General features: G+C 42.2%; 8 protein-coding genes, 1 long non-coding RNA gene and 1 pseudogene across 25 annotated transcripts; 7 read left to right on the plus strand and 3 right to left on the minus strand.

Annotated features, from left to right (window-relative positions):
* Positions 1-1,553: 1,553 nt before the first annotated feature.
* LOC137472587 (glycerol-3-phosphate acyltransferase 3-like) lies at positions 1,554-22,545 on the minus strand. Of its 9 annotated transcripts, XM_068187864.1 has the most exons (13): positions 17,282-17,379; positions 8,600-8,672; positions 7,381-7,502; positions 6,808-7,078; positions 6,346-6,420; positions 5,953-6,042; positions 5,531-5,624; positions 5,115-5,230; positions 4,547-4,602; positions 4,115-4,200; positions 3,338-3,466; positions 2,862-2,941; positions 1,554-2,419 (listed from the first exon to the last, which is right to left on the minus strand). In XM_068187864.1, exons 4-13 carry the CDS (start codon positions 7,050-7,052, stop codon positions 2,305-2,307), a joined length of 1,086 nt encoding a protein of 361 aa, XP_068043965.1. In that variant the 5' UTR covers positions 7,053-7,078; positions 7,381-7,502; positions 8,600-8,672; positions 17,282-17,379; the 3' UTR covers positions 1,554-2,304. The 9 variants fall into 9 exon arrangements, with proteins under 9 accessions (XP_068043965.1, XP_068043962.1, XP_068043964.1 ...); XM_068187861.1 differs by lacking the exons at positions 7,381-7,502; positions 17,282-17,379 and adding an exon at positions 22,262-22,545; XM_068187863.1 differs by lacking the exons at positions 7,381-7,502; positions 17,282-17,379 and adding an exon at positions 20,845-21,729.
* Positions 22,546-22,906: 361 nt separating this feature from the next.
* On the plus strand, positions 22,907-29,291 carry ABRAXAS1 (abraxas 1, BRCA1 A complex subunit). Of its 4 annotated transcripts, none has more exons than XM_068187853.1 (9): positions 22,907-23,064; positions 24,158-24,248; positions 25,147-25,183; positions 25,592-25,658; positions 25,955-26,148; positions 26,728-26,847; positions 27,161-27,245; positions 27,736-27,844; positions 27,989-29,291. In XM_068187853.1, the coding sequence occupies exons 1-9, from the start codon at positions 22,978-22,980 to the stop codon at positions 28,414-28,416; spliced, it is 1,218 nt and encodes a 405-aa protein (XP_068043954.1). In that variant the 5' UTR covers positions 22,907-22,977; the 3' UTR covers positions 28,417-29,291. The 4 variants fall into 4 exon arrangements, with proteins under 4 accessions (XP_068043954.1, XP_068043956.1, XP_068043957.1 ...); XM_068187856.1 differs by having other exon boundaries at positions 22,926-23,064; positions 25,609-25,658; XM_068187855.1 differs by lacking the exon at positions 24,158-24,248 and having other exon boundaries at positions 22,920-23,064; positions 25,609-25,658.
* MRPS18C (mitochondrial ribosomal protein S18C) lies at positions 29,067-31,521 on the minus strand. The gene is made up of 6 exons (XM_068187868.1): positions 31,441-31,521; positions 31,266-31,339; positions 30,146-30,229; positions 29,640-29,697; positions 29,267-29,326; positions 29,067-29,186 (listed from the first exon to the last, which is right to left on the minus strand). The coding sequence occupies exons 1-6, from the start codon at positions 31,490-31,492 to the stop codon at positions 29,110-29,112; spliced, it is 405 nt and encodes a 134-aa protein (XP_068043969.1). The 5' UTR covers positions 31,493-31,521; the 3' UTR covers positions 29,067-29,109.
* Positions 31,522-31,757: 236 nt separating this feature from the next.
* On the plus strand, positions 31,758-47,010 carry HELQ (helicase, POLQ like). 4 transcript variants are annotated; one of them, XM_068187849.1, is made up of 18 exons: positions 31,779-31,946; positions 32,312-33,041; positions 33,392-33,570; positions 33,786-33,986; positions 35,600-35,672; positions 36,171-36,268; positions 36,839-36,937; positions 37,625-37,770; positions 38,443-38,682; positions 39,356-39,497; positions 39,799-39,903; positions 40,414-40,633; positions 41,356-41,513; positions 41,886-41,984; positions 42,263-42,436; positions 42,951-43,064; positions 44,732-44,866; positions 46,269-47,010. In XM_068187849.1, the coding sequence occupies exons 1-18, from the start codon at positions 31,794-31,796 to the stop codon at positions 46,353-46,355; spliced, it is 3,153 nt and encodes a 1,050-aa protein (XP_068043950.1). In that variant the 5' UTR covers positions 31,779-31,793; the 3' UTR covers positions 46,356-47,010. The 4 variants fall into 4 exon arrangements, with proteins under 4 accessions (XP_068043949.1, XP_068043950.1, XP_068043948.1 ...); XM_068187847.1 differs by having other exon boundaries at positions 31,785-31,946; positions 32,317-33,041; XM_068187848.1 differs by lacking the exon at positions 33,786-33,986 and having other exon boundaries at positions 31,758-31,946.
* On the minus strand, positions 39,281-69,039 carry LOC137472590 (uncharacterized). The gene is made up of 2 exons (XR_010998289.1): positions 68,948-69,039; positions 39,281-39,973 (listed from the first exon to the last, which is right to left on the minus strand). It is a non-coding gene; the product is annotated as an uncharacterized lncRNA (long non-coding RNA).
* HPSE (heparanase) lies at positions 53,156-63,752 on the plus strand. The gene is given in 13 exon segments (XM_068187851.1): positions 53,156-53,236; positions 53,238-53,494; positions 54,941-55,086; positions 56,090-56,215; positions 56,575-56,748; positions 57,201-57,372; positions 57,899-57,946; positions 59,334-59,427; positions 60,047-60,153; positions 60,665-60,779; positions 62,435-62,553; positions 62,687-62,833; positions 63,566-63,752. Coding segments are annotated over 13 exon segments (1,731 nt in total). The 5' UTR covers positions 53,156-53,170; the 3' UTR covers positions 63,726-63,752.
* On the plus strand, positions 68,574-77,055 carry COQ2 (coenzyme Q2, polyprenyltransferase). The gene is made up of 7 exons (XM_068187867.1): positions 68,574-68,841; positions 68,931-69,097; positions 71,471-71,592; positions 71,824-71,909; positions 72,778-72,911; positions 73,344-73,532; positions 76,529-77,055. The coding sequence occupies exons 1-7, from the start codon at positions 68,589-68,591 to the stop codon at positions 76,640-76,642; spliced, it is 1,065 nt and encodes a 354-aa protein (XP_068043968.1). The 5' UTR covers positions 68,574-68,588; the 3' UTR covers positions 76,643-77,055.
* Positions 77,056-86,444: 9,389 nt separating this feature from the next.
* LOC137472591 (placenta-specific gene 8 protein-like) lies at positions 86,445-90,326 on the plus strand. 2 transcript variants are annotated; one of them, XM_068187870.1, is made up of 5 exons: positions 86,445-86,575; positions 88,787-88,915; positions 89,065-89,189; positions 89,811-89,914; positions 90,175-90,326. In XM_068187870.1, coding segments are annotated over exons 2-5 (345 nt in total). In that variant the 5' UTR covers positions 86,445-86,575; positions 88,787-88,800; the 3' UTR covers positions 90,176-90,326. The 2 variants fall into 2 exon arrangements, with proteins under 2 accessions (XP_068043971.1, XP_068043970.1); XM_068187869.1 differs by lacking the exon at positions 90,175-90,326 and having other exon boundaries at positions 89,811-89,918.
* Positions 90,327-91,444: 1,118 nt separating this feature from the next.
* On the plus strand, positions 91,445-94,262 carry LOC137473320 (placenta-specific gene 8 protein-like; annotated as a pseudogene).
* A 6,816-nt stretch (positions 94,263-101,078) lies between these two features.
* LOC137472592 (broad substrate specificity ATP-binding cassette transporter ABCG2-like) lies at positions 101,079-119,578 on the plus strand. Of its 2 annotated transcripts, none has more exons than XM_068187871.1 (16): positions 101,079-101,165; positions 106,535-106,747; positions 108,064-108,123; positions 108,607-108,721; positions 109,435-109,587; positions 110,025-110,182; positions 110,546-110,697; positions 111,149-111,253; positions 112,261-112,511; positions 114,185-114,267; positions 115,115-115,204; positions 115,819-115,943; positions 116,856-117,010; positions 117,893-117,982; positions 118,692-118,789; positions 119,281-119,578. In XM_068187871.1, the coding sequence occupies exons 2-16, from the start codon at positions 106,542-106,544 to the stop codon at positions 119,429-119,431; spliced, it is 1,992 nt and encodes a 663-aa protein (XP_068043972.1). In that variant the 5' UTR covers positions 101,079-101,165; positions 106,535-106,541; the 3' UTR covers positions 119,432-119,578. The 2 variants fall into 2 exon arrangements, with proteins under 2 accessions (XP_068043972.1, XP_068043973.1); XM_068187872.1 differs by having other exon boundaries at positions 112,264-112,511.
* Positions 119,579-140,409: the final 20,831 nt, after the last annotated feature.

Here is a 140,409-nt window from a genome sequence, read left to right on the forward strand (position 1 = left end):
TTCTGTATTTCATTTGCATTTCAAGAGAAAAGAAAGGAGGAGGTGGAAGGTAAGTAGAGAAAATAACACCAAAAATCAGAAACACATCTTTAAAGCAGGGGAAGATGAAGTAGTCTCTATTTCAAGTCAGATTGGCATTTTTACCAACTGCTAACAAAGCAAACTCCACTTGTAATTGACAAGTTCATGGATTCATCACTTGCTTTATATTACCCCATTCTATATGTAAGTACCCACTTCACAGAGTTTTCAGCTTGCTTTGCTAAGACAGCTAAAAATGGCTGAGAAAATACTGACAATCCCACCATCCTCTCACAAATGACACGTAATACTCATACATTCAGAGGTCTGAGCTTTACTTTTACACAACTTGGAGTCATAACCAAAATGAGGATCACACATTCCAAGGCTTCTCTTGATGAGCTGGAGAAGTGTTGCAGGACAGGAAAAAAAGGCACATAAACCTCCTAATTTCTTACAGAAGCAGAAAACTTCTCTTCCAGCAGTTGTTCTTTATCTCCCCATATTTTCCTGTGTCTGGCCCCTCTTTTTCCCTATTCAGTCTCCCACTTTACCCCTGAGAATGAAGAAAGTACACAGTAGTGCAGAAGAATGCTCTCAAAACTTCTCTTACTGCAGTCTCTGTTAGGAACTCTCAGAAATCAGTCACACAGAAAGACAATCTCCCAGTTTTAAACTCTGGCACACCAAAAACATTTGAGTTATCAGGATTTTCAATCACATTTCTTCACATTTTTATACCTAGAAAACAAATCAACAGCTTAAACAGCCATGGATGCACATCTTACTATAGCTGGGAGTAAGTAGACCGGTTCCAAATCAGGAGAGCCTGAGGCAGTTTTCCTTACTGCTTGGTGGCTTTCCTTTTAGCCTGGGTGGCTAAAAGCTGCGCAAAAGGGCAGATTCTCCTACTGCTTACCCATGACACCAACACTTAGGCTGACTGATCCACCAAAGAAATTCACATACCTGTTGCAATGCCAGGCCTGGCCACAGGAGAGGAGAGCTCAGTTCTGTGCTACCTCTGTGCCATGTAGCCCCAGGGCAATTATCAGTCTGTTAGCCCCTCCACTGGACATTGTTTTTCTAGACTCTCCAGGGCTGGGTAGAGTTGTATCTGTGCATCTGTCCCTCTGTAGGATGTATTTGTGCTCACCAAGACTGATCCTCTGTCTTTTCTGAGACTTCAGCCAAGGGGCTGCTGTCATGTAAACATTATTAACTGTTCTTACTAAGGTCTGTCTTAAGAGCACCTTGGCCAAAACAGCAGCTATTTGTGTGTTTCATTAGGGACATTCAGATAGTTAAAGAAGCCGGACCCTTTGATATGAGAGCTACTTACCAGGAGAGCAAATATTTTATACCAATAAATGCTATAGGAGACAGAAATATTCCCACCGCATACTCCTTAAGTGCACTTGCTCTGTTCCCGGAGGATGGCCTTGTCAGAGGCCAAATCTGCAGCCTTCACATCCAGCAGTAACAGAAGCAAGCAGCTATCCAGAAATAACAGCAGCAGAGGACAGTGGATATCACATCATAGGTTTTCCTTAATTTGTGTAATGCATAAAAACAGACTCAAAAAAGGATCAAACAAAACCACAAGATATGATTTAAAAACACAGGATATTTTCTGTGACACTGTCCTTGGCTGTGATTAATTTACCTCAGCTTCACACACCCAGACCTGAGGGACATGATACCCTGGGCACTGTTCTGCTCTTTGTCACAGCAGAAAACTTTCTACAATGCCATCCCTGGTCTTGTGACATGGAGGAGAAAGTCAGCATCTGCTTTTTCCCTCTGACATACAACATTTCCTCTCTACATGCAATTCAGAAAACATATTTTGGTGAAATGCTTCATGTCTTCTGACACCAGGAGATCTATCTCTAAGAGCAACATGGTTACTGTGGTTCACAGGAGTATTGTTAGTCTAAGTCGCTGAGAGAGTCTAGCAGTACAGAGATGATTTATTATAAGTAACCATTCAAGTCCTCAAGGTATTGCAAATATTTTAAAGTCGTATTTTAATGAACATAATTAATTTTACTGTAGATTCTTCTCAGCATCAGGAGAATTTTATTATCATATTTTATGTTTTCCTATTTATAAAATTATAGTACTTTGCTTTAAATAAGGATATCTCTTCATTGTTTCCCTGTTGTGTCACATGCAAAATATCTTACAGGAACAGAAGAAAAACATGTTGGGTTTAATATAAGGCCAGTCTATTTTCTGGTAGAGATAAGTAATGGAAAAATTAGATAAAATAAATAGCATTTAACAAACATTTCCATTTCCCACAGATCCATTTTCTATTACTATCTGGCAATATTTTTTCTGTTGCTCTTCCTTGAAAGACTCTTTGACCTTTTTCCTTTTCAGTCCCCCATCCCTGAAAGATACGGAAAAGAAACAGCCTTAAACTCACTTCAGGGTCAAGGTACGAAAACATTACTATATTTAGACTATGTAGTCAGAGCAGTTTCTACTCTTAATGTTGACATCTGTAAGACAATGCTAAGTGATTTATACTGCCATGACTTACAACACCACAATGCCCTTCTTTTAACCCAGCATCTAACAGGCAAGTAATTAATTTTCACCTAATACTGCCTGCTGTCTAGATCCACCTGTCAGCTCTGTTTCTCTCTATCTACTGTATTATTCTAATTATTCTAATATAATTGTTCAAGTAATAAAATAACATTTTCTGAATCAGAGTCAGTAAGGATGGTGGACTACAGTGCAAACAAAGCAGGTTTTAAAGGATTCCATGCTAATATTTCAGAATACAAAGCACCTTTAAAAACAACTCCAGAGGTGTTGCTTCTTACCATGGAAGCACAGACATTCCTGCCCGAGCAGCGATGACAGCCTTGACTCTGTCAGCAAAGTGAACAGCATCTTCTTCTTCCTGAAAAAAATATATGAATTAATTGCTTTACAACATAGACATTTCCTCTGTGCTTCACTTAAAAATATAGGTTTTTTCAGACAGCAGGCAGTAGGGTTTATGCCAGACCCACAAGCCAAATGTGAGCAGTTCCAGCTTATCCTGGTTTGCCACCAAAAAGAACTACATGGGAGGCTCTCTGGTTTCTGGAACAACCTCAAACAACACACAGCCTGAAGTTCCAGGTCTGGCCAGAGCAGGGGATGCATCCTACATAAATCCAAGACTGTAGTGTTGCTTCCTGGGCTTTGTCCATTAAGTTATCAATAAGGATTCAGAACACCTCCTGTAGTAATGTAGACGTCCTTCCAGACAACATTTTACAAGCACTTTTAAAACATACAAAAGTGTAAGAACCTCTTTGACCATCGGTGGCAGGTACCACACATTGCAGACAATAGCCCAGCTGGTTAACACATTAAAAGCATAGGTCATCATGGAATGCTTTGTGCTGTTCCAGAAGGCATCTCCAAATCGGGGATCATACTGGAAGACAAGAAGAATAAGTTGCCTTGGTTTAAATCATATAAAATGCTTTTTTTTTTTTTGGCCACAAAGTCACAATTCAACTTATTAAATAAGGGGCAAATCTAATCACACCTCCTGAAAGCATCAGTAAATTCAGAATAAAGCTCCAACATTTATTACAAGTTTCTAACAGTTAATCTTTACAAGCAATGCATGACCTCAAACTGTGACAGACCTGTTGCAACACAACTATAGCAAAAGATTTATTCAAAACATAAAAACTTGTCATCTACATATATGCTGACTACAAAGGTTTCTTTGACAATGCTCACACCAGTTTTAACAACTTCCATAAGATCAGGCAACATTACAGCGCCAGAAAAAGTAACTAATATTTCCAGATCTAGTGACCTAGCTAAAGCTATTCAGAAAGACTTGAAAGTGCCAAGAAAACTGTCCTTATCCTCAGAGCACGTAAGAGCCAGGACAGAAATTACATGTTTCCCATACTGCTTAAAACCACAAGTTTCTGTCTCTCAGGGCTTATTCAGTACTTTATGCACACCAAACATATCCCTTTTCAAGGCTTACACATGAACAGCTTCTCTGATGTGAGAAGCATTTGCAACCAATCCTTCCATGTTTGGAAAACTGCAGTTACAGTACCTTGATTGCTACTGGATGGATGGTTCCTCCTACCTCAAAGCTTCCCTTCTTAAACATCATTACCGATGTGTTGTTAATGCAGGTGCCTGGTCAGAAGTAAAATAGATGAAGGGCTTAATCCACTCTGAGAAAAGTATCAGGAAATTAATCCTAAACTGTTTTAAGGATACTTAGTTGTTAAAGGAGAAAGTAAGCTTTAGTTCTGGAACATAATCCCAGAGCCTTGTATCTCTTCATTCTGTTATATGCTAAAGCAAATAAACTGTCATAAAACTGTTGTAAAATACTAGAACCTGGCTTTTAATATCTCACAAGAGCTAATTAATTCTACAAACTAAAAACAAACACCTCACTTCTAAAGACTGGATATAATAAACTGCACTCAATGGCAAGCAGTGAGAAGAGCAAAAAATCAATACAGTTGCTTCTTACCTTCTGGGAAAATTAAAATGGGTAACTTGGCCTTATCTGCAATGTGTTCTCTAATTCTGTGGAGAGAAAATAAAGTTTCAGTGTATACTTCATATTTATTTTGTCCAAGAATCTAAACATTCATTACCTCTCACATAGAACAAGAAAAGCCCTTGCACAATTGCCTTTTGCACAGTCAGTTGCCTCAGCTGGAATATGTTCTGGTTTCAGGCCTTTCTCTCAGTATCTCTTGCTAATTAAAAAAGTGGATTTTCTACAAAGCTGTATGAAGTTCCATTTTAACTATAGGATGGCGGTACTTGAAGCACGTGAAAATAACTTCCCAGATTCCAGCTATGAATGCAGTCAAACTTTTCTTTAAACTAAAATATATTCCAAATTTCTAGTTTTCATACTTTCTAGGTTCACAACATCAGTTTTACATGTATCTACTGATTCTCCATATTTAGTTAAGTGACAGGTCACCATCTTACGACATTTGCTGCATCACTTAAAACCACAAGTATCACCACTGATGACAAATTACCACACCTGACCAGACAATAAAGCAATCACCTCACTACCTTACTTTTTCCTCACCAGGTGACGGTCTTTCATTTCCGAGCGTTCAAACAAGACATGCTGAGAGGTTTGCATGCAGGATTTTTGAATAAGTCCCATAAGCCCTCCATGTACCTGGCCAACCTGCAAGACCAAAAGAAACTTGTTACAAAGCAAACACACACACACGCACACACACACACACTTAAATAATTAAATTCTAAACACAGATGCAACCATTTCTAAGCTTATTGACAAATTATACCAATCCCCTTGGTCATAAACATGCACGTGCCTGCCTCCATCTGGTTTTTTACAGTTCAGAATGTGAGTTTGAATGCTGTCAAATCCCAACTGTTCTATGAGGAAGTTTATCCTCTTACCCAATGCTACATCTATGGGCATCTCAACATTACTGGTATTTACCAACTGTCTTGTTCATACCAAGGAATAGCATCCATCACTGGCCAGGATTAGGACATCCAATGGAGATGTGTGGTTGGCTACACAGATGCCTCCTTCCTGTGGTTTGTTTTCCCTGCAATGACAACCATAAAGGTAATTAGTTAATGTTTATTCTCCAGACTACAAGCCCAATCACGTGGCAAGCACTGAAAAATATCTAAGTGTCTGAAGACAGTACTACATCATCTACACACACCCTGCCAATACACAGCAGGAAACACAGGAGGGCATGTGAACATCCTGACAGAGTCTGGATGATCCAAACAGCTTTTTGGATCAAGTTGTCCTATCACCAAGTATCCAGGCAGTAATGGAATAAGAATTCTGCCGCAAAACTTGAGATGTTAAATACTGCAAGAAACAAATTCTAGACTAATAAAGGGCAAGGTAGCAGCACTCACCTGTTGTGGAAATGAACAAGGCCACTCAGACATCGGACACCTAAGGTGGCACATATCATCTGGACCTGGTTGCTCAGCCAGCCTTTAACTCTAAAAGAAATGAAGTCATCTATACATTTCTAGTTCTATGGAGTCACACATGCAATGTAAACTGTCTGAGTTATCCCCAGTTGCTGTTACTACAAAGATCATACTAAGGCTCACACTGCATGTCTGCTTTCAGATGCCATTGCCATAACTCTCTCTCACAACACTCTATAATTTTACAGGAGAGAAAAAGTCACCCCATGAGAGTCCACATCAATCCTCTGGACTTCAGCAGTGCTCCAACTACTAGTTCAAATCCTTAAAGAAATACGGAAGAAATTGAAAGAGCCCTCAGCAAACACATACCTGCCATTTGGAAACTGTCCTACTACAGTAGTGGCCAACATCAGCAACAGGATGCTGAAAACAGACAAGCAGATGCTAGAAAGTAAAATAATCTTAATTAAATGGCAAGAAGCAAAACTGGAGGCGTAAGCAAGAAGGTATTCTTATTAGGTTCTTTGATCCACTTTACAATGCTTCCTTCCAGCATTAATAGCATCTAACTAGCAACAAACTACTAGCTAATCAGCACACAAACCCCTTAATCCAGCTTTGCTGGATTTTAAAGGCAAATTAATCACTAATAAAACATATGGAATGTGAGAAATTTACTTTATTTTTTTTTTAAGGGATATTTGAGTTTAGATGGCTTCTTGGAAAGGTCATGCCAGGTTCTCTTTCCTCCACTAGCCAATAGCACATTATTTCACAACTTCTGTAAAAAGTACCATGAAATACGATCCCAGCAAACCCTGTCTGGCTCACCGTAAAGGCAGCAGGAGGCAATAACGAATTAGGATGCCAGTGACCCACACAGCAGCCAGTTTCCAGCTGACATGGTGCAGGTTGGCATTGGTTCTGCTGAGAAGATTCCAGGACAGCAGCTCCTCAGAGGAGAACCGTCGAGTGACTTCATCTTCCACAACTGCCTCACAGCCCTTCTTGGAGAAGTACATGACATCAGCAAGGCTGAAACATCCTCGGCACCGGCCAACAACCTCCTTTTCCATGGGAGTCTCATCTCTCTGGATGATCCCTGCATGAGGAAATGAGCCGTCCTTCCACATGGTGAAATGAACAACATGGATTCCAAAGAAAATATCCAGAAATACATATGCTTTTTAGAAACAGTTCTTCTCCTACTCAAGCACGATAATGGTATTGCTATGCCTCATTTATGTACTGACAGTTCATTCCATAAATTACTTCCCTAATGCTACGCCATATAATGCCCCTAAATTGCTGAAGAAGGAGAAAAGGATTCCAGTCAAGCTGCAAATAAAACCTTGAGCACAACACCAACTTCATTATTGTTTACCAAGTAACATAACCACTCACACCTAGAAATGTCACCTATACACTGCCAAGATAGCAGATCCCTCCTGGTGCCTTGACTTTTGAGTCAGGCAGAGTTTGTATGATTGTTCTTGCTGCTGTTGATTAGCTTTATTGTTTCCCAGCTGTAGAAAACACCTTCCTCTGCATTTTTTTTTTCTTGGAACCTTCTATCTTCCCCCATACCCTCTCACTTAAGAGTCATATCCCTACCAAGAAACTTGAAAGTTCCTGGATTTCTCCCCCCAGACATACAAAGCATTACACAGACAAATTGTGAAGGAAGAATGACAACCCGTTCTTGCTTTGATATTTGTAAAACCACACCCCATAGGACAGCAAAGCAGCAAGTCTCAGATACCTGCTGAGATCACTCTGAGACCACATTTTTATTTGGCTGATTACAGTGACTTAAATTCTCTTGGTTCATACCAGCTAACACTTGGCTTTTTTGTTTGGCCCCCACAACTTTTTTTTTTTTTTAATTGGGACGTATTGGATGGCATTAAGTATGCATTATAAAAGTGCACTTAATTTATCTTGATCAACCTTCCTCCCCCTGGTCAGAATCAAAAAACTTTCCTCTATCTGCATTTCAGTAAAACCTTCAATTCCCAGGAAATCATCAGACCAGAAAATTATTAGCTGACAAACCAAGCAGCGTACAAGACTGATCACTAAAAATGGTATGACAAGTAAAAAGATAACTATGAGAACTTAACCCACTCCTCTTTGGTCAAAGAAGGAAGGAAAAATAGTTGGGGAAAAAATATTTGGATTTTATCCTCATATCTAGAAAAGAGAGCAAATTGTATCTGTGATCCATGGGATGCTGTAACTCTTTTATTTGAGAGCCTGGTTTTTTTGCATATTAGGAGTTACAAGAAGCAGAAGATAACTATGCAGAGCCATATCAAGCACAAAGAACACTAATTCCTCCCAATCCTGAAAAGAGAGAGCTGATGGAGCAAGAAAGCAAAAAACACTTATGAAAACAGGGATGCTTCCCAAATGCTTATCAGCAATGGCTTTCTATAACCACACTAGTCTCTAATTCCTTTTATTCACAAAGCTCAGGGATTATATTTTTTATAACATGCTTATGTAGGTTTATAACTTCAATGGATATTTACTCATCAAACTCCTTTCTAAGTAAGATTGTTAAATAGCTGCCTTTTTATATGATAAATAGTGCTGTGTCCCCTTCATCCAGAGATCTTACCAGTGGAGATTAAATTTTCAAGTGCCATCGCCTTCTGCTTTTTTACTCCCTCCTCAATCTGCAGGGTGGCCCACTGTTCCCAAAACAAGAAAAGTAGATGTTGATGGTTTTCATTTAATCATTTCCAGACATTCTGCAATTACCTCAGGTGAATTGTCTGAGCCTCTTTTACCCCTGCCAGGTCTAGGATTTTCACTTTTCAAATTCAGCCTGAAGGGTGCCCTGCACACCTCCTGTTTCATTTGTTACATAGACTACCTTTTGCCATTTCCAGGAAAAATTGCTTGGCTCAAACTTCTTTTCAGGACACAGTTTTTTTTCCCTGGGGGTCCAGCAAATTACTGAGCTACCTATGAGACTCTATAAGATCCAATGTGTCCAAAAGTCTCTCTTCTACAGTTAGCTTCAGGCAATAGGATTATACAAAATAATATCACTGACATTAGAGACATGCCAGAAAAATAAAACTAAAAAATTGATTTGAAAGAATAAAAGAAATTAACTCATTTTGAGGTCATTCAAGTGGCTCTCTGTTGACAGAAAACTGAGCTGGCAACATTTTGTATCTATAGTATTTCAGAAGGCAGCAACTTTGGTAACGAGCTTGCACCCTTCCCTGTATTCATTTTTTTGAGCTAAACTGTTTCTTCTCCTTGTATAGAACATCATAAAACTCTCCATTAGCAAAATCAAATATAAAAATATGCCTGATTTTTGAAGTTTTCCTAGTTTTGAATGTTTTCATCATACACACATAGACATATAAATGGTAGCTCTCATGAGTACTAAAATCTGGCTGTATTTATGTCAAGGTACCTGCCCTAACAAAGGGCATAGGATGCTTGAGAGTAGGCTCTGCTCATTATTAAAGGCTCAGTGACCCACTCAGTTTATGCCTTCATCTGCTATTAAGGGTCCCCATCTACAATAGATAAGGATAATCCATCTGCTTCATATAAACTCATGCTAAACACTGTATTTCCCTCTAGCTGACATGTGCAGCCACACAAGTCACCACAAAGCTGACCTCAAATAGTCTTTGCTACATTACAACATGTGTCATGTGCAAGCATCAACCAGCTTTTTGCCACCCTAAAGTTTTGCATGCTCTTTCTGTAGCTATCAAAGTTAAGTCAGTAACAAAATGGACACTTTGCCTGACATTGCTAGGATATTTTAGTTACCCTTAGCTGACCTTTTTTTTTACCAGCCATCATAAAAGAAAAGAAAAAAGTGAAGGCAGAATAGGATTTGATGTGGTATTTTAAACTCCATACAAATCATCTTTAATAACACCACAAAGCAAACAACCCCCCCAAAAAAGAAATTTAAAAACCTGCACCACAGAGCATCATTTTGTCTATACGACCCAATTATTCTCCTGAAAAGGTCAACAGGTACATCATCTCTCAATCTTTTGCAACACATGGAGAGTCATTCAGAATGGTGGAGCCAGGGGATGTCATGAAAACAGCAGCCCACACACTGAGAAATGAAAGAACATACAGAACAGGTACAGGAACATTGCAAAAGAGAGTAAAGGCAGACGTGGCAAATTTAACCTCTTTAGAAAATACTGCTGGTCCTCATCCCTTCCCCAACATCCTTTAGGATAGTTGCATGGCACAAGGAGGAAAAAGTATAAAACATAAAATATTTGAGGCTGATAAATAAAGCCTTCTGCCTTAGTCTTTGCTTTCCTGTCTCCCACCCTTATCTTGCCTATCATTGTCCTCCTACATAAAAAAAAACACCTGTCAGCTGGCCAGGACTGCCAGAAATGAGCTTGCTCATACTGTCCTGAAGGATCTGGAATACCTCAAGGAGGCTGGCTTTTGATTCCCAGATAGAAAAAGGGTGACAGTCACTGACCAAGTTGACTCCAAAAATACACGTTAAGTAATTTAAATGAGCAAGACAAGTCAAAACCCCCCCAAAAATTATAAAGCTTACTAGTAAATTATAAAATCTTGCCTCCTAGCACAGAAAAAGAGTGAGGCAAAAGTGACTGACAAACTAAATAGTCAAGGCTACAAAGGCAGTGTCCAAGGAAGATGAGGAAGAACTTTCAAAGGCTGAACAGTTACACAGGATTTGTGTAACTGGAAAAGAGCTGGCTTAGATGGGTTAAGACAAAGTCTAGTCTTTGTTATCTACAAAGTCTGGACAGGCACAGAGGAGGTGCTTAAGGAACAGCTATCCATTTTCTCTTCTACTACAAGAACTGAGGTTTACCATGGGAAAGCTTTGGGCAGAGTGTGTGAGCAAGAGAAAGGGCAATACATTTCCACAAACCATCATGGGACATGAAATTCTCCTAACTCATGGCTTGGCATGGGAGGCCGAGGAACAAACAATGAGGAGGGAATACAGTTGTAGAGTTACCCAGGTCTTAGGCTTTTAGTCCAGCCATTGAATTGACACCTGTCAAAGCCATCTGTCTGGGTCCAACTCTGGATTAACTAACTCTGCAGTGGCTACTGTGTTGTTCTGCCTTTGGTAGCATCTGTATGTATAATTTGTTTTCCAAAATGAAATAAGGCTTTGTGATCGCCTTTGTATTGCACAGTATTGAGACAGAGCTGTCACGCTGGTTTTTGTTGCAAAACAGTAATGAAAGGATGTTTTAAATACCTTACAAAAAAACCCCACAGATGTTGCAACTAACACAGAATTTAAGTATTAAATGTAGCAACTTCATTCCTACATGTGCTGACTGCATGAGAACTCAGATGTTGCGTTTCCTCTCACTCCCATTTCTGAAGTGATGAGGACACAAGAAGTCCAAACACACAATGGTTGATCTCACCTGGAATACTGAATACTTGACAGCTAATTCCAACAGTCCAACAGTCATTTGTTCGAGCTTCCTGTAATTACATTCTAAATAAAATGAGGGTGCCCAATACTTCTTTATTTAATTCTTTAGTTAATTACTGTCTTCACAGGACATGACATGAAATACAATGTGGAATGTTCATTTCCTGAAGTCTCATTTCTTGCAGGATTTTTCCTCCCTTTTCTCTTTCAAGTACACCTCAATACTCCATCTTTCCATGCTAAGTAATAATTCAGTTTTGCTTCTCTTCCCATATTTTACTACCTCTTCTCCCGTATTCTCACAAAACGTTTTTCTAATCAGTGATTACATGAACTTTTCTCAGTCTTTTCCTCATGTGTGACAAAGGCTTTGGGGCAATTCCTCCAAGTAAAGTCTTCCACTACATTGGCAAAGAGAAAGTTGCTATGTTTTCAGCATGAACTAAAATTACCATCTAAGGTCAAGCACTTGTGACCTTCTCACCCAACAGTGGTTTCTGCCTGGCATTATTTCCCCTTGCCCATCACAAACATGAACCTAGATCAAATGGTGTAAGTGCTACACTCAGTGTCTGAGAAGATGTGACTGTCCACCCTCAGACTGTGAAAAGGACTCACAAATCTCCTGGCTGCTCCATGAGGACTGATGAAATGGGTTGAGAAGGATTTGTTTGGGATAAAAGCACAGGTATCATTTGTTTGGGTTTTGATGGAGAGGCCAGCTAAGGATAACCATGCATTTAAAAGCACAGCAGTGCAATTTTTCACCAGCTGAAGTGCCTGCAACATCTGCCATACTCCAGTAAGAATTCACAGCATATGTATACTTCCATATACTTGTCATGTGAAACGCAAAAACTACTCGCAATTTTTAGCTGACTGATTTCTTTTGCTCTAGAAGCAAGAATACTCCAATTTCATACAGAAGTTCAGATCTTGTAGAACTCCAGAACATTTCTTAGCAAATAGAGATGCAGGCGTTTAATGTGTTTCTTTGACTCTTCACAGGGCTCTGAAAACATGGCATAGATTTCATCCTAGCAAATGCATCTTCTTTTGCAATCACTGGAGTAACATTCCTAGAACAGCTTTGCTACTATCCTCAGATCCAACAAACCCCAGGATGGACAAAGCTCAGAGAAAATACATTATTTACAGATAAAAGTTTACAAGTATATGTGAAAGAATAACCATAACAAAACCCAAATCACGTTCACCTTTATAATTTCCAGAAATATTTGAAGGATAAATTAAGTGTATCTTTAGACCTCACTTAATTTGTTGGGAGCAAAAAAGGTTTCAGAATGAAACTTAAGTTTTCAGACCCATCACTAAGTAATGAGTAATGGTGGCATATGATGAGATAAGTCACTTTGATTTCTTGATTTCACTGAGGTGTTATAGCACTGTGAATGGTGATTGAAATAAATGGAAAAGATGTAATCATGCATGGAAATAATTTTTACCTTCTGCTGCTTTTCTGTCAAGGAATCTAGATACTTGTTATTTTAGAAAGAAAATAAATCATGCACTTTCTTTGAAAATAAAACTTGAAAAAATATTTCTTTTTACTTTGAAGTCCTTGATTTCAGGCTCCACTCTAATATTTTTCGCAAGCTGCCAAACATGGAAGAAAATAAAACATGTTTTTCCTCTGCTCAGCTGTAAGAAACAGATAGAAACAAACTCCTCAGGTGAGAAGTTTTCTATTAATTTTGCTGGTCTACATAACAGACTAAGTCAAATGCAACACAATGGAGAGACCAGCCATAGTGCTAAAGGTTGGATTTTTGCTGAAGCATCACGTAGTTGTTTGGCACTTCCTCGAGCAGTGATATTCCTTCAATATTGTCAGTAGTGTGCTAATACGTGACTAAGCATCTTCTGCATTTCCAGCTCAGCTCCCCGGGAAGGCATCCTGTTTCACCATTCCAGAGGACAAGACGAAACACAGACGGTCTCTGTGCATTATCCCATTAGCAATATCACAGGAACACAACACCATACCTAGAAACCAGCCAACACCTCTCCGGGGTTTCAATGTCAGGTTGTTCATATCTCAAACAAGCCTTCTTTAAAGCTGACTTACCCCAAGATGCAATTTTGGCTGTATTCTGGTGAAAAAGCCCCAGGACTCCAAGAATAGGCCCAGCAATTCCATGCACAAGCTTTAACCCAGAGTTTTCCAGTCCTACCATTTCTTCCAAGGAGCCTAGTGGGCCACATTTACAAGCAAAACCTAACACCCCCTCCATCCTTTCTCCCCCCCCATTTTCCACCAAAATAGCTCTTAACTACTTTTGTGGCACAATGAGAAGCATTTGACAATACTTCAAAGAAAACCATTGGAATTAATTGTAAGATGAAAACAGAGGAAACTCCTTTTTTGCCCACAGGACAATTAGGGAACAACTTTGAACAAAAGAACAAAATGAGCCAGCCCAACTAGCAGTGCATGGAGTTGTGCTGTTCCTGTTATTAGCTGCTGTGGCAACAGGGAATTAGACACAAAAGGCTATAGCTGATCACATAACAATTAACTTATTTACTTTTCAGTATGTCGATCCTCCACATTGTGAGCATGGCATCATCACACTCATAACCTGTATAACCTGTTACAAAAATTGTGGAGAGAAAAATACTTCTTGTGCTTTACCAAAGAGAAGTGCCTTCCTACATAAAACGCACACTGAGTGGGTAAAACGTCTCTTGAAATTGGGAAATGCACAGGGAAAAAAAACCCCAGAAATTATTTTGATGCCCACCAACTGAAGCAGTGAAGCTGTCCAAAGACAGGTTTGGAGAGTAGTCCTTAATTAGGGTATGAATAAGAATTTTAATTAGCATACCACTGTCTGATTAAAAAAAATTTCACATATAAAGGCTAATATTACATACAGCCACAGCAGGCAATCACTGCCCGCTGACATCAGTATCTGAAAAAAAAAACCCCAACATTTTGCAGTCATCTTCACTGTGCTAAATGATGTTCATACAGCTGAAGACAGATACTGCCCGAGAGCTCCTAATCAGTATTAAAACAAATCTACAAAAAACTCCCCCCTGCCAAACAACAAACAAAAGAGAATATAAGAAGGATAAAAGACAGAATTGGCAAGGTAAGATGGTTATAATATTAACAGTATCACACTGTTACAGACATGTTCTATTGCAAAACAGATTACTCCAAGGGCTTAATACTAAGAGCAACAATAATAGTAACATATTTTCTGCCACAAGTAGAAAGTATATTCACAGAAAGCAGGTTTATGCCAGAAGCACAAAGTCAATCTACCAGAAAATGGAAATGCTTTACTGCTCAATATGATGAATTCGCAGCACCTACTTCTGGCTAATAATGGATAACAAAAGTCAGTCTTGAAAAACTAAATGGGATTCTGGCTTATAAAAAGCCCTAGAAACCTTTTATTGATAGAAGCAGGATCAGAATCTCAGCCATGATCTTTTTATCTCTAGAAAAATTGCACTTTTAGAAGGTTGCACACAGATTCATTTAAGTCTGCACAGCAGAACTTGTAACTGCTGGATCCCCAGATTTAACTGGGTGAAGCAAACACACAGAATCAGTGTTCTTACCTGGAATATTAATTCCATGCAATTAAAACAATCCAAATAAAACCACTGAAACTTATATACATCTAAAATACACATTTTTATTACTTACCAACTCCCACAATCTAAAAGGTCTTTCTCTTTATACTTGTCAAGAGTATTCTACTTGCACAAAGCATTCTAATAAGCATGAACTAGAAGAAAATACCATGGAATCTCTAATTCAACGACAAAAAAACCTCAAACCAGTAGCAGATGTAGCCAGCAGCCAGTAGCCAGCATGTAACTAGATATCATTAAAGACACTCCTCAAAAGATTATCATATAAAATAAAGCTGCAAATAACACATGCAAGTTAATGGATTTTTTTTCTGCTGACTTTTATGGCATTTCTATCAAATGTACAGATTTTTATTTTTTTATTAAACATGACCTCTAACAAACACATACCTTTGAACTCACTTCTCAACTTACCTCTAACATTTTAATTACAATTTTCACATAGAAATGAGTAATCCCCAGTGACACTCGAAATATCGAAGGCAACAAAAGTAATGTCACAAACAAAATCATCCAGATAGACAAAATCTTGCCTTCTGCAAGGCCATGACCTTCTCTACTTTCTTCCATGTTTGCCCCTCCAAAATGCCAACCAGCTGCCTTTCTGAGAATATGTGCTCATCTGTAGTGGAAAATCTAGCAAGCTTCAAGAGACAGAGGCAAAGAAAAATTACACCTCCTAAGAGCCAAAGGTGTCTCTAGGAGAAGGCTGTTGCTAACTGAAGACTGACACTACTGATACTCTCAATGATAAAGTAATTTCTACCCTTAGTCCCACCCTAACTCCACCCACTTCCTTGTAATTGATAAGCATTTGCTCACTAGAGAAGAAGAAAGAAAAAACATAAGTAATAACATATGTTAGATAATTAGATGCTGCCAATAAGGAACCTTGTCAATGTGACAACTGGTTTTCACAAGATATCCTGCCAATAAATTACAATAGAGAAGTAGGTGGGTGTGTTTTTCAGACTGCCTAAAATCTTCTCTTATTAATACACATGAAGTATTTCTCCAACTGATGTTTGCACAAATCTGTGACTTATTCACTCAGATTTTCTATTTCATAGTGAGATAATTGCCTTGTTTTGGTATTTGAACAAATGAATGAAACAGAAGCTTGAGGTGCAAGTCAGGCTTTTTCTATTTTATTTTATTTTTTAATAACACATATGAAATGAAGATGCAAGTTTCAGTAGGCAAGGACTGACAAGATAATAAACCTGCTCCCTCCACTCTATCTGTACCACAAATTCGCCAAAAAAGCCTGTATTACAGGGATACAAAATACACTGTGGTGAAGTAACAAGCCATCTATCTTCACATATATTCAACTACAGAATTGAAATGCAATAGATAATCCTGTTTCTCCTTCTAGCCTATCAAATTTCAATAATTTAATTCAGTATTTTGTAGAAAATACCCAGCTCATCCCCTTATAGCCACCCTTCTGCCTTTTTGCACGCTTCACAGATGATATAAAGGTGAATAACTCTAGAACCTCAGGGAAGCCCACCAGCTACTCATTTACAACCTTCCCACAGAACAAATTAACCAGCCTTGGTGGAAGGAGGATTTGGGGCACAACTTCCAAGACAGTGACATGCTGGTCCACAAAAGATCTTCCCTTTGCCAATACACTGGTATGTTTGTCTGCAGCCAGGGCTGTCCTTTTAAAATATTCCCATCCTCAAGTACCATTGCTTGGTTTGCGTTGTGAAGCAACTAGATTCCGTATAAATGGAAGAAGCTGCAAAGATCCTGTGTAAAATGTGCATCCAACACCGTCCAAGCAGTAAGAGAAGCACAGATGTCAGAGGGGGCTGCACCACCTCTAATTAACACCACATACCCAGGCACCAGCATGCAGACTCCTGACGCTCACAAGCCCATGTGAATCCATGGCACGCTTCTTGTGCCATATAGTGAGTTGAGTAGCTTCTGTACCTTCAGATTTGCTGCTTCATGACATCCCTCAGGTCTTTCAAATTACATTGCAATCTTATCCAGCAATATAACTTCTCTTTTGCATCTTTTCATTACTTAGCTTCCTCACCTTTCTCTCTCCTTGCTGGCTGCCTTCCGAGCCTTCTGTATCCTCTACAAAACCTCACTGGTTTGGTTTTTAAGTGTTTCTGCCTTCCCAACGCTCCTTCTCTCAGTGACAGCCTTAAGCCTCTCAATCTCACCTTGCTGCTGCCAGGTACACCATTAACCACAATTTCTCACCTGCCCTGCCAAAAGACTTCTCTAGGAAAAATGCTCCATTGTAAAACAGCTTTGCTCACCCATTTCTCTTTAGCTACTATTCCTTATTCTTCTTTCTGGTCTCTTCCTCAGGCTAACACACATTCCCTAGTGGGGCTTGCACAGCTAACACACATTCCCTAGCAGGGCCTGTGGTGGAGAGCTGGAGGAGAAGGTGTTGATCCAGCTGGCAGCACCTATGAATAGCTGCCATCAGCCTCGGCACAGGGGATCGGTATGCACGGAGTCTAAGTGCTAAAAACCCCGTGGGCGGGAGGATGGAGGTAATTTCTGGGACCTGATTTGAGGCAGGAAAGGTGGGCAAAATGAAGTATTGCAAGGAACAGGAAGATGTGGCGACTGACTTGGTGGGATGCCTCAGCAGCAAGTGTAGGCACAAACAAGACAGATAATTTCTTAAAAGCACAGAGGGAAAGACAGACCTGCCTAGCCTGGGTGGGAGGAAGAAGTTTCCTCTCCTGAATAAAGGAGAGTTCTTTTTCATCCTGTGAAACCACATAAAGAAAGACCTGAAGAGTTTCTAGTAGCCTCTCTATTGAGGTGGTCAAACCATCCAGCCCAAAGATACTACTCGATCCATATGGCCAAGGATCTTCTGAAAATTATTCTTTGCTTTATCCACTTTGTACCTCCCGAAATAATGAAAACCATTTTGATGCTCTTACTACTGTGTTACCATTGATGTCACATGGTTTGGAGAGAAAAAGAAGCAAATGCACAAACAAAAAGCCCACACCTCAACCATCCAAACTGGGAATGACACCAAAATCAAGGAGATTCTGCACGTCTACCTATTAACAATATGGAATAAAAATTGTAATTCGATGGCAAATTGTCCCAAAACCCACTAAGGAATAAACCTTAGTTTAGAGTACTGGAACTTGTCCAATTATGACCAAGGAGTTTGATCTTGTTAAATTTCTGCCAATAACGTCAGCTGATGCTTCTAAAGCATCCTTCTGCTCTTGAGACCATCAGCATAAAAACAACTGAGACATGGTGGTCTAAGCACTGTTTGTCTTAACACCAAAGCACTTGAGACTGCTATAGAAGTGAATATGGATTTGAATTTTATCTCTGCCGTGATTGAAGGTAATGAACTTGCTCATGATGTAAAGAAGAAAGGAAATTCTTTATTTCTTCAGGCAATTCCTAACATAGCTTCGTATTTTTGGTCAGAAATCTGGCATAGCTTTTTGCACTCCATCACAATAATTGATGATATTATTCTTATTATTTCAGAAGAGCCATGAAATGTCATTTTTGTAAAATTCCAATGTGAATAGATATGCATCCAACACTAAGCTGAATAACTACAGTTTGTAATGTGACTACATAAATTTCCTCAGCAAAATAATTTCTTTCAGAATCATTCTGCCATCCACTGACTAAACAGAGATTCTGCATGTCATTCTTCTGCCCTTTTGTCCCTCTTACCAAGAGCCAACCTGCCGCAATCACATCTGTTTAGAAGCTGTGAGAGAGGCTTTATCCAGAAGGAAAGTATTGCAAATAATGCAAATAAACATGCAGCAACAAAATGTAGCACTCTTTTTTTTGTAAGGTCCAGTAAATAACAGATGACGAATTTATACCAAATAACCACAATAACTTTTTCATGATGAATTACCCCACATGTTAGGAAAAGCCACCAGAAAATGTGCAAAATTCTCTCTCCATTTGGAAGAATGGAACCCAGCTTAGAAGAAAGCCATGTGGGTGACACAGGAGGAATCCAAGAGCAAAGCTCCCTTTAATTTAATGAATCTCAAATTGACACCCACAAGCATAATAAATTCACTTGAAACAATTCCTGGTCTCCTAGGGAAATGACAAGGAGATGGAATGGGCATCAGCTGCCTACTCTAGGTTCTAGATCCCTTGAGGTCATTCTACTAATTTCATATTGCAAAACATTGCCTATTGCCTAACTGCCAATTGTCGGAGGGAACTGGAATTACGACCCATTTATTTTTCCAGTGCAAGAAGAAACAAGCACAGCACTGACCTGTGTCTATTTGCAGTGCCTCACATGGAAAGGGTTAAATCAGGCATAAACAGCCCTTTCCTGCACAGCAGTCAGCTTTTAAGCTGGTTCAAATACACTGTGAACAGATAGACAACTGCAGTAGGAGGTGATAGCTTTCAAGGAGTGTTGCTATGGTTTTGCCTTTCCTCTGATACATAAGGGGAACACAGCCTGGAAATAACACTTGCCAAGGTCTTCAAAAAGAAGGAATCACACAGTCACAGAAATTTTGGCAACCACTCTTTCCAGGTATGCTTCCTTCCTGTCCAACACTAACCATTTCCAGTGACTCTGAAGGGATGTCAGGGGAGAGTTTGCAGCCTGCCTTTCTTGTAATGTCTTTCTTATCAGACCACACAAACATCACTTGTCCCCAGCAGATACTGCTCCAAAGCAGCACTGGCACATTAGCCTCAGCCAGGTGGTGCTTCAGATGCTGAAGTAACACACTCCCTAAGGATTAACAAAGGGGTATTTCTAGCTGAGGCAAATGACAGTGATCATGACTGTCAATGAAGGTCAACCTTCTATCACTTGATCCTTTTTTAGGAAATATACAGGGTAAAAGTTTTACCTGTTTGGAGTAGCAACATTGTGCAAGCTGCTTGCAGCCAGTATACAGAAGTACATCCTGACATTGTCATTAAGCATGGGAAGATATAAATATTGCTAAAATTATTCTTCTGACACCAGTCATAGGGCTCCCTGGTATATCTCTGTGAGTTTTGCCATGCTACAAAGCAGACTGATCTATTTAGAAAAGCCTTGTAAAATGATGACACAGAGTCAGACAGTGTAGGAGTTCCCTTTTTTGTCCCCTCTGATCACAGGGGTGGGAATCCTACATGGACACAGATAAAAGACAAAAGGCGCTCTTCTACTTTGGACTAAATCCTGTTTATTATCAGGAGCCACTTCAGATCCAGGAAACACCTCAGGGGGTAACAGAGGCCGAGGCACTTGATGGCGAGAGAGAGAGAGAGAGAGAGAGAGAGAGAGAGAGAGAGAGAGAGAGAGAGAGAGAGAGAGAGAACCCAGGGGCCACATCCAATGGGACACAGAAGAGGGGGGGAGCAGGTCAGGGAGAGCCCATCACACCGGAGGCTTAGGGGAGGGAGGGGAAAGGTGTGTGGAATAGACAATTGTGACATAGTGCATTATGAAAACTACTCAGTGCAAATTCCCAATCACCCAGTGCAAAACAACCACTAAATAACTATTTAGTGCATCACAGCAAGACAGGGCTGATTTACCAGCATCACTTAATGTCCAAGGATACCAGGATCATGTTTTTCAGGACAAGAAAGTGTTCAAACAGGACTGATCAGAACATTCTACACCCCAGTAATTCTGCTGAGTGTACTCAGAATGAAAACTACTAAGAAATCTCTTTTTACAACTAAACATTAATCAACTACAGCAACAACAGAAAGCCTTTTTTAGGTTTGCTTATGTCTTCTCAAAGTTTCAACCCCATATTTATCAAACTCCTTACCTGATTGCTACTCAAGGATGAAATAATCTCTGGTAGTTTTGTTTTGATATTTATCAAGACTGAGGTTCATGCTTTACATGTGGAAAATTATCCAACAGGCCAGAATAACCTCAGAGGTCAGCTATTGCATAGCAAGCAGTGTCAGGTGCAATATTTATTTATGGAAAACACACTGTCTTCATACACTGAAGTGCAAATACGTGCTCCTCTGCATTCTCACTCTGAGTTATGTCTGCTACTCTTTAGGTCTCTATAGATTCCATCTTTCCCAGCAAACAGGATCATGTTTATATCTGACCACAGTAAGATTGTGCTAGTTATGCTTTATCTTTGGCCATCAACAGATGAATTATGAAAACACTGAAGAAGTATCTTTAGCTACTGTATCACTCATTAGGATGACTGTAACACATTTAGCTCTGACTACAGAAGCATTGTTCTTTCCACACAAGATAAATTCAACAATTACAGAAAGTTATTTATTGTATCCTGTGGCTTACAACAGGCTTGAGACTTTGTATCTCAAAGCAGAGAAATCCACTACTGTTCTGATTATATTTGTTTGCCTCAGCAATGTATAAATACCCACAGATGTGTAGGCATTGCATGGCTGTCAATACCTATCTCATATATTGTCCATATAAATCTTGTTTGTGTATCATTGACACCGAATGCAATAAATTAATTTGTCAATGCCTAACACTTATTGCATTGATTAAATGCATACAATTTTCTCCCAGCTCTGGCTTAGGAATGACTGCAAGCACAACACAGGGTCCTCTGGGAGAATTCCTGAACTGAGGGAGCATTTTGTGTCCACTTTCAACGTGTTATCCCCAAACAGCTATAGAAGCTTGTCATATCATCTGTTCTTGTTGTCTCTACCATAGCAACATGGTCCATAATGGAATAATTTGCTGTAATATATCCTTTTAGATGTGTTGTACTTGTCACCCGTTTGTTTAATATCACTTCATTGCCAGAAATGCATGGTAACTCTGTCCCATCAACCTTGTCCATCATTCTGTACTATCCAGAGACTTATCATCCCCTTATTCAGAGATCTAGATAATTTATGAGTGTTGAGAATTTAAAGTCTTACCTGATCCCTCTCTCTACTGTAACAATAGTTAAGAATCACAACAGTTTTCCCTTCTAAATACTAGCAAAATTCACATATATTTCAAATAATACTTAAAATAATTTTATTTAAATATAAATATGCCAGAACTCCTTCTAAATCTTGCAAAGAAATTAAGGGAAAAGAAACTGCACTGAAAATATTAATTTTATATGCAACCTAAAAAAATAGGTGTGAGACCTAAAAAGCATGGAAATACCTCTTGAAAGACCACAGGTCCATACATCCTATTTCAAGAGTCAGGAAATTTACGTCTAAGGCTAAGATTGTGCTTATCTATAGTCCTGATGAGTGGTGAAATCAAACACTTGCTCTCCTGAAGTAAAGGAGTAAAACCCCTGTGTCCTTTAGCCCAGATCTCTGATCACATTTCAAAGAATGTTGTCACTTCTACCTCTCTCTCCCTGAAATTGTTTTCTAGGACTTTCTTCTGGCTGATACGTCAGGAACACCTGCTATAATGGGGAAAAATGTTAATACAAGTATTAAAAGTAAGTAAAATGTGACAACTAAAAAATACAAAACATGCATTCTGCAAACAGTCTACATGTGAGGAAGATGTAGATCATTATTTAGCATCATCAGATCATTATTTAGCTGTCAGATCATTATTTAGCATCATCATTTTATTACCTCCTAATCACATTTTATTAGGCCATTAACTCAGAAGATTCTCCCCACATTCTCATGGAGCTAAGTGCTTAGACATACTCACAGCTGTATGTCCTGTTTCGAAAGGCACAGCCTTGGTATTAAATCTCCCTTCTTGTTGACTAGGCTTGAAAGCGGACAAAGATCAAACATCAGAGAACATCTTCTCTTGAGAGCATTTTTCCAAACTCGGCATTTTGCAGCGGGGGATAGATCCCGGCCCCGCCGCGGGCCCGCGCTCCCTGCGGCCGGGACGCGGCGGGCCGGGCCCGGGCGCGGCGCTGCCGCCGGCGGCCGCTGGGGGCTCCCGCCCGCCCCTGGCCCGTCCCGCCATTGCTGGCATGGAGGGCGAGAGCACCTCGGCCCTGCTCTCGGGCTTCGTGTTCGGCGCCCTCACCTTCCAGCACCTCAGCACCGACTCGGACACGGTGGGTGCCGGGGGAGGGCCGGTCCGGATCGGTGGGAGAGGAGGGAGGGGTAGGCCGCCCCCGCCGCGCTGCCGCTGGGTCTCCCCCGCCCGGCCTTGCCGGGAGAGCGTCCGCGCACGGGGCTGTCCCGCCCCACCGCGCCCGGGAGTCTCTTTGTGTGCGAGCGGCAGAAAAACGTGGGTATTCCGTGTTGGAACGAGGTGAGTGGCGGCTGCAGCGTCGTGTCTGCCCCAGGCAGAGCGCAGCGCTGGCGAGGCCGCCCGGCTCCAGCCTCGGCGGGCGGCACTGCACGGCTGCGGACTGCTCGGGCTCAGTGAACACGGGAGCTACCGCAAACCGACCAAGACACAGCACTGCCTCGCTGAGGATTTTTTCCTAACTGCGGGCTAGTATTAAAAAAGGAGTGAGAACACTCTCTGTTAAAAAAAAAGAAATGGAAAAAGTTCGTTTTGACAGCATTTTTCCTCTCCTGAAGAGAGCACTCACACTTGGTATTAGAGAAAATCATGATGGAATATGCTGTGTTGGAAGGGACCCATAAGGATCATGTAGTCCCAGTTTTGGCCCCGCACAGGACACTCCATGAATCCCACCACGTGCCTGTGAGAGTGCTGTCCAAATCATTCTTGAACTCTGCCAGGCTTTGATGCTGTGACCACTTCCCTGGGGAGCCTGTTTCACTGCTCAAACACCTTCTGGGGGAAAGCCTTTTTCTGATATCCAGCCTAAACCTCCCCCCCAACTCTGGTTTACACCGTTCCCTCCAGTCCTGTCACTGTCGGCGGAGGGAAGAGATCAGTGTCTGTCGCTCCACTTCTCCTCTTAAGGCAGCTGTAGAATGCAATGAGGTCTCCCCCTAACTCTCCTCTAGGCAGAACAGACCACGTGGCCTCAGCTACTCCTGCTGTGGCTTCCCCTCTGGACCCTCCACTATATTTGCAGCCCTCCTTTGGACACTTTCTAATAGCTTTGTATTTTGTGGCACCCAAAACTGCACACAGGACGGGGTGAGGCCGCAGCAGCACCGAGGAGAGCAAGAGTGTCTGTTCAATGCTACTGTTAATGTGATTTTTTTTCCTCTTCCCCTCTAAAGGAAGGTTTTCTCCTTGGAGATGTGAAAGGTGAAGCCAAGAACAGCATTACAGACTCACAAATGGATGATGTTGAAGTTGTTTATACAATCGGTTAGTGTGTCCACATTTTTCATAGCCTGCTTGGTTACAGGCAGTAAATGGCAGCTTTCAGTTTTGAGGGACAGCAGTCTACTGCAAGATCAAAGCTCCAAGATCCTACACGCTTTGCCGATGTAAAAAAAAAAAAAAAAAAAAAAAAAAAAAAAAAAAAAAAAAACCACCCCAACCAACCAAGAACACATGGAAGGGTTATTCTGTAATATTTTAACTGCTAAAAAGATTACCATTTTACTGCAGAAAATACAGTAATTTAGAAGAAATAATAGTTCCTAGTTCCTTGGATGGCTACTCTTTGCCTAATATCTTGTTACACTAAATGTAACTTAGGCTTTAGACGCTTGTCTTGGCTACATGACAAACTCTCATGGACTACAGTTGCCCTAGAAAATCTTTGCCTATCAGTGATGTGAACTGTAATGTATTAGCATCTATTACCTCATTTGGAGCTTATAAAATTGTGTGTGTGAAGGCAAGCTCTTTAATAATTTCACTAAGCGGATGCCAGATGTATTTTTTATCATCTTGATGTGATTGGAGTGGATGTGCACTGAATAACTCAAGTGAAATCCTTCATACTACATATTTCTCCTTCACCTAGCAGAAAGGAGAAAAATATTAAGTACCCAGCTTGATTTTTCAGTTGACATATTAGAAAAGTACACAAAAATAGTTTATCTAAGTGGTTCCCTTTACATTTGACAAAACTAATTAGAATATATTTTAAAAATATTTCTTCACCTTATTTAATTTTATGTTAATGCCTTCAATTTTAAGAAATTATAAAAAATTATTTATTGGTCCTTCTATCAGTTTCATGCTGATCATAGCATTAGGAAGAATATACATCTTGAGCTGATGAACCCAGAGTAATGTTACCTTCTCTTTCCAGACATACAGAAGCATATTCCATGCTACCAGTTGTTCAGGTAAGAATCTTAAGGAAACAGATATTGAAAAGTTAAAATTAACCCTAACCTGAACTCTTCAAGTGTTAAACTTACATTGCGTAAGCTCTAACTATAGTAGCTCTATCAACCTCTTGGAATTACAGAAGCAAAATGCCTTACAGGATTCCTATTTTGGTTCTTTATGTCTTTTTTTTTAATGTTTGTCTGTGCATATAAAAATAGAGATAAGGCATACTGCACCTTCTGGTGACCTATGATACCATATAAACTATGGAACAATGTCAACACACTGAAAAAAAAGTATTCTATACATTCTAACCCCTCACCTTTAATAGTATTATTTTTTTAAAGTGAGATATGCTCAGCATACTCGAGTTATTTTTCCAGTCTAATTTCTTCCCCTCTAATTGTCCTAATTTTCTCTAGCTTTTATAATTCTGCAGGAGAACTGAATGAACTTGCCCTGAAGAAAATACTATCAGGCTGTAAGAAGGTATTTTATTCTTAAATCTAAACCATACTGAAGAGCTCACTCAAATTTTGGAGGCTGTTCTGGATATCTCTTGCATCAAGGTTTTTTCTTTTCTCATTTTAAACCTTTTATAGTCTGTCATGCTGCTGGTCAAGGCAGCTATATCCTTTTCCTCCATAAAAAACAGTTTAGCTTATCTTTGACTAGGATTTGCCTACATATGTGTCACAACTTTAATCTGAATTATTAATTTCTTAAATGAACACTTCAAGGATCCCATGATTCAACACTAACCGTGAATTTCCTTCTGCTTGCAGAGTGTAATAGGATGGTACAAATTCAGACGCAACACAGACCAGACCATGACATTCCGTGAAAGAGTTCTTCATAAAAACCTGCAGTCACACCTATCAAATCAGGGGCTTGTATTCCTCCTTTTAACCTCTAGTGTGATGACAGAAAGTTGTTCTACTTACAGATTGGAGCATGGTCTACATCGGCCTCAGGAAGGGTAATATCTACAGCATGTGCTAGAACTTGAAAGTTTCTCTACTTTGTGGCAATTGAATCAGTAACTCTGTTTATTTTACCTTTGAAACTTAAACTTTTAACAAGATTATTTCTTACTTTGCCACAGCCCAGTTGAAGGTTTACCCTGGAATTCTATTCTGGGATTGACCTTTTTATCTGTAGCACCAGCATCACCAAGCAGACACTGTCAGTTTATTTACACATAAGCTACTCCTGATCAAATTGTTTTGTGTATAGGACTTCAACCATACATGGTGTTCATCAAAATACTTAAATTGGTGTTAACTTTATCTTCAGAGATATTCTGCTTGCAGGCTAGGCTTAGCAAGCAAATGTTGTATTAGTGTGTGTTGTAGTCAGAAAGAGGGGAAATTATGGGCATTGCTTAGCTTCTGGATGGTCCTGGAGTTTGCCTTTAGCCTCATCTGTATGTGATGTAATACATTCAGCAAGGATTAACTATACTCCCCTCAGATCCTGAATGGCCAAAAGCATTTAACTTTCAATGAAACATCTTTGGATATTAATACATCATGTTTTCATACTTATGCATTTTAAGTCTTTTCCAGAAAGTCCCTTTGGTTGTTACCAACTTGGGCATGGCAGAACAGCAAGGTTACAGAACAGTGTCCGGTTCCTGCGTATCCTCTGGTTTTGTGAGAGCCGTGAGACAACACAGGTACAATATGTGTTATATTTACTGACAGCTGTAGCTCCCCACTACCATAACTACACTTACCTTTCTATAAAAGCATACAAGTGCTTTTGCAAATGTTATACCCATACTTTGTTTCACTTGTTGACCTGTTTTCTACCATTACTTACCATTCCAGCATACCAGGCAATTCAGTCCTATATTTTGCCAGGAGCTGTCTGTCTCAACACAGGCATCTGGCATTGAAGCTCAAAATGCTTCTTTACTCACTAAACTCCTACTAAGTAAGCACTGGGATCACCAGCTTGCAATTATGCTGTTCTACTCCTGGTTGCAGGTCAGAATTCTTCCATGAAGATGGGTCCCTACAAGAGGTTCATAAGATAAATGAGATGTATGCCACCTTGCAGGAGGAACTTAAGGTAAGCCAGGCAGGCCTGCCTACCTTCATCAGTTCTACAAAACCAAGGCAGCCAAGGCCTACAACATCTTGCACTGCATGAGAAAACAAAGCCATGTCCAAAACATAGACAAACTGAAAGGTCAGCAAGTTCTATTTACTGTGCTCCACAGTACATTCTCAAAGCTCAGGATTTAACTTCCAATTTGATTAAAGTACTATGTTTAATCTTCAAGTCCATGAATAAATTCTCACAAGAGGATTATTTTAAAGGGAGTACTATCTGTAGTTTGTTAGATCTCCTTTGCCTAGATGGGATCAAATAAAACATCTTGTACCTTGTTCAACACAAAGTTTAAGTTATCTGACAAATCTACCTCCAAAGCATTACTTAAGCTTTTTACTACTGTGTGTCCAACTTAACCTTGAGTACCTTCAAGGATTTTGCAACAATTTTAAAGTCAGCTACTGTGAATACTGTTAGTCTGATAAACATGCTCTTTGTCTTGCAGAAAATATGCCTTACAGTAGAAGTCAGTGAACGATCTGTAGAGAAACTCTTAGCAGAGGTGAACCAATTAAAAGAAGAAATAAAGAGGAAAAAGCAACAAAATTGTTCGGGTAAGTTAACCAAATGTGATGCAAGCCTTGCCCTTCCAAAGTTGACTCAAGTGTCAGAAGCAGGAAACACTTCTGAACCTGAGGCAGCCAAACAGCAGTGGTGCAAGAGGTTCTGCAACTCTGACTTTGATTTCTTTTCCTTAGGAGAAGACAAAAACCATCCAGCAGAGCCAAAGGAGAATGTTCTCCTTTGCCAGGCACTACAAACATTTTTCCCCAATTCCAGACTTCAGACATGCATTGTTTCCTTCAAAGGCCAACAAATATCCAAAAACTGCTGTAACACAGACCATCATATTAACGTCATGGACAAATTGACTCTCATGGCAGAGGAAAGAGACTTCACTGAAGCTGAAGCAAGGCATCTAAATAAGCGTAAGGTCAGGGGGACCACATCAGTTTCAAAGTCATCCAAGAAGTCCAGATCATTGCAGCTTCACCAAGAACCACTTCAAGACCAAGAGGACAGTGACCAGGAAAGGAAGCTTACACTGAGCAGCACTGAAACAGATGAGGATGTGTTTGAAAAAAACAGAGATGCAAAGGAATACCCACACTCTCCTACTTTCTAATCTGTCAGATGACTTCACACCAAAAACTACTGCTGGTATATTCCAGTGATATATCAATCTCTAGCACTGAACGGATGTATTTACAGGGCATTTTTGCAGGGTTTTTTTTTTTCTCTAGTGCACAAATCCTGTTCAGCATAAAGATAAATCCAAGATGACATTCCCTCACTTTGCCTTCCAGAGTTATACCTGTCTTCTCTCTCTCAAGGTTCAAAGTCTATGCCATAGGATGCTATCAGTCAGATAAGCATGTCACATACTGCCTCAAAGTGATACAACTTCAAGGTGCTGGTGAAGAAACAGTGCTACCCTCCTGATGCAGGGAGCATTAAATGAACACATTACAGAATTAGCTGTCTACATGAACTGCCACAGTTTAAATACATTAATTTATCCTCAGGAAACCAGTGCTTGTTTACTTCTCCACATCTTACAACCCAGCAAGGGGAAAACCAGCCACCTGAGCTTTAGCAAGACCAGTGAGCAGAGGAAGGGGTCCATATAGCTGCCAGTTTCTATTATTGCTTTAATCTTCCTTCAGACAATAACTTTCAGAGACTTCATGAAGAAAAATAAAATAATGACAGACATCCACTCCTCAGTCAACTACATATTATGCTAGCAAACCACATTTCCAGCAAACAAGTATATAAACATGAAAAACAGCTTTATTGTTTATTTCTGTACAGTATATCACTCTGGATACTTGATGTTACATAGCTTGGGGTCTGTGAGAAATTGTGGGTTCTTAAACATAACTGGCATAAATCCTGTTAAAAAAATAGATGGAGGTGTTCTTAGAAAAAAAATAGCCTTGAGTTAGAAAATTCAAAAGCAAAATCATACTTACCAAATACATGAGCTCTTTTAATGGCTTTTGTAATTTCCTTCTGCTTCTTGTTGCACAAGCCTAAAGAGATGAATTATTTTCAACACTAAGCAAGTCATTAGAGCGTGAAAGGTATGTTACTGACAATTCCCTCTAGCTTGGATTAAGTCTTTCTAGAAAAATACAAGTGTACTTTTACTGTTAAATACAAAATGCATACAATTAAGGAATATTTTAATTCCTTGATGCAGGCAATTAAGTCAGGGGAATACTATTACAAAATGCATAGAGTTGGGACTAGTTACTTTCAGAAAGACTGCTGATGCACAGTTACTTAGACTCACAAAAATATTATTAGTAACCCGTATATGATTTAATTTAATACTTCACATACCTGTGATATGCCTGCCATAAATGGAGCCAGTATATGGAGAAACAAACTGGGAAAGAAGCTACTTAAAATTAAAAAAAATCAAAGTCAGTTTAAGAACTTTTATTTTTTTGGAGCTTTATGTTACTACTTGTACTCTATTTTTCATTTTTTCATCTGTTTTATCAAAACTCAGTTCTACCTGAAGAAAAAAGTACAGCTTGGAGCTAGACAGTATTTTCTATGCTTTTCTATGCTTCCATGCTTTGTGGCAGCCAAGGACTGCCAAACCAAGGACTTTATTTGTTAAACAGCAAAGTTGTCACACATAGTTAGTAGATTAAGCAATTTAGCATGACTACATTATTTGGCCCTTGACTTATACACATTCTTACTCATAAGTTTTAAACCCCTACACATATGAATGGGTTTTTTATTTTTTTTTTTTAATCATTTCAGATTTACTACACACACATTTAAAAACAGTAAAGCAGTTCCCTTCATCCAAGGACAGCAATTTTAAAACTCACCTGCACATTCTTATAGTCCACATTTACTCCACATAAGACACATCTCTTTGGAGGGTCTTTGTAGGGGTTCTTCATTTGTATGGGCTGAAATCAGAGAATGATTAACTCCTGTAGGCTTCACAAGAAAACAGAGAACATTTGTTACTTTTAATCCTTTGATCAATATTTGTCTCAAAACCAGAAAAGATATTTGGTGCTCCACTTAAGTTTTTCAATAACTTTATTAACTCACTTCTTGGTACCTTGCAACTTCAAAGACTTCTCACAAGTAAAGAGCCTTTTATATTTCATTAACAATGATACTAGCAACTCTATTAAATCATTCACTAAGATAGTGCCTACACCTTCTACTTGAAGTCAAAATCTGCAGAAGCTGGTAAAAATGTAGTTCTGTCTGACAAGTCACAATAATATTTTCTAAAAAATAATTTCAAAACAAATGGCCTGAGGACATTTCTGTGTGCTCATGCACATTCTAAAGAGAGAGATTCAGAAATACCTCCCAAGGAGCTTCCTTGGGAGGTATTTCTGAATAGCCTGCTCAAGCTTCAGAATACACCCAGCACCAAATTGTTACAAGATATGAAAGGTGATTTTTCACTTTTCAGAGTCACAGAACAGGGTTGGAAGGGACCTGTGGAGATCATCCAGTCCAACTCCCTGCCAAAGCAGGGTCACCTGGAGCAGGTGACACAGGTACACATCCAGGTGGGGTTGGAATGTCTCCAAAGAGGGTGAGTCCATGACCTCCGTGGGCAGCCTGTTCTAGAGCTATGCCAACCCTCAGTGTAAAGAAGTTTTTCCTTTTCATAAGAAGGTGAAACTTCTTGTGCTTTTAGTTTATGGCCACTGGTCCTTGTCCTGTCGCTGGCTCCATGTCTGAGCTACTGAGACAGCAGGTTTAACAGGCTCTAGTTAAGATATTGGAACACAGATCCGTGGGGCCTTAACTTCCAGCACCTGATGACCCCCCTCCGCTCTGCGCTCCTCACAATGGATTCGGGGTCTGATGAGCCCCGAGTTACACAGCGACCAGAGCAAAGCGTTTCCAGCCACCGCTGGTGTCTTGCGGAGTGGGAGCAGCGGGACAGCAGGGCGGAACAGGTCGGGGAAGCCTCACCAGGTCCGAGCGCTCGGGCTGCCCCTCTGGCTGTCCTTCATGCTGCAGGCGCCGCGGCCGCACCCACAGCTTCGCTGCAAGGGAGAGAGCAACAAGGTTAGCGACGGCGCGGCAGCCCGCACACGCGAACACCCCCGCAGCCACTCGAGACAGAAGGGGAGCGGGAGGGACGCACCGAGACCCAGGCGCTGCCAGCTCCTCCGCGCCACCACGGCCCGCGCCGCCATGACACCCGCGCCGCGCGCTGCCACTTCCGCCCGCGCGCTGCCACTTCCGCCCGCGCGTCACTGCCGCCGGCCGCCCACGGGCCAATAGCAGTGCGGTCTTCCCGACTCCGGACAAACGATTGGCAGCAGCCCTGCCACGTGCTTCCCCCGGTGGGTTGTTGCCAGAAGTCCCCGCTCCTGTCATGGTGGCCGCGCCCCGGCGGGGCGGCCCGACGGTCCCGCCCCGTGTCCCGCCCCGTGTCCCGCCCCGTGTCCCGCCGCGGCAGTGACGGTCCCACGCAGTGTCCGCGCAGCCCCGGCCATGGCGGAGCCCAAGCTCGCCGTGTGGAGGAAGAGCCGCTCCAGCTCGGAGCGCAAGCGGAGCCGGGCCCTAGTGCAGCCCGTCGCCGCCAGCTCGCCGGTGGCTCGCAAGAGACCGAGTTCTGATGGCGAGGGGCCGCCGGCGGAGGCCCCGGTGGGGGATGGCGGGATCCTGGGGCTGGTAACGAGGCGGGGGAGCTCCGCCTGGGAGGATGGCGTGTGTCGGGAAGGGCCGTACTTTGTATACTGCCGTTTGGCTTTAACTTAAAAAAAAAAAAAAATCTCTATCGTCTCTCTGCGCACGTATCCTCCTACTTGTAGGTTATCTGTTTCTCTTAGTTAAGGCATTCCTTCAGAACCTAAGCTGGGTTTTCCTCACAGACGACATCACACAAAATGCTTTGGTGTTAAGCTGGGGCAGACTTAGGTGACTTGGCTCTGATGTTTGCGCTCTGCTAGTTGTTTTGCCTTCCTTGATGTTGCCTCAGGGTGTCAATAACTCCTGTTTTGTTTTTGCAGTGCAGTAACAATAGCGAGGAGGATATGTTTGGTGACTATGACAACTTTTATGGAAACGATTCATTGATAGCTCATGTGGCTGATATTGAACACAAATACCTGCAGGATAAAAATATACATGTGAAAGCAGCTGGAGAGATCGTACTTGGGAACCTTCAGTCAGGAGTTCATCAGAAAGAGCAAGATAACTTCTCTGCTTCACAAAATGTGGTTGTCCTTAAAGAGGGTGCCTGCCAAATGTGTGACAGTGACCCAGCTGATGGCAATCAAGAATTAGCGGAGTCTATTTTAGATGACTTGCCATCATCGCAACTTCTGTGTTTTGAAAAAATGGACGGACTTCCTTCTGCTTCTAGAACATCTCCAATCTCAAAAGGGAGGGATGAACATGTGAATTCTTTCTCAGACAAAATCATAGACCCTTTGTCTTTTTATGCTGGCGCTGAACACAAGAACAGACCTACTGACTCTTCCTCACACTCCACGTGTGTTTTATTTAAATCTGAGAGTCTCAAAGATCACCTGAAAAGTGCTATGACTGGAAATGCCAGAGCCCAGACTCTGCAGGTCTCCAAGACTAAGCAGCTCAAAGAAGCTGTTTTATCTGAAGAGATTTTTGTGGCTAGGAAAGCTATTGAATCTTCTTCTCTTGATATAGGCCCTTTTTATGGATTACCTAGCAAGGTTAAAGATTTATTCAGACAACTTCGAGGGATTGAAACACTTTATGGTAGTGTAATCAATGATCTGTTGGAAAAAAAAAAGAACTGCTAGTGGAGTATTGTCTGTTTCACCCATTATACTGTAAAAATATTTAAGGTAATGCTTAATGTAAACCACATTGGCAAGTAGTTGTCCTGTTTTGGGAAGTGGCTATTTTGGTGTTTTAGATGGATGGATGGTATCTATTCATCTGGATTACAGAATACTTTGGAAGTTACCATCACTGAAAGCTTTAAGTGCTTTTTTGAGGAAAAGCTCTCAAAGGCTGAGTTCAGAGTGTTCTGAATGAAACACAGACATTTTTGTATCAACTAACATACCCCTGGGGTTGCTGATAGTTCCATTTTCATTTTGCAGAGTGGCAGCATGATTGCTTAATGTTAGAATCCCTACAGCAAAGGAAGAACTTGATATACTCATTGCCAACCGGTGGTGGAAAAACTCTCGTAGCTGAAATAATAATTCTCCAAGAATTACTCTGCAGGCAGAAGGATGTTCTGATGATCCTGCCGTATGTTGCCATTGTCCAAGAAAAGGTCTGGATACAGTATTTCTGGTACTGCTTCCTGTGATATAAATGATATGTGTAGTCACTTCAATTTTGTAGCTGGAATAGATATTCTTAGCTAATATGTTTCACTAATTCAATCAGCTGATTGTGGTGTGTGTTGGTTTTCTGTTGAGTTGTTGAGGCAGCTCTGAAATCTACAATGAGCATGAATTTGTTCTCTAATTGATTTTTCTTTTATAGGTTAGGGGTTTATCGAGTTTTGGGATAGAATTGGGTTTCCTGGTTGAAGAATATGCAGGAAGTAAAGGAAGATTTCCACCAATCAAAAGGAGAGTAAAAAAATCTCTTTATATTGCTACTATAGAAAAAGGACATGCTCTGGTGAACTCCTTAATTGAAACAGAAAGAATTGATGACCTCGGCCTGGTTGTGGTAGATGAGGTAGGCCACAAAATATACTCTGATTTATCAGATGCAAGTTCTTTTAGGGTTCTAAAAAGCAATTATTTAGGAAGGAGCAGTTCTTTGCCTGCTTGGTTTTGCTTAGAGTATTCATCACAAAAATTACTTTTATTTTCTGTGTTCTGAATTGGCACATAATTCTATAATTTTGAAAGTTGTTTTTTTTTCTTTTTAATGAAGCATTTATTGCTATTTCAGAGTAATAGATTTATATTGAGAGATCTACCATGGTAGTGGTTGATGGTGAATTCCTGTGTAACTACTTGTCATTTAGAAGTCTCAATGGGTTGCAAATAAAGCATAAATAATTCTAATTGTATAGAATGTACTTTATGAAGCCTACACTTTAACTCGTAGATGTGAAGCCATGCAACTTTGTGTCTAGTATTAATGACCAGTGAAACACTGACAAAAAAGAAAAATACCAAGTAACATTTGGCTGAGGGAATTGCCTGTTGCAGTGGGGGGCTGTGTTGGGGAAGATGAAATAGGAAAACCTTATAAATATGATTGCCTGGCAAAAGATTTGGAAAATACAGACATTGAGATGAGAACTAGATTTGAAATAGCAAACCTTGACTACTGAATAACTAGAAAACAATAGTATAGCCAGGCTGAAAGCAATCCCCCTTTCTGATTAAACAATGCCCTTTACCTGCAGATAGGTCTAAGGGTCAAATGGAATGCTCTGTCTCACCCCCCAATATATGGTTCATCCCACACCTGTGACCCTCCCCTGAAGTATCAGGTATCTGTGACCCCATTGGCCCAAGTCCTGTTCCAGCCCACCTTGAAGCCCCCTGATAAGGTGTGCCCGAGGGACCGGATGCTCTCTTGGACCTTCCTCTCTTGGACCTTCCCCTGGGACCCTCACCTGGAACCCTTGCTCCCTCTCTCTTTCTCTCCCTCTCCCCCTGGGCCTGCCACGAGTTGCGCCTGGCAACTCCAAGCAGGGCCTTTCCCCCTTTTAATAAACCACATTTTCTAAGACCTGACTTCAGAGATCTCTCATCCATCCAAACCGTCCTGGAGTCCCGCGCTCGTTACAGGGCTGAGTTGTGCTACCAAGGGGTGATTGTGGGGTTGAGTTATGTCTAATGGGGATTTTAATTCCTGGAATTCTTCAGGCCGACTGACCATGCTTTAGCACTGTAGCTTCTAAACTAAGGGCAGCTGAAGCACTAACTTCTGTTTTTTCTAGAAGCTGGCTGCTAGGAATGTTTTTATTTTAAGTCTTGTTTAAACCAAGTTTTGTTTAAAATTGCCTCAGGCTGGTGAATACGAAGATCTGTCAGGAGTTAACTGTTTGTGGCAGTTGTGGTCTAGTTAAATGGAAGGAAAATCTTGTTGTCTACATTTGCCCATGAGCCTGTTTTTCTGTGATTCTTAAATGCTTTTTAAGCGAGGTAATACATCTGAACTTAACAATCCAAATTTACACAAGGGATACCTTTAGGAAGTCCAACAAAAACAGGTCTGTAGTATTTCTTTATGTCTATATATTTTGAAGACTTTTTTTAGAAATACTCTCAAGTCATTAGCATTCTTGCCTTTTTCTTTTCTTGTCTTTTCATTTTCTTTTCTGTCCACAGCTGCATATGCTCGGGGCAGGAAGTCGTGGAGCAGTACTGGAAATTACTCTGGCGAAAATTCTTTATACCAGTAGTAAGTCATGGCTACAGTTAATGTCCTTACCATTTTGTAGCTGTGGCCTCTCTGAGAGAAGTCACACTCTCACTTTCTGGATTTGTGCTGTTTTGGCTGCTTTTGAGAAACATGGCATGACTCCATGTATTAACAGCATTTACTCATTGAAGTGTTCATTGACCCTCTAATGATGTTAGGGTGTTTTTGAGGCTCTTTTGATATTTCTCTGTGAAATCCTGAGTATTGTCAAATGTCTTCCATTTCTTTGTAGGGGCCCTTTAGGCATCCAATTAAATGCTTCTTTTTTTACATTTAAGTCTCAGTTAGTATTTGTGACTTGGTATTATTTCTTAGTTAGTTAGTATTTCTGTAGTAGCGGCCTCTCCCTTCAAGCATGCTACTTTGGTATTTTGAAAAGATTGATGGTGAAGAAGGAGTCTCATGACTTAAATACTGAACAGAAGTGTTGAAAATTGGTAATGTGACAATAAATTCATCTCAACCTCTTTTTTACAGAAAAGACACAGATCGTTGGCATGAGTGCAACATTAAATAATGTTGGAGACCTGCAGAAGTTCCTGCAAGCAGAGTACTACACTAATAATTTTAGACCGGTCTGTATACAAGATACCAGGAACTAGTAAAGAAGATATTTGCCTTTAAAATCATAGTAAATCTGTTTAGAATTGTATCACAGCTTTTGTGCTTAATTGCACAGTATAATATACAGCTTGCTATTGCTCTCTAATTGCTAACAATACAGTAAATAGCACCATGCACTTCTAAATACACAAATGCAGTAACCTTTATACTGCTGTGCTAAGGCATCTGTTTCATTTTAACTTAAGCAATTCCTAAATTACAGCAACTGTGATGAATCACTATATTCCATTTTGTGTAACTAGAATCTGTACTGCTGGTTCTTGTATGCTCTGAGGATAGCATGGTTTATAAATAGTTCATGGGATACAATTTTGGCATTTTTCATTATGATTCCATGCTTTATCAAGGCAAATAATTAAAACAATTAAGTTCTCTTAAAAATTCTGAAGTGTGTGCTTATGTGCAAGTATGTCTATAACATGTGATGCTTAGAGAAAAGCTGTAGTTGTACATCATCAATAGCTTTAGAGAAAACTGAGTAATTTAACAGAAGTTTCTCTTTGTGGTTTCTATTTTGCTAGGTAGAATTAAAGGAATACATAAAGATACAAGACACCATTTATGCAGTTGACAGCAAAACACAAAATGGCTTTACTTTTTCACATCTCCTTAATTTCAAGGTAAAAACAAAATGCTTATAGTTTCTTAGAACTGTTGTGAAATGCATTGTTTTACACTGATTCGCTTACAGACCTTTTACTAGAGAAATTACTTTAACATGAGAATTTGTTTGTAGTACCCATGAGAAAGAAGTGGTAGGCTTTGGGAATGAAAAAACCAGCCTTAAAATACTGAATGCTTAACTTGATTTGCACTTCTTTTTGACTCCTCAAGGTAGAGGTTTCTTCAGTATTTTGACATGTGAAAAGTAATGTGTTTGAGTATTCCAGATACTCAATATTTTTATGTTTGGGGGTAGATTTTCTCAACAGTTGATCATTCTCAGACAAAACTGAAAGATACCTTTTGGGGATTTTGCCAGCTTACTACTGCCTTGTAGGGATTCATTTCAACATTTACAAAGGAAAGTGTGTCTAATGGTAGACTGACAGTATCTCAAGTGTTGCTAGAAGAAAATGAAGTATTAAGGGAAAAAGCAAAGAATTTGATTTGTATATCCATATATCCCTCAAGTTAGATGTCTTTTAAGGGAGGAATGGGAGAAAAGTTTATACTCCAACTTCTTGGAATTATGTCACAATAAATCTAATGGGAGTATTCAAGCAATGGTTAAGAACAAGTGTTGAATATTCAGGTTATGACTTAATTCCTAGGTTTAAATATTTGTCAATCTGTGCTTATTACAGTATTCTAGTAATCTAGAGAAAGCAGATCCTGATCACATCATTGCACTGGTTACTGAAGTTATTCCTAAATATTCCTGCCTAATCTTTTGTCCCACTAAAAAGAATTGTGAAAATGTGGTTTCAATGGTGTCCAAGTACCTCAAGAAGTAAGTTTCTATCTTTTTTTTTTTTTTAATTATACGTGAAATAATTGCTTACAACTCAGGGTTTATTGTAATCTAGTTTGCAAGTGTTTTTCCCTGGTGATTAGAAGTAAATGCTTTGAACATGGAGTTGTATAAAGTTGCTAACTGCATAAGTGATAGCAAATTGCAAAAGGCTTAATAAATAAAAGGTTTTTTAGAGTTCTTACTTTTATACCAAAACAGTTGAAAAAGATGATTGTCAGAGGAAAAACACCAAAGAAAAGGAGAAACATACTAAATTAATCTAACTTTGTGTCCCTTTGGCACTGGTTTCTGGAAGCTTAGAAAACAAACATTTTTCTCTATACCCTGGTATTTGGTAATGTACTTTGGTAGTCAGTTGAATATATCTGTTCCCATACCCACTTGGGAAAACTGAGTTGTAAAATCTAAAGCAGCCACTATTTTATCTCTTCTTTTCCTGTGTTTCCTAACAAGAAAGGTTCTATTGCAACTAAATCAGCCTCCTGTGTATTGCTGTTTCAAAGTTACTGGAAATAACTATTTCTCCAACTTAGATGTTAGAGAAATGAATGATGAACAGAAGTAGACAGTAAGCATGTCTCTTGGTTTTTATTTTCTTTTTATTTAACAATTGGTCAAAGTCTAAAGAAATGCTTTTCCTCCTCTAAGAGAATTTAGAGCTCACAAGGAGAAAGAAAAACAAGATCTCATCAAGAACCTGAAGAGTATTGGAAACGGAACTCTCTGTCCTGTTTTGAAGCAAACAATCCCTTTTGGTATTGCCTATCACCATAGTGGCCTTACAAATGATGAAAGAAAAAGCATAGAGGAAGCTTATTCTGCAGGTGTCCTGTGTCTGCTTGCTTGCACAGCCACTCTAGCTGCTGGAGTGAACCTACCAGCTAGAAGGTTAGGAGCCAAAGCATTTAATTTTTGCATTGATTTTTGCTTTGTAAAAAAAATTCTTTAATAAGTTGGAAATTGCAGTGCTATTTAAACTGTATTTGTGCTTTTACCAGCAAATTGGAAATATAATGGATGCTGTGTTCAATTTGGGACACAAGACTGCAGTATTCTTGTAGGAAATGTGAATCAGTAGGAAGTACCTCAGAGTATATCACTGAAGAGCACTTATGTAAATGAATTAAGGAAGTTTTAATAAATTGAAAAATGTTTTAATGTTTTTAGTAGTGTTATTCAAAAGAACAGTGGTTTCTTTAGATACACTCCTAAGAAAAGTGTTTAATGGTAAAATAAACCTTTTCTAAGGAGCTGTTGTTGGAATATGTTTTAAAACAAAAATGTGTTCTGTTTTCATATGCAAGTTCTGATGATAGGGCTGCTGCACTCTGTGTGACCAAAGATTGTTTGCCAAGAATCCACTTCTGTGGGCACATTTAATACACCTTAAATAGTTTACTGATTTACAATTGATTTACTTATCTGTCAAAAGAGGTGCATTTGATTTTTATTAGTTATGAGGTAAGGGACACATATAAAGAATGAATTTGAATTTGTAACATTTTATTGCTGCTTTAGTAATTTGAATATAAAGCATAACTTATTCAAGACTTCTTTGCAGGGTGATTCTCAGAGCCCCTTATGTTGGCAATGACTTCCTGAAGAAGAACCAATACAAACAAATGACAGGCAGAGCTGGTCGAGCTGGTATTGACAGTGCTGGAGATAGTATTCTCATAGTGCAAGAAAAAGACAAACACTTGGTAATTGTTACAAAGCTGTTGGTAATTTAAATTGCTGGGTTAAGATGGTGGAATAAACAGGAGGAGCTAAGCTGCCTAGCTTAATTTATGTTCACCTCTTAAAATTGTAAATATTTGATTTATGTAATAATACCTTTAAACTGCCTTTATGTGGCTTGTTTTCAGATGGGAACTGTAAACTTCTGATGTTTACCCTTATTTTCCTTACAAGATGAATCATGCATATTAGTTTGATTTTTTGAAAGTATAAAATTAATGAATGAATATTCCTCTGTACTAATATATTCCTTGCCCCTTTTAGGTTCAGGATTTAGTTCACAGTCCTTTGGAGAATTGCTACAGCAATCTTCTGCTGGAGTTGACCAAGGGAATCCAGAGTCTATTGTTATCTTTGGTTGGATTGAAGGTATCAGTTAACTCTTCTCTGTGAGTGACTAAAGTGCTTGGAAATACCAAGAAAATGTCACCTGTTGGTTCTGTAGAAAAAGACAAACTGCTTAAACACTCAGGCTTGCAAGTTCAGAAAAGCTTTAATCAAATATTTGTCCTTATCTGATTAGATCTTCTCATTTAACTCAATAAGTAATCATACAATACAACAATCACCTTATGTGTAAAAGCAAAATTATATCTATCTTATTATACAATAGAATATTAATATTTCTATTTCTGATACTTGATTCAAAATACAAATAGAAACAGTGGAAACAAGTTAACATGATGCAGTAGCTAGAATAATAGAACAGATGGAGAGCAGTCCATCAGATCCACCACCGAGAATCTATCATTCTATTTGTTGGGATGTATTTCTATAGAGACACAAGCTCTTTCTTTATTCAGTAATTTTTTCCTATGTCTTATTAAACGATTGAAATTATAACTTTAAATATGCTAATAATTTCCCAAACTGGTGCAGATAGCAGTTACCCATGAGGAAGTGGACAATTTTATGGGTTGTACATTGCTGGGTGTTCAGCAGCAGCTGCTGTCTAAAGAGAAGAGCTTCTCAGAGATAATTAAAGATGGGCTGGAAAATCTAATAGAAAAAGGACTCCTAAAAGGAAGAATATCTGAGAAGGACCACAATTCCAAATCTACGCTGACAATCACACCCTTGGGTAAAGCTACATATAAGGGTAAGGCTTTTTTTATTCTTATTAAACTGCAATGAAAAATAAGTTGTCAAGAAAGAGTTTCACTACATGATGTAGACTGAAAATGGGAGTGAAGTAGCACTTGACTGAATGTGATATGAATGAAGTGTGATATTATTCATCCCAATGGGAACCAAACCAGAACTGTACCCCTTAAAAAATTATTTAAATATTTGATTTAGTGGTTGTAATCAAAGTGTTTCAGGACTTTGTTTTACAATTAATTGTTATGAACAGATCATTGTAAACAGAAGGATTTCTTGGAAAGCTTAAGAGGGAAAGGGAGCATATGACATGTAGACCAATTGTAATAAAAAGAATATATCTGGAGGTTCTGTTTTCCTGTTGTATCATAAAGATTTTGGGGTATGGAATGTAGTTGAAATAGGATGAGTCTGAAGGGTTCCTTCAATCTACAAAATTATTGTAGGATTTCAGTAAAGGCAAGACATTTCACAGGCACTCCAAAACCACACAGAATGAACATACATGGAAATAGGTGATTGCCTTTCCTCAGCTTTGCTTCACTAGTCATTTTAGGTTAGAACAGTAATTCAGGTCACAGATATTTCTCTCCAGTTCAGATGGCATAACAAGCTTTTGTGGAAGGTAAGGACAATACTGGTTCTATGTTAAAATGTACTTCATTTAACTATGTGCCTGTTTGTAATTGTGCTTATTCTTACCCTGTGTGCCTATTCTAGGCTCAATAGACTTGGCGTACTGCAATATTCTGTATAGAGAATTGAAAAAGGGTTTGGAGGGGCTGGTTCTCGAGAGCAATCTTCATCTCCTATATCTGTCAACTCCCTATGATATGACTTCTACCTGTAGCCCAGATTGGATTATATACTTGAGACAGGTGAGAAATCACTAGCAAACATGCATTGGGACATTCAGTAATCCTCTGTATTAAATTTGCAGCAGGTTTGTACTCATAAAACATGAAGTGGGATAACAATCTGATGGCAAATGTGCTTTGTTTTTTTTTTAACTTGGAGAGCACTAAAATCGGTTTAATTCTGTTAAAATGAGGCATTCAGAGATGGACAGTTACAGATAATTCAGACAAGTAGGCAAAGAAGCTTCAGAGCTGCCTGTGACTGGTGACTGTAGTACTACTCTACTGATCCTATAGAGATATTGAAAAACACACTGTGAAAAATGTACTTGTGTTTTCTATCATATTGAAAGAACTAAATATCTGGAAATTCTTTATAAAATTTTCTTTTAGTTCAACCAGCTAAGTGCAGCAGAGCAAAAAGTAGCAGATATTGTGGGAGTACCTGAAAGCTTTATTACAAAAATGGCTTCTGGTCAAGCCATCAGAAAGGTAGGTTGGCAGTTTCTCATACCTAAGATAACAGTTTAGTAATTTCATTTGATTATTTGCAAATTCCAGATTATTTTTCTGCTCGTGTTGTTTATTGATTATTAAAGTTCTTTTAGTCTCATTGATTGGTTTTCTTGATGTTTCTAATGTCTTTGTGTGTAATATAGAAATGTTTTAAAGTTGTGAAGGGTGTAGAGATGAAAAGATTTGCCTTGTAGTACTAACAGAACATCTGCAGTGTGATACTGGCTCTGAATTCTAGCTTGTCTTATTCCTAGAATGTGGACAATGCTGTGGTGAACAGGTTCTACCTGACGTTTGTGCTTTATACGCTACTGAAAGAGACCAATATATGGAGTGTTTCAGGGAAATTTAACTTGTCCCGGGGATATGTGCAGAATCTCCTCAATTCTGCTGCCTCCTTTGCATCCTGCCTTCTACATTTCTGTGAGGTATTGTGTGAAAAGAATGTAATAAATTTTTTGTGGCTTGGTTTTGCATAATCTGGAGTTTTGTAATCTTACTTCAGAACTGAATACAGGTGTGGTATTTCATTTTTCCTGTGCAAAAATGTTTCTTCACCATTCCTGTTCTCTGTTTTGTTTTTTTTTTTCTGTAGAACAAAGCATGCTCATACAATGACATTTCTGATAGTAAAGCAAGCATTATGCACTGAGAATGTGAAAATATACAAATTGTACAGGGCATTGATCACTGCCAGTTCTGTTGGCAAAGTAACTGAAATAATGATTGCTTATCCTTCAGAATTGCCCCAGCTTTGGGATGTTCAGCTGAAGAATGCTGAATACACCTTTGCAGCTCTCTGAAAGGATGACTTAGAGAAATAATAGTGCTTCCTCCATCTAAAAGACAAATAGATACTTTTTGCCTTAGTAGAGTTTTGTCAGTCATATTTCCCAAATACAGAACTTTGGAGCTGATTTTTAGCTATCTTTGTCTCTGCAGGAATTGGAAGAATTCTGGGTTTATAAAGCCTTGCTGATAGAGCTTACCAAGCAGCTGACATACTGTGTTAAGACAGAACTCATCCCTCTGATGGAGGTAGCAGGGGTTCTAGAGGTCAGTTAAACCTGGCTCAGCTAAACTTTTCCATGTTAACTTGTGTGCTAAATGTTACTGTGCCTTTCAAGTGTATCTGGAAAACCAAGTAATTTGTTACTGGGAATTCAGCATAATGCAGATATTCCACAACAGTCTGGAGGTTGGGGGAAAAGTGATCTGTTTAGGAAATGGGAGCTTCAGCCAATGGTTTTCTTCTGGCTTCTGCCACAGCAACTATGAAAATACTGTATTTGGACAATAATTTAGCTGTATACTCAGTTGGAAGTTGGAGTTCTGCATTTTGGCCACAATAACCCCCTGCAACGTTATAGGCTGGGGACGGTGTGGCTGGACAGTGTCCAGGCAGAAACGGACCTGGCAGTACTCGTTGACAGCCATCTGAACATGAGCCAGCAGTGTACTGAAGGCCAAGGGCATCCTGGCCTGTATCAGGAATGGTGTGGCCAGCAGGAGCAGGGAGGTCATCCTTCCCCTGCACTTGGCACTGGTGAGGCCACACCTTGAGTGCTGTGCCCAGTTCTGGGGCCCTCAGTTTGGGAAGGACATTGAGATGCTTGAGCGTGTCCAGAGGAGGCAACAAGGCTGGGGAGGGGCTTGGAACACAAACCCTGTGAGGAATGGCTGAGGGAGCTGGGGTTGTTTAGCCTGGAGAAAAGGAAACTCAAAGGTGACCTTATCACTCTCTACAACTTCCTGAAAGGTGGTTGCAGTCAGGTGGGGGTTGGTCTCTTTCACCAGGCAACAACTGAGAGAACTAGAGGACACAGTCTCAAGCTGCATCAAGGGAAATATAGGTTGGATATTAGGAGGAAGTTTTTTAAAGAAAGGGTGATAAAGTTCTGGAATGGTCTGCCTGGGGAGGTGGTGGAGTCACCATTCCTGGATTTGTTTAAAAAAAGGCTGGATGTGGCACTGTGTGCCATGGTTTAGTTGAGGTGCTAGGACTGGATTGAACTGAATGATCTTTAAGGTCTTTTCCAACCTAGTCATTCTGTGAATTCTGTGGAAAACACAGTCCAGATTTCTTTTGTGGTAAGGATTCTTCAGTTCATGGGAGTAAGGTGGAATAATAATTTACATATTTAGAAGATCCTTACAGAAATATGCAAAGTCATGTTGGGATTTATTTTAAATAAGAAACTTAGCTAGTCTCTGAATCAAAGACCCCTGTTAAAATAAAAGCTCTTTTGGGACTTCAGTCCAAGGTTCTACTCTTTGCAAAATGATTTAACTTGCCTGTCCAGCATATTGTAGAATCAGTTTGTCAGAAAACCATTGAATTTAGTGGCAGTGAGGTTTTAATCTGAGAAGCTAAACAAGACAGACACCTCCAAAGAATGTGGGACTGTCATTCCTGTCAATGACAGTGAATGCAGAAAACATGGCAACAGGAGAAGACAGCAGCATTGGTATCATCTAGGCTCAGAGAAAATAAAGGCAAATGGATTCATAAGAGCTGAATAAGATCAGTAGGGTGGTAAATCTTACTGGCAAAGCTGTGCTTTTGGGCTATAAAGATTCTCAGTGAGTATTCATGTTAGAAAAAGAGAATTGGATTGATATGCTGAATGAAATGTTTGAGACAGGTGCAGAGATTGGCATCGGTAATTACCAGTAATTCTTATTTCCTGTTCTGATAATCTAACACAATTTTGTACTTTCAGGCACGAGCCAAACAGCTTTACAATGCAGGGTACAAAACTTTAGCACATTTGGCTAATGCAAATCCAGAGACTTTGGTGAGGATGATTGAGCACTTGTCACGACGTCAAGCCAAACAAATAATTTCATCTGCAAAGGTGAGTTAGAAACAAAGCTATATAAAACCTGCTTCAGAACTCCAGTATGTCAAAAGCGGATGTTTGAATGACATTAAAAGGGAGGGATTCAGTTTACTAGTAAAGGCATTAGTGGACATTTGTGATCCAAATGCTGATCTGTACTAAGAACAATCTGTTATGTACAGCCAAGTGGTGCTGCTTTTCAGAGGGGAAGCAAAGGGCAAAAATGCTTCACAGCTCATCTGATACTTGAAATGCTCAGTTTTGCCAGTATCTCAGGACTTATCTTACAGAAGTTCTAGTGGTAATTGTGACAAAAGAATATGATTTGTAGGGTTGTAGAAATGGAAACCAACAAGGTGCAGGGTTAACTTCACCTATTTGGGTTTGTCATGCCGTTTTATTCTTTCCTGTCTTCCAATTTTGAATACACAGGTTCTGTAACAATACTGAGTTGTGTCTAAACAAAAAATGCAGGAAGTGCTTTATGAAGGGATGGTATTCTCTCTCTATCTCCGTTCATGATCTGCTGTTGCAATGGTATTGGCTTCATGTTTGATTCTACTAAGAGAGCAAGCTCTTGGTGACATAAGGGAATGTCTAGAATAAAAGGATGGGTGTTTTTAAAAATAAGGCAGTCAATTAGAAAGTTTTGGTTTGCACATTCTCATTAAGTAAGCATACCAACTTTGGGGGTTGTGTACTTTAAAAGGTCATGTTCAGATAATGTTGTAGACTTCTTGCTGCTTTTTTAGTTTCCTGCTGTGGGAGCCAAAAGAAAGGGATATATGCAGATTGCTTATCTACATCAAGGACAAATCTAGCAGTCTACCCCTACTCTCATGCTCAGATACTAAATTCATGGAGTTTTCTCTAACTGGGAAGTTAGAAGAGTGCTTGTGTGGGGTCCTGTTCTTCTCCATGCCAGCAACAAACAGTTCAGGGCAGTGGATTAAACAACTGCTGATATCAGGAGTCCTGTATGTCTGGTGTAAAAAGCTGTAGTAAGAAATTTCAAATAAAGGAAGAAGTTATCAGCTTGTCAGGCAGAACTTAAAAATGTTTATTCTAACATGGAAAATGGATGTCTAAGGTTAAAAATGTTCCTTAACAGTTCCAGACAAAACTGTTCATATTCTGTAAATTTGGTGTATTATGTGATGGCAGAATCCAAAAAACCATCTATGTGCTGTGTGAATTTTTGTGTGACTGCTTTCTATATGGGCGTAAACTTAATCAGCAAAAAAATGCTGGCTCTTTGAGGCAAAGCTGCTGAGGTCCTGGGAGCAGCAGCAGCAGTCATTTACAGATCCAAGTGCAAGTTTGGAAAGAAACATGTGTGTTTTAATCTGTCTAAGAGTTATAGCTAATGCTTGTATTTGTTTTCTAATTTTTCTTCCTTTGTTTCTTCTTGTTGCAGATGCTGCTGAGTGAAAAAGCTGAGGCTTTACAGGAAGAAGTCGAAGAACTCTTAAAAGTGCCAATGGATATCCCAGGGACCCACTGATTGTCATGAAAAAAAGTAATGAATCCAAAATTTGGATATTTTAATGTTTTTAACTCTCCTGTTTAAAGCTGCTGTAATTTAATTTTTAATGTAATTTAATATTTAATGTCTTTTGTATACCACAATTTTGAGTGAATTCTGAATTCAGAAGTTGACTTCATTTGAAGGTTTGGATTATGAACCTCTTGAGCAATAGGACAGAATCATATTCATTCTTGGTTTTAGACATAGCCCTAGGAGTGCTTTGGGAGTTGGACTGACTGCTTTGTGTGTATTTCTGCCAGGAGCTTATGTTCACAACTGACTTAAATAATATCTTTGGATATTCCCTTTAGGACACCTGCACTTGAGTGAGCTACCCAGAAATGTCTGCTTGCAGGAGTCTCTGTACTCTTAAGTGTGTGGAAGGAGCTGCAGTTCATAACAAAGAAGTTGTCCCAGAGTTGTGCAAGAGATCATAAATGATGCCTAGTTTAAGCCTTTTTTAAAAATGCAGATATCAAATTCATATTCAGCCTCTGGCAATTCCCTGAGATAATTCTTTCAGGATGCCTTTGAAGCAGTCTTCCAAACAGAAGGTTTCCTTTTTTTAAAAAGTTTTTAAATTTCTTGCTTAAATGTAAGGACTAAATAAAGATGAAGTCTTAAAGAACTGGCATTTGAGAAGCCCTGTCGAGTTCTGAGAGTCCATGGGCATGTGTCAGTCACCCTAATCAGGATTTTTAAAGGCATCTGAATATGATTTGCTCCAGCAAAAAGTTAAGCTTCATTAAAGTAGTTTTGAACCTACTTTAGAACTTACAGTAGCCTGAACCTTCCTCAGTTGTGACACAGTAAACTTCTAAGCTGGTGTGTAGTACTTGAAAATGGCCTGCACATTAAGACAGACTTGAAAGCTGGGGCAGCCTGATGTGTTAAATTACAGAATCACAGACTGATTTGGATTGGCAGAAACCTTAAAGATCTTCTTATCCCAAACCCTCTGCCATGGGCAGGGACACTTCCACTAGGCCAGGTTGTTGAAAGCCTCACTCAGGCTGGCCTTGAACACAAGGCATGGGGCACCCACAGCTTCCTTGGGCACTCAGGGCTAGTGCTTCATCACCCTCGCAGTAAGGAGTTTCTCCCTAATAGCCAATCTAAATATCTCTTCTTCTAGTTTAAAGCCATTCTGTCTTGTCCCATCACTATCTGCCCCACTAAAAAGTCTCTCTCCTTCATTTGTTGTAGCACCTGGAGCCTTTTCCGTGCTGAACAACCCCAGCTCTCTCAGCCTGTGTTCGTAGGAGAGGTGCTCCACCCCTCTGAGCATCTCCATGGCCACTTCTGAACCTGCTCCAACAGTGTCCATGGCTTTCTTGTGCTGGATCTGAATGCAGTGTTTCAGGTGGGGTCTCATGAGGGCATGAAAGTAGTTTTGAATTATGGTAGCCAGTGTAGTGGCACACCTAAACATGGCACTTCTGTGTAAAATTTGGTCTCTTCTCAGTAAAGGAAAAGTAAGATAAACCTTAGTTAAACTGGGGGGTTGATAGTCAGGTTAATTATGCTGACAGTTCTAGAAATAAACAGAAAGGTTTTTAAATCCAAAAAAGAATGAAAGAAAGTGGTTATGGTGAAAAACTGATGAAAATGCTAATATTCTTTGACTCATTCTGTTGTTGCATTAGGGAAATCATAGGTAGCAATTGAATAAATTCTTTATAAGCCTCTATTTGGCATAAACATGCCTCTAAACCCATACTTGTGATATTTCATAGTGGCTTACATGGTTTAGATAAATGCAATATTTGACTGCATTCAGTATTAAACCAGATCAGGAATTTAAAGCCAGCACTTTTTAAAGGCAGTGTGATTCATTTCCACTGGTACACTGAGTGCCCACAGGGGAATCCTGTTACTGATATTTAACTGCCTAAGGCGCAATTGGATTTGGAAACATGAAAAAATGTGAAGTTGGTCCTCAAGGGTAGAAGCAATATTTGCCATGATTTGAGGCTATATGTAAGTCTGTCTCTTAATGCCTTGCCCTTTTAATTAAGATCTATTTTTGACCAAATGATAGATAACATTAAATTCTCTATTGATTTGTGTTACATTCAAAAGGCAGATGATGCTCACTCCAGCATAACAGTGAATACATATCTAAGCAGGAGATGTAGTACCCACATAAGAAAACACAGCTACTTTAGAGATTTATTGGTACTTGATGGTGCTTTTCCAAAGTCTGGTACAGTTTTGTGTGGATATGGCAGGGGAAAGAACCCCAGGAAGTTACTATAAAATTATTCACTCTGAGTACTGAGTTACTGCAATAACAGATGTAATGGAAATAATCCATTAATTGCTACATTTATTACAGAATAGTTAATGAGCCAGTAACATCTGTCACAATTCTTTGCATGATATTTGTACTTACGTGCTAATTAGAGTATACATTTTATGTATTTATATAGCAGAGGGGAACAGCAGAAAAATACTATTCCTGTCACTTGTTAAATGCACCCTCACACTATACGTGACCGTAACACCCAGCACTGTTGCGAGATCAGGTTTTGATGAGATACACATTTAGGAAAAAAGTCAAGTATTCCCTACAAATGCCAGAGCTCCTGTGAAAATAGTAGGAAAAGCTGGTTTGAAACAAGAGAGTGGTTTTAAATATGCATAAAGCTGATCTGGAAAGAAAAAGAGATTGGCAATTGTTGTCTCTGCTGTTCTCTTCACACAGACTGTGTTCTGCCTTGATGGATGAATGCAATTCCCTTAAGGCTTTCTCTGTAACCTTAGAGAGGATCAGAAATTAAATGAAGCTGCACTAATTTGCACTGAAACTTTGCTATATGTAGCTTATTTTCCTGAAATCAAGCTTATCAGGCAAAGCAGTACATGTATTTCATACTGCTTGTATTAATGTGTGATTAAATGCTTTTCATATAAAGGTTTCTTACCTGGGCTTTTCCCCTGGGTGGAGATGGGAGAGGAGAAAAAAGGGAATACAACAGATGCTGCTCATGATATTTTTGTACTGCCAGATGATGCTCAGTCCTTCAGTGGGCTGATATATATATATATATATATATATATATATATATATATATATATATAGCATGCAGGTGTTGTAATGGTTATGCATTAGTTTGGTAAATGTCGGTTATGGGTCAATGTGCTATGGGAAAACTTATGCTGAGGATGGATTCAAGATATTTTGGAAACCAAACATTTCTCACTTGCTTCAATGCGATGTTTGTATCCTAAGGCCTGTGTTAAAGGAAAAGAAGCAACAGTGATGAATTTATCTTATTTCCATGTGATATAATGGTAGATGATTCAAAGCTAAGTAGGTCATAAAAATATGCTCTGTCACATGTTCCTGCCAATGTCTTCATAACCCACAGTAAATTGGATGAGAGCTATTGTATGTGCGAGTCTGTTCAGGTGCAGAGAAATGTTCTGACCTAAAACCTCAGAGCATATTTCTTAGTCTTTATTTCTATCCACTCCACTTTCCAGCTTGCCCACATGGACCAGTTCTTGTGTTTGTGTGATTCCTTTTCTTCCTCTGAGTCACGATTCTGTGAACCCCTGTACATAACTTACTGAAAACTGTCTCCCTGGAAGGACTAGTAAGGGAGTCAGGCTTAGGATAAAGTTTAGCTGTTAATTTTCATTGTGTGAATGAGACCTATTGCGTTCCTATGTTCTGGAAAGCCGTTTCCATATGAGTTAATCCCTCCTAGCTCTCCTTTTAGCTCCTAGCCCTCCTAGCTTTTCCTTTTAAAGCTTCATTTCATCTCTGTGTGCATATCAAATAGAACTGTTAAAATCTAGACTCAAGGTGTCATTTCTATCTCTGAATAAACAGGGTGTGTCATCTCAGACTCCCATAACAATCTGGGTTCAGAACTAAAACAAGCAGAGGGAGTATTGAGAGCTGTGTGCTGTGTCAGGACAAGGTCTGGCTGCAGGCTTGGAGCAGGGAGGAAGGATAGCTCACAAAATCACTTTGATAGGCGTCTCTGTTTTTACAATTTCCATGCTTTCTTGGCATCAGCTTAGCCTTAGTTTCATCTTCCTGAGGCTTCTTATGTAGAAACAGAGCAGTATTCTGACACAGGTCAGCTCTGTTCATCTGCCCAAACATCTGTGTCATAAGAATTGTTTGCATTTTGCAAAGGCAGCACTTCCCTTCTGAATTCCCTTAATATACTCAAGACAAAGCACTGACATATATATAGATACAGTTATAAATGTATCAGTTATTGGTGCTTTCCCAGGAACAGCAGAGGTGCCCCTGCTAGCAATAGCATGTTGCTGCTGCTGCTAGACAGTTGAAATTCCTGGCAGGTTTTATTTTTAGTTCTTTCGAGTTACAAAAACCTAGTCATCACAGGGTGTCTAATGGCATTACTGGGAGAAGCAGAACTGTCTGATAGGAGCTGCAAGGCCAAAGCATTTGAATGTCACAAGGCAGGGGCTAGGTTTTGTGTGAAGTGAGGAAGAGGGATGGGACATTTGTTTGGAGCTGGCTTCAAGTAACCCTCAAGTGGGCTTAAGCCTAATCCTAGTTCTTAAGTGCTCCCCTTGTAGCTCACAGGGCATCACTCAAATTCTTCCCTAAGTCCAAATACATCTATACTGAGCTCCCCTAGTGTGCAATTTTTAAAAATGTGTATAAAACCATATGAAAAATGCCCAGGAAAAAACTGCTACTTCTCGTTTAGTACCTTAAGCTAATGCTGGAAGGCATTGTTTTCTAGCTACAAGGTTTCACAGGCTGCTAAAAACAAAACACATGCGAGACTTCATGTACACGCATCTGTACACAGCAACTGATCCCAAAACATAGCCTTGACCATTTGAAATACACACCTTGTGCCTTTGCTGTGAGAAATACCACACAGTAGCAACTTACCCAAAATGCATCCTCTCAAAGAATAACCTGGAGGAAATAAAGGCAGAAGTAGGAAATTTCAACAGAAAGAAATTGTGCACAGGCTACATCTTGCCTGACAGCTCCAGACCTTTCCTCCTGCATCTGTGGTGTGCAACTTGTGCAACCTTAGCTAAACTTGCGGCAATGATTTTTCACACACTGAACTACATTCTTATATCCTTAGTTTACTCATGGGGCTGAGAGGTTTGTTTGGTGCTCCAGTCATCAGCTGATAGATGAGTTATTCCTCTGGCAGATAGTTACCCCAGCCCTTCCTGGGGCGTAGGCATATAATTGGTGCTGCACCGCCAAAATGGGAAACATTACCCTGATTAAGATACTGAGACAGTCAGAAGTGTCACTGATGTTTCCTTTTCGGCAGGGCCATGGATGTGCTTATCAAAACCAGAGTTAATTTGGTCAAGTTCTTCTAGTTCCAGTGGAGACTTACTTAATAGTACAAAAATGTAGAGCAAGCAGAAACAGGAAGGGCCAGGCAGGCGAGCACTTGAGCCACAGATGAATGCCCCAACTTCGGTGCGTGTGGGAAGCGCTGCACCCGAATAAAGTAACAGATTCACAGCCTGTTCCAGCAGACATCCATTTTCAAAACAAAATCCTAAGAAGCATGGATGCTTCAGGATGAATTGGTGCAGGTAGGAAATGTAATGGTGGTGTTAAATGTAGTTGTTTAAAAACTCTGTAAATGTTTCAGTAGTGTGCATAGAAACTTAGAAACATTCTTGCAGCCGAGGAAGCAAACTGTATTCTTGGCTGCCTCAAAGGGAGAGTGGGCAGTAGGCTGGGGGAGGGGACTGTTCCCCTCTACTCCAGACTCCATCTCTGGTACTGCATCTAGCCCTGGGCCCCCCAAAACAAGGAGAATGTGGACCTGTTAGGAGGCCACAAAAGTGATCACAGGGCTGGAACAACTCTCCTTTGAAGACAAGCTAAGAGAGCTCGGGTTGTTCAGCCTGGAGAGAAGAAGGCTCCAGGGTGACCTTAGAGCACTTTCCAGTACCTGAAGGGATGACAAGAGAGCTGGAGAAGGACTTTTTACAAGGGCATGGAGTGGTAGGACAAGAGAGGAATGACCTTAAGCTGAAGGAGGGTCAGTTTAGACTCGATGTTAGGAAGAAATTCTTTACTGTGAGGCTTTACTGTGAGGGTGGTGAGGCACTGGCAAAGGTTGCCCAGAGAAGCTGTGGACACCTAATTCCTGGAAGTGTTCAAGGCCAGGCTGGATGGGGCTTTGAGCAACCTGGTCTAGTGGGAGGCATCACTGCCCATGGTGTAGGGTTTGGAACAACCCAAGCCATTCCATGACACTAAGCCATACCTGCTCTGTGGCCGCAGCTGGCTCTTCCCTGGCAGGCCTCCCTGGCAAGGCCAGTTGCTGCCAAAGAAGGAGTTTCAGTACAGATTGGACTCTGCAGGGAGCACCTGGGGACAGACCCAGAGCCTGCCTGAAACTATTTTGTAACAGTAATTCCAAGTTTCATACCTCTGCAATTAGGACAAACACTTGTTCCAACAGTATGGACGGTTGCAACAGTCAGGTTTCAGCCTGACAGAGTTGTGTGCTGCTCCCAGCAGGGAGTCGGTTTCCAGCAGTGGAGGCCGCAGACGGGGTGCCAGGCTGACATCCCAGCTCTGGAGAGGCAGTGTTCAGTCCTATAGCCATTTTCCAGCCGGCTGGTTGTACACGGAAATGCCCAGGGCCGCTCGGGCAGGGCGGGATGTTGGAGGGGGCGGCTGCAAGGCTGCGAAGGTGTGAGCCGGAGAGGAACCAGCTGTAAACACAGGTTAATTTTGCAGTGGTTAAGGCTTTGGGTAACGCCGGGTGTCGGGTGTCTTGCCGCTGATTTGAGGCTCGAAAATGCTGTTGGAATTCTTCCAGAGGGTGAGGAAGGTTCTACTCACGCCAGCGCGGTTCTTCCCGGCGGGGAGCGGAGGGCTGCAGCCCCGGGCCCGCCCTCCTCAGGGGTGGGGCCGGCGGCGGCGGCGCGGCGGGCCGGGAGCGGAGGATGCTGCTGCCGCTACTGCCTCTCCTGCTGCTGCCGGCGCTGGCCGAGGGGCACCGGGCGGCAGTGCTGCGGCTGGGGCTCCGGGGCAGCCCCCGAGGGGAGGTGAGCCCAGCTTTCCTCTCCCTCACCCTGGATGCCAGCCTCGCCCGGGATCCGCGCTATGTCGTCTTGCTCAGGTGAGCCGCCTCTCGCCCCACTGGGCAAAGCAGAAAGGGTCTTCGCGGGGAGGGGCGGGCCATCGCAGCAAACGCGCTGTGGAGCGAGCTGGGGGGAACGGGGAGTACCCCACCCCTAGAAATGGGGTCGGGGAGAGGCTGCTGGATCCCATCTGCTTCGGGGTTCACTAATTCCGTCCTCCCAGGGCAGAAGGCGGTACCTTCCGCAGGTGCGAGCCGCGCCGGTCCGTTTGTGCTCGGGGAAGGAGCAGCTGGCCTGTGGGGATGCAGGGAAAGCTCAGTTCGGAAATAAGCCTGATAGAGGAGCTGCTTTGCCAGCAGGAAAAAAAAAAAAAAAAAAAAAAGAAGGAAACGGAGGGAATTGTGGTTGATTGCCCTCGAGAAATGGCTTCAGGGTGTCCTTATCAGCCTCCGCAAGTACCGGAAAGGAGGTTGTAGTGCGGTGTGGGTCAGTCTCTTCCAGCTGACAAGTGACTGGACAGAGGAAACGGCCTCAAGTTGTACCGGGGGGGCTTTAGACTGGATAGTAAGAAAAATTTATTCACTGAGAGGATAATCATGCATCGGAACAGGCTGCACAGGGAAGCAGATGGTGACATCACCATCCATGAAAGTGTTCAATAAAGGTGTGGATCCCCCAGTCCTGCTTTCCCACTACTTGCACGTTTTCGTCCTCACTGAGCTGGTGAGAAAGGTGTCACCAGCTTTACTGGAAAGTGCTCAGGTCTCGAACATCCAGCCCCACCTTCACACCTTGGGGTTCAGCTTGAGGCCGGCACTGCCACCATGAGGAGTAGGAAGTACTTGGTGGCCTCTAATCTGCTGTTTGTCACATAGCAGATAGCGCCTAACATGCCCAGTGCCCTCCAATGCCTTGCAGTTTCCCCCAGAGAAGGCTGGCTGTCGGTGCTGCACATCCTGCATGGAATGTGAGCAAGTCACAGTTACATTCTTTTGTATGCCTGCTTTGATAGAGTTAACACCTGTCCCAGCAAGGACTCTCAATCTCCCTTGAGTGCAAAGGCGATTGCTTTGGCTGTTGTGATGGAAGTTGGGGCTGATGATATAAAGTCAGTTTTGGGCCCAAATTCTCACAGGACATTTATGTTGGTGTTGCACAAACAAAGCCAAAACAATCTAGAGAAGGAGGATATTTCGGATGAAAAAAAACAAGATTTGCCTTACTTGCCTCCAGGATTTGGCTCCCTGATGATATTCCCTCAGGTATGTTGTCCCCTTGTTGCCCATTAGACCCTCTCCTGGCTCACTTGTACAGTGCAGAGGGCTGGGATGCAGATCCCAGCAAGCCGTCAGGAATTCCTTGAGGCTACTGGGTAGCCCCAGGTCACCTACTGCAGCATGTTCCTCAAAGTGCTTGCCATGTTTACCCTCTACACAGTCTGCATAAATATAGTGGATTTCTGTTTCTTGGCATTCCCTCCTCAGCAATTCCAAGCTGCGTACCCTGGCAATGGCCCTGTCCCCAGGTTTCCTGAGGTTTGGTGGCACCGTGACAGACTTTCTTATCTTTGATCCCAACAAGGATTCAACTTCAGAAGAAAAAGACCTCTGGGAATTTCAGGCACAGCAAGGTAAAGTGGCCATCATTTTGTTAGACTTGAAACCATCCTAGGTTTTGGAGGGTCTTTGACACAGGCTGAGGATGCTGCAAGGGTACAGCAACACCACTGGGGGCCCTCCACAGGGTCAGTATTGCTATCATCCATGGAGAGATCTGTGGACTTTCAGCATGGGTTGTGGGAAGAGCTGTGCCAGCTGTGAGATGTTGAGAAAGGATGTAGAGGATCTTGTATCCTCCCTGGCATCTGCTGAGACTCTTCCTTTGCTGCCCTCTGCTCTCTGAAGCAATCTTGGGAACTCCCTCACTGTCTGGGAGGTGGTCAAGTTCAGCTCAGAAGCTGTGGCTTCATTATGAAAATAAAGGAACAGATGGAAGAAATAACCTGATGAGAACAGAGTGTTCAATCTCTCTTCCAAAGCCAGAGAGCTTTGCTGGGGGTGCAGCCTTGCCCTCCTGCTGCTTTGACAGTGCAAGTGCAAACCTGATGGATCCCCTGTCAACTGCTTGAGCTTGGTATTTTCTCTTTGAACTTAGGAAAAGTGTCAAGAGGTGTTTCAGATAAAAAAGATCCTTCATATTCTGTGGCACAGCTCGATTGTGCAATCCTACATTACTGTAGGACTAAGGAGATGCTCAGTTTTGAAGTCAAGTGGTACTTTTCCCCTCACAGCACTTTGCTAAGTAGCCACTTCCTGTGACTTTGGCTGGTGCCTTCCTCTCTGGTTATGGCTTGTTCCTGGTTTGCATGCCAAAAAAAAACACATAAGCTTTGAAGGAAATGTGTCTTATGGCTCCTGCCAGTGAGCCATGTGGGGAAGTCAGCACTTTCCCCTGCATGAGATGGCCAGAGCAGGAAGCATTGCCCTGTTCCTGCCCGCAGCAAGGGGTGGTCGTGATTCCCGCCACACCACTGCATGCCAGGTTGGCTTATCTGCTTTGTCAGCTCACTGGAACAAGGGTTTGCTGGCTGGAGGTGAGGAGTTAATACCTATCAACCTTCTTCTGCCTTACAGAGGCTTGTGGCTCGAGGCCTGCATTTGCTGCTGTTGAGAAGGTACTGCTGGCCCAATGGCCTCGCCAGGAGAAGCTGATTCTCGCTGAACAGAACTGGAAAAAGCACAAAAACACCACCATTACAAGTAAGACTTAAACAGGGGGATGCAATTCTCTGCCCCACAGTAAAAGGGCTGTAGGCTATTAGGAGCTGAAACCACTGAAAAAGAAATATTTCACCCACTTTGAAAAAGATTCAGAGAACTCTTTTTCTACTGTTCGTCATCCCACATTTAATAGTATTCAGCTGCAGGGGTTGGGAGGTGCTCAAAGTTTGCAAGATGTTGCGTAGTGAGGCCTGACCTCTTCTGTCTGGCTAAGAAAGTTTGGCACATCTGAAACATCAGGCTAAATAAGTACAGGCAGTAAAGATTGTTGCTTGGCCAGAGTTCAACTAGCACGCTCTAACCTTGAGATAAACACCCTTCCTTTCTCCTCTGTGCAGAAAATACACTGGATATTCTCTACAGCTTTGCAAACTGCTCAGGGTTTCACCTGATCTTTGGACTCAATGCCTTGCTGCGGAAAGGTGGCTTGCAGTGGGACAGCTCGAATGCTCAGGCACTGCTGGACTACTGTGCTTCCCAGAGGTACAACATCTCCTGGGAGCTTGGGAATGGTAAGTGCTTGTTGGCTAGACCAGCCATCACCTAGAAAAGTACCACCAGAGGGTATGGGCTAGTAACTTTAGATATTTTGGATGATGGCACATAAAGGCAAGGTGATGTTTTATTTAGAGACATTAAGGTCTTAATTTGCAGAGAGATTTTAGAAGAAGACAAAATGAATGAGCAAATTGAGATGATTTTGCTGCTCCTAACAGGGCTTTGAGATGAGGTGAATGATGCCCCACAAGGTGCAAGATGTCACCTATGGCTGGGACAGAGTCCTGGAGAGCAGCACGCTGCATCCCCCGAGCTTTTGGTTTCATGCTCACCTTCAAATATTTCATCCTCACCATGCCAGATCAGATGAAGCCTTAGGGAACTGGTGCTTCCCATGTGGATGGAACTGCCCTATTTTATGCCCCAGAAATAGAGTGGATTGTTGATGTGCATGTGTCTTCCCCAGAGCCCAACAGCTTCAGGAAGAAATCTGGCATCCACATTGATGGCTTCCAGCTGGGGCAAGATTTTATTCAGTTACGCCAACTGCTGAATAACTATGCCCTCTACCAGCACGCCAAGCTGTATGGCCCTGATGTTGGACAGCCCCGAAAGCACGCGCAGAGACTGCTGAGAAGGTAGGGATGTGAGATTCCAGCAGCACTCCCTGGGGTGAGACAGGTGTGGAGAATTGTGGCTTGTCTGCCCCTATATACAGGAGACATGAAGAGGCTTTAAGGCAGGGGTTGAACAATTTTTTTTACCTTGACAGACAACAACTATAATCTTACCTGCATGCTTGAGTTCAAGGCCTGAATACTCAGCCAGGTAAAACTCAGCAGCTGGAAGTACATCAGTGGTCCACACATTTTCCCATTGAGTACTGGCTCTAGGGTTGTGCTAACAAGGGCTTTTAGCCTAAGAAACACCCACATGTTATATATACAAAGGTCAATTCATCCTCCCAGCAACCTGCTGAGGCAGCCATGCTGCCTAAAGCCTGCTTAAAAGCCATGGCAAGCCTGGGCCCCAAGCATTCCCTATCAGAACTGCCAGCCGTGGGGAGAGGGCAGGGCTGTGCATGGCATTGCACTAGTGGGAGGGCCATGACCCATCACTGGTACTGCTTAATTCCCCACTCTTTACCATCCCCTCTGGTTGCAGCTTCCTGAAATCGGGAAGGAAGGTGATTGACTCTGTCACATGGCACCAGTAAGTACCACTTGGCTACCACTGTCACTCTGATTACTGCCTCATTTTCTTTAAAAAAATTGTCAATTTGAACAGAATTATCAATCTCAACAGAAAAGAGGGGGGTGAAATGCCCCTTTCGACAGTTTTTCAGGGGCCTTTCCACAAATTTCTGTGTTCAAATAAGAGATGAATTGAGGGAGCACATTACAGAAATGCTGGAGCCTCCAAAGGGTCTACTTGGCACAGAGACCCAAAAGCAGCGGTGGGGGTTTGTCACAGGGAATGCAACATGTCAAGATGATAATTTTGTTTGCTCTATTTATGTCTAGTTGATGTAAAGAAAAAGCCCTGTAGGTCTAGCTGACCCTTGTCCATGGAGAATTGCCAGCAGCTCCTCCTGCTCCCTTGAATTTGTTCTCTTGAGTCATTTCAAGCGCTGTGTGGGTAACTCACCCTCAGATCCCAAACACAGTGCAAACAGCACTGGCACCTGGCCCTTTGCTTCTGTGCAGTGACTTTGATTTGTAGGTTTAAAATGCTCACGGGGACAGTGGGGTAAACTGGCCCCAGGGCCATGAACTCCACGTGTTTGAAATTGATTTCTATGTGAAGGCAGTTTTCTTTCCAGAGTCAAAAGCAGAACACGAAATGCAGCAGTCAGACAACAGTGAGAAAAGATGCACATATTTATTTTTTATATATATGTATGCATACACATACATCAATTATCTATGTATTTTGAGCTGCTACAAAGGCATGAAACATGTCCTTTCCCCTTCCTGGTCTGTTCTTTAGTCATTTAGGATTATCAGGTTTTAGCTTCCTCTTGTGGCTGGAAGGCTTCAGCTGTTTTTGCTAGGACTGAGTGATAGCAGGATGAAATGCAAAAACCACCATTCCAATTTATTTGGACAAACCAGACTTAAAAGCTCTTCTGCTCATGGTGGCGGGCAACCTTCACACGATAGGGATGCCCACATTTCAGCTCCCTCCAAGTGGCCAAAATATTCCAGCAGATGGACAGATGCTGTGGGTTGATATTTTTAATATATAACTTGATAGAGTAAAGCAAGTAATCACATAGGAGTGTCGGACTCCTCAACAGGTGAAGACTTACAGAAGCTGGATCTTGGTGATGTTTTCCTTATTCTAAATAAATAAACCTATTACTTCTGCTGGTGAAAATTTCTGTGATATTCTGACTCCATTGATATAATTATATCTTAAAGTCCCTTAAATACAAGTGACAGACCTACATATTTGGAAAAAAAAATTAAAAAGCACTGGACAGAAAAATCATGCTGTGGAAAAATGTACCAATCAACTGAATACTTTCAGTGGTGTTTTGTACCACTGGTGGTATTATTCCCTAATATTGTCTATGTTTTTTTTTTCCCATTTTCAGTTACTATGTGAATGGACAGAGTGCAACAAGGGAGGATTTCTTGAGCCCTGAAGTGCTGGATACCTTTGCCACAGCCATATATGAAGTCCTGGAGGTGCCTTGACCTGTTCAGTCATTCCTATGTTCAGTTTCCAGGGGGTTAACAGAGAATCCAAAATAAAGCATTACTTTTTACTAGCAATAAACAGGGATACTCAAAGCTTGAGTTCTGCTGACATTGTATATTAAAAAAAAATAAAATTAAAATTAACAATACTAACAATAAATGAGCTCCAACAGTTTGCTATGCAGCAAACATGGTGCCAGGTGCATCACACACCTACAACATTCTCATTTATTGATATAGTAATTACTCAGGGATGTAATTTATGGTTACCCCATCCCCCGAATGCTTTATTTTTTTCTGTATTTTGAGATCCTGAGAACCTTATAACTTAGAATATAGCACTATTCAGCACAAGAAGAATTATGGGACCTGAATTTTAGTGATGTTTTCCCTGTTTTACATGGGTAGCCAGTTTGGTTTATTTTCAGGGGGGGATGTAAATCTACTTCTAGTCCTTTTGATCGAAATTTCTGTGACATCTCATCTCAGAGTGTTATCCCTTAAATGTAAACATCCTAAGTAAGCCTTTGCCTAAAACACTAAATTTTGTTTATTTCAGTACCCAAAAAATTAACCATTGTCTCTTTCTCTTCTTTCCACTGGCCAGATTGTTGGTCAGACTGTGCTGGACAAGAAGGTGTGGCTGGGAGAGACGAGCTCTGCCTATGGGGGAGGAGCTCCCAGATTGTCTAACACTTATGTTGCTGGCTTTATGTGAGTACTGTGTCCTAGGTGTGGGGAAATTACATATTTTGACAGCTGAACAGGGCTGCCTCACAGGAGGAATGTGGCTTCCTCAGGCTTCCTGGGGAGTGTGTGCAGGTTTTTTCCATCCTGTAAGATACAATGACATTTATCAGGGCCTGGTGGGCCAGCAAGTCAAAGTCTGATAATGACAGGCAACCTTGTTGTTGGTGTGATGATTTGTCTCAGCCTTCAGACCCTTGGCCAGTTCAGGAGAATCTGCTGCCACTCCTTGTTTCCACCACCTACAAACAGGGGAATGGAGCAGCTGTTCCCACCAACTTGGACTTAAAGAGGTGGACTGAAATTATTTTTTAATGTAATCAATGCAAGACTTGACATTAGTTGTGTGCTTTTAAGGAAGTCTGCATTACTCACTATATTTTGCTTTCCTGCTTCCCGAGCTGGTTGGAGAGGGGCAACAGAGTACTGTTGAGGTCAGCACTTTCATCTGCGTGATATTTGCCTCATTTTTTGGCAGGTGGTTGGACAAACTCGGGCTTTCAGCCAGGTGGGGGATTGATGTGGTAATGAGACAGGTTTTCTTCGGGGCAGGAACCTATCACCTAGTGGATGCCAACTTTGAGCCTTTGCCGGTATGTAAATAATGCCCCCTGAATGCACCTCTGCATGGGCAACGCTGGATGTGGAGGGACAAATCAACTATTTTAACAACACCTTTTTTTGCTTGGATGGTCACAGGTACCCTTGCACCTAAAGTTATCTCCTGTTCCACTATGGGTTCATGTATTATTACATATATATGCACACAAAATATTTACTCCAACTGCAGGGGTGCAGCCAGTCTTCAGCACAGCAGAAACTGATTTGTGGGACATGATGCTCTGGTTTGTACATAGAAGCTCCTAGATCTCACAAGGTTTTTCTGGATGGCCTGTTTTGGTTTGACTGCTCCTCAGCTGAGTGACGAGTAGTTTATAAACGGAAGTGAAAAGAGATATTGAAATCAATTATATTCCATGTGAAAACCAGGCCACCATGAAGTCAACACTTAAGTGTTATAGGTCATGAGCATATTCATCCTACAGTTGTGGCTGAAGGATAATTAAATTGAAATATACATTTAGTATAGTTTGATTTTTTAGGAAATAACACTTTGCTGTGATGAAACTTCATTATATGAACTATACATTGTTCTTGCACATACAGCACATTTCTTTGTACTACTAGCATTTAGATTGGGGTGAGAGGACAGCATCTTCCTTTTTAGCTTTCCTCTCATTTTTCTGCTTCCAAATTGTGATTTTCACTGGTGGTCATAGAGCCAGCCTGAAAGAAAACCCAGCATACAGGGATTTTCCATCCTACTTGATCAGCTGCTTCCTATGCCAGAGGCTGCATCATCAGATTTGTGACTTTGCGCTTTTCATTCCCTCATTTAAAACAGATTTAATTTGGACTGAAACTGTGTGCCTTTTCCTCACCTGCAGGCAGTACAGATGCTAACCAAGCCAATAATGCTTCAGAGACAGGGAAATCCAAACCCAGGTGCATCAGCTTAGTTAGCACAGAAATGAAAGAAGCACTTCAGTGTCAGAAGGCCGCATTTCCTTGCAGAGGGATTCAGCATAAAGGCTAATAGCAAAAGTAATTTCCTGGGCTTGTGGTGAGTCAGAGGAGAAACACAACAGTTTTCCTCTTAAGAAAACCTCAAAGACCAACAGATGAGCTGGGAGAAGCTCTCTGAAAGCCAGGAAAGACTTGGAAAAAATGAGTCTGCACTGGGCATAGCCTTGCTCTGAGGCATCATCCAGAAATGTCAGAGGATACACTTGTGACTTGGGTTTAGAAATCCTGATACCTGTTCAAAAGTACAATGTTAATGTAAGGGGTTAAAGTTTAGAAGCTTCTTCCTGGTGTTGCACCTGTGCCTTAGGTACAAGTTTTCCTGCAGGAAGGGCAGCTCACACCCCTGCATTCAGTCCCGAGGTTCTCTGTACTCTGCAGAAGGGCGTTTCCAAAGTGCAGTCTCTCCCTGACAGAGCTCTGAGAGTTGCCTATGAAGGGGAAAATGTGTCTAAGGTACCTTCTAAACACAGCTGCTCACAGGCAGGGCTTCCCTTTTAGCTATGGTGTTTGTGTGAATTTAAGTAGGTGTGAAAATCTTGGTAAAGCAAAAAGCTATGGGGAAAACCCCTTGAAATTAGTTTAAAAATGAAGGTCAGCTTAAGCACTGTGTGGAGCACCTGGCTCATATACAAATGTTTCCATGTGTTTTTGTTCCTCCCAGGACTACTGGCTCTCACTGCTCTACAAGAAGCTGGTGGGTACCAAGGTGCTGCAGGTCGGCCTGGCAGGAGCCAACAAGAGGAAGCTCCGTGTCTACCTCCACTGCACAAGCAGCCTAAAGTAAGCCTCCAGAAAGAGCAAAATATCCTGGAAATTGAGCCCATGGCCACCCCTGGGTCAACAAATGCCATTTGGGACAGTGCAAGGTTGCACATTATTCTGATCCCCACCATCACCTTCTCTTGCCTTGCAGCCCAAAGTACAGAGGAGGGGATGTGACACTGTTTGCCTTAAACCTCTACAACGTCACCCAACATTTGAAGCTACCAGATTACCTATCGAGCAAGCATGTGGATCAGTACCTCTTACTGCCTCATGGCAAAGAGAATATTCTTTCCAGGTAAGTTGCAATTCCTCCAGGCCCTGTGGAAAAGACTGTGAGTAGGCTTAGATGGTCTTTAAAACCTCGCCTGATTCAATTTGCAAGGGGAAAGAAGAGGTTACCATTCATTCATCTGAGTTTTTTTTTCAGTAAGATCTGACTTCTGTTAAATCAAGTCTCCTAAACTAAGGCTGCTGAAAGCTTGCTAAGTTATAAGGATATTTACTTGATGTTAATCTGCAAGTTTATTCTAGCAGGTGTCAGTGTTCTGGACCAGCTGCTAAAGTCCTCTTTTGTTTTTTATTTTTTGTACAAACACAGGTATATTGCTTTCCCAAGTACTAGCTTCTGATTTACAGCAACATGTTCAGACTTTGTACGTGGGTAGGGTCTTTTTGTCGTCATTGTTAATGCATCCACAGAGAAAAGATCTGCTCTGTGGGTAAAAAAGAATATTAATATTTTCAGGAGAAAAAGCAATTTAAATTTGTAGTTTTCAAAGCCTGTTTAGCTGTTGACCTCACTGGAAGAGAAGGAACTGTACTTTGAAATGTGCTTGTGCTGCCACTCTGAAGGAGTCCTTGTAGTGGGAGTGCTGCAGATGTCTGTGTGCATTTGTGTACATACACATTCAAGGGAAGTTTGGGTTGGCTTTGGGCTGAGTTAATGTTTACACTCAGGCCCAGAGCAGTTTGTACTCGATGGCGAACAGAGCACAGCTGCCCAAACACTCTCTCTGTCCCTCTCCAGGTCTATTGAGCTGAACGGCCGTGTGCTACGGATGCTGGATGATGAAACACTGCCAGAGCTTATGGAAAAGCCCCTTGGTCCCAGCAGACTGCTTGGCCTTCCAGCCTTCTCCTATGGCTTTTATGTTATCAAAAACGCCAAAGCTATTGCTTGCATTTAAGTGGTCAACACACACACTCAGGATAAATAAAGCATTTGGCTAGTAGGAAATTCTAATCCTAGAAATTCACATTTCTACGGGATTTAATTCTGGTAAGGGAGGCAAATGTTGCAGCACTAGTACAACTGTTAGCTGGGGAAGACAAGGTGCCACTGTGTAACTGGTACAAAGAAGATTCCAGGAGAATTATCCAGGTAGAAAAAGACCAGGCAGAGGCTGGTTTTGCTCTTGATCCAGCCTGTCACTGTACTTGAGCATGGAACCCTTCTCCACGCTATGCAGAGAGCTTCTCACACTACTTGGGACTCTGCCAGCCCAGGCACTGCAACCTCCTCTCTCCCTCTCGTTTCTGCAAGCGCAGCTCCTAAAGCAGTTTCTTCAAAAGTTTGCCTTCAGAAAGGATAAGCAGAGTTTTTATTTGAGCTGTACAGCTGTGACTTCACACTATGTGAGGAAGCCTGAGAGGGGGTTGTGGTTGCTGAGGGTATCTTGGGGTGGAAAGTGTGGACACGCAAAGCAAACCAAGGTCAGGGTGCTTGCAGGGGCAAAAGCCTTGCAGAGAAACCAGATCCTCTATTAGATTTGGGGAAACAACACACATTTTTCATTTTTCTCAAGCTAGGATTGTTCAGTCACAAGATGGAGCTGTGGCTCTGTGATTTCCAAAGGTGAGTTGTTGATGCAGGAAATGTAGGCTGTTTCTGTAGGGTGGTCAACCTCTGCCATCACACATTTCTTCCCTGCAAGGAAAGGAGAGGAGCCCACCAGGCCCTGGCAATAACCCTCTGTGCTCAGAGAGCTGCACAGTGAGTGCTCATGACTCTTCAACCTGCACCACCCTGCAGGCAGTCCAGCTGGAAAGGACTTTCCTGAACCTATGCACAGGTAAAGCTCTCAAGCTCTCTCTGCTTTACACTCTCTAATGCACTCAGGTCTCTTCTGTCTTGGGGAAATGGGATAGAAAAGAGGCTGAGGAAACCACTCACCCCTTAACCACCAGAGGGACATCAGTTGCTATAGAGCATCCTGGGGACAGAAGTGCCCAGTCAGGCTGACATCCTACTGGGAGAACAGTGATTTTGGACAGAAATCCGTGTTGGTGGTGGCTTTTCTCCCCAGCTGTGCCTTCCTCATGCACACCCTGTTGCAGTTGCACGAGAGCGTGCATGAGGAAGGTTGCTGGCTGTGCCAGCAATAGCTCCCTGTGGCACACAGGCTGCTGGTCCCCAGGAAACAAAAAGCCTAGGACAGTAGCTGTGGCCTTCTGCATATATTTATTTGCATCTACCTTTCTTGAAGGTATGTAATGCACACCACTCTCAATGCCTTATATTTATGAGCACAGCAGGGAAGAACAACCCCACACCACTGCACCTCCCTTTTTAAAGCTTTAAAAAGATGCTACCAGCTACATGAGGTTTAATGCAGGGCAGGGAACCTTTTTTAATGAGACAACTTTCAATACTGATGTACTTTTGTACCTGTGATGAAAACCTGCACACTAAAAAAGTTATATTTGAGTTCAAGGTATCAAAGGAGTGTGTGCGTCTACAGAGCAGATGCATTCTGTGAAGGGTTGTGTATCAGGGGATAACATAGATCAGAAACGAGGAAGGCTGAGTTTGTTTACATTGTCTAAGTTCCATAACAGAAGAGAATGTAAGATGGAAAGTCGTACATACAGTCAACATAAAGTTATTATTATTATTATTATTATTATGTAAGTTGCAACTAAAACATCAAAGTTATTATTTGCCTGGTAGCTTCTTTTTAGAACTTTTCTAAAAATTTTGTTTATTCCAATACTCGTGAGTTTTGTATTTGAAGATTTTAATTAAAGCAATTTATACCAACTTTTGGCAATCTTTATATCTTTTTAAGACTCCTTTTTGACATGCTGATACCAGAACATTCCCTACTTTTCTTTTGGTCATAACTACCCATGCTTCTTTTTATTATCAATAAGAGTACCCAAGTACACAAAAATGAAAGAAATCCTGCACAGGTTGGTGTGTTTCAATTGTGTTTGCCCACCAGTTCAGAAGCCCTCCACCCAATGTGACTCAGATGTGATATATGTGCTGATGACTGGCACACAGGAACTACCAGGAGGGGGGCCCCAGGGATGTTTGCGCATGCAAATGACAGTGCTGCCAACCATGTCTCCTCTTGAGCCCTGTTCTTGATGGTGGGGTGGGATGGGATGGGGAGGTTTGATTTACAGCTCAGTAACTACCTTTCTCTTTACAAAGTGCTGCACATCAAGCTAATAGCTGCTGTTAGACAGTAGCAAGAGGGAGCTAGACAAACAGAGCAAGAGGGACATAAGTGCAGGGAATGGGAAAGATGCTGGATCCCAGCACTACAAGGAAGCTATGGTCTGAAACAGATGAACATCACCCTCACAGGACCAATGCCTGCCCCACCCTTATCTCTGGGGCTTTTATTCCTCTGTGAATGTTGTAAACCTTGGGGGATTGAACATATGTGTGTACACTTATTTGAGAACAGGGAGGATCATATTTCACACTCATTCCAATTCTCTAATTCTCTTTAGCCCTTTTGACTCTGAAAGTCAGATTACTCACATTGAATTTACTGTAAATCAGTTCCTGGAAGGCAGAGTAAGTTGCATCACACTTTGGTACAGGGGATCATTTGGTGTATGTGAAAATAAGGAAACTGATAACCTCCTTAGAGTCAGAGACATTTTGACCATCAATTCAGATTTCATCTAAACAAGACAGCCAAGCTTTATTAGTCTGAAATGAGCTATTCCCTAGATTATATTTCAGTGAAGGGCCAGGCCACTGAAGGTAAGTACAGTGGCAGTAACTGTAAAAGTTTACTTTGTAAAAGTTTACTTTACTGCTCTACTTCCACGAGCTCCTTAAAATTTTTCTGCAGACAGTCCAGGGTTTCCTCACCACTTCACACATATAAAAACACAAAAGCAGTGTCTGTAGAGGACATCTACCTGGTGGCAATCAGAGCAGAGTGTTCCTATGCACATGGCAGGCAGAGAGGCTGTGGGGATTTGTTGCCAGGACTCACTATTCAACCACACCTCAGGTACTTGTCTGTATCTGAATGAAGCCCATGATGATTTATCAACGTGATATGGACCTAGAATATTAGCTACTCTTCATCAGAGTTGAGCAACTCTTTCTTTTATGGTCCTGTGAAAATAATTTTACTGCCGTGGAGTACTGCTCATTAAAACAATAAAACAATGGCAAAACATTAAAGTCACTTGTCCATTGCAATCATATTTCACTTCCTCCTGCTAGTCAGCATCTTGGGAAATTAAAGTTTAAAATGGTTTCCATTGTTTTCTACCAGTGTGTGAGTCATTCAAGCTGAAGGAAGTGTGTAATGCAAAAAAAAAATTATACTCTACAGGGACAATGAACTCCCCAAGGAATCTTTTAGCAGCAAATCTGAGGACATTTAGACACTGAAACTATGCCATGAAAAGCACAGGTTTTATTGCTCTGTTCTCTGCTCTCTGGTTTGTGCAATAACTCATAGGAGTGTTATGACCCTGAAGGTGAGGTGACTGAGGTTCTTGTTCACCCTTGGGGTGAATAAGAGTGAAATGACACATGAATGACTGGTGTTTATATACAGGAGGTTTAGTTTAGAACGATGGAAAAGAGGTATGCAGCTGTTTTGGTCATTATAGAAATATAACCATAGATAGTATAAAGATAGAATTTAAGAAAATATATAAGGAGAAGAAAGAGAAAGGACAAGATAGTGGGAAAATATGGAAGGAATGAGGAGAATGTGTCTTTACAAACAAACTGTGAGTCTGCCTGTAGGAAAAGCTAGATGCTGATAGGTGAAAGAAGCAACGGGAGTAACCATAAATTTCAGAGGAATGTTACTAATTGACAGAGACTTGCTAATCTATGGCTGTATTAAAATCCTGGATTTAAAGATACAAATAAAAGATGGGGGGGAGAGGGGTGTTGTGCATATTAGAAGGGGATATGTTTTAGGTGATTCAGGCAGCCTGTACCTCAGTCAAGGGGGAAAGGAAGAGGGTCACGCGGCTGGGAAAATTCCAAAAACTTGAGAGACTCCAGAGGAATGCCCATGGCCTCTCCCTTTTTTTTTTTTTTTTATTTTTATTTTTTTTTTTTTTTTTTTAGTAAAGTCAGAGAACTTCTTTGTCTCCTTTTTGGACATAAACCTCTGGTGCTGTGAATTTTTCTGCACAGATAACACCACCTGTGGACCCAGCAACAAGACTTAATTGATGCATTGAATTTTCGCTTGTGATGATGGCAGTCTTGATCCATCAGAGATGGGGGAAGCCCCTGAAACATTAAGTTCTGGTTCAGGTGGGAATGCCCAGATACCTCCCCTTTTGCTAAGCGAAAGTGGGTTTGTTATGGCCCCTCGGGCTGTTCCTATACAGGTCTGAGGTTTCCCGACACACCCCCAAGCCCTCTCCTTCTCCCCTCCGGCTCGGGGAGTGCAAACCCGGCCTCAGCCAAGCGCGTGCTGCTTTTGGAACTCGCTGGCTGCTGGAGCCATTAACCCCCAGCATTTCAGTCCCTCACACAGATGGTGGGAGAACTGAGTGAACGAGGAGAAGAGATACAAAGGCCACATGAGAAATCTGATTTTTTTTTATTTTTTATTTTTTAAATTTATTACCTACAGTGAGGAAAGGTCATGGAGATGACATGAATGTTAAGAACGATCACTTTAAGTTTCGAGGACGAGGATTTCACTGAGAACGCACTGACCTCACACGGCGTCCCGCCTCAGCCCCGGCGCGGGGCGCCTGAGGCCGCCGCGCATGCGCAGCGCCGCGAGCCTGCGTCCCGCCGGCAGCGGGGCGGTGCTAAGATGGCGGCGGCACTGCTGGCGCGGTTATGTTGGGGCACCCCCGCGCTCCGGGGCACACTCGGGCTCTGGGGCACACTCGGGCTCCGCGCCACTCGCCAACCCCTCCCTGCCACCGCCGCCGCCCCGCCGCTGCTGCTCTGCCGCCCCGCCGCGCCTCTGGGGCCGCGCAATTTCTCGGCGGCCGAGCTGGTGCGCGCCGCGCCGGCCCTGCTGCAGCCCTACCTGCGGCTCATGCGCCTGCACCAGCCCGCCGGTGAGCGCGGCGGGGAGGGTCGGGGCCGCGTGCCCCCCGTGCCCTCCCGTTCCTCGCTGAGCCCGCCCGCGGGTCTTGTCTCCCCGCAGGGACATGGCTGCTGTACCTGCCGTGTGCCTGGAGCATCGGCCTGGCGGCCGCGCCCGGCTGCCTCCCGGACTGGCGCATGCTGTCCCTGTTCGGCGTGGGAGCCGTGCTCATGCGAGGGGCCGGCTGCACCATCAATGACATGTGGGACCGCGACTATGACAGACAGGTAGTGAACGATGGGGCAAGGCTGCTTACACGAGCGTGCAGGGACAGGACAAGGGGGCATGGCTTCAGATTGAAAGAGTAGGTTTAGATTAGATATTAGGAAGAAATCCTTCACTCTGAGGATGGTGACGCATTGGAACTGGTTGCTCAGAGAAGTTTTAGGTGGCCCATTGCTGGAAGTGTTCAAGGCCAAGTTGTATGGGGCTGTGAGTAACCTAGTCTAGTGAAAAGTGTCCCTGCCAATACGAGGGTTGTAACGAGGTGATCTTTAAGGTCTCTTTCCAACCCAAGCCCTTCTGTGATTCAGTGAACTAAGCACATGCCCATTCATCTCCATCATCACAGAATCAACAGAACTTTTAGGGCTAAAAGACACCTCGAGAGATGATCTAGTTCAACCCCCTTGCCAAGGCCAACTCACCTAGAGCAGGTTACACAGGAACACATCCAAATGGGTTTTGAATGTCTCCTGGGAGGGGGACTCCACTTAACAGCTGCTGTTTTTTCTCAGCCAAGCACCAAGGATTCTGAAGGCACTGAAGTACATGAACATTGCCAGTGATTCCTTGCTGAGTGCAGGCTCCAGGTTCAGGAATTCCTCCATGTTTCTGCTGAGATGCACGCACTCTACACTTCCTCCAAAAATAGTAGAAAGTATTTTATTTCATATAACATTTCTCTGTCCAGGAGTGTAGTAAGTCTTCTAGAATACTCACCTCTGTGTAAGATAAAATACATGCTGTTGTTGGCTGTAGGCAGTACTTGAACAAATTTATTTCTCAACCTTGCTTTGCACCACAGAACAAACCAAGTAACACATTTTTGCTACACTTGCTAGTGACAATCTATCCAAGAACAACTTTTTTTTCCCCCTTAATTTTAGAAGCAGTATTTCTTTTTATTGTTGTATTGTTAATTTAGGCCGTTCAGAGTATCATGCCCAACCCACAGCTAATCCCCTTCTGTTATGTTGTATGTTTGCATTTATCATCTCCCATTTGTGCAGAAGAGGGAAATATGCAAAAGGCAGTGCCCAGTGTGAGATTTTGAAATGTGCATAGGTGCAGGCTTGGAGGGGAACATCCTGGTGATGTGTCACTGTTTGCTCCTCCTGTTTTTTGTTCCTGTATTGCTCCTGTGGTTTTGGAGTTTGGGTTTCAGCTGTGGAAGACACAGAATAATGAACCGATCCAGTATCTGAAGTTCTTAGTACAGCACTTGTATTTGTGCTGTTGGGAAGGTAGGGAATCAGAATGTGGTTTATGGCAGCTTTGGATGGTTTAGGGTTTGGAAGGTGTTAACAACTATGTATGCTAAACAGATTTGATGTGGGGATGTGATAAGAGGGAATTTCAATATAATGATTTGATTTATGCATTATGTGATGTGGTCAGATGGAAATTTTAAAAATTGCCTTCACAGCTTTTTCTGGGGTACCTTAAAAGGCTGCCTTCAACATGGGTGCTATAGAGGCCAGGCCAACAACAGGTGTAGGTGATGGTGGTTTGGGATTTAGATTTTGTGTTACTGATTATTTGGGACATGTTTTCTTTAAGTGAAACATCCCATGTTTGATTGCACTGTGCAGTGGAATTGGTCACAGGTATGTTAAGTGCATGTTTACTGCTCCAAAAGCAGTATTTGATGTTAGCATAACCTGATGGCAGGGGAGAGAACAAGCTAAAATAGTCTATTTAAATTAATGTTATTCAAGCATAGGCAAGATACTTCTTATCTACAGAATATTCTGTAAAAAGTTGGCTTTTGAACCTCATTGAATAGACTTGACACCATTTTCATCAATATGCACAATTTCATGGAATTGTTAGGGTTGAAAGGCACCTCTGGAGATCATCCAGTCCAACCCCTGCCAAGGGGTTGAAGCCGATGACACAGGAACATGTCCAGCTGGGGTTTGGAATGTCTCCAGAGAAGGAGACTCCACAAATTCCCTGGGCAGCCTCTTCCAGAGCTCTGCCACCCTCAGTGTAGATAAGTTCTTCCTCATGTTGAGGTGAAATTCAGTCATTTGGAGGTTTTTTTTTGCATTGGTCACCTTTGGCAAGTAACTCACCATTCATTTATTTTAACTTTTTTCTGATATTTGTTTCTTTCTTCAGTTTACCTTGTATGATTTCTTGTTCCAGACAGAGTTTCTAAACTCCACTGTAACCCAGTTGGGATTGAATGTCTTTTCACAGCTATTAACTCCACATCAATGAGACTGGATCTTTCAGAATCCAGTTAGAGAGAAACAAAAGCAAGCAACAGAATTAGGGCCTTTTCATTTCTCTTCAGAAAATAGGAAACAAACATTGTAAATTACCCATCAGTTACAGATGTACCTGGTAGTAATATTATTTCCCTTTTTTAGGTTGCAAGGACAGCAAGCAGACCCCTGGCAGCTGGAGATATCTCCACTTTCCAGTCCTTGGTTTTTCTCGGGGGACAGCTTAGCCTGGCATTCTGTGTGCTTCTGTGTCTGAATTACTACAGGTGATGTATGAGTTATCTTTTGGTTTTTAAAGTCTGGCCCTGGGTCCTGAGTTAAGCACAGAGATTTTGAGTAGAAAAGGTGTTGGGGTCAGTGGGAGGAGTTTATTAGTCATGGAATTGTAATTGAAAGGAAAATAATTAGGTCAGTACCGTGTACAGCTCCTGCAATGCTGCACTGTGTCTGCTGATCTTTAGCCTGGCAAACAATAATCCTCTTGGTACTCTTTACAGTATCATTCTGGGAGCAGCCTCTTTATTCCTTGTGATCACCTACCCTCTGATGAAGAGAATAACATACTGGCCACAGCTAGTTTTGGGTGAGATGGAAAGATTTTTTGTCTATTTTTTTTAATTTCAGATGTAGTTTTTGGGGTGTTTTACAGATTAGTACTTGAGCTTTAGCAATCTGACTTTTTATAACTTTATATCAAAATAGAAATACCTTACAGACAAAGCTCTGTTATGCCACAAGCTTCTTAATTTATGACAGGCATTGGAGTTGATGTGTGGCTTTGGGGTTGGTTTTCTTTTGTTGATAGAAATCAGATCCTTTTTTTGATGCAGTGATAGGAAGTAGAAGAGTAGGGTGGAAATAAACATTTGTCATTTGAAAATGAGCTGTAGTTTTGGGGTTATTTCAAAACTCTTCTTACATACAGATTTGTCTGTACAGCATTTCAGTCTTCAGCTTCTAAAATAACTCCTGAACGGATACTGATGGTGCTTGTATTTTAGGTTGAGCTACTAAAACATACCTGTGTATATTGGCTCTCATATTCCATCCGTCTTCAGGGGTTTTTAAACCAAAATTGTCATTTTCAGGCTAGAAGTACCATAGTTGGCTGCTGTGTACTGTTTTGCAGCCAGTTATGCTGACATGTTTTGTTACACCTGGGCATTTTACCTTCAGACCTGTTGTTAGAGTATTCTAGTGTTTCCCTACACTAATGAAGTCAAATTCAAATTAGGGAAAAATGTGTGGCATATGTATTTTTTCTTGCATGTCCACAGTATTTAATGTCAAATTATTTATATTCATTACCTGCCTAAAAATAAATGATAGAAAAATAGAGATGTTGGTATTATACAAAAGGCTGCTGATATGATACTCTCTCAAATAAATAATATTTAATTGCTTCTGGCATTCTTGTAACTTCTATTTTTTTATGCTCTTAATATTTTTAGGATTTACATTTAATTGGGGAGCCCTTCTTGGCTGGTCTGCCATCAAAGGATCATGTGAGTGGTCTGTGTGTTTGCCCTTGTACTTTGCTGGAGTCATGTGGACACTGGTCTACGACACCATTTATGCACATCAGGTAGGGTAACAGTGAAATCTTCCAGATACCTGTGTTTAAAGGTCACACAAGTTTGTGTGTTTTGTTTACAGATTTGTTGTTAAACAGCAGAACTAACCTTTTGCAGTTTTTCACTGTCAGCTGAGCTGAAGCAGCATCAAAGAATTCCCAGCCCTTCGATATTTTATTGCTGTTTGCCAATGTTTTACAAGTCAGGTGGAAAGATGGAAAGTAGCCTTTGTGCTCCTATGCTTTTGCATTGTGGAAATAACTTCAACATTGGTGTTAACTCCTGGTTGCTAAACAGCTCTAAGACCAACCTTTTAGTTTAAATTTTAATGTGGAGACCTACAACTGCTCTTAAATTGATTCCTAGTAAATCCCCCCTTTTTATTTTTCTTATGAAGTGGCATTGGATTATGGATTTTGTGGTAATTCATCTTTTCATTCCAGGATAAGAGGGACGACATCATGATTGGTGTGAAGTCAACTGCATTGCAGTTCAAGGAGGACACGAAGCAGTGGCTCAGTGGCTTCAGCCTGGCCATGCTCCTGAGTTTGTGCGTGGCAGGGATGAATTGCAACCAAACCTTCCCGTATTACTCGGCTGTGGCTGCCGTAGGGGCTCACCTGGCACACCAGGTTTGATGGATTTATTCATACTATTTCCATGAGGAAGTTCTTACTAAGAAGTTAGAGGGCTTTTCAACCCCCATAAATTCATGAGCTGCCCATGAAAAGCAGTTCCTGTGAAGAGAACTAAAGTCTTCTGACAATAAGCTGTGTCTTCTGAAGTACCTTTTGCAGACCTTTTGGTTGAGGAGACCTTCTGTCCTGACCAAAACCAGTGGAGCACTGAGTTTCAGTCTGTTCGTAATCAACAGAAGTGCCACACTTTAAGCTGTGATCTCAAGGAAAGGGTTTTCTCCTCACTGCGATCAGCAGCTGCTGCTACATAGACCTCAATGTGCTGCAAGATACTGTGGTGTTGACTGTTCTGATTCAGCTCTTGCAGTGTCTGGCACACATAATAGCAGATGTTAACATTATAATTTTATGAAAATTGACAGTTCTAAAGAGTTCTCTTAAAAGCAGAGAACAATCCAGTTCAGCCTTGTAGTTGCATTCGTTTAGAAATTTTTATGAATAATAGAAAGAAAGAAATTAGCTTTGTCAGTAAAGGATGCAGATAGGATCTTGTTATCTTGTTCTTTCTGAATCCTAACAACTGTGTTATACAGTGTTGTAGTAAGTGACAAGTCAGTCTATTCAAAAATTAATTGCTGGTCTTGATAGGTAAGTGATGGCAGAGTATTATGTACTGCAAGTAGTAAAATCATTGCTAGTCTGAGCAGTTAAATCTGTGGTAATGTGGAACTTTTTATAAAGCACGTTGATCATAGTATTGCATTTTAATGGGTGGAGCTCATGCAGGTAATGGATATTAAACATATCACTGAGTAAGAGAATCCTTATGGTGATGTAGTCTGGCACTCAGCCACTGTTTTTGTAGTGACTGTGCTTGGAAGTGTCTTGAGGGAAAGAATACTACGTCCACTGCAGGATCATTTACAGTTTGAATTGTCAGAGAGCCTTTGTGCTGTAGTTTTGTTATTAATGGGAACCACTTTTAAGGGTCTTTATAAGTGAGGATGCAGACTAATGAGTATAAATGATGGAGAATTCACAATTGTGTGGACTGCCAAAGTCACAAGAGCAGAACTGTTCTATGTACCACAGAGTAGCTTTTTGAGGAATTATTTTAATATTAGTTCTACTTAAACATTTTTATGCTTATCTTCTTGTTCAAAGTTTCTGATTGTGTCCTTAACTGAGTTTAGAAAGCTGAGTAAGATGCTTGAGGACCAGGATTTCCAAAATTTCCTTGATTCACTGAATTTTTGCCTGAGGCAGAGGAATTTGTGTCATGATGATGTCAAATTATATCCCTCTCAAGAAGTGTGCCAATAGAAGAATAACATCTTCTACTTGCACCTGACTCTCGGCAGCCGCAGGATGGAGGTTAGCCGGCTCGCTGTCCCGCTTGTGGCCGCAGGGCAGACATGCGCATGGCTGCCCCCGAGTCTCTGCCCAGACTATTGTGGGTGGCGGTGATTGCTGCGGCGTGGGTAGCGCAGCAGAGGCACAGGGCATGAGGAAACCGAGGCAGAGAAATAAGGGAGGGACACTTGTCTGAATCTCCAAATGTTTAATGTCGAAGTCGGGGCAGGGCAAGTGACAAATCTGAACCTGAAGGGTGTCCTTTTATAGGGATGGGGGGAACACAGGGAGGACACAACCTTTGACCAATAGGAGGGCATTAGGGGGGGGGTACAGGGTAAGGGTTCCCCAGTAGAAGCCAACATGGGGAAGGAGCAAACCCTACAATCCAATTCTGCCCTGAGGAAGGGATGAGAGACAGGGAACACTCTAGAACCAAAGGAGTGTGCTATCTTTGACAGACAGAGGTAAGACAAGGGAACAAGGGAGGTATACAGGTGGATTGACATGTGGATTGACATACATTACGGCAGGGAAAACTGTGGTAAAAAACTCAGGACTGAAGCATTAGGGAAGCCAAATGGGGTACAGAGACTGAACCACCACAAACTTGTTACAAGCAATATTAAAACATACTACAGAAGAACAAACAGGAAAATAAGAGACTGCCACATCCACTTTCCTTGTGTTTCTGAAAAAATAGCTTAGTTGCTGTTTAGTTTAATTTACCACTTCAGTGTTTCAAGTTCCTAGTGTCTGAGTAGCTGACAGGTTTAAGGGTGTGGATCACATAATATTTTAGAAGCTTGTGAAGAGTGGTTTTGATTATTTGACCAGGACCCAGCCCTGTTTTCTCTCTGCAACCAGCAAATGAAGCAGACTTCCTCGGGAAGGTTTCAGTCAAATACTTTATATTTTGACTTTTTCAAAGGCTGAAGTGCAAAGCTTGAGGTTTTAGGGGCTCCTCAGTTTTTTTTTTTTTCACTTTTAGTTGTGACTCACAGCAGAGAGCTGCCATGTGGGTAAACCAGGCTTTGGTTCTGGCTGCTATTGCAGGTGTCCAGGTCCTTGTTTGGAAAGAATTGCATGGACTTGGCTAAGAGCAGCTGGACTGAAACCAGCCCTGTGTGGCAAGGCAGGGCCTGGCACTTGCTCTGGTTCACTGCTGGCTCTCCAGTGCCATGTCTCTACTGAAACATGGAACACCACCTTGCAGCAAAGATGGAAAAGTGCATTAATTTTTATGTAAGTTACATTGAAGAATTAGGTGGCAGCCTACTGAGGAAAATCTCAAAGAGACTTATTTACATACCCAGATATTTTTGCACTTTGAAGTATCAAACCAGACGCACCAGTAACTGAGCTGTTTATATAGTCTTCCATTGAGATGGTCTGGGACTCATGTTCATATGAGATCCTTGACTTTTCTGCTGTATGTTGAAAAAAATCTGTCAAACACAGATGCCATTTATGCAAAAAAAAATTTAAACACACAGCATTCCTGTTTCTTGTGGAGTTAAGGGTAGACTTTAGAGATTAAGAATAATTTTTTGAAGTTGCAGATAATTTTGTGATGTGTCAGATATTTATGAGTCTATAGAATAATAATCCTCTAATGTTATACTGTGCTTTTGCAGATTTACACTTTGGACATAGACAAGCCCGAAGACTGTTGGAAAAAATTTGCTTCAAATCATACTGTAGGAATTCTGCTCTTCATAGGGATTGTGCTTGGAAATCTGTGGAAATGAAAAGACTTAAATGTAGAAGAGCCTTCAGAGAACAGATAATTGAAATTACTATACTGATATTTTCATCTGACTGAAGTGTAAATATTGTAAGAAGGAAAACACTTTAAATATAGCTGCTTTATATTGTTTATTTATAAAAGCTGGTGGAAACATTCTTGTTTCTGAAATCATGCAATTGACGTAATTCTACAATGGAAGTTTTGGTTATCTGGGAATAACTTCAGTCTGCATAGAAGCTCCAAAAAGTGAGCTCCAAAAAGCTCAGCTGGTCCTGTGTAGTAGCAGAAAACTTCTATCAAGCTCTGGAAACTGTGAACCCAAGATTTTATATGAAGCAGGTGTCTCTTAGTGATAGCACAGGTAAAAATGCAAAATAATTTCTGGATGTAAATAAAATCTGGCTGTACATGCTTGATGGTCTGATTTGTTACAAAGGTAATTTTCAGTTTGAGTTGGAGCTTGCGTCATGGAAGAGTTGCAATAACTTTTTCTTCTGGGATGTCTAGGGACAGTCAGGACTCTTGAGTGTGTGAGGTCCACAATAACGAGTCAGTAGAGAAGTATTTAAGAAGATTTTCTGCTCTTGCTGTGATTGCTGCAGCAGGTGCTTTCCATGTGAAAAGGACAGGCTTCTGCAAAGTTGTCTGTACAGAGTGAGCTGAGCTTGTTTGTCAAGAGTGATTTGAACACAAACTAAGGACTGAAAACAAAAACAGAGCAGTCCAGAGCTGTTGCCAAGTGTGTGTGAGCAGTGGTTGACCCTGGGCTATAAATTCCTCACACAAACTGTTGACATAATTTTTTTTTAATTCCACTTGTTTTGACTTATGCCTACCAGTCTTACTTGTTGTCTTACAGGAAAAACTTGTTTCTAGGGGAATGCCTAGAAACAGTAAAAATAGCAGGTGCAGGCTAACTAAATGGCCCTTACACAGAAGTTGTTCTTAAATATGGTTTGTATTTCTGGGATGGAGAATGTATTAAGTTGAATAAGAGCAGTTTAATAATGAAAAACCATAAGCTTTTGATGAGTTTTGTGGCATAGCTGCCACAAAAGGGAGAGGGAGAATTTGATGGAATTTTATAGAGGGAGAATTTGATACATCCAACTTGAAGTTGAACTTTGTTTATTAGCCATTTACTAGTAATTAAAAAGACTTGTAAAGTGTCTAGTATGGATCAATTTCAGTAGTGTTACTTTAGGGACACTAAAGTGGTGGCAAAAGTTATTAATCTGTTTTTAACATACTAAAGTATGCTCAGATTTAAGTAGCTCAGATTTGAGAAGAACTCACATTTTGTCGTGCGTTTGAACCTTCTGGTGCTCTTTGTCTGAGGACTGCTTGTCACAAGTGTTTGTCTTAAAATGAGAGGAGGAAAAAGGTCTTGCTAAATACAGTATAAATTAAAGTTTCAAAACAGTCCTCATGTCCAGAACTTGCAAATCACTTCATGTTTTCTGTGGGAGTTGTCCAAATTCATCTTAATTTCATTTTACACAGATAAGACATAGCTGTATTTTAGGTTCATTGCCTGAAAACCAGAAATATTTAGGTTCCAGGCTGTAATACTGAGGATGTTAAATTCGTGAAAATTTTATGATTAACACAAGGAAATGAATAATTTTGAAAGTACAGAAGAGGTAAAGGCTACCAAGGATGTTAGTTGCACAAGCATTTTATGATTAATACACAGAAATTAATTATTTTTAAAGTGCAAAAGAGATAAAGGCTGAGCTTCTTCCTGGCTAAAACCTTCCTGTTTGGATCTGTTGGCATATATATGTACATCTCCTCCCTTCATTCCTAAGGTGTTCTATTCCAAATCTTCACTAAGATGCTCTCTGCTGTAATTGGATAAGTTTCTTAAAAAGTTTTCAAATACTCCTGTCTCTAAGCATCAGCTTTTTATTAGTGTGCTCTTGCAGAACTAAACAACATTCTCTGGAAGTTTCTTCTCCACTATCATTGCCTTTCTCCCGCACACCCTTTTCCAAGTATTCTTCCACAGGATGTTGAGATAACCAATGCTTTTTTCCGGCAGCGGAAAGGTCAAATGTCCCTAACACTGGCAAACTAAATCACTGCCAGTTGCTCAGTGAAACAGAAACCCTTGCCTGTGTGTTGCACTTTGTAGAAGGGTGTATCAAAGCAACACCAGCTCTTTGTCCAGGATTAGCCCTATAGAGGTAAGGGTGCTACTCCTGCAGGGACAAAGGGAGAGGTTGTCAAGGCATTGGAAACCTGCAGGGTGGCTGGATCTTTGCCTTAGAAGCCTGTTTAGTATAGTGGCACACAGGAGTTCACACGCTCTCCTTTCCCAGGGAGAAGACTCGTCAGGGAGGGTCAGCCAAGGCAAATTCTGCCTGGGTTCTGCTATTAGTATTTCTTGGTAAATATAATGGTGTTAATGGGAGGGGTCAGGGTTTTCCCTCCCCCTATTTCCAAGTAGGTGCTGCAGGAGCTGTGCTGTGCAAACAGCCAGAGTGTCTATGCCAGCGGGCCTGGCTGCCAGGGAGACTGGCAACACCATGGCAGTGGGTCGGGCATCTCGCCAGCCATTGGTGACATGACCTGGAAAAAAAGGCACTCCTTTTCTATTTCCACTTTGGCAAAAGCTTGGAGAGGGCCATTGAATTCTAAACATTTCACAGTGCAAATACCAGGAGAGAGGCTCTGTTTGAGCTTCAAAAGAAAGATGCCAAGAAAAAATGTGCATCTTAGCTGGCCATGGATAATAAGAAGTTTAGGTACTAGCTGAAGGCTCCTGGTATACTGAAGAGGTGATTTTGCTTTTCCTGCAACACCTCCCTGCATTTTGTGATGGAGGCAAAAGGCCAGAGCAAATTTTAATGCAGTGTGCTAGATGCAATACCAGAATTATAAAGGAAAGAGAAAAAAACATCATTGGTTTATAGCATTTTTCTTTGCCTGGATGGTGGTGTTTAAAAAAAAACCTCAAAAAATATCTCTTCCAGGCAGCTGTACAGAAGTGATTTTGTCTGAATAAAGCAGAAGGAGGCCTAATACACTTAAAAGAAACAGAAACAAAACCAACAACAAAAGAACAGTGTTCATGCCAAGTTCAATGTTTCTAACAATACAGCTGTAATTTCTGGGGTGGAAATTCCCATCCTAATGCAAAACAAAATCCAAAGCCACTCCTGACTTCTTATGCCTACAAAACAGTTCCTCCAAATTGCAGAGCTTCTTGTCTGTGACAGGTACAGTAACAAGGAAATATACCTAATACAAAATTAAATAAATAAATAAAATATACTTAGTATAAGTTGTATCAACTGCACAAAGAACAGAACCAAGCCTGTAACAGATTGTAAGGGCAGTAGGGGAAAGTGGTGCCCTGCCCATTCCACAGGACCTTATTTTTTTCCTGCACTGATGTCAAAGCTTTCAGAGAGTTCGGCTCTGAATGTGAAGTATCTCACTTTCTACAACTCCCTGAAAGGACCTTGTGGCCAGGTGGGAGTTGGTCTCATCTCCCAGGTAACAAGTGACAGGAGGAGAGGAAACAGCCTCAAGTTACACCAGGGGAGGTTTAGACTGGATATGAATTCCATCGCTGAAATGGTGGTCACACATGGGAACAGGTTGCCCAGGCAAGTGGTGGAATCACCATCCCTGGAAGTGTTCAAAAGGTGTGAGGTTGTGGCACTTGAGGACATGGTGGTGAACATGCAGTGCGGCATTAATGGTTGGACTCAATGATCTTAGAGGTATTTTCCAACATAAATGTTTTTCTGTGATATGATGTTGAAGGGGAATAATTTTCTCTTAAGGTTATCACTGTTCAATGCTCAACCTTGCAAGCAGCAACACATACATAACACCAGGGGACTGCTTTGGGGAGAAACTTCAACACCGGTGAAACCACTGTTCAGTGTTGACTTCAACATTGGGAAACCACACCACTTAGGTGGCTGCTTAGTAGAAAAACCTGTGTGCATTTTTTGTTGCCTCTCATGCTGCAGCACAGCCAAATATTTGTCAAACAGATTTTCCACTTCATCAGAGCTTATTTTCCCCAAATTCTGTCATGCTATTAATCACTTTTTCAGGGAATATATATAAATGAAAATAAAAGTACTTGAGAGGAAAATGGAGGAAAACACAGACGTCATGTACACCATAACATGCATTATTGTTGTGCTTTTTAGCATTTGCTGGAAGGCACCTTGAATTTATTTGCTTAGAGTTGGCATGATCCCTTTTCCCCCTGCACTTCCACATACATGCCACCGCACAGTGGGTGCAGCAAGGCAGTAAAAGAAGGATTTGGTGCACCATAGTTAAGCATCTCTTTGACTGTATCTGTTAGATGAGGGTTAGGAGTTTCCTGCCTCCCTCCTCCTTGGGAGGAAAACCCAGGGCAGAAAGCCAAGGCCATGTATGCACAGATTGTCTCTGGAGCTGGTGGGGCTGAGGTTGCTCTTGGCTAGGTAAAGGGCAGGCTGAAGGTCTAGTGTGCAGTGCATGCCTCCTCTCCCAGGTGACAGGTGATAAACTTCTGGTTGCTCAACCCCAACCAGGACTCTGGCACCTACAGAGTTTCTTCCCTTATTGTGTCTTTATCTGATGAATGTACTCTCCACAGCAGGACCCCTGCCAGCAGCACCTGGGGACCACTACTGGTGGGTTTTTTCTCATGTGCTGGGTAGGATGGAGGAAGTGTTCTGTCACTCCTTCCTGTGTCTCAGCCCAGCCAAGAGATGCTGTGCTGCCAGGGGTCCTCTGAGATCTTGGGATATGCACACAGGGAAACCATCCATATGGGGCAGGTGCAAAGGCAGTGAGTGCTGTATCTGCTGTCTGCAAGCTTTGCTTGAGAAATCAGTGGCAGGAGGGGAAGCGAGAGGCAAAAAATTGCCTTCAAGAATTTGAGCTGCTCAGTGCTGATTTATTTATGCCATGCTAAGTCAGAAAAATGGAGGTTAAACAGCTGGGGAGCTTCCATCAGAGGTTATAACCTACACTTCCATCAGGGTGAGCAATGTTGGGTCATGAGACTGTCATGGTGAAGCAAAGCTCTCCTCTGAAAGAGGACTTGGGGTCATGAACATGCAGCAGGTATGGAGCCATACAGCTTTCCCATCTTGCACATCATCTCTTCTGGTTCAACTCTCTCAATACCTTCTCCCATCTGTCTCAAAAAACATCATTATTATTAAGTAGTAAAGGCCCTTTTTAGTCCACAGTACAACTTATTCTGCTAAATAACATCAATACATTAAAAAATACTTTTCACCCATCAAATACCGTTGCAAAGTGTGTTGGATGTCCTTCTGTCAGTACCTTGGTTAATGCTGGATTAACTTCATGATGCATCCTGTGTGGCTGTTCACTTAGCTCCTGCTCAGGTGTTAAAGCAAGGACACCACATGTGGCACACACAGCGGACAGCAGAAGGGAAGGTCTGTCATCCCCTGCATTGCTCTGGAGGAAGCTGTCAGCTTGGGATAAAACTGCCATAGAAAAGGCACAGAGCTCATGTCCAGGCTGGAAATTAGCCATGGGTCAGCTTACTCCAGAAAGCCTCTGGAGCTGACCCAAGAGCAGTTGAACTGCTGAGATTCTCCTGCTTCTCACCATTCTCTGATGATGGGGATGGGTACAGGAGGATCTGCACTTGCACCCTATAGTAGTTCTGCTTGTGTGTAAGTGCAACTCAGTGAATTTTTAAGTTAGGCAGTTAAAATGAAGCAGCAGACCACGAAATGTATTCGTTGGACTGGTCTCTTCATAACAAGAGGGTTGATTTGTTGATTTTTACTTCGGTTGTTTTTTATCTTGTGAGCTCCTGAGGTAAAGCTTGAATCCCACAGGGCATTATCCTCTAAGTCTGAGTGACCTGGAGAAAGAGTGGCACCACTGAAAGCATGAAAGGTAGAAAGCCATAGGAAGCAGAAGCTCAACCAGAAGATGTGTGATGTCTTTCTCACACAAGATGTGTGAAACATCTTGTGACAAACTATTGCTAGTGCTGGCATGTGATTGTAGAGGGATTTGAAACCACTTTTAGGTCTGAGCAGCTGTGGCTAAGAGCTGCTGCAAAGCTAGTGGTACCCTTTGGCCCTGACTGTGATCTCTTCACAGTATGCTGGACTTTATGTTTGGGTGCCTATGGCACAGGGGTTCAGACCCCTTGCCCAGACAGCACTGCACACTCTCAGCCATAGCATCATTTCCTGTCTGATCAGCCACCCAAGCAGACTCTCTCCACTGTGTGCAGTGTCCCTGGCAGGGGAGAGATGAGGGATGTGCAGACATGGGAGCAGCTCTCTGTTTGTACCAACGCTAGTGACTTCAGTGTTGGTGAGATGTGCATCTGACCCTCAGCTATATTTCTAAGGTCTGTGAAAATTTTCCCTTGCACTTACTCAGCTCCATTTTCCTGCAGCTTTTACTGTTGCAGGAATTTCCCTCTTGACTGAGCCATTTCAAGCTGTGGGAAGGAAGCAAGGTTTGTGGGTAACATGTACTTCCATTGAAACTCTGGAGACATCTAGAAAAAAGGTGAAGTTTCTGATGCAGAAGACCTTTTCCATGTCTGAAATGAACCCTGAGACTGTTACTCTGTCTCTGGAAAGGACTGGTGGGACCAGAGCTTTGGAGGGAGGTCCCCAGGCATCCTCCTGTGCCAGGCAGCACCCCTGACCTGCACACCAATGGGATTCATGGACCCTCTGTGAATGAGCACACCTCTCACCACTGAAGACACCTTAGTTTGTGTAAATAGCATGAGGCAGTATGCTGGGGAAAGTGGCTTTGCTCATTTGTGTTCATGTTTGAAGTTGCAGGTTGGACTTGTTTTAAGTGGTACAGAGAACAGGCACAAACATTTACGTGTGAGTGGGCCAAACCAGAATAAATGAGTTTCTGGTTGTAGCTGCTCCATAAAATACAGTGGTAGACTGTGTAATCCATACTTTGTTCTTTGCAGAGAAAGCAAAAAGGTGTTAAGGGAGATTTTTTTTAAATCTGTGTTCCTGAATCTTCATCAGTATTACATTTACTGCAGTACATGTTAAATTGGTGATTATTGATTTCAGTGGAATTTTTCCATTGTCTTCTTAAAAATAAAAATGGAATGGCTTGGTTTGGAAGGGACTTTAAAGATCATCTAGCTTCAAACCACATGCTATGGGCAGGGATGCTTTCCACTAGGCCACATTACTCAAAGCCCCATCCAACCTGGCCTTGAACACTTCCAGGGATAGGGCATCCACAGCTTTGCTGGGCAACCTATTCCAGTGCCTCACTGTTACAGGTAAAAATTAATCGAGCCAAATTTGATATTTAATAAAAATAGATTTTTATTGTGTGACCGAAATTCTGTCCGAGATAGCCACAATCCAATCAAAAAGGTCAGTGCCAAGCCTGGGTATTGGCGCTGGGTGAGACACAGGTCCGACCACTACAGCATAGGGTCCCCTATGTTCACCCCGACCATCCCGTCCAAGCGGTTTTTATACAGTTTATTCTGCCGGAGGCAGAGTCCCTTTTCTTCCATTCAGAGTCCCACTTATTATGTGGCTTCTTTCTCCCCGACGAACTGAACAAAACCATGTCCGGGGAGTGATGTATCCATGATTGAGTTCCCGGAATCCGGTATTGAGATGCATCTCCCCGATGGCTTTGGCAATCTCAATCTTAGATATTTATCACGCATTCATCGTCCCGGCGTTCCTCGGATCACCTTGGAGAACGACCCATCTCCGGGCCGGCTACGTTTATTCATTTGCAAATGAGGTTCTCCTTCCTCTTCTCCGCGGTGGTTTCGACACACTGTGATGCAATCCCCGACACTGACTTGTGTGTTTAAAAATATTTTATAAGAATATTTCTCACCAGCATAATATATAAAAAATACACATCATTTTATCCACACGAATTATCCCAGATACACATAACACTCACCATCCTAACAATGAAGAATTTCTTTGTAATATAAACTAAACCTATCCTCCTCCAGTTCAAAGCAATTCCCCCTTGCCCTGTCACTACATGCCCTTGTGAAAAGTCCCTCTCCAGCTCTCTTGTAGCTCTCTTTAGGTACTGGGAGATGCTCTGAGATCTCTCTGGAGCCCTTCCTTCTTACCACCCAAAAAAACCTGACTGCATTTCAGCTTCCTGTTTCCCTACTCCCCAGCAGATGCCTAGGCTATGAGCCTAATCCAGCCAGCCTGGTGGGATGTCAGGCATCTCCTCCTCTAGGGAGAATCTGCTGATCTACAATTTTTTGCAAACCTCAGTTTTCATAGCCTATTGCAATGTTCTTACAAAGAACACCAACTGTTCAACCCAAAGACAGGGAGTGGCCAGGCAGCCTCATTGTAAAGCAGGGACAGACACAGTTAAACTTTGGAGCTGCTGGAAGCCAAGGGAAGCATTTCAAGGCACAGCTCCCTGTTTTCTCAGCAGCACTACTGGTAAAAGCCTTCACTTAAAGCACCCTAAATCCCAGCCTGTTGACAAAGCTGCCATATTGAAGTTTAGCCCAAACTTCTTTCCCCATCCTTCATGATGGCGAGAGAGAAGGGAATCTCACCATCAGTACTTCCCATGGGACGCACTGAACTTGACTTGCTCCTGAGAAACAGCCACCCAGACCTCTCTGGGATTTCTGCATGCTATGTGCATCCTGCTGGGAAACAAAAAGTGCTGTCCTGGTGCCACAGATTCTCCACAAAACTTGGAAGTGCATCCAAAACTGTCATGACTTGCACAGGGCATGAGTGGTTACGTATTTGGGACATGTTAGTGTAGAAACTGTAATATTAGTATCTTATAAAGTGAAATTTATGTATGTATGGTAATTGCTCAGTTAATTTTACTGTAGTGGCTGGGCTACATGGCCTGTGACAAGCACTTAGGGAATCAGCCTAATTATTATGGAAATCCTCCCCATGTGGGATATATTTTCTAAGAAATGAAAACCTAAATGTCTGTCCCGATGAAAGTACAATATTCAGAGCTGCTCTTCCCTGGGCAACAACAACATGTGGGCAAAGTTAAGGAATAAGACAATAAACATGCAAACATAAAAAAAAAAAAAAAAAAAAACTAACTAATCCTGTGTTATAAACGCCAATCACTTGGTTTTAAAATTTTAAAAGTTTAATAATAATAAAATAGTTATAAAAATAGTAATACAATTAGAGTAATGAAAATTTAGAGTTAGGACAATTACAAGACAATAAAAAGCAAAGAATTACTGACGTCGGATGCTCTCGGGCACTTAAGCCCGATAAGCATACCTTGTGAACAAAGGAATAACCTTTAAAAGCAATAGGCTGTTGCATATTCATACATCTCATACATGATGCATAAATTCCTTGCAAATTAAGAACTTTTCTGGTTTTTGTCAACTTCTTCCCCTTAATCCTGGTGGTTCCATATAGACGGAGAGAAGGTGGAAGAATGTTTGTCTTTTCCAATAAGGAGGCAGTAATTCTTTATGGGCCCCTATCATTGTCATCTCTGTGTGAAGAGTTTCTTCATTATCTCATCTCTTGCTTGAGCTAGTAAAAAAAAACCCCACATACATAGGTTCTATTTTAACTACAAAACTACATTTACCATACTATTAAAATGTTAATACAGCACTTCTAATCAATATAACATAATACATATAGTATTCAATTTAATATTTGCGAAAAGCCAATCATAAAATATGCATTTTTCACATCCTGGGAGAAGGAAAAATAAATGACTGTGTTCTGCACGTGTAAAGTTTGTAGCTATAAGGACAGGGCACAGCTCCTGACCTCGTCCTTCAAGTTACCTCCCACCCATTGTATGTTTTTTACTGCTGGCTGCCAGTAAGAACATCTGAGCGAGTAAATTTAGTTTCATCTTTGCCAAAGCCTCTTTGTGCAGGGAGTGGAAGTCTGCACTGACCAAGGCTGCTCACCAGGTTAATTCTCTAAAAGCATGGAAATGTTAGTAACTGGTTAGCCCGGGAAGAGTGGGATAATAGTGTCAAAGTAGGGATTTTTTTCTTTTTTCCTGCTTAGCACAAAATATAAATCAAACTATCTGGCAAATCCTACTTGGGGAAGTGTGGGGAGGACGTTTTTAAAAAGCTATGTGCAAAAGCTGGATTACGGAGAGTTTACCTTTGCTTACTGCTTTCTGATGCTAACACAATTGTATAAATGTGTTGAGGGAATCTACTTTACTCTCTGTTTAAACTGAGCTACACTACCAGAAGCTTGGATATTGATGGCTTTTGATACCTGGTCTCTCTGTGTGCTTGCTTGTCCCTTCAGTGGGATGTGCTGCTGGTGGCAAGAGCAGCTATGCTTCAAACTCTTCATGATTTTTTGCAGCTAGGAGAGGAGAAAATAGGTGAATAATACTTGTGTGGGTGGCACTGCTGTTGGCAGGCAGAGGGAAGCTGTGGATAGGCAGAGGCGTTGCACTTCTCTGTGGACACACACATGATACCACCTCCAGCTGCACTCCCACCAGGCTTGCAGGCTGGTGAGTGCTGCCAGCTGAAGCTAGGAGTGGGATTTCTGGAGAAACACGGAGAATCACGCGTTACTCGAAAGGATGGAGAAAGAAGGTGCTTCCCCTCCTCCCCTCCCCCAGCACCATTCCTTCATTTGAGTTTCTATTCTGGCTTCTGAGCTCAGAAGCAAGAGGAGGAGGAGGAGGAGGAGGAGGAGGAGGAGGAGGAGGAGGAGGAGGAGGAGGCTGACCACTCAGTAGGGTGGGTCTCCCTTTGTTGAACTGCTGTTTCTAAGACATAAAATAAACCAACCCAACTTACAGAAAAGAAGGCTCAACAAATGTGAGCAGGCAGTTTATCTTATCTCAGAGAACCTCACCCAAGGCCAGACTTTCCTAGAATTGTCACCTAGAAATACTTTGTGCTTTTTTACTTGGCTAGGGAATTAGAAACAGAAAGGAATTGTTCTTGTTGCTATTCTTACTATTATCATCATTATTATTATTTTAGACCTGAGGCTTACTGGTTTTCAAGGTTTACTTGCTTGCTTAACCACAGAAAAGCAAGGAGACTGTTTCAGACTTTGGACATTGATTTTCTCCCTTTCTGGCTTCCAGTTTTCTATTCTATCTCTCTTGTGTGTAGCCTGGCTTTGTTATGAGGAAATGAGTCCACAGGTGCTTCCCACATGCCCTGTGCCCATGCTAAAGCCATCTTGTGTAAAATATGCCAAGTCCAACAACAGGAATGCCCAAATCACTCTCTTTAGCCTGGGTTCGCTGCCCAGCCCAGCTCAGCACAAGGAGAATGGGCCATATCTAAGCACTAGCAAAGCCTTTATGGAGTGGAGTGGGGAGCATTGGCAGCCTGATGCTATTTTGAAGGCTGGATAAAATGGCAGATAACATGAAGACCTTGAACAGATATGTTATAAATGAAAAATGATCCAGCCAAATTAAAAAAAAAAAAAAGAATTTATTAATTTATTTTAGCAATAGAGATCTAACTTAGCCAGCCACAAGGTAAAGGACAGTGCCGAGCCCAGTGCCAAGACCACCATCCTGGTACAAGCGATTTTTATAGGGAAAATTTTGCCTGAAGCCAGGATTTCGGCATTCAGTCCTTTGTTTCATTCAAAGTCCCGTAAATTGATGAGATTTCCTTCTCGGCGACAAGGCAGAAAAATTCGAAGTCTGGTGTCGTGGCAACTCTTGATGAAATTTACGGCTACAGAGTATTCACATGTATTGGCCCGGGGGGGTGGGGGGAATGTTCCTGATGATGATCAGCGCCTGGGTGTCTCCATATCGCTTCAGATAAGGCCCATCTCCTGGTGAGCCACATCCCCTTGCTTGTAAATCAGGTTTCAACACACACTCAGTTTTGCCTGAGAAGGGGGGGCTTCTAATGCCAAAGGGTACATCCTAACAACTATTTAATATTATATATATATCATGCAAAAAAAAAAAAAAAGGCGCGAATTATACCTGCTATTTATAACAGATAGAAATGCAAGCAAGGTATGGTTATGCTTTATCACCTCCAGTGGCAGCTGGGGAGCTGGGCAAAAGGTGGCCTGCTGAAGGGTGTCAGCCACCAGTTTGGTTGGAGGTTCAGTTCCGACCAATAGTCAGTTTTTTCACTGACTATCCTGTTTCTTGTCTTTTTCAGAAAAGGACCTGGGAATGGCTGTCCCAACCATTGTGACGATCCAGCCGCAGTACGGTGGGGCCATGTCCTCTGTCTCAAGATGCATGTGGCAGACAGGCCTGATGGACTGCTGCTCTGACTGTGGCATCTGTGAGTGCCTTGGACACACTTTCCTTGCCCCTGCTGCTTGGCTCAGTGGTGCCACTGTGCAGCCAGACAACCTGGCTCTCCCAGCTGTTCCAGTGGCTCCAGGTGGGCAGGGGGAGCCTCAGCCAGTGCTGTGTTTCTTCCCCTGCCAGGCTGCTGTGGGATGTTCTGCTTCCCCTGCCTGGCATGCCAAGTGGCTGGGGACATGAACGAGTGCTGCCTGTGTGGGACCAGCGTGGCCATGAGGACCCTGTACCGCACCAGATACAACATCCCAGTCAGTCTGAGCCTACGCCCTCACCCTGCTGTGAGCCTGAAAGGCAGGGTGCCCTCAAGGCCCCTCTCTCTGCACTTAAGGGAGGGGCTCAGGACAGCAGTGATTTCCACTTCCCCTTTTTTCCCATTCGTATCCACCTCAGCTGCTGCTTTCTTTGAGCTTTGAAGGATGGGAAAGACTTGAGATAACTGTGGGCTGAATAAAGAATAGGTGAAGCTGGTTACATGGATAAAGATCCACAATCAGGCTTGGGAGAAAGGTGGACAGTGCATACGTGAGGGTGTTTCTTCCTGCAGAGGAAGTGATTGCTGGCATCCCAAGGGCAAACCATAGGCTCCCAAGTTCACTTTGCCCACATTGTCTGTTCCTGTGAGCATTTTTCTTCCCAGTCTGAACCTCAGAAGTCAAGATAAGTAGCTATATGCAGCCTGCACAAAGGGCTCCTTCCTTCCTTTCCACGGTGCCTGGGGTTTGCCAGCCCAGGGTTTCAGTGTTTCCTACTCAGGATGCTGCAGTCTGCTGAGAAAAAAAGAGTACTTGGCCTGGAATGAGATTAACATTTTCTTGGCTGGAACATGGTCTCTGGGAAGCCTCTGTCCCTAACCAGTTTCTCCCTAACAGGGGTCCATTTGCTCTGACTACTGTGTCACCCTGTGGTGCACTGTGTGCTCTGTTTGCCAAATGAAGAGGGACATCAACCACAGGAGGGAGCTTGGCATATTCTGGTAAGCTAGGGGTGCTGGTGCTGGTCCGTAAAGCTGTCATCACACGCAGCCAGGCAACTTCCCAGAGCCTCTCCTGCCAGCATCTTGACACCGGACCAAGTTTGCTGCAGTGGGGAAATGGCCATGGACAGTTGACCAGAGTGACCTGTCCCGAAGCAAAATGTCGCTGGGGACCTTGTGGAGGGGGGAGGACTGGGGTGATACACAGAGTGTGGTGAGGCACAACTCAGTTCTGACAATTCTCTTCCATCCTGTTGCAGATGCTGCCATTCTTGCTGCATTCTTGGAGCTGCTGCAAGCAGGAGTCACCACTGCTCTGACTGTTTGGAAATGCACCATGTGGAGCTTGCCTTGATTGCATTTGATTTTCCCTACTTAACTGCAGAAATAAAGTTTTGAGTTTGTCTTCCTACCTCTGTGTATGTCATTCTTGTACCACCTGAGAGCACCCATCCTTCTCCTGCTCCAGATAACACAGATAACCCACGACCCTGCCAGGATTTTTATTGCAGGTGCAGAGGACTTAATGCTCAGGGTCCATATCTCTTCAACACTGAGGTGAGCTGGTGCCACGGAGCCCCTAATTCAGAAAGGTGTCACTGACCAACAGCCCTGGACAGCCACCTGGTTCGGTTGTAGGTTATCTGTGTCCTCTCCAGGTACAAATAGCGCCATCTTCCTGCATGGCATTACACAGCCCATCTGTCTGCACTGGGCTGTGAGTCCTGCATTCCCCTCTAGAAGGTGGAGGTTGCATCCACCCTCTCCATCACTCTCAAGAGAAATGCTAAAGGACTTTTGATCCCTGCAAATATCTCCCAGCTTCATTCTTTAAGAAGAATGTGATTATTTTTTGTCCTCCCACTCTGCCTTCACCTTTACCACAATTTTTTTTTAAGGGCAAGTAGTGGCTCCGTCCATGCTGAGGGGTGGGTGGGTGGGTGTGATGGCACTCCCAACTGCTTAAACCCAGATGGCTCAGATGGTCCTATGGATGATCCCTGGCAATGCAGAAAAATGCACTTTTAACCTGAGAGAGGCTGCCCCCGTGCAGTTACAGGCAGTTCTTGCAGATGTTCAGGTTTGACAAAGGAAAGGTGCTGCACCTCCAGTAGCAGGAAACAGGAGCCTGGAAACAAACTGCCCTTCTCTGAAAACCTCTCCCACCAGGGCTTTGGGCCTGGAGAACGCCTGGGTGGGGAAAGGCGAGGGCTGGCAGCTGGAATGCAGCAGGGAAGCTGCCATTGTGCAAAGCTGCACCTAAGCTACCATTTGCTCCGTTAGTCAGAGGGAGCAGAGGTCATTTGCCAGAGCGCATATAAAGCATGAGAACCAGGAAAGGACGTGGTGTAAGAGGGTGTAAGTGTCTGCTGGGACAAGGACAGCTTGGAAAGTACGTATGGCATAGCTTTTCTTTGGTTGTGGTATGGAAACTGCTTGTGGCTGAAGTGGTGATGCTGGGCAAGGGGAAGGGCTGGAAGCAAAGGTGAGATTTTCTACCTGGAAAGCTGCTTCAGGGTTAACCACAGCATGGTGGGTGCTGCTGATGGCATGTTGACAGATGTGGGGAACAGAGGTAGAGGACAGCAGTTTTTGTACTGTGTTGCTCATATAGTGCACTGTATTTGTGCACATACAGTGCCTATAGATACAGCTTTATGACCTTGGCTGTTGGTGAAATGTAGCTGCATGCACCTCAGGATCTTTTTGTCCCCATCAATCATTCCAGAATGGCTGGTGATCCATGGGGGTGTGAATTGTGAAATTATGATACATTTGGTGTGCTGGGCCTGGGCCATCTCTCAGTAGCTGAGTGTGCGGCAGAGGCTTCTCCAGGCTGCTGCCTGCTCCGCACTGCAGCAGCTATCTGTGCAGGAATGTGCTGTGCTTGTACCTGGGGAGGAGAAGGGGAAGCCTGACTGGAGGGATCCTGCCACTAAAATTTCTCTTGTGCACACTTCTCTCTGTGGTCTCTGCCTGCTGCTGGACATCCCTGTTGCTGCATGGGAGCCCCATGCTGGGCTCACGACTGCACAGCCTGTCCATGGTCTGTCTACCCCCTTGTCCCTCCTGGTTCTTGCTTCTTAAATCATCATGTGCTAAAGCTTCCTGAAGGGGCTGCTGTTTTGGCATGGCAGGAGGTGTTACATTGGCTGCAGAGGTAGTGGGAATCACCTGGGATCTTGTGGATGAACAAACAGGGACAGCTGGCCAAGGCAGGGCCAGGAGGGGTCTGGAGAGGGACGATGGGTGCAGTGTCCCCTGTTGCACTCACAGGTGTCTCGGATAAGGACGGCCCAGCCATGCTTCCACTGCCTACAGAAAGCTGCAAAAAGTCAGGAGCAAAACATGTGGAGAATTTTACCACCTTTCTTCCCTCTTACACCATAATTCAACAATCTCTTTCCTCTTCCTGGGGCTGCCAGGAACATGGGCTTGTCCTACAGCAACAGGGTGTTTCTGACATCTGGGATGTGTCTGTATGCGGGGGAGTCACAGGAGCTTCCAGCAGAGCCATCAACCCTTTGCCACCTGTTGGCATTAGTCAGTACAAATGCAATGCCACAGCTGGTGCCACTCTGATGTGGGTAATGAGCTCAATGTCATTGTCTGAGTGCTGGGCATAGTAAATGTTCCACCCCATTTCCTGTGTCGTTTAATATTTAACTTTGTGTAACTGTGCAATTCTGGTGTGAAAACAATCCTCTTAGAGTGCTTAACAAAGTGGTGCTGAGCTTGGGCAAAAGCCAGGGAGTGTGTCTGCATGGGAGTTCTCCTGTGGGAGAATCCTCTATTTTTATTTGTTTGTTTTAATTAAAGCTCCAAATTGGTTTTGGAACATAGAACAAAGCAAAGATTAAGGTGACTCCTGAGAGCTTGGGCAGGCTAGAAGTGAGCAGTAGTAACTTTGGGAGACTGGGATCATAAACGAAACAAAACAAAACAAAACAAATCCCAAAAAAGCAAGCAAACAAACAAACAAACCAACCAGCCCAAAATGCAGACAATTTTATGCAGACAATTTTACACAGATATATTTACATGATTTTACACAGACAATGATGAAAGATGACCTGGAGATGAAAAGACTAGTTTCAGGTGTTGAAGCACTGCAGCTCTGAAGCAGAAGAACGTCTGTTTTCACAGAGGCGTTTTACTTTCATAGGGATTATGTGCTGCTGCCTTTAGTGGGAGACTGGTTTTGAGGAGGGATTTGCTTCAGAGGGTAGCGGCAGCTTCTGGCAGAGCTGTACCTCCATTTTGTGGTGAGGGTGGCATTACCCTGGCACTGGGGACTCCCCAGGGAACTCTCTCTGAATGCAGCAGCCTGAGCAAGACGCCCACTTCAGAAACACCTGCAGCATCTTCCTTTGACGGCTTTTCTTTCCAGACCACAAACTACCTGGAGGGACCTGAGCCCGTGCTGGCAACGGCCTCTCAAACTGTGATTACAGTCCAACCCCAGTTTTCAGCTGCCTAACAGCCGGGGGAATGGCAAACAGGGCTGCTGGACTGCTGCTCCGACTGTGGTGTGTGTGAGTACATACATAGACCTCATTCCTGCTGTTCCTCGTGATGTTTTCCTGGTGTTTTACCCTGCTCCTCCTGCAGCATTACCCCTGCTGCAAACCCCACTCCCGTGGGTAGTGGAGGCAGGACAGCTCTTACCTGATGTCAAGAGCCACAGCTCTTGGCTGGCTTGTCCCTCTTTCCTCCGTATTTGCACCTCTCAGCCAAGCCCACGTCTCTCTGTCCCACAGGTCTTTGTGGGATGTTCTGCTTCCTCTGCCTGAACTGCCAAGTGGCTGGGGACATGGACGAGTGCTGCTTGTGTGGCTCTAGCGTGGCCATGAGGACCCTCTACCTCACCAAATACAACATCCCAGTGAGTGACCAGCTCGGGGGCCTATCCCAACAGCAACAACAGCCACGGGATGGGTGATGGGTGCTGGGGGCTCGAGGAAGGAGAAAGGGGTGCCCAATGGGAAGGGCAGAGGTGAGGAGTTGCAAGAGCCTCCCAGCTGGCCAGGAGTCAGGGACACATCTGCCTCACCACTGTGAGCTGGAGGTAATCCCAGCACACACTATTTCATCCCAGTTCTTGCTGGATATGAGCAGCAGGATGCTGCAGGGCCCGGGTGAGATGTCATGGGGTGCTGACGATGTAAAACAGAAAGGCTGATAGGCTTAACGTTTGGTGTGGGAAGGGGTTTTTCAGGTAATGTCCCTTGCTCCACAGGGCTCCATCCTGCGAGACTTTTGCTCCATCTGGTGGTGCAGCCCGTGTGCACTCTGCCAGCTGAAGAGAGACATCAACCGGAGAAGGGCAATGGGCATATTTTGGTAAGCTGGGGGTGCTGGCTCTGCTTTGTGTCACTGTTGCACAGCACCCAGTGGCTTCCCGGGGTCTCCCTTTCCTCTGACACCTGACTCCAGACGCAGGATTGCAGCAGTGCCCGAGCAGTAATGGCTGAGGAAAGGGTGATCCTGCTCTCCTATCCCATTGCAGATGCTGCTATCTTCAGTGCACCCCGTGGAGCCACTGCAGAAAGGAGCTGCTGCTGCCCTGGATGTTGGGACCTGCACCATGAGGAGTTTGCCTTCACTGTGCTCGATCCCCTTTGCCCGGGGTAACACCAGCAATAAAAGCACTGCCTGTCTTCCTGCCTGTGTGCTGTTATTTATGTCTCTGTGTCTCTCTTCAGCATACGAATCAGTGCTGTACTGTTCTAGGCTCTGTGGCCAGAGGCATGATAAGGTTATCAGGTAAAGGAGGTTTTCTCTTGCACACCCACACTGGAATGAGGCCAGACCACAAAATTCAGTGAGGAGAAGATAAAACAAAAGCCAAATCTGTTATGGGAACATCTTCTCTGTGGACACCACCAATGTGCAGAGCTGGTGACAAGCATTGCCCACTGCTCCGAGAGGCCCAAGAGCACTGATCCCATCCCTATGGATGCCTGGACTGTCCTCAGCACCAAGACACAAGTGGGGAGTGATGGTGACACTGTGGGATTCCCAGTCACTCTGCCTTCCCCACATAAACATTGTGAAGAGACTATCACATAGGAGTGGCTTCTCTGTGGCTCAGATCCCTGCAGCTTGTGGGTGTTGGGTGTAATATGCTGTGGTGGAAGAGCTGGGACTTGGGGGTGCAAAGGCTTATCCATTGCCTACCATGGTGACAAACAGGGAAGAGGTAAGTCTGGGACTGGGGTTGCTCTGGCTCAGATTGGTTTAAAGTTTATTGCTTTGAACAGAGAAAGGTGGGGTTTTGCCCAGGGGGGGCTGCAGGGGCCCGGAGGATTTGTCATGTCTGTGCTTCTGAGCTGCCACCTGCAGGACAGGATGGGAATTTATTCCAAAATACCTTTTCCGCTCGCCTGTTTTCACCATCACAACTCCCGCTGCATTTGTCCCCGCTATGAAGGGTGAGGCTGTGCCGCTGCTGACGGCGTGTACGTGTGTGTTCACACACATACACGTGTGCACAGAGAAGCAGGAGAAAGCGGCTGTGCCGTGGTGCCAGCCGGAGCTGGGAGCTGGCAGTGTGCCTGCTGTGGGGACAGATTTCACGCGTGGCCACAGGCATGCTGGGTCACCTCTGCTCCCTCCTGGTGCTGGTCCTAAATCCCTGCTACGAGCAGCCAACACAGCAGGCTTGAGGGCTGGGTCTGAGCGCCAGTCCACAAGACAGGCAGCTGCCTGGTTTGAGGTGGCCAGTTCAGTGACGGCCCTGCTGCTGCAGGAGCTCATGGGTGTGCTCAGGTTATGTGAAGCCCTGAGCTATTTTGGCTCCAGCACACACCAGAGAAGAGGTGCTCCTACTGCTTCTGGAGGCAGAAATGAGGTTGGGGGATGTTTGCAAACAGTCTGAAGGGCTCCCAGAAATGGGAGACGGCCTGTCTCACAAATCACACTGGTAAGATTGGAAAGGCCTCCAAGATTGAGTCCTGCTGTCAACCTAACACTGCCATGTTCATCACTAAACCAAATCCCTAAGTGCCATATCTACACATTTTGTTAACAGTTCCAGGGTTGGTGATTCCACCACTTGGACAGCTGTTCTATGCCTGAACACCCTTTCCATGAAGAAATTTCTCCTAATATCCAATCTAAAGCTCCTCTGGCATAACTTGAGGACATTTCCTTTAATTTCCTCTCATCCTTTCACTTGTTTACCTGGGAGAAGAGATTGATCCCCACCTCTCTACAAACTGCTTCCAGGTAGTTGTAGAGAGCAATAAGGTCTCTCCTGAGCCTCCTTTTTTCCAGGCTAAACATCCTCAGCTCTGCACTGAAACCATAGGGACATGAGATGATGCAGTGAGGCATGACCCTGAGCATCGGATCAGAGACTCTCTTAAACTCTTCTCTCTTCAAGGCTAATGCAGTGTGAATATTGATGTAGTGGATGGTGGTAAAAGTACAACTAATGCAAGACCCTCCTGAAACAGCCTTCCTACTTTTCCAGGGTGGTTCTCTATGTTTCCAAGAAGCTCTTTTGCTGTTCCTTCATTTTTGGTGCAGAGCAGTGGTGGTGCTGCCTGCATGAACTACAGGGAAATAAACCAGACCACCAAGTTTCACATCCCACATTGTTGGACAAACTTGATACTATTTCTTTTCTTCCCCCAGGTCTGGCCCCTAAGCAGGTTTGTGTTTCAGGATCCTGTGCACCACGAGCTGGGAGAGCAGTGTCAGTCACCAGAGGACACCAGGGAAGAAGGATGCTGAGAGCTCCACTTGTTTCTCTGCTTCACAGTTCAGCACATGAAGGAGGAACAGTTCTTCAGCATTGCCCTGCTGCTGCTGCTGTTGCTGCTGCTGCTGCTGCTGCTGCTGTTTTTGTCCACAGGCGATTTCCCCATGACAAAACATTTCTGCTGTGGCACAAGATCCCAACAATTTAGCAATGAGAAAGAAACGCCTCAGTCACTGGTACATATTAGAACAGCCATGAATGGATGTAAAAACTCTGAGGGTATCTATCAAGTTGTCCTTGCCCTTTGTTTGTGTTCAGGACATTTCATAGAGAGTGCAGTGCTTGCCATTGGGGTGCTTCAACTCCCTCCCTGAGTCTTGCTCTCTCAAAGAAATCAGAGAGCTGGGGTGGAAAACATGACTGCAGACATGGAAAGATGTTAGAAGAATCTGGTGTTAGCAGCTTAAGAGACTGTTGTGTTCACTGAGATGAAACAGAGGTCTTAGATATTTCCCAGGTATGTTAATTCTCAACTAAGCCAGGTTTTAGCCTGTAAAGCAAGGTAGAGTCAAAATACCTGTAAGACAAAGCAAGGTTGTGAAGGATTATAGCTCTAAACCTAAATTCAGGAGGTTGGAACACATCAGTGAAATGCAGCTCACTCTGAGTAGCAGGGAACCTGCTAGGAAATGTCCCACTCATGTCAAATATCTGATGTTAACATCACAGTGATTTAACTGGTACTTTTCTGGGGCACGTTTAAGTCATTTGTTATGGGAATGTTAAACCTTACAAGGGAAAGGCCCATCATGTTATTTCCAGGGCTAATGAGACAGACCAAATGACTCCTGAGAGGTTTGACACCAAGCTGGAAATACTGCACAGTATCATGCTAGCCTGATCTGCAGCTCAGGAGAATTCCTGGTGAGCATCATGTTGATCAACATTAGATTCAATGTCTACATCCCTTCCTTGAGGTTCATCACCTTGAGTCTTTCAACAGCAATTACTCATACAAGATGTGTTTTCTTCTCCTTGTAATAAAATTTTATCATGTTTTTAAACATTGCCTCCTAGTGCTGAGGTGAAAGCTCAGAGCTTCATTCAACTCCAAACAAAGAAAGGGCACAGCTCAGGACACACCTTGGCTGGTGTTGCTGCTGTGCAGATTCCACCTTTTATTTTGGTTAATGGATAGCTGGTGGTGGCCTTCTGCCAGATTTAATATTAGACAGAATATGCAAGCTGCTTGGAAGGATTGAATGATAAGGTGATACCTCACTTAGGGTGTGCTTAACATCTCAGGGTTTATGTGTTGTGAACTGACCAAAACATGTTATGGGTGTGCCTCACACATGACCAAGCACAAAACAGAAGGGTGAAACGTTGAACTCCATATTTAATCAGTTGCTAACATTAAGTAATCCTGCACTACACCACAGGTTTGCCCAAAGGTAGATGAGGAAAAATTTATGAGCACTTTTTGTGCATTATCTGACAAATAAGCACCTGGGGCAGTCATGACCTTGGAAACAGTAAGATAGAAAAAGATTTATTAGGGTAGAATTCATTACTGAGTTTTGCACTCCTGAGGGCACATGTTTCAAGCCCTGCAGCAGTACATGAACCTTGCTCCCTGTGGGAGTCTTCCAGCAGCAAAGCCGATGACACGCCAAAGTGTGCACTGTCTGTCCCCAATGAAATATGTAATCTTATCTCTGAGGAATCATGTTCCTTCAATGTATTTCATTTATTGCTTATTTGAATGTGAATGGGTCTGTACTATCTTTATACAGGACCACTAAACATCCTAGCTGCTACCAGAGTTGATAACACAGTCCCTTTAGACTGTCTATACATGTGTCCTATACATGTGTCTAAGAGAAAAACTTTCCAGTGAAGTTAAATTGCTCCTGGCCAGCTCCTGAAACTGCAGAAAGGCTAAATTCCTTTCACTTAGTGTTTCAGACTAATGCACGCATCAACTGGGGCTTTCCTTCAGACAGTCTGCTCCATGCCTGAAGACAGGAACAACTGTGAATTGACACATTCAGAAACAATCTCAAGGATACCCGTGCCCACAATTAAAAAAAAATAAATTCTAATTCATATTGGCTCTTAAAAGTAGAGCAAATATCTGTGCAAACAAAATAACCACAGTTTTTCATCTCCTTTTGTTGTTGTTGTTGGTTGGTTGGTTTAAGCTGGAGCACCAGTCATGCTGAGAGCAACAGCCACCTCTCTCTGCATCCTGTTCAAGTGCTCTGGTTTTTCCTAACTCATGGAAGAATATCCTGAGTTGGAAGGGACCCAAGAAGGATCATAAAGTCCAACTCCTGGCCTGGCATAGGACAGTCACAAGAGCCACACCATGTACCCAAGGGTATTTTCCAAAATCTTCTTGAACCCTGTCAGGCTTGGAACTGTGACCACTTCCCTGGGGAGCCTGTTCCAGTGCCCAAACACCCTCTGGGCAAAGCAATTTTTTTCTAATATCCAACCTAAACCTCCCCTAACACAACTTCAGGCCATTCCCTGGGGTCCTGTCACTGTCACCACAGAGAAGAGCTCAGTGTCTGCCCCTCCTCTTCCCCACACAATGAAGCTGTAACTGCAATGAGGTCTCCCCTCAGTTTCCTCTTCTCTGGGCTGAATAGACCAAGTGACCTCAGCCACTCCTGGTATGGCTGCCCCTCAAGGCCCTTCACTATCTTAGTTGCCTCATACTTATATATTGGCACCCCAAACTGCCCCCAGCACTCGAGGTGAGGCCAGCCCAGCGCAGAGCAGAGCGGGACAATCCCTTTCCCTGCCTGGCTGGCCATGCTGAGCCTGATGTCCCCCAGGACAGGACAGGCTGCCAGGGCACTGACTCACATTCAACTTTCCATTGACCAGGACCACCAGGGCCCTTTGCACAACACTGCTGTACAACCTCTCGTTCCCCAGTCTGTCCATACATCCAGGGTTGCCTCATCCCAGGTGAAAAACACAGCACTTGTCTTTGTTTAAAGTTCATGTGGTTGGTAATCTCCAACTTGTCAAGGTCCCTCTGCAGGGCCTTCAAAGGGAGTCAACAGCTCATCCCAATGTAGCAACTTATTACACCTTTGAGTCCTTATTACATCCAAGTTGCCTGGGGATAGGCCAGATCTGATACTACAAATTGTCTGCTGAGGTTTCCGACCCAGGCTGCAGATACGCTCTCCCTGAACAAGGTAACAGTATTTCTGCACCTCTTCGGTCACGTGTGCGCCTTCTCAAATGCCACTGGGACTGTGCAATGATTTTCACTAGCTGGTGGCATGCCTCTAAGTAGAGAGCAAAGAGTTAATTAGTAGAGAGTTAACAGTAGAGAGTTAGTTGAAGTTAGTTGTTATAAAATCATTGATAAAGGAAAGAACAAAGTCTCAGGAGCATGGTTCATGAACAATGATATACTTACCTCTCCCAGGTTATAGCTACATAAAAAAAAATCTAGCCCTGTGGTGTTTGGTCCAGGAGAGCTCTTACAGGCAGCTTTGTTGTTTAATAATTAGTGATGAGTCTTGCTAGGAAAAAGAGATGATTAAAAAAATCATGATTTTAAATGGAAACCATCCATAACTTGTACTCTTCTGCATCATCTCCCAAGGAGAAAGATTGTGACTCCATGGGCTCATGCATTTGTCAAAGCTCTGGCAGAGCCCTTACATGGGATGGTGCCAACAGAACTGAAGGAGTTCCTTCAGCATCCCCCAGAGTTTGCCCAACCTCATCTTTGGGATTATTGGAAGCTACATCTGTCCTGGAAAGCAAAACTGAATCAGGGAGCACATAGGAGAAGTGGCATACCTGTCATTGATCCTGCTCGCAGTTAGCACAGCTCCTGGAAAGTTGTGGCTGATGCTGCCCAGTAACCTCAGCTGGGGACCAGTGCTCCTACTTTGTATAACAAAGGCTGCCTTACCTTTGGTTCTTTCCACAGTATCAATGTCATACCCACATACTGTCCTGCGAAAACCCTGCTCTGATGGGCTCAGAAAAGCCTTTGCATTTCTGCAGGTATTTGGAACTGAAGGAAAATGTGTCCGTCTCCCAGACACCAGGGGAGAAGATATCACAGCCAACTGAGCCTTGTCTGACATGCCATGCTGGAATTCATCCCACCCTGCCAGCGTTGCCAGCTCTGTTCATGGCTGCAAGCCTCGGGCAGGTGGAGATGCTCTCCTTTACTCATAGCGTCACCACTACTGGCGTGGTTGGGTTGTGGCAGTTTACGAGTTGTTCAGCTAAAAGGAGAAAAGGTGAAAGCAGCGGCTCGTCCTGGCCCTGCCCTCCCCAGAAAGGGAGAGGGTGGAGACTCCCCGGGGTGACGGAGCACAGGGTACCCAGCTGCCAGCTCATCCTGCAGCAGATGTGAGATCCGGGTGGCGCTGCCCGACCCTGCAAGCTGAGCCAGCCGCCGGAGCTGTGTTCCTCCCTTTCCTAGATCCTGCATCCCTTCCAGCGCCTCTGCCACCTCCTCAGCAGCCCTGCAACGCCTACCCGGACCTGCTGCTGGTGAGTGAGTCAGTAGCAGCAGTTCAGCCCTTTTACTCAGACAGATTTAGCTCGGTGTAGTTAGTGGCTTGCTTCCTCGTCCATGGATTTGCTTGCACTGCCATTGCTATGGAATGATATTCAGCAGCTGTTTTTCTCCAACAGCCAAGGAAACCACAGCAAAACGCTCACCTGCCTTCTCCCAGCTTTTCAAGGGATTTTATTGGGAAGGCAAGAAATCAATGAAAATATGCTATATAAAAGGCGGGGGCAGGGAAGCTTCAAGGCATAAATTAAAACCAGTAAAATGGTGAAAAATGAGAAAATTTTGTGGGAGCTGCCATTCTTGGTGCTCCCTCATGTATGTTAACAGGTGTGCAAATGCCTGCATGCTTGCTCAGTCCCCATAACACACAGGGCTCTTTTCATGGAAGGTAGATTGCAAATCCACGGTAAATAGACTGGCAATTAACTTACAGATTGCCTGAATCGCATTATCCTCATTTACTCAAATAGTTTTAATTTCCTGCTCGAGTTCCTGAGAAAGAGGAATGTATGGTCCTGACCCCTTTGCATCCCCACAGCCATTCTCTGGTCAGTCCACATCCCTGGAAATGGCTAAAGAAGAGGGGAGAAAAGGTTCTTTGAATTTATATATATTGAAAGGTTACAGCTTCTGTGAATTTATATATATCGAAAATCCAAAATGCACATACAGTATTGTTTCAGCTTGCAGGCTGCAAGACTTAACTTTGTACCCACTAAAAATAAGAGAAATAACAGCACACTCAACTGTGGTTTCTCTGGCACATTCAAGTATCCACAAAAAAAGAAACACACTGTTTTTAAAAAGGGTTTAGGACAGCTTCCTTTAGAAAATTATGCTGAAAGCTGCCTCTGTCTCTAAATCTCTTCGTCCTTAAGTAACTTCAATGCTTATTCTCCATAGAGATAAAATCTATTGAGTAACTGCCTGGATTTTCAAAAATGCACGTCTGAATTTTGCTATTTGCAGTTTTACTACCCCTCCTGAAGTATTGTTCTTTATTGTGGTTTTTTTTTTTTTTTCTATTTGAACTGCAAATCCCTCTGGTGCCAAAAGCTTTGCAGGAAGACTGACAGGAATAAATGTTCCTTAGCTTTTTATATAGACAATGTATCTTAAAGGACACAAATACGTTTACTGAAACTGTTTGAAAGACTCCACTTTGTTGTGGTTCAAGCATGTTTGAATCAACTGAACTTTGTAGCACATTTTGTTGTTGTTTGATGGTTTTGTTTAGTTCCCTTGTGTGTGTAGGAAAAATGACAGTTTGTACTTTACAAGTCTCAGAAGAATACTCAGGAAAATGACTGTACTGAAACCTTCATTTTATCTGCATTGAAACAGTGGGCAAAGAGATTTCTTGGTTGTTTTAAAGAAAGTAGTTTCATTTTGCCACTAACAAAAGGTTAAACCTCTAGATCCAGTACTTTGTCTCTTGGCAAAATTTTCTGTGACTACATATCTCTGAAGAAAATGATTTTCTATTAGACCTGCGCTGAAATTATGCTGAAATCAGTGGCAATAGAACTATTTCAAAACTATTTGGCCAAACAAACAAAATATGCAAAATTTCCAGAGAGTTTATAAATCTTTTATTCTGCTGATGCAAAGCGTACTATACTCAGGGCTGATATGACGAGAATATGAAACACTTTATTGAGATTAACAAATACATCTGAATACAGAAGGAAGTACGTATTGTTATAGAATCTCCTGCTAATTTCTGATCTAAAGTAAGTATTTGTAAGCCATTGGCAATGAAATCTGAGAAACTTAATTTAAAATTTGCATAGAAATTGATTTGATTAACATTCATCTTGGTTGTTTCTTTGTCCTGCACAAGCTCTGACTTAAAATGTTTCATGGCTGTATGTCACATTAAACTTAAATAATTATTTTTAAACAGGTAGAATCTGCAGTATTTTAAAAACTCAATTTCTGAGGAACAATTGCAAACAGCTGACAATTACATTAGCTGTGAAGGAGCAGGACTCTCTGTTCCTCTGGCAAAGTTTATTGCTAGATCAGAAATGGGAAAATTGTTTTGTAAAATACCACACTGATTATCTCACTGCAACTTTTTACTCCACAGCAAAAGAGAGACATCCAAAAAAGCAAAGCAAATCAAATGCCTAATTTTAGCATGTGTGCATCTTTTCTACTGTTTGCACTTCATCTTCTCCCAGCACACTGTGAGCTGAAATCCAAATGGCCACTCTCAGAGGCTTCCATGGATCACCTAGGCAAAGCCACGGCTGACCCAGTCTAGTGTTGGTGTCAGACCAACAATTTTCTCTGGAAATCTGTGCTCTGAGGGAGAAGCAGGAATTTGGGACTTCCCCAAGCCCCTTCCCACCAGGATGTCCAGAGCCCTGTCATTCTGCCAGCTCAAGGAGCTGCTGTGGTGGAGACTTGCAGTGGTTATGTCCCTTTCAGAAGAGAGCAGCCAACACAGATTTTATACAGCAGAAACAACCACACCAGCTCTAAGCGAATGAGCATTCTGAAATTTCTTTCTGCAATAAATTCTAGTAACTCTGAAAGTGTGAAATGCTATTTTCAGTATTAATGTAACATTTGAAATAGATGGGATTTTTTACTTTGATAAATGGCATGTCCCCAGCAATACACTTTTTTTTTTTCCTTCTTTTTTTTTTCCTGAAGGGAAGAACAGAACACAGGTAAATCCATGTATCAGGCGTTCCACCTGCTGCACCCCACCCTCTCCCTGCAAGTGGCACAAGCACCCTGCAGCCAGGAAGGGCTGTGACAACTTAAACCAGAGGTCCAGTAAGACCTGAATCCAGCCTCTGCTCACAGCTCCCAGTAGTTAATGCTTTCCCAAGGGACAAGAGCAAAGAATGTTGTTTTTCTCTGGAAATCTGTGTTATCAAGCCTTCCTGAACTGGAAGTTTCCTGCTGACAGCTGTATTAAATAGCTATTGAGAGACTGTTTGCTATGGATATATGTAATTCTTCCCATACCTGATTTAATTATATAGCTTCTACACACATTTTTGCAAGGAAGTGTACAATCTCATCCTATCTTGATTGATAGATTAAATTTGACTATTACAGACTGTCTGTTGTTAGGAACGACACTGTAAAGACAGTATGATCCTTTACTTGTGAAAACAGTTTCTGATTCTCTGCTTATTGTCTACCTGTCTAGTTCAGTCTGGAAAAATTAATTTCTTTAATTCCTAAAAAAATGTTTATTTCTTGAAGAGCATTTCAGAAATTTCAGTGGAAGTGCTGAGCTACATTTTTATGCTGGTCTTTGAAAAAAAACCACTAAAAACCCAATAAAATCGAATTGAAACAAAGAAAAATGTAACCATTCTGTTGATTATGTCTGAGGTCAAACTCTACCTCATTTTTTTTTCTCATTTGCTCATAATGTTGCATCTGTAATACTGAAATATTAAGGTGAGAAAAAAATGAGATCAAGCAAAATACTGATCCAAATACCTTATATATGTAGTGATATATCAAGGTCATAATCACACTGTCTCCTGCACTCACTTTGTGCTGCTTGGTTATCCAACAGCTCAAGGGATTTTCTAATGCCTACATGTGGTGTTGCCCCTGTGGTTGAGTATTTAGTACCTAGCTCCGCAAATATCTGCTCAGCACTTGGTGAGACTTTAAGTTACAAGTTCCTGCTGCAGTTCTGAATGCACATCTCTTAATTTACCAAAGCATCCTTTCAAAAGGAAGTGATTGACTGATTAACCCAGGAAGTGCATGAAAAATAGCCATATAAAATTACCTGTCCTCCTCCAGGCAGGTAAATCTTCTCTGGCACCAGTGAGAGTGTATGCAGTTTATCAGTAAAAGGCCTCTATATTTTAAGTGTTGCACACTTGATTGATGTTCAACTTATTCAAAATACATTTTAGCTAAAATTAAAGCTAGATGCATTGTAATTACATTTCAAACATGGTTTCTTTGCACTGGGCCAAGATTACTGGCTACTAAAACATTAAGACCTTATATTTTTGTCAGCACAGAAGGCTGCAGCTTTCTCAGAAGAGGCAATCTTGGGCTAGATTTGAGAAAGCATCACTGGGAGATGGATGAACCAGCCTTTATGTGGAGATAGGCTGATTGCTGAACATTAAGCTTCCAGAGGTTTCACTGTGCTCATAGACACCAAGGAACACCCAGCTGTCTGTCAAGCACCCTTAGCAAACTGACAAGATAAGGGCTTGGGTTTGGGTTTTTATGTGACCATATGAGCCTGTTAGATTAAATGGTTTTTTTTCCCCCAAGGTTCTTTTTGCTAATGGCTCTCAAATTCATTCAGCATGTCTGAAACTGTGTCATAATTTGCCTTCTTTCTTGCTGTAAGCAGTGTAACTATGCTGAGGTAGGGAGCTGGTCACCCCAGAGCTCCCAGCTGATCATCTACCCTCTTGCTTCCCATGAACTATTGCATTGCTAATATTTCCCATTGTGACATTTGAAGTAACTAGACTCTGATGAGTCAACATGTTTTATAGAGAGGCCAGACCCTGCCTCTCCCCCAGATGACCTTTAAGGAAGAACAAAGGGGACAAAGGTCTGCGTGCACAGGGACAGCCAGGGATGCTCCACTGTGCAGGTGGATGGCTCACAGGCAGAAGCCTGGCTCATGAAGGAGGTGAGATAACTTTAATTATTCTACAACTACCTTCTAGTTGTCACATGGAAATCAAACCCAAGGAAGAGAATTGCTTGGCAGCAGTGTCAGTTTCCATGTTGCTATATTCTTCGCAAAATTATTTAGATTAATAGAAGAGTTGCTGCCTGTGGCCAGGTGCTGCTGGTGAGGGGTAGTTGGTGGGGGAGAATTCTGTGGGAAAGGATTATGGGGTTGTGCTGTGGCAGACACAGCCACTTCCAGCTGCTGAGGCAAAGTTGAGTGTGTCAGTGATGCTGATAAATCTTCTCTGGAAATGTGTAAGAAAGGGCAAAAGATGTTGTTCAGCAGCTGTGAGAGAGGAGTGACAAAATGTGAGAGAAACAGACCCTAGAGAAGGAAGTCCAGGTGCCAGAGCAGATATTCACTTCAGAGGGCAGCGGGGTGGGCAGCTGTGGTCTCGCAAGGTCAGCCCAACTCAGCAGACCATGAGGGTGGAGGGAAATTCTTCTTTTTCCCTGCATCTGGCAGACCCTTATCAGCTTCGTGTCATCTCCAGGTCTGAGCCCACAGGACCCAACCTTCCTATCCAAAAGAGACACTCCTATATGGGCCTCTTCCAAGCCCACCATGGGCCCCGTGCCAAACACTGAGCCCAAAAGACACACCTTTCCTCTTCATACCTAATCAAATATTCTCTTTCCTGTGTTTCATGTCCAGAGGAAAGATGGCAGAAGGCCAGCCACACCTATGCATTCAGATGTCAGAATCCAGTACAGATGGCATTCCCAGCAGAATGCAGTCCTTGCCAGACTTGGCTGGCAGAGTAGGAAGCGTGCTCACCTTCCACAACATTTGCTACCATGTGAAGACAAAGACTGGGTTCCTGTGTTTCCAAAAAACCACCAGAAAAGAAGTTTTGAGAGATGTCAAGTATGTATTTAAACATCTCTTTAGAGTAGATGTGAGTTTTATTTCTGTCTGGAGAGTTGACTTCACTCATGTCACTGAGCCATTCAGCACAATATGCAGACCAAGATTTACAAAAATTATTTGTATGTGTAGTTGCTTCGTGTTTGCTGACAGCTGTGCTTAAGCCCAGGTCCTCAGTCCCTGGGCTAAGCCTGTAAATCAGAGAGCACACTTCCCTTGGCCCTGGGGGTATAGTTCTCTTGGCTGCTATCAGCACTGGGCACACCAACCAGCTCTGCTTGCTCTACACGCCCTGGCAATCCTTCCACTATGCCAGGGTGTTTAGCTGAGATACCAGCAGTGTGTCCTTCATGGTGTCTCCTTCCCTTAGGTGGCTTTGGGAAAGGCTAATTTTTTGGGGGGTTTAACTTAAGATGTTTAACACATTAATATAAGCGAGGGTCAGGTTAATTTTGAAGAGATGTAAAGATTTCTGGAGTTTTGGCATTTTTTGTTGAGTTGTTTTGTGGTTTTTTTTCCCCAATTGTGTGCACTACTGCAGTAAGGCAGTCATGTCACTATGGCATTTGTTCAATAATCAGTGAATAAAACTTGCCCATTCACAGTTCAGTAGTTAAACTCAGTGGCAAGGCATTGGCATACAATATGCCATTCCAAGTCAACCATGACTTTCAGCTCCCTAACTCCAATTTCTGTCATAAATATTCACCCTTTTGTGTAGCTCTGTCTGTCCTACTCTTTGCCCAGGGAATTTCCACACCTGCTAAACATGAGCTCTGAAAGGCTTTATTGATTTTCTCAAAAGCCATGTGGTACCTCATTTGACTTTCCTGGGTAATTTCTGACATTTGCCATCTGGCTTTTGAGATTTGTGGGGCTTTAATGTCAGATACAGAGAAACTATCAATTGCATTTTAAGTGCAGACAAATCCCTAGTTTATTCTGCCTACAGGGACTATTATTTTCTCTGTTGAGAGAATAATACCTTTAGAACTGAGTATGGTTAAAGCAAGTGCATGCTTCTCTTGTAGAGATCCATGTGGTAAAAATACATGTACAGATTTTGCTACATTTTAGTCATGTTTCTGTTCTGTCTTCATTATATGATTATTAGTTTTTCTTGAATTAGGAATAAAAAGTTAAGGTGAAGTCTGATGTTAAATATTTCTTGTGATTAGGCAGCTTAATTAATTCCAAAATTAATGGCATGCAGAAAGTAGTTGTACAGATAAGTTACATTGGCCTGCCAGTAGAAACAGGCAAAGAAATAATCCCACCCTAACTACTTGGTAAAACTTATCCATTTTGTCTTACAGTGGCATTATGAAACCAGGACTGAATGCAATTTTGGGACCCACTGGCAGTGGTAAATCTTCGTAAGTGCACCTTTTGCCCTCCACAGAAATTACACCAAGGGGAAAATGAAACTGTACACATTTAGCAGTAATGGACTTCTCTTCAGGGAAAGATTGAGTTTTTATTTAGGACTGTGCAAGTCTCACTGTTTACTGAGAAATACTTGAATTCTAAAAGACAATCAGATTATATGAGAAAGGTGAAATACAGTTTTAGTCCACACTTTACTGACAGTCACTCCTTACACACCATTCAATGTGTAACCAATTTGAGGGTAAACTCAAATTATTGAAAAAATGGACATGGATCTGCATGGATCTCCTTTCCTTAGGAAACCAGGACAAAAGCAACTCAGTCCTTGAAAGTTGCTGGGGATTTTCTAGATTGCAGACGTTTCATGTGATCTGTTTTATGTAGCTATTTGTTCCATGAGCTGGGTTTGTGGTTCAGAGGGCTTTGTCTCCTGCATGTTCATCTGACAAAGTAACCAACTTTTCATTTAGGCTGCTGGACATTTTGGCTGCAAGGAAGGATCCACGTGGGCTCTCTGGTGACATTTTGATCAATGGAGCTCCTCAGCCTGCCAACTTTAAATGTACCTCTGGGTACGTAGTACAGGTAAGCAGTTTTTATGACTGTGGATTCTATTGTAAGAAATTGCTGCTGTGTTGCAAACACCTTGCCTTGATCCAAGAATCAAGGAAAAAGCCTTAAAATTACTGTCAGCATGTTACAGAAAGGTGGTCCCTCAAACGACATGTAAATCTCCACTTCCCACAACTGACAGGTTCCCTTTGCAAGAGACAAGCAGATGGTATCTAAAAACCTCCCCTCCTTCCTCCTTTGACAAAACAAGTTGAGAACACCATCACCTAACCCACATGGACCCAACCTTTCTTTACCTTCCCTCTTTTCTCCCTGTTCTCACCTGCGGTGGGCTGAGGCTGCACAGGCAAACACACTGTGATAAAGGTCTGAGCTGTAGCTGCTCCTTAGGTCCCTTCAGCCCTTGAGTCCCTCAACACCTCCAAAAATCTGAATAAGGTAAGAATACATAAGGGACTGTTTTTAATACTTTGCTGTTTATATATTTTGATATCATGCATGATGGAGGCTGTTCCTATGTGGCATTGCTTTATGAATTAAGGCAAATACAATTATGTGCACGAAATCCAAACTCTTCTATGACATGGGCATTGAAGATGCACCTTACTGCATGTTCTGGCTGCTGCTACTGTCCCTCTGCATGCAAGGACAGCACAAAACATAGGTAGATTAAATAGAAATTGCTGAGCAACCACCAAGTATCTACCCTTTTTTTTTAAATGAAGGATGATGTGGTCATGGGAACCCTGACTGTAAGAGAAAATTTGAAGTTCTCAGCAGCACTCCGCTTGCCAAAGTCAGTGAAGGAACAGGAAAAAAATGAACGAGTGAATCAGATAATCAAGGAATTGGGTTTGAGCAAAGTGGCAGATTCCAAGGTAAGGCCTGTAAACATGTTACTTAAAATGTAGTAAGTGGTTTATTAATTTACCAAATTACTCATCATGCCAGATTAAAAAAAAAAAGTAAATTTCAACAGGATGTTTCAGTAATACAATAATTAGTGACATTTCTCTATGGAGACCTGTACTGGTACTGCCGTATGGTACTACATTTCAAGGAAAAGGAAAGGGAAAGACAAAGGTGAAAGGGAAAGTTAGTGGCTGGAGAAAAAGACAAGACCTCAAGTAATATTAATATTAGGAACAAGGCTATGTGTGAGATAACATCTGCTACAAAAATTTACATCTGCTTCTGAGTGTAGGGGCAAAATTCCTTACAACTCTCCCCAAATACTGCCACATGGGTATGATACTGTTTGTTCAAGGTTATCTCTTTGGGCCAAACAAGTCAAGTTTCTTGGTTTTTTTATTAGGTTGGTACCCAGTTCTCTCGTGGGGTGTCTGGAGGAGAGCGGAAAAGGACCAATATTGGGATGGAGCTCATCACGGATCCTGCCATCTTGTTTTTGGATGAACCAACAACGGGACTTGATGCTAGCACTGCTAATGCTGTCCTACTGCTACTGAAAAGGTGGTGGCTTTCCTGTTCTCAGCACTCCACTCTGCTAGACTTCAGTTGTATTTGACTCAAATTACAGTTCAAATGAACAAACAGGGAATTCAGACATGTAATTATTTACCAGTGAGCCAAGGATGCAAATGGGGTAGGAAAAAAACTGAATGAATTCTCTCTCTTCAAAATGAGAATTCTTTTCTTACACAGACACTGTAAATATGACCTAAATATTTTCTTTTTATATTTTTTCCTTTCTTCTTCCTTCTCTGGCATACCAAGTTAATCAGACTTCATCAAGATTTAACTGAACTTTCAAATGCTCTTATCTAAACACTGAATCAACTTGCAAAGCTGACATCTGTCATCCTTCACATTCAGGATGTCAAAACAAGGAAGGACAATCATCTTCTCCATCCACCAGCCTCGGTACTCCATATTCCGACTATTTGACAACCTGACGCTGCTAGCTGCAGGGAGACTGCTGTACCATGGGCCGGCCCAGCATGCCATTGAATACTTTCAGTCCATTGGTGAGCACTACTTCCAGCAGGGCCAACCTTTGGTTTGCACCAACTTGAGTGAAATGCCAATAGCTCTGGGCCAGAATTGGACACGGCATGTCCAAGCAAGTCCAGCATTTTAACAAGCTTAGCATTTCTCTGGGTGTTTCTCCTCTTGACTCACTTGTGGATTTGGGTGAGCTGTTCCTGGTATATCTTAATTAGAGAAAGCCTGGGCTAGGGCTGGGAAGAGCACGCTGCCAGCTGTCACCTCACTTTTGCTGATGGTGCTGCCTGGCAGTGCCACTCATCCCTCAGGAAAGTATGGACCTTCCAAAGGCTGCCATGCCTTTGGTGCAGGCTGCTCCATGGGCAGGATGTGTGGCTGTGCTCCTGACAGCCAAGCACAGCACTTGGCCAGTCATACAGCCCCACACCCAGGGCTCACAACACTGTCACCACAGTGTCACTGTCACCACAGGCTACCTGTGTGAGCTCTACAACAACCCTGCCGATTTTTTCCTGGATGTAATCAATGGAGACTCCACCGCCGTGACAATGAACAAGGCTGATGAAAGTAACACAGGTATGAAATCCAGAGCTGAGTCAAGTTATCCTAACATGTGTGGGAATGGGAATTTAAGAAACTGTTTTGGTCACTCTCAGCACACAGAAAGAGCTTCTTTCATCTTCAAGGCAAACCAGCTGAAATCCTGCAGAAGCAGACATGATAAACCAGGATAATTGTTCCTGTTAAGGACATAATTTGATGCAGTTATGACTTGACTATTTTACCTAATGTAACAATTTTTCTGTTAGGAAATTACTGTTTTCTTTCCTCTGAACAGGGTGGGAAGGAGTAGACATAGGGTACCACTGCTCATCTGACGTTTCCCTGAAGTTGTGCTAAGGCAGAAATTATCCCCAAAGTAACGAATCAGTTCTCACCTATTTTTTGGAGCACGCTTTCTCATACTTTTCTGCTGCCACTCAGTAATAGCTTACTCTCTTTTCACAGGAGTGAAAAGGCAAATGAAGTAATGAATACGCTGAGTGCCCAAACACAGTTTCACTATACCTTTACCAAAGGACCAGCCATCATTTTACAAAAATGCTCTGATCAGGGTCTAGCAAATATTATAGCTGGCAGATATGACGCATCATATCTGTCATTGCAAAAGCTTACACTGTATCATAGTTAAGAAAAAAAAAGAGATCCAGCTGAAATTTATATGTGATCAAGGTAGACACATGCAGGGTTACCTGGATCTAAAAGTCTGGGAAGTCCAGGATTATGTTGTTATCTGTGAAACAGATTACTTACAGAAACCTTTGGGGCAAAGGGGATGTAAAAATCACTTTTTGATTAAAAGTCATGTTGCTGCCAAGTTGCAACTCCCTGGGCAGACAAGGGTTTGCCTGGTTAGAAAGCTGAGAGGCTGCTGCCTGTGGGAGAAGTTGCACAGACAAACACAGATTTTTTTTTGTCTTATTTATACCAACTCTTTTGAACTGTCTGCTATGGGACTGAGTGCAGTGAATCACTAGAACTATGTGTGCATCTTAAGTCTTCTGTTTTTTTAATCTTTCCAGCAGAGAGCATTGAAGAATGCTCTGGATATGATAAGACCTTGGCTGAGCAATTAGCAGAAAAATACTCCAACTCTGCCTACTACCAAGAAACAAAAGCACATTTAGAGAGCATATCTTCAGGAAATAAAAAGAAAATCAGAGGACTTTTCCAGCAAATCACATATGCTAATTCCTTCCTCCACCAGCTGAAATGGGTGTCCAGGCGCACATTTAAAAACCTGATAGGAAACCCTCAGGCTTCCATAGCTCAGGTAAGGCTTTTTGTGTCTATGGTTTTGTAGTATATGTTGAATTTATTTGGGTCCTGGATTGCTAGATAAGTCACTGGGATGGCTTTGCCTCTTGATATTTTGACTGCAGTAAGCATCTGAAGGAAGAGTGCTCAGTGTCTAGGAATCTGGGGATGGAAGGTGTCCTGAATGCTCCCAAATGTGGGACTGTTCAGTAATTAATTTTGGACTACTGAAAGACTCTGAGAGGCAAGACCTGTCCCAGCAGGGTATTCTGCTGCTCCCAGCCAGGAGCACATTATGTCCCAAGTAGTTTCACACATTTGCTCAAGAACATTCTTCAGATTTGACTCTAATTGTCCAGGCTTGGCACTGTGGGGTTTGGCCTCAAATCCTCTCCCTCGCTAGGAAAAGTTAACAGAATACATTTGCATACTTCATTAAACTTCAGCACAAAATGAAGTGCTGGCAGTTGGCTGAAGTGCAAAAATATTTTTGCAGTCTCATGAAGTGTGTGCTGTTTGGTTATTTGACTGTTCATATTGGTGATGATGTCTTCTGGATAAGGTGTCATGAAGTCCACAATGGGGATCAGCATCTGCCATGAAAGATAATCACTGGCTCTGTTAGTGGTGCTTTTTCTGAAGGATCAGAACCAAAAGTGTTGACTCCTTCAGAGCTGCACATTGATTTCAAAAATGAAGAATGTCCGGCTGCAGACTGACTAATCCTTGGGAATCCCCTAATTTATGGGCCAAACTCTACAGCCACAGCACCACCAAAACTCCTACTGCAATTCTCAGCAGTTCTGGAGAGGGCAATAGAAAAGTCAGCCTGTAGCCGGGGGTGTAAATTATCTTCATAATGCTTTATATAATGAGTGAATAAATGGCTGGTGTGGAGGTAAAACAAGTCCAGAATCCCCGAGGTTAAAAGGCTGTGAGTATGTGTGTGTGCCTGTGTGTTGGTACTATGGAGATCCTTAATAATTGCTTTGTAAAAGCTTGACCCTGTGACAAGAATTAGGCTCTCTAGAACCTCCTTCATAGCCCAAGGTTAATGGTTCTGACTCGTTTCTCACAATCTTTTTTATCTCCCCACCCTCATTAGGGGTGGATTTGTCCAGCATTCTTTTAGGGGTCCATGGCTCATTAAGCCTTCTTTTCATTAATCTGCTCCAATTTGGTCTTGAAATGATCCCTGCTTTCCACTGCAACTGCCTCAGGAGCTGAATTATCCCTGACATTTTCTCCTTTCAGCAGGATTTTAGTGAGAAGGTGCCAAGGATCAAGTAGTTTATGGTGTTAAGACTCATGCATTACTCAGGCTTAAAAATGACAGAACTGCCTGATACCATTGTTTTCCTGAGATTTTTTGTCATTTGCATTTAGCACTTAAAAAGTGTGATGCACACATTTCAGTCTTTTAAATGACATCCTTGCAGCAGCTGTTATCTCTGTTATTTAAATAATAACTTTTGTAATAAAGTTACAGACTGCAAATATCAATATATCTGTAGCCTTGTTGTAGCATCTCATTAAAAACAATCCCATGAGTAAGATGTATGATAGAGCCCAGTAATTACACAGTGTGGAGCATGAGAATAAACTGTCATCCTCATCCTGGCAGTCAGGAAAACCTTTGAAGCAATGAGAATGATACTTTCCCTCCTCTTTTCTCTTTTTCCCATTTAGCTTTGTATAACATCTTTTCTGGGACTGACTGTAGGCGCCATCTACTTTGGACTTGAGGAGAACTCTGCTGGACTACAGAACAGGTCAGTCAGTCTAGGTAATGGATGTTCAAAAATTTGATAAAGCTCCCTTTAAAGGAGCTTAATACCTCTTTAAAGCAAATGCTTCCCTTCACATCAGTAAGGCCAAGCCTGTGTGACTTGGAAGTGAGGATGTGATTTTGTTCCTCTAGCAAGGTCCCTGCAGAACTGAGACTGTTAAAATATACAGACTTGTGGGGACATAAACCTAGGTAACTAAAGTTGTAATCTTGCAACTGTTTCTATTCACACACTTGAATTTACCAGAGGTAAGAGATTTTCAAATTATGCTGCTCTATGTATCATTTTGATAGCTGTATGTACCTGACCTGACACATGAGTTTGCCACTATGAAACCTCTGGGTTCTTAATCCTGTAAGATTTCATAGCATTTGTTTAAAAACAGCCCAGTTTTAAATTGAGTAGGAAGTGCCTTAAATTTTTGTGGAAAAGGTGAAAACTACTTCTCACACTATTTATTTGGTTCCTCTTTGTTTGCAGCAGAAAAATGCCTCACTATCTGAAAATGTTTAACGTGTCAGGAAATTGCATCAAGAAAAACACCAAACCACAGTCCCTCAAAAGAAACCTCCATTGATTTTCTATATTTTGACCGCATCAGAGAATGTGCTATCACTGCATGCCAAAACCAAATAATCACTATACCACATCTGTGTCAGGCTTGTTACAGACTCAGACTCATAGCCAAGACTTTTCCCATGGATTTTGGGATGGGAGGTCAAACAGTGCCAAACTTCAAGCACTGCAAGTGGATTTATGTACTCTGTTGTGGAAACACTACATTTACATCTCATTTTAAATAACAGCTCACTGTTTTGCTATTTTGCAGAGTGGGTGCAATGTTCTTTCTGACCACCAACCAGTGTTTCAGCAGTGTCTCAGCTCTTGAACTCTTTGTGGTGGAAAAGAAGATATTTATGTAAGTAAAACATACAAAAAATTTACCAGACTCTGCTGTTAGACTGTGAGTTTGTCTGACATGCTGTAAATGTTATTTAAGTACAGTTAGTGCAGAATTTTCAAATTATTTCAATGATAGTGCTCATTACAAATGTACTCTGTTAGTCTGCTAGTGAGTTGTCTGCAAACCCCCCAAAAGGTACCTATGATTACAACTGGCTTAGAGTGTAATATTATTGACACAGTAGGTAAAACACCCTTGAATACTCAATTTTGGCATTGATTAATAAGTTTGTGACTTGCTAGTGAGGGCAATAATTATCATCTAACTGGATTCTTTAAAGCTATGCATATTATGCTGTATAAAATATGAAAATTATTCAAACTTTACGCTCTCTCAATAACATGACACATAAATTTACTGAAAATTATGTGCACAAGTACCCATATTCACTTGCATATGAAAATGTCACCAGTTCTATAGTGTATAGGCTTACTGGACAGCTGCATTGTAGCCTAAGTATGAAAGACTTTCTTCCAGTTTGAGCTAGAATTCATTTGTCAAGTGGTGAACATCAAACTGGTTTTTAGTGGCTAAATTTGTAATGTGCTGTACCTATCTCTGTGTTCCAGACATGAATATATCAGTGGGTACTACAGAACATCTGTATACTTCATAGCAAAGCTAATGGCTGATTTAATACCCATAAGGACTATGCCCAGCATCATCTTCACCTGCATAGTTTACTTCATGCTAGGCAAGTATGGTCTCCTACAGTCTCATTCCAACCTCCCCCCACGTGCATGGGGGGAGGCACGTGCATTTTATAGATGTGTATGCATATTTATATAAGCTAAATCCCTACACTGGTGTGGCATTGGCTACTGAGCTTACTTTTAGCACACCATGTTGTTTTCTACAGAAAAGACACAAAGATTAAAGCATTCATCAGAGAATCTGTGACATGTCTCATCTTCACTGTCCCTAGAAGGAAGCCATAACCTTTACTATGTAGTTTTGATTTATTCCTTTTCATCTGTGGCATTCTTCGCTTCTGATGACTTTTACAAGATACTTTTCTGATCCTTGCAGGAACACCTAAAAGAAAAGGTTTTGTTTTAAGATCTTAATACTGTGTGAATTAATATCAGTTTGTTGGCTGTGATCTGAGTTTTTGCGCTAAGGAATAGGAAACAAGGCCACACCAGCAAGAGGCTCTCAAACTGTGAAACTGGAGTGAAACAGACCTTGCTACTGAATCCATAACCACCTTAAGGCTGCTAAGTTCTTTAGGAGAGCTCTCTGCTGGAAACTAGTGAAATGCTGTACAGCTGCTTCTCATGGAAGTGCACTAGAAGTTTCTCCTTTGATGGACAACTTGCAGCCACTTTGGATGTGTGAAGTACAGTACTTCTACACATTCTACTATCTTCAGTCTTACTGCAGTTTTGGGCATACTATTTATTCATCCTCTCTTCCACTGCCAAGACAGACACATAAGGGCTGTCACAAACACCACAGCAGTCTTGGGTCTCAGTGACACAGCCTGTGCTGGCAGACAAGATGTAATTTTTAAGCAGGACACACTAGGAAAGTCAGGATAGTGATCAGATTATGGCAGAGCTTTCAGCAACATCATTCTGAAACCCTTTTTGTTTTGATCTTTAAGGTTTGAAACCAACAGTAGAAGCCTTCTTTACAATGATGTTCACTCTTATGATGGTGTCCTACACAGCCACTTCCATGGCACTTGCCATTGCAGCAGGACAGAGCGTGGTCTCTATAGCAAACCTGCTCATGACTGTTGCGTTTGTTTTCATGATTGTGAGTAGCACTTTTCAGTTCTCTAGTCTGGATCACGAAACCCCAGAAATGCTGAAATCCAGAAATCCTACTAGCATGGAGTTCAGCTGAATTCTGCAAAAAGTCTATTGGGGTCAACATATCCTGATTTGTCTGATTTCAGTATTCTGATGCTGTGGGATGGACTATTCTGAATTGTTTTTTGAAAGAACAAGAAATGAGGGGCTGGAGGGGTGGGTGTGAGGAGGAGAATGGTTCCTCTGACTTCTTCTCTGTGGCTCTAGCAAACAGAAAACTGCCTGGAAAGTAGGAAAGCCACTTAGGGCTACATTTCATTCTCTCTCCCTTAACTTCGTGAAAGGCAAATGTTAATTGGATGAGAACATGACATGCAGCCCTCTATTTTCTGAGACCACTAGCCCAGCTGTCCTCCTCAGCTGCAGAGCCCACCTTGGGCATATTAAACTGGGCCACACACAGCCACAGTCAGGAGGCAGGCACTTTAGACGAGGCAGAGCTGAATCTACAGCCAAAATCCACACTGCCTCAGACTCAGGGCACACAGGCAAAACCCAGAGCAGTCCCACACTGAGGAGCAGCAGAGTTCATGTGAACCCATGTAGGACCCCTAGACAGGAAGCATGTGGGTTTACTGCACAGGGGAAAGCATTCCTTGTTATTTGTTTTGGGGGAAGGACCTGAGGTTATGGCCCAAAGCTCGATAACATATAAATCCTTCCCTTTTGTTCTTCTGCTGGAAGAGTTTCTTCCTCAGGGAATGCTTTCCCATTCCTTTTTATCTGAAGAAGCAAAGTCAAGAGCTAGAGAAGGACACATGATAAAAGCATGTAATTTGTAATCTGGTTTTGTTATGTTTTTTTTTTTGGTAAACATTGTCTCTAGATTTTCTCTGGGTTGCTGGTCAATCTCACAAGCGTCATGTCCTGGCTCTCCTGGCTCAAATACTTTAGCATCCCTCGATATGGAATGACAGTAAGTGCGCTAATTTCCTGTGTACAAACCTGGAAATGGTTTGCTAGAAAGGAATGTCTTTAATCATGATAATGAAATCTTCACACTTGATGGCCTAATGAGCAAAAGGAAAGCTAATTAAGTACAACAACTTTGGAGTGTTGTGCAGTATCTTAAAACAAGAAGGGCTTCTCATCAACTAGCACCAACTGCTGTTTAGAAGAGTTCATTTCTGTAATTTGGAAACACCTCATATGAGAGACACGACTACTACATTCAGTGGATTTCAGCTGGACAGAAATGTTTCAAAGTAAAGAACAATGTTATCTCCACCCAAAAAAGTAAAAATCTTCTATTTGTCTTTTCCATCAATCAAACAAAAACTTGTCAGGCTAATGTTTTTCTCCTAATTTGTGAAAATTTAAGCCAGAGTGACGTTTTGCAGAGAAAATTGGGCTTCACTGTGCCTGTGCAGAAATAATCTGGCCTGGGGGAAGTGGTAAAGCTTGTTGTGGTGCATGCTTTAGCAGGTGTGTACAGGCTATATACATTCTTCTCTTAAAAGAAAAAAAAGAACTCTGCTACTCTGCTAAAAATGGGGATTTGGCAAATAAAATAGTGATACCAGTACATTTTTAGAATTAATTTTATTGCATTATATTTCATCTTGTTAATGTATTACTCGTTTACCTAATAATTTCTGTTGTCATTGCTTCTTTTATTTTAAAAGGCTTTACAGATCAATGAGTTGACTGATCTGAACTTCTGTGGCAGCAGCAACAATACAGTTTTAAGCAGTGACAGTAGCTGTCGACAGACAGGCCACATGTAAGTATTTTGGTACACTGAAATGAATCCCACCATCAGCAGCTTTAGAAGTTCTAGAACATCAGTCTGAGTATCCGAGATACTCACTAATGACCAGAGAATCTGTGAGTTTTACATGGAAAAGGAGCCTTTGACTGGGTTTTTGCATTCTGACTGCATGAAACATTCTGCTTGTTGTCATATTTAGTATTTATAACACTAGAAATATCTGCATTATGCTTCTTACTTTTCTTCAAACTGTATTTAGTGAGAGCTATGCAAACACACAATTGTACAGCCTCACAAAATCCATTTCAGCTTCCAACGTGAAACTGGAGCTACAAGAAAAGCAAATTTACAAATGGAAAATTAACAACTTACATATAGCTGCTGTTTGCCCAGCCTGCTACACACATGCAACCACATTACAACTTCTAGAGATCTTCCTAGATCCTGCTGAGTGGTTTGTTAAGTGACTAAGCTTATCAATGTGTGTGTGTATTTATCTGTAGGCCATGTACTGGAGAGGAGTATCTGAAGAGTCAAGGCATCGATGCAAGCACCTGGGGCCTGTGGCAGAACCACCTGGCTCTGGCCTGCATGACACTAATCTTCCTTACCATTGCCTACCTCAAACTGCACTTCATGAAGAAGTTCTCTTAAAACCAGAGGGAAAGATGTAATTCCCACTGTTCAGTAGTTTGCTGAACTGATTGTGGAAATGACTTGATTATTTTTAAGGAGGCATTTCTTTGTACTTTTATTATTACCCAAGTCAACAACATGAACGCCATCCTTGTGTAATAAATATTTGCTGTTAATTTACTCTGCCAAAATGTCTAGCATGGCTCACTCCTCTTTGCCACAAAAAAGTGTACCACTGTTCATTTATTCAAGAGACTTATTCAGTCTTTCCGCATGTTCTAGCTATGATCTTGTCAAACACTATATCTAATATTTAGTGGTTTAACCTGAAATAAATAGTGGTTCCATACTTTAATTAGCACCTACCTTCACCAGGAAGCAATTCAGTCTAAAGTAATGCTTATCAGGACACTAATGCTTATCTCAGCTGCTTACGTGATCACAGGATATGTGAGACACGGACAAAATCCCTTCCATCCCAGTGCCCTTTTCTATTTGGGAATCATTACTGTTCTAGAATGTACTTATTGATGCCATCAAACCTTTCTTGCCTCAGTCAAATGGTAGAAGCACTGTGTTTTTAAATAAAGGTGTTCTTACAGTGCCAGTTCCCATAATCCTTGTCCTGAAACTTGTATTTCCTCTGCATAACTGCAAGTCATCTTCACTGTTCCATTAGTGCTGCTATCACGAGTAGTTCTCAGTAATTTTTATGGTGGCCAATTTCAAGTGCATGACTAAACAGGATGGTAGCACCTTTGTAAAAGTCCATAGATTGGAGCAATCCCTTCCTGGCAGGCCAGCTTTTCCCTGGCCATGTGCAGCAATGCTAGCTCATCTCATTTTTATCTGCAGAGGTATGCATAGTAAATGCACAAAAATGCATAGAAGACAACTTTACAGCTTTCTTGGGTTGTTACTGTTCATCTTGTTGCTCCTGCAGTGTTTGCCCCGGCTTGCATAGGTCACAAAAAAATCTTACAGGACCTTACTTCTGTAAGATTTAGAAACAGAATATCCTGAACTGGAAGGGACCCACAAGGATCATTGAGTCCAACTCCTAGTCCTGCACAGGACATCCCCAAGAGTCACACCCTGTGCCTGAGAGCATTGAACAAACACTTCTTGAACTCTGTTGGGCTTGGTGCTGTGACCACTTCCCTGGGGAGTCTGTTCCAGTGCCCAAACACCCTGTGGGGTGAAGAACCTTTTCCTACTATGTGGTGTTATATTTTAGTTAAATGGTATGCTCAGTCTCACCTCTCGAAAATATATGGTTTATTCCAAGCCTGTGATCCTCCCCTGCAGTATCCTGTGTCTGTAATCCCATTGGCCCGATCTGTTCCGCGCCCACTTTGAATCTCCCTGTTAAGTTTGCTGGGGGGATGGTGCTCACTCTCTCTTCGCCGGCTCTCCTGGCTGGTTCCCGCTCAGCCCCTCTCTCCCCCTCCCCTTTCCCCCCTCAGTCCCCTTTCCCCCCTCTCCCTCAGAAACCATGCAGCCTCCCGGGGGTAGGACCCCCAATAAACCCTCATCTAATGAGCACCCTCAGAAACCGTGTGGAGTCTCCTTGCCTGCCTGCTGCTACCTGCAAACTCACAGCCTTGGGGGACCCCCCGGGGACACCCCCAGGGGGTCCCCCCCCCGAAACGCGCCGCCACACTACTATCCTGTCTAAAACTTCCCTGACACAGCTTCAGGCCATTCCCTCTGGGTTGTAATCTCCACAGAGAAGAGATCAGTGCCTGCCCCTCCTCTTCCTCTCATGCGGAAGTTGTGGACTGAGTTGAGACCACTCCTCAGTCTCCTCTTTTCCAGGCTGAACAGACCAAGTGACCTCAGCCACTCCTCGCATGCTTCCCCTCCAGATCCTTCACATTCTCAAGGCCTCTCTGCTTTCACTTATACCACTCCTCAAGAGTGGGCTGATGATGGGCTGAGGATGGGTTGAGGATTTTTTGCAGGACAATGGACACATTCAGCAGATGCACAATCCAGCCTTCTGGTAACAAAGTAACCAGTTCAAGGAACAGGGACAGTGAATCCTTGAAGACAGAAAAAAGAAGAAGAGTCAGCGAGAATCAGCAAAATTGTCAGCAAACTTCAGGAGAGTAAGAGAAAAAAAAAGAGGACTAAGGGTGGGCCAGACGACCACAGCAATATGCGTGAAGAATTGGGTGATCCAATTAGCATTTAGTCTTAGACACGTGGACAGTTAGGATTAACAATCATGTATTAGGTAGGAGAGTGTGGACAGCAGATTATATTATAAATATAGGCTTCTGTATAATAAAGTTGGCTTCACTTGATCATATTGATCATGGCATGATGTCCCATTTCTGATCTTCCGCACCACATTTCTGGTGACCCAAGTGATGTGATACCGTCCACGTCCAAGGGACCCAAAAATGGCAACGTGGCTGCTGCGCAGAGGATTGGCGACAGTTTTTGGGAAGCGGGGAAGCAGGTTGAAAGTATCCTTGCTGCCCTGGCGAGAGGAAAAGAGTAGCAGTCTGGAGCTCCAGATCCATGTGAAGACCACTTGAATCTCACCCTGATCAGGTGAGCGGCCAGAGAGGAGATGAGGTCGGCCCATGAGAGGGATGGGGTCCAGAAACTCCTCCAACATATCCTCTCTAAGAGAGAACAAAAATATGAGGCTTCCACTCTGAAGGGACTTATTCACTGGGCTTGGGACCGTAACCTCATCGCAGGAGCGCAGGTCGCCTTTGAGGTTTCGACATGGGAAGCTGTGGGGCAAATGTTGTGGGACTGTGTTGCTTCTGGGGGTAGTGAAGCAAAAGAGGCATCTAAGTATGCTACCTTGTGGAAAACTATCATAGAAGTGCTGCGGGCTATGAAGGCAGAGAGAACGGCTCTAGCAGCAGCTTATGCAGCTATTGCTTCTGATTTAAATCCAAAGCCTCAAGCATTTCCAGTCAGTTCAGTCCAGCAACTGTTCTCTACGACTTTAGATATCCCCTTGCGTAGTCCACAACCCCTCAGCTCAGTTTCCACTCCCGAACTGGGCGTTATACCAACCACGTCCCCAGATCAGAAGGAGAATGAGGGAGCTGGAGCCTCCCACAGAGGCTTGGACTGTAAATCAAGGGAAAATTATACTCAAAGTGAAGAAATAGTCAGTGGCAGTAACGTAGAAGAAAAACATACTTTGGGTAAAAAAGATAAGGATGGTGATGTTATTATGAGTGGTGCTTCTATTGAGAAGGATTTGAAATCCTTAGCTGACAATTTACAAAAATTAGTGATTCAACAAAAAGACTCAGCTGTCCCCAAAAGGGATTATTCTTTTGAGAAAAGGGATCTGCCAATAAGAGTATGCTTGGACAGGCAAAAGGGAAGATGAATACCACCCCTACATTCTGTTGCTGATATAGGGTTGGGGCTGGTTAGATGAAATCCTCTGTCTTATACTGTTGTGGATGAGGAGTTAGAGCTGGAATGTGACCCTGAAATAGAAGCAGCATAGAAACGGAAATGGAGGGGAGTTGTAACAGGCTATTGTGGAAGGGACTTTCCTCCTGAATGATATTGAAGCATTCCCTGTGGTTACTAATGCTACGGGTCAAACCTAGGAGCCATTTGATTGAAAAATTTTAGAGAAACTGAAGGCTGCAGTTTCACAATATGGCTTAAAATCCCAAATTGTGCAGTCACTTCTGCAGTATGTTTTTACTGCTAACACATTAATTCCAGCCGATGTTCAAAAGCTTGTAAGACTGATAATGCCCCCCACCAACAAGTTCAATTTCATAAAAGTTGGGAAGCAAAATGCAATCAGGAGGCAGCAAAACCTCGAGTTCAGGTATTAAGTCATACCCTCTGTATGGCTTAATGGCACAACAATTGCTTGGCAATGGACCCTGGGCTACTGCAACTGCTCAAGCTAGAAGTATTGAAGTCTTGCATATGAGGAACAATTAGCATATAATGCTATTCTTGCACTCCCAGATGGGTTGCACTCTAAGTCCTTTACACAAATTCATCGAGGAGCAAATGAAGACTTTGATAAATTTGTAGATCGGTTACATGAAGCTATCTATGATCATCCTGATCTGGACTCAGACATGAAGGTACAATTATTTAATATGCTGGCTTTTGATAATGCCAATGATAAAACTCAGCAGATTTTGGGTACCTTAAAAAAGGGAGTAGAAGTTATAGAAATGTTGGAGCTGATGGCTAGAACTACAGAAAGGCAGAAAGCAGCTTATGTAGCAGCTGCTGTATGGGGTGCAGTAAAACCATTGCTTTTTAAACTGCAAAAGAAAGCAGAAGGGAAGAACATTAAGTGCTTTGGGTGTGGTGAAATTGGACATCTTAGAAGTCAGTGCTGCTCTGCAGATGTTGGAGGAGGTCTCAGAAGAGATCTACCGGGATTACCATGGGAAACTACTGTGGTGTAGGGGCATGGTAATAAGATTCCCGCCGTTCCCTATGTCCATCATTTGGTGTACCCTCCCCAGTTAATGTCAGTTAAGCAATGGTACCATCCCAGGTTCTGGAAAGTTCTTTGTTCTAAGTTCTGTTATTGGTTCCCTCCTTGTAACCACTCCTTCCCTTATCTCCCATTGGTTTGTACTATCCCTATCCCTCCCACAAGATCTTACCCCACTGGAGGTATGTACCCCGACCCCACCTCCTCTCTCTCCCTATCCCCTATCCCCTATATATATATAGGATATAACCCCTATCCCCTCCTTTGGAGGGGGGTCTTCGAGGGCTCTGGTCACTCAGACCTCGGAGTCCAGGCACTCAGGGCAGCTCCCCTCTCAAGAGGTTGTCTCCCTTTGCTCCTTTTACCTTTTCCTGCCTTTTTCTGCCTTGAATAAACCTCTGAGAACTGCAGCGCTCCGTGTGCCGACCCATCTATTTGGTGGATTCGAGCTTTAGTCATCTGGGGCTCCTGCAGACCTGCGACCGGCGGGCTCCCCTGCGGGACCTAGGTCCGGGAAGCCACAAACAACAATGAAAATGTTTTGTTCCATCTGCAGAAAAGATAATCACAATACTAAAGAATGTTGGTTCCAGGGAAATGGACAATGGAGCGGGGCCCCGTGCACCAAGACATGAGCTCGGGGAGCTGCATGGATAGCTCAGCAACCACAGGAGGACTTTACTCACTCCAGTCAGCAACTTCTGGAAGTGCTGGAGTGGACGTGGAAACTGCAATAGATGTCACCATCACAGATTCTGCCATACATTTAATAGAGACTAATGTAAAGGGACCCTTGGGAAATGGGCTTAGCGCTTTCCTTTTAGGGAGCTCATCTGCTAGCAAAAAAGGAATGGGTATAATTCCTGGGGTTATTGATGCAGACTATCAAGGGGTTATCAAAATAATGGTTAGGACATTTTTCCCTCCTGTATCTATTCCTAAAGGTTCACGAATTACTCACCTTGTTCCCTTTAAGTCTTGTGTCCCCTGTACAGGCTTCAAGGAGTGGGGGACAGGCAGCTTTGGTTCTACAGGTAATCCAGAAGTATATTGGGCCATGGATATCACAAGAGGTAAACCAGACAAACAGGTAACCTTAACAGGTAACCTTAATGGTAACTCTATTACTAAGAGGCTCACGATTGATACCGGAGCAGATGTAACCATAATTTCAAATGCAATATGGCCTAAGAATTGGTCAGTGGTCAATCCTGTTTTAAGCATTGCAGGAGTCGGAGGGACCCAGGCAACTCAATTGAGCAGAGAAGTAATTACTTTTACCTTCCCAGATAGAGTAAGTGTATCTACAAGGCCTTAGGTCATGCAAACACCAGGTAATTTGTTGGGTTTACTTGGTGGGGATTTGCTAAGTCAATTAAAAGCTACCATTGTTACACAGCCTTTTTACCAGCGGCCACTGGAGGGCAGCCAATCGTCAAAATTAGCTGGACCACTGATACACCTGTGTGCCTTGACCAGTGGCCACTGGCAAAGGAAAAGCTGCTCAACGTCCAACAATTAGTTCAGGAACAACTTAATGCCGGACACCTAAAGCCATCTACTAGCCCATGGAGCACACCAATTTTTACCATCTCGAAAAAGAATGGGAAATGGAGGTTGCTACATGATTTACGTGCTGTTAACGCAGTAATGCTAAGTATGGGTGCATTGCAACCTGGTCTTCCATCTCCTACCATGATACCCGAGTCATGGGATCTATTGATCATTGATCTTAAAGATTGTTTTTTCACCATTCCCCTGCATCCAGAATTTACTAATCATTTCGCATTTTCTGTTCCTTCTACTAATCAAGCAGAGCTGTACAAAAGGTATAAATGGACAGTTTTGCCCCAGGGGATGCGTAACTCACCTGGTATGTGTCAAATTTACATTGCCTGGGCACTAGAACCAGTTTGGCAACAATTTCCTGAGTGTATCAGCTATCATTATATGGATGATATTCTAGTGGCTGGGAAACCATTGGACTCTGTAACTGTGTTAGCAACCATGACAGCTTTGTTAGAGGAAAGGGGATTAAAATTGCCCCTGAAAAGGTGAAAAATTCTGCTTCTTGGAAGTATCTTGGGTGGCAGATGGATCAATCTTTAGTGAGACCGCAGAAAATCACCATTACTTCTGAAATTAAAACTGTACATGATGTCCAGAAATTGGTGGGAGATATCCAATGGATTAGAACTATTTGTGAAAAAACTAACAAAGAACTTGAACCCTTAATACAATGATTAGGTACTTCATCTTGGGCAGATGAACGCCGGACCCTAGAGAAGAGACAACAGCAGGCCTTGGATCACATAGCCTCAAAGGTTGCTACAGCACATACGCCTCATATGATCAAGGATGTTCCAGTTCAATTGATGATCATCAATCAGAGTAAAGACAGTGACCATCATGCTAAGCAACCTTTTGCCTTGATTTGTCAGGGGACACAGACTCAGGCTAATCCTTTAACTATTTGGAATGGGTATTTTTACCTGTGAAACAGCCTAGAACTATTACCACTCACATAGAACTATTTGCTCAATTAATCATGAAAGGCCGAGGAAGGGTCTTAGAAATTTGGGGTCAGGAACCATATGCAATTGCAGTACCGCTAGCTAATTGGTATTTGGAATGGGTAATTAGGCATTCTGTGCCCTTACAAATAGCTCTTGCTGATTATGGTGGAAAGGTTCACAACACGTATCCACGACACCAGGTGTTATCCTTGTTGGAGCATCAGTGACTGGAGGACAGACCATGGAGACAAGAGAGTCCAGTGTCTGGGCTGACAATGTTTATTGATGGAGGTAAAAAGTCAAAAAAGGCTGCCTGCACATGGCAGCAAGACAAATTATGGAAACAGCATACTATTTTTGGCGAGGTAAAAGATACGTTGCAAACATTGGAATTGAAAGCTGTCATTTGGGCTTTTGAAATTTGGGATAATGAGGCCATTAACATTGTTTCTGATTCACTTTATGTAGTCGGCTGTGTACAATGCCTTGAGAGGGCAGTACTTACGGAAGTGAGTAATGAACACTTATATTCCCTTCTCAGCCGACTGCTCAGAACTTTAAATCAACGTCAGCAGGACTACTTTATTATTCATGTTCGTAGTCATCAAAATCTCCCTGGTCTATCTGAAGGTAACACTTCAGCTAATCAATTGGTAGCTGCTGTCTGGCCAATGCCAGCCTCTGATAAATTTCAACAAGCAAAACATTTCCATGCCTTTTTACATCAATCTGCAAAAATGGTCGTTAAACAATTTGGTATTCCTCTTACTGATGTCACTGGCATCATACAATACTGTCCAGATTGTCAAAAGGATGACATTGGCTTAGGCACTGGTGTTAACCCAAGAGGTACCCAGCCTCTGCAATTATGGCAAATGGATGTAACTCATGTATCAGAATTTGGTCAAAAGAAATTTGTACATGTTTGTATAGATACTTTCTCTTGTGTTATGTGGGCTACCTCTTTAACAGGTGAAACAGCACGTCATGCTGAAAAACATTTGTACAATTGTTTTGCAGTATTGGGAGTTCCTTTAGCCATTAAGACTGACAACGGCCCAGCTTACTGTTCCTTAAGGTTCGAGCGTTTCTGTAATTTGTGGTGCATTCAACATGACACTGGTATTCCACACAACCCTGCAGGTCAGGCAATTATTGAGTGAACCCATCAGACGTTCAAGGGCATGCTGCAAAAACAAAAGAGGGGAATTATAGGGTTATCACTGGAAGAAAGAACAGCTAAAGCCATTTTTGTGCTTAATTATCTCAGAACAACAGGTGATAGGGATGAACCACCTATTCTTGTGCACATGCACCATGCCCTCACACGTAGGCCAAGTGAGGAATTACCTGATGGTATTCGAGTCATGTGCAAAAGCCCAGAAATGGGGATGTGGATGGACCAGCTACAGTGAAACTAATAGGAAGAGGTTATATGTGCTTACTTACAGATAAAGGTATTCTCTGGGTGCCAGCTAAGTGGGTAAATCCCTACTTGAAAATGCAGACATCAGTCCATGCTATCCCCAGAGGTGGAACATTGGCGATCGCACCAAATCCGGATACATCTGGATCCACTTCTTCAACACCTGATGGCTGATCAATGCTTGGAATTTTCCCCACAGCTGCTGGAGATTGCAGGAGCAGTATGGCTACCTGAACCTAGAGTAACTGTAACTGGTACTGATGATTTACCACCACTTCCATCACAGATTGTAAATCAGATTGAAAATGCCTGTCCTGTGCATGGCTATGCATGTAAGCCATGGCTTCAGGTTCATTGTATAAAATGTAATTTGAAAACTTGGCAACATATTCGTCAAGAAAACAATCTAACCTTAGCTCAAAAGAAAAAGCAGAAATTTAGTTTTACTAACTTAGCATGCAATATACGCTTTAACATACTTAACATACTTACCCCAGAAAGTTCACTAGCAATATTTTTAGGGCCTAATAATCAAAGACAGCCTCCACCTGCCCCTCTTAGGGGACTGCTTTTACAGCAGTGGAATTTTAGCTAGGATTTGTCTTGGATAGAAACACAAGACCAAAGAGGGCTGTTTTGGATTCAATTGCACTTTGCTATTTGCCATAGCAAATCAGATTATATTACAGAGTCAGATAACAGCTACTGAGTATGGAAGAAGAATAGCAATATCACACGGACAGTACATTTCTGACAATCAGTGGGATGAGGCCAAAGACTACTGGGCAAGGCGTAGGCGTGATGAGCAACGACGGTGATGGCAATGGCAATAATTTGGCAGGTAATTACAATGATAATCTGTGCAATGATCAGGGAAACACAGGGATTATATAACATTGAACATCGAACTAACATGTGGGTCACATGGGCCAACAAAACAGGGCAGAAATCCTTTTGCTTATCATAGGCTACACCTTCTGATCCATTTTACACATGTTTAATTGGTGTTCCTTTAGACTCCTTTGAAGAATTTGGATATTGGACCAGAGCCACAATTTATAACAATTTAAGTAAGGCCTGGTCGAGTTGGTGTGCCAGTCAAAATGGGATCATTACCAAAAATTGATGTGAAAAACTAGGGGTCCTCAGAAACCCTCTAGGAATTCAAGCACTCACTATTGCTCAAGAGTTAAATACTACAGGTATGGAACCACAGGAATTGGTTATTTTAGCATCAATGCCTGGGAATTATTGTTTGCTTTTTGGAGATTACAAAAGCAAGAACATGGTTAGTGAGAAAGTGGGAAAAGCAAAAACTGATTGCACCTGGATATCACCTATTTCTTCATGGTATTACAATACCACAGCATACTGTGCCAATTGGGTATAGCCTGTACCCCCAAAGCAAAAATCAGTAAGGATGCTACCTCCTGGAGTTTTCCTTATTTGTGAGGATAGAGCCTGGCCTGCAATACCTCAGAAAGCATTGGGAGGACCATGTTATTTTGGAAAATTAACATTATTTGCCCCTAGTATCTGACAGATGTTTAACATCAGTCACAAGTTCCAGCGTTCAAAACATAGTGTGCATCATTTGGGCCCTGAATGTAGAGATGATATACAATTGTGGGGATCTCCATCAGTTATTCTAGCCTCAATTTTTTCACCAGGAGTAGCTTTGTCACAGGCCCTTACACAGCTGAAGCAATTGGCATGTTGGACAGGGAAACAAATTAACATTACATCTGCAGTACTGAATGAACTCACTACTGATGTAGGTAGCATACGCCATGCTGTGTTACAAGATAGAGCTGCCATAGATTTTTTAGTGCTGGCACAAGGACATGGGTGTGAAGATTTTGAAGGAACGTGTTGTATGAATCTTTCTGATCACTCTGAATCCATTCACAAGAAGCTTTCACAGCTTAAAGCGAATATGAAAAAGCTCACAGTTGTTGAGAACTCTTTTGATGAATGGCTAAAATCTTGGGTCATAACAGGCTGGCTTAAGGACTTAGTATGCTTTGGCATTATGGTGCTTTGCATTATTTTAGCAATTTTGCTTATAGTGCCTTGCTTATTGCAATGTGTACACAGGATAACTGAATGAGCTATTAAGTCAGTCTGGCTTGTGCACAAACAAGAAGGGGGAATTGTTGAGGATTTTTTGCAGGACAATGGACACATTCAGCAGATGCGCAATCCAGCCTTCTGGTAACAAAGTAACCAGTTCAAAGGAACAGGGACAGTGAATCCTTGAAGACAGAAAAAAGAAGAAGAATCGTTAAGACTCATCAAAGTTGTCAGCAAAGTTTGGGAAAGTAAAAAAAAAAAAAAGGACTAAAGGTGGGCCAGACGACCACAGCAATATGCGTGAAGAATTGGGTGATCCAATTAGCATTTAGTCTTAGACGCGTGGACAGTTAGGATTAACAATTGTATTAGCTAGAGGACCGTGGACAGCAGAATATATTATAAATATAGGCTTTTGTGTAATAAATTTGGCTTCACTTGATCATATTGATCATGGCATGATGTCCCATTTCTGATCCTCCTCACCACAATGGGCAGCTTACATATGTTGTAAATTTAACATCTTCATACATATGACATTAGGATTCATGTTGATCTGATCACTAATTATTGTATTGTTTCGTAGGTAAGATGTCTTGCTGCTGAGGAAAATAAAAACTTCAGAGCACAAAAAATTGGCAGAGAGTGTTCTGTACCTTCAGCTTAGCCCTTTTTCAGCAGAAGCAAACAGTGAGGAGATAGCAGTTATGTGGTTATTCCAAAAAAAATTGACAGGAACTCCAGGTCCTGGTATTACAAAGAAAGGAAAGTGGAATTTTTGCCTTTGGAAAAAAGAAAATCATCCCAGATTTTAAAATGTAGAAATCTACAGCTGATCAAATTGCTGGTCCTTGTAATTTCAACAAGTTATAAACATGATCACAGAGACTGTGTTCCAATTATAAAAGAAAATAATTTCATTATATAGCTGTGGTTTCTGAGAAAGGAAATAATCAAACTAAGTTGAATTACTCACATTTTGAACAGGCTTTCACACCATATTGCACAGATAATATTTACCACAAAACTCCTAAACCTTTCTTGCTTTGTACTACTTATTTCAGCAGCTGGTCATCTATAAGAACATATTTATGTAAAAGAAATGTTTCTTCCAGTACTGTCCAAAACTTTACTCTGTAAACTTGTAAAATTCTATACCTCAGTTGCATGGGCAGAAATTACAGTAGTAATCATGCCAGACTTCTCTGTCACACTATAGGCTTTAAATTAAGATTTTATTTTTCTCTTTTTGTCCAGCACTGCACATTATATGTTCTAGTGATAGGTGCCCCTGCCCATGGCAGGGGGTTGGCAATAGGCAATCTTTAAAGTCCCTTCTAACCCCAAAATTCTATTATTATTCTATTATATATCTGGTTCTCCCCTTTAGTTTGGGGCAGATTAGTACAACTACAACTACAATTTCTTGCACAAGCCAGGAGACACATCATTCCTACAATAACATGAACATGTATTTTACAAGCAGCGCAAGCAGGCGGGAAAAGACAATTAAGAGAAGGGAAATGAGTCCAGAGTCCCCAAGGTTAAAAGGCTGTGAGTATGTGTGTGTGCCTGTGTGTTGGTACTATGGAGATCCTTAATAATTGCTTTGTAAAAGCTTGACCCTGTGACAAGAATTAGGCTCTCCAGAACCTCCTTCATAGCCCAAGGTTAATGGTCCTGACTCGTTTCTCACAATCTTTTTTATCTCCCCACCCTCATTAGGGGTGGATTTGTCCAGCATTCTTTTAGGGGTCCATGGCTCATTAAGCCTTCTTTTCATTAATCTGCTCCAATTTGGTCTTGAAATGATCCCTGCTTTCCACTGCAACTGCTTCAGGAGCTGAATTGTCCCTGATATTTGCTTCTTTCGCCAGGATCTTAGCAAGAAGGTACCAAGCATCAAGTAGTTTATGGTGTTAAGACTCATGCATTACTCAGGCTTAAAAATGACAGAACTGCCTGATACCAATGTTTTCCTGAGCTTTTTGTAATTTTCATTTAGCATTTAACAAGTGTGATGTACAGAACTCAATTATTCTGATTATATCACTAGCTCAACTGAAAATGTGTTTTCGTGTATGAAAATTCATCTTTAGTTTGCTTACACTTTGACACCAAGTGACTTAATCTGGACTCTTGGAAACTATAAAAGACTTAATTTCATTTAGGTTTTAGAGTATTCAATCTAGTAGAAGATTTTTCTTTACATCCTCCATCTGAACAACTTCAATTAAAATAAATCACAAGCTGAGTTTGATACTTTCTAAAGAGCTATTAAACTCATTTAATTCAATCTACATACATATACTGCGTTAGGTTTTGACACTAACAGCAGCACAAGTTAATCGAGTCCCAAAAAGTTTTCCCATCCATATATCTCCCTTCAGAGCAAGACTTAGAGACTTGTACGGCAATGCGCACACTTTCAGGGAAAGAACAGGGAAAATCAGGACAGACTGGTAAGCAACCCTGCTAACCTCTCTCCCTTTACATAACACTGACTTTTTTCTTTAATAAAGTCTCACTCAGAGCAATCTCAATTTTTCATCACAGAAATTTTCAGTGCACTCCCAGGGGGTTTACATAAATCTGACTGTCCTTTCTAATTTTTTTTTCCTTTCACACCCCCCACACCTGAGTCCCTGTGTTGCCATTTCTTTAAATCTTTTATCCTTAGGGTAGTACTGATGGCAATATGGATTACCCATCACCACCTCAAAATATTGCACAAAGTCTTCTCCTTTTCTCACCTTGCCATGCTTCCAGCCACAGAAGTGATGAAAGAAATTTGGAAGGAACAAATCCTGAACCAAGCTCAGTGCATTTCCCTTTTTACAGCTTATTACTTTCTGGATGTTTCTTTTGACTGGTCTTTAGTCATTGTGGAACTAAGTCTAAAGTGATTCTTGAAATATCTGTTCCTCTGCTAGAAGTTAACAGCAGCAAATACAGTATGAGAAAAGAAGGACACTTTGGGCATAAAGTTAAAGAAGAGCTTTGCTCTGACTCTAGGGTGTTTTTGGTTTTGTTTTTTTTTTTTTTTCTTCCTTTTTTAATGAAAGGGATTTTCCTCAGCAGGAGCACAGTAGTTAGACCTCTGTGTGCATAAATGGCAATGCAATCTCTGACAGAAGAGCTCTATGGAATCGAAAGGGATAAAAGCATGAGAAAACCCCCCAAAATCCCCAACAACAACAACAAACTAGTTTAGATCTAGTTTCCTTTTAGTCTTCAAATCTTCCCTTGCTGAGCAGTTTTTAAAGGAGCACTAAACTTTGCAGGCCCAATGAGTTGACAAACAAGGGCAGATTATTGCCTGGCTAATGAAACAGGTTCTCAAGCCTAATACACAATTTCCAAAAATTGAAAGAGGTGTAAGGGCTCTGCACAGCACAGGCTGTAGTTTCCAGGGACTCAGCTTCTGGTGTGGAATTGCCGGTGGCTCTTGCTGCTGCTTGGCCTTCCATGAAGGATGGTGGGATGGCTGATGCTGTAGGATGCTGCAGTGAGTCACCATGTGTTCCTGTCAGGAGGTGCTACAGGCCTGGGTTTTCATTTAAACACTTCCCCCTCTGATGGAGTTGCATTCAGTGTTAATGGGGTGCGAGTTGGAAATGAGTAAAAATAACTCTTGTCCTTACCCTTCTTCTGCACTGGCAGGACACTTCCAAGAGCTTTGGTTTTTCTCCTTGCCTTTGCTGGGATTAATTTCATTTTCAAAGGCCTGTACTCTCAGAAGTGTGTTGTCGCATTGCAGCTGATCTGAAGCTGCCCCCTAAACTCAACCAACCTAGAAGAAAACAAGTCCTCAGATAAAGTGGGGATAGGTTGGATTCAAATCCAAGCAAAGACCTCAGCCAGCCCTCTTCTGGCTTGCATGCAGATACACCACTGGCCAGAGAGCTGGGCAGAGAGGTCTCATCCAATCCATTACCTGAGCCCAGGAAATCCAAAGCCCCTTTAAAAAGGGCAGCCATATTAAACTCATTGCTGTTTGCTGATGACCCACTGGTTGTGTCATGCGTCTGTCTCCCAAACCACGACCCCACATAACAGAAGTGAATCATCCTTGTAATTTATCTGGTCCATTGATTAGAATAGTTTTTGGGAAGCTTTGGAAGCTTTTGGGTCAGACTCTTGGAGATTAAGATGTCTGCATGAGTTGATTAGCTCAAATAGAAGAGTCCTATCAGGTGATGAATTGTTATCTCCAGTTATTGGCACTGACAGTTCATTTTTCATTTTCCATCAGCTCTATGCCTTACAGAAAACTTGCAAATGAAGAAGTTTATTTGTCACTAGGCGATAGAAAGGTGATGGAAAGAGATGTGATTAGTCAGACTTCAGTGATTATTTTCGGGAAAAGATATGAAGTTAAGAGCTAGCGCTGAGGTATGAAGTGAGAAATCTGATTTTTTTTTTAAAATGCTGATGAAACAACCATTCATCCCTATGTTCTGTATTTACACCAAACATTAATTTGTCTCTGGGAATTACATAAAGGCTTCAGTGAGTCCCAAGTTTAGAAGAAGTCACTCTCAGTAGATTGTCAGAGCACAAAATCTTCCCTGAGAGCCAAAAAGAACTTCTCTTTTTAGAAGTTGTAAGGTTTTGCATTTCTTAGAAATCCCAGACTACATAGTTTTGTTGTTGGAAAGTTTATAAGGGCTTCTTCAGTCTTCTTGTCAAAGCAGTCCTTCAGACCACATAGATTGTGGTGTGGGAGTATGAAAAACCCATTGGTGTTGTGTTGGGAGTGAAACACTGCCTTACTCTGCCAGTATTTTATTGTAAAAGAACTTTGTGACTGCTTTGATAAGAAAATTAACAGAAGAGTAGGTTTTCCTCTGTCTTTGTTTCTGTTAGAAGCCTCTAGGAAGAGTTGTGAGACACAGCTGGGGAGAGTAGTGCAGGAAGGGAGGAACCCTCTCCATTGGAGAGGATCCATCCTTTGGATGGATCATGGGAAGAGGCTGGGCAGGCTTATGGTCAAGGTGAAATCTTGAATGTGTTCCTCTGCCACCAGTCTGAGGCAGGTGTAATTTTCTCATGTAATTGCACGTCTCTACTCCTGTCAGCATCTGCTGATATGTTTTTGTTCAGGAATTAGATAGGAGAGATTGAGATGTCTGCACATTTAGCCCTGTGGGAGGACCTCCAAACAACCATTACTCATTTTCAATATGCTGAGTGTCAGGATTGGATGTGATTTTTGAGGTCATTAGCACCTAACATTTATTTATGGTTTTAGCATTTCAAAAACCCCATATTAATTTTTTTTTCCCTTTTCCTGCATTTTCACTGTTTGCTTATTACTGATCAGGCAAGTCCAGTAACTGCTTGCAATATATTGCCTTGAGTAGTTAAAGATTTAGTTGTTTTAAATGTAACTCTTTTTTATAATGTTCTTTTTCTCTGGGTAATACAGATATAAATATTGATTGGTTGCCTTTTTTAGGCTGAAAGAACAGAATTAACTTGGTTTTCTAATTCTACTGCATCCAGTAACTTATCAGCAGTCAAAGCCATTTCTCCTATGCCTTCCAACTAGAAAAAAAAAGAGTTAGCATTTCTATTTACTGTCTGTTTACTACTTTCACTTACAGTCTGAGCACCAAGATTACCTCTGCCATAAAGAGGGCTTACTCAGTATCCTCTCTGGAGCAATGTCTGCCAGATAATAATCCAGTGGTGAACATCCCCTGTACTATGTTCTCAGAAGCACCCATCTGGTGGACTGCTGCCTTTTCCCTTGTTCCTCACTTTAAATAAGAAATGATTTTATATCCATGCAGAAAATTGTCTGCTGTGGACATAGGAGAGAATAATGCAATTTGTAGGATCAGTCTGTTCCAGGCTTGAGCAGCCTGGAAGCTGCCCACTGGAAGCACAAACCATACCTTCCTTACAGTGTTGCAACATTTTTCTAAGCACTGAGGGCTGAACTTGTAAGGCCACAAGGATGACAAAATCTTGTATATAAAGTACATATAATCCAGTATATATTGCTGTATTAAACTGACATAATAATTAAAAGAAATAAAATTAAAGCTGCAAATATGTACAGATCATTTTACCACTGAATCTTTTACATCGCCTCTGCAAAATTTTTTTGTCAACAATACTTTCTGTGCTTCTTTCAATGCCTGAAGTGCTATCCTACTTGAACAGGAGAAGCAGAGCTGTTACTTTCAGTGCATTCTGTTTTAAGACAGAATTTTTAAGATCTGTAACAATTTTTTTTAATGAAGGGGCAGTTGTTTCCAGAAATAAATGATCACTTTTTTTTTTAGTCAGCTCTAGTTTTGGTACGTAGATGTGAAAAAACAAAGGAAAGGCCTCTGCACTGTATTACTCATTACGTTGGTATCTCACTTGCTATTAACCAAACTTTGATATCTCATCCACAGTATATACTTTCACTCCTTCAATAGTAAATGACAAGAGAGGAGCATCTCGAGGATCTGTGCATCTAAAGGCAGGTTTCTAAGGATGCAGTTACTTCTAAGATGAAATTTTTTTTGAGATGTTTCTTTTCAGTGACTATAGGCAGAACACAACTGGCTGATTAAAAATAAGTGCCTTTGTTTAAAAGTGTTAGTATCAATTGAATAAACCTAACATTACGAAAGCTCTCCCTTCTGAGAAAATGAAAATAAACAAAAGGATTTTATTAAACTTTTTATGAAAGCAGTGAGTTCTGAGCAAAATCTGAGTGTAAGCATTTTTTTGAAAAGGTATTTTTTCTAGAATTGTTTTGCAGCTCCTTATTCTCAAGTGTAATACAAGTTTTCTGTGGTGCAAAATGTAAGAGAGAGCACAGGAAATCTGAGTAATGATGAGGACAGGAAATAATTACATTGGCCTTTTAAAAATAAAACACTGAAGTGGCCTGGGGAGGGAAACACTTCTAAGTTTTGGATTTTATATGTTTTAGAGGTGAAAAATTAAAAGATGCCACAGAAAAAGATTTTAGTTTAAAAGCAAAGCTCCCTGTTTTTCTTTCACACCTTTCTGGTTTAAACAGAAGTTTTTTAGGGTGAGGCTCTTGTGACTCTGGAACAGAAATGCAGTGGTATGCATTTTGTTTTAAGGTCTAAAATCAGGCATGTTTGACTGCTGGAGACCAAAAAAATAGAGAATCCCCAGAGCAGCACGTCTTGTGTAAGAACATGTTCTTTTATAAGAACATATTAGGATTAGGGAGAAAAAACAGGCTGCTTTGTGGTCTGCCATAAATGCAACAATCCAGGCTAGCAGCTCTTCCTAGCTTTCATCCTTTTGGGAGACTTTTCCTTGACTAGCAGAGTTACATCCATGGTACATAAAAACAGAAGTGCCATCAGATTGCTCTGTGGTCATTGTTTGTGTGACAAACCCATTGGAATCCCTCTCAGCAATAAATGTGAACCACAGACAGGTAAAGAGACAAAAGAAGTCTAATGTTCAGCTTTAGTGAATGGAGCAGAGGGATGCTGTTCCATATAATTGCATAAACAGACTTCATAATTCCCTCCCCAAGCAGCTCCTCTGAAGGCAGTGTGGGTGAGTTAAGCATCCAATGGTGGCAATCGTACCTTTTTCCACCTATCTCTCTTTTTTTTTTTTTTAATTTTATTTATTTTGTACTCTGTGGAGGTGTTGTCAGCCACCTGCCTCATCATTGTCAGGGCTGGCAGTGTAACAGATAACTGAATGGATTCAAGGCCACCCAGGAATGGCGCCTGACAGGAGCTCATTCATCACTTTCATTTCAGAGTTCTCCAAGGAAGATCTAGCATCAAAAAGGTAATCAAGGCTCACAGGGCCACATGGGTGTTTGGGAGGAGTGCTCTGAATTGCCAACAAACCGAGATATCAAATCTTGTTTGTAAATTAGGCGCTTTTCTGGAGAAAGTGTCATCCCAAGCATATTCCCGATAATATACATCTACTGTGACTGCTAGGGGCCACAGCCTGATCTTTTCCCAGCTTCCAGGTGAAAAATAGCAGCTGCAGTCAGAAGATAAATCTGTGCATTTTAAAATGTGTTTCACCTGTAATGGTTTGTCATGGCTATTCATTACTTTTCTCGGCCCCGGTCAGCTCTCGAGCGCCCGGCTTGGGCATCTCAGCTTTTCGTCGGGGCCGGGGCTCGCCGCAGTTCCCGGACGCTTTTGCTGCGGCGCTCTGGGGTGGGCTGTTGGCCGCGCTTTGCCGTTGGCGCAAGGGAAGAAACAAAGAGGCAGGGAATTCATCCAAATCTGTCCGCGTGGCAGCTGGATGCTTTATTGGCTGCGAGAGCTGCGGTGGAAAAGCTGCAGCCCGCTCCCAGCTTTGCACAGACGCAAATGGCCTCGAGCATGTCGAGGAGTGGGATCAAATAGGGGAGGGACCGGGCGGAGGGGGAGTCCTCCCGCCCAATGGGTACAGACATCGTGGTGATGACGTGTACTACAGTGACCAATGGGAACATGGTAGGGGCGGACACGGGGCTTTGGGGTGAGTGGGACTGCGAGAATGGGGAGACTGGCACGAAAACCGCAGGAGTAGGGGAAAACCCGTGAGATGCACGAGGGTACAGAGAACTGGAAAACTAACAAAGAAAAAAACCCATAATTTGAACCCAAACCCAGGATTGCAACAGTTTGTTTAATCAGATAGCCTCTCTATCTTCAGTGCTTGTCTGGGCATTTGGTCTCCGTTCATCACACGTGATCAGCCCAGAAATTGTGATGCCTTGGCTGCTGAGGTTCAGGCACAGCCTGCACCCTGCTCCAGGTTCTATGGATTTTATGAGAGTAAGAGAAACTGCCCTTAAGATAATAGTATCCTGTTAATATCACTGAATCACAGAATTACAAAATAGGTAAGGTTGGAAGGGACCTCTGCAGTACATCCAGTCCAACCCCCTGCCAAGGCAGGCTCACCCCAAGAAGGTGACACTGGAGCATATCCAGGTGGATTTAGAATGTCTCCAGAGAGGGAGGGAGTCTCCAAAACCTTCCTGCTCCAGTGCTCTGCCACTCTTTACATGAAGAAGTTCTTTCTGTCTCCTTCAACATCAATGAGTTTTTCATGAATCCTCTTTGTAGGTCAGCTTTTCTCTATTTGAATGATTTTCCTTATTCAAAGTACATTCAGCAAATTTAATCTTTGTCTTTCTACAATGCCACTGTAAAGGTTGGCCAATACTGAACCATATATGATAATTTGTAACTCTGATAAGTGATTGGGTTTTGAATGAGGGTAAAACTGGTTTGTTCTTCTTCAAGAGGAGCTTTCTCACTTGTTGCTAGAGCAGCCATTGTTCTGCTTCATTCTGTGTGAATGAATTTTCTCCTGGGAAAGACATCAAGGGGTTTTCTTCTATGAAATCAGCAATTAGTAGTCCCTACATTTGAAGAACAGGCTAAAGAAAAGAGGCATAAATCAAGCATAAATGGGGTGTGGGTTCACCCCCAGTTTGAAACCCAGACTAAAATTATCTAGTTCTCCATCAGAGTGGAGATTTCTGGTGTTGTATGGGTGGAGTCTCCATTAAAAAAAAAAAAAAACAAACAAAAAAAAAAAAAAAAAAACAAAAAAAAAACTAGAACAATTTTTTGTTGGTTTTTGGTTTTTGTTTTGGTTGGGTTTTTTTTTTTTTTGGTGGGGTTTTTTAAAGATCTATTGCATTACCATGCTTCCCTAGTGCCCACTTTTTCCAAGAGAACACTTTTTTCAGTTCAGCCGGTATGTCTGGGAAGAGGGGTCATGCTTTGTTTTTCTTATGCAGATCCTCCCTCCCTCCCTCCCTCCCTCCCTGTTACCTCAATTCCCAGAATAAAAAGTTTTCATTGGAAGTTTTTATAATAAAGATGAATAATGAATCTAAAACTTCTCTGACACTGGAGGACCTGAACTATGGCTCATAACAGGTTCTGGGAATGCTCTCCAGGACGTAGTGTAATGGGTGGATTCATACTATGGTGAAGGGATTCAACACTTTGACAGTCCTCTCAAAAAATAAGATTAGCAAAGTCTCAGCCAGCAAATTGATCTGTGGTGAGTGCATAGTCCTCTTTAACCAATGTTAAAATATCATTACAGATGTAATCCTTGCAGAAAACTTTCTTTGAAACTTGGGTCTGAATTTCCTTAGCTCTCTTCATTCTGTATAACAGTCTGAAGAAATCTGGCATGAGGATTACTGGTGTCATGCTGATGACTAGTCTGCATGTGTCTCAGGAGAGTGGAGAATGGCCTCCTTAATTTCTTTTTGCCTACTCAGGTCACTCACTCAGTAATTATCTGGAGCATTCCCCTCCCCTTTTTTTGCACTTACACTCATGATGACTCTTCTACAGCCCCCCAGCCTGAGCCTAGGCATTTATACACAATGTTTTTCCTTATGGCTAAGGCTGATTGCTCTTCATGGCTGACACGGCTTTTCATTACATTAATGCTTGGGGCTGCCTAGAAGGCATTTAATTCTGGATCAGAAAAAGTCCTAGAGGGTGCCTAATTTAACTCAAAGCTGTATGAAACCAACCATTTT

This window comes from Anomalospiza imberbis, chromosome 4, assembly GCF_031753505.1.
Source record: "Anomalospiza imberbis isolate Cuckoo-Finch-1a 21T00152 chromosome 4, ASM3175350v1, whole genome shotgun sequence".
Lineage (NCBI taxonomy): Eukaryota > Metazoa > Chordata > Aves > Passeriformes > Viduidae > Anomalospiza > Anomalospiza imberbis.

What these genes read in the sequence shown, in the direction of transcription:
- LOC137472587 (XM_068187857.1), bottom strand. Translation starts at nt 15,622, where the DNA reads ATGGAAGAAAGTAGAGAAGGTCATGGCCTTGCAGAAGGCAAGATTTTG. An exon ending in TGCCTCCTGCTGCCTTTACG is followed by an intron (nt 6,421 to 6,807) that starts GTGAGCCAGACA and finishes TTTACTTTCTAG; the next exon opens with CATCTGCTTGTCTGTTTTCA. An exon ending in GGAATGTCTGTGCTTCCATG is followed by an intron (nt 2,420 to 2,861) that starts GTAAGAAGCAAC and finishes CGTATCTTTCAG; the next exon opens with GGATGGGGGACTGAAAAGGA.
- ABRAXAS1 (XM_068187853.1), top strand. Translation starts at nt 22,978, where the DNA reads ATGGAGGGCGAGAGCACCTCGGCCCTGCTCTCGGGCTTCGTGTTCGGC. An exon ending in TCAGCACCGACTCGGACACG is followed by an intron (nt 23,065 to 24,157) that starts GTGGGTGCCGGG and finishes TCCCCTCTAAAG; the next exon opens with GAAGGTTTTCTCCTTGGAGA. An exon ending in TACTATCAGGCTGTAAGAAG is followed by an intron (nt 25,659 to 25,954) that starts GTATTTTATTCT and finishes TTCTGCTTGCAG; the next exon opens with AGTGTAATAGGATGGTACAA.
- MRPS18C (XM_068187868.1), bottom strand. Translation starts at nt 31,492, where the DNA reads ATGGCGGCGCGGGCCGTGGTGGCGCGGAGGAGCTGGCAGCGCCTGGGT. An exon ending in TGGACTATAAGAATGTGCAG is followed by an intron (nt 29,698 to 30,145) that starts GTGAGTTTTAAA and finishes AATTTTAAGTAG; the next exon opens with CTTCTTTCCCAGTTTGTTTC. An exon ending in TAAAAGAGCTCATGTATTTG is followed by an intron (nt 29,187 to 29,266) that starts GTAAGTATGATT and finishes TTTTTTTAACAG; the next exon opens with GATTTATGCCAGTTATGTTT.
- HELQ (XM_068187849.1), top strand. Translation starts at nt 31,794, where the DNA reads ATGGCGGAGCCCAAGCTCGCCGTGTGGAGGAAGAGCCGCTCCAGCTCG. An exon ending in GAAAATTCTTTATACCAGTA is followed by an intron (nt 35,673 to 36,170) that starts GTAAGTCATGGC and finishes TCTTTTTTACAG; the next exon opens with AAAAGACACAGATCGTTGGC. An exon ending in ACACTAATAATTTTAGACCG is followed by an intron (nt 36,269 to 36,838) that starts GTCTGTATACAA and finishes CTATTTTGCTAG; the next exon opens with GTAGAATTAAAGGAATACAT.
- COQ2 (XM_068187867.1), top strand. Translation starts at nt 68,589, where the DNA reads ATGGCGGCGGCACTGCTGGCGCGGTTATGTTGGGGCACCCCCGCGCTC. An exon ending in GCGCCTGCACCAGCCCGCCG is followed by an intron (nt 68,842 to 68,930) that starts GTGAGCGCGGCG and finishes GTCTCCCCGCAG; the next exon opens with GGACATGGCTGCTGTACCTG. An exon ending in ACCGCGACTATGACAGACAG is followed by an intron (nt 69,098 to 71,470) that starts GTAGTGAACGAT and finishes TCCCTTTTTTAG; the next exon opens with GTTGCAAGGACAGCAAGCAG.
- LOC137472591 (XM_068187869.1), top strand. Translation starts at nt 88,801, where the DNA reads ATGGCTGTCCCAACCATTGTGACGATCCAGCCGCAGTACGGTGGGGCC. An exon ending in CTGCTCTGACTGTGGCATCT is followed by an intron (nt 88,916 to 89,064) that starts GTGAGTGCCTTG and finishes TTCCCCTGCCAG; the next exon opens with GCTGCTGTGGGATGTTCTGC. An exon ending in GCACCAGATACAACATCCCA is followed by an intron (nt 89,190 to 89,810) that starts GTCAGTCTGAGC and finishes TCTCCCTAACAG; the next exon opens with GGGTCCATTTGCTCTGACTA.
- LOC137472592 (XM_068187871.1), top strand. Translation starts at nt 106,542, where the DNA reads ATGGCAGAAGGCCAGCCACACCTATGCATTCAGATGTCAGAATCCAGT. An exon ending in CCTCTGGGTACGTAGTACAG is followed by an intron (nt 108,722 to 109,434) that starts GTAAGCAGTTTT and finishes TTTTAAATGAAG; the next exon opens with GATGATGTGGTCATGGGAAC. An exon ending in TTGCGTTTGTTTTCATGATT is followed by an intron (nt 117,011 to 117,892) that starts GTGAGTAGCACT and finishes CATTGTCTCTAG; the next exon opens with ATTTTCTCTGGGTTGCTGGT.